This window comes from Muntiacus reevesi, chromosome X, assembly GCF_963930625.1.
Source record: "Muntiacus reevesi chromosome X, mMunRee1.1, whole genome shotgun sequence".
NCBI lineage: Eukaryota > Metazoa > Chordata > Mammalia > Artiodactyla > Cervidae > Muntiacus > Muntiacus reevesi.
The window spans coordinates 90,898,695-91,027,591 of record NC_089271.1 but is presented as its reverse complement, the minus strand read 5'-3'; the positions used below and the strand labels follow the sequence as shown (position 1 = coordinate 91,027,591).

At 40.7% G+C, this 128,897-nt stretch overlaps 5 protein-coding genes, 1 long non-coding RNA gene and 1 pseudogene across 8 annotated transcripts; 4 read left to right on the top strand and 3 right to left on the bottom strand.

Moving 5' to 3' along the window:
* Window positions 1–27,470: 27,470 nt before the first annotated feature.
* On the bottom strand, window positions 27,471–30,204 carry TIMM8A (translocase of inner mitochondrial membrane 8A). The gene is made up of 2 exons (XM_065915844.1): window positions 29,992–30,204; window positions 27,471–28,499 (listed from the first exon to the last, which is right to left on the bottom strand). The coding sequence occupies exons 1-2, from the start codon at window positions 30,118–30,120 to the stop codon at window positions 28,338–28,340; spliced, it is 291 nt and encodes a 96-aa protein (XP_065771916.1). The 5' UTR covers window positions 30,121–30,204; the 3' UTR covers window positions 27,471–28,337.
* Window positions 30,205–31,546: 1,342 nt separating this feature from the next.
* Window positions 31,547–63,254, bottom strand: BTK (Bruton tyrosine kinase). Of its 2 annotated transcripts, none has more exons than XM_065914997.1 (19): window positions 63,124–63,254; window positions 54,685–54,851; window positions 54,033–54,131; window positions 52,129–52,197; window positions 50,606–50,687; window positions 42,531–42,659; window positions 42,168–42,235; window positions 41,173–41,360; window positions 40,395–40,457; window positions 39,768–39,822; window positions 39,402–39,481; window positions 39,095–39,222; window positions 38,209–38,283; window positions 37,160–37,331; window positions 36,450–36,666; window positions 35,362–35,426; window positions 34,660–34,778; window positions 33,970–34,127; window positions 31,547–31,968 (listed from the first exon to the last, which is right to left on the bottom strand). In XM_065914997.1, exons 2-19 carry the CDS (start codon window positions 54,823–54,825, stop codon window positions 31,897–31,899), a joined length of 1,980 nt encoding a protein of 659 aa, XP_065771069.1. In that variant the 5' UTR covers window positions 54,826–54,851; window positions 63,124–63,254; the 3' UTR covers window positions 31,547–31,896. The 2 variants fall into 2 exon arrangements, with proteins under 2 accessions (XP_065771069.1, XP_065771070.1); XM_065914998.1 differs by lacking the exon at window positions 63,124–63,254 and adding an exon at window positions 62,529–62,637.
* A 4,052-nt stretch (window positions 63,255–67,306) lies between these two features.
* RPL36A (ribosomal protein L36a) lies at window positions 67,307–70,548 on the top strand. The gene is made up of 5 exons (XM_065915022.1): window positions 67,307–67,417; window positions 67,834–67,939; window positions 68,150–68,217; window positions 69,788–69,910; window positions 70,407–70,548. Exons 1-5 carry the CDS (start codon window positions 67,307–67,309, stop codon window positions 70,425–70,427), a joined length of 429 nt encoding a protein of 142 aa, XP_065771094.1. The 3' UTR covers window positions 70,428–70,548.
* Window positions 70,549–72,952: 2,404 nt separating this feature from the next.
* GLA (galactosidase alpha) lies at window positions 72,953–86,863 on the bottom strand. Its single transcript, XM_065915020.1, has 7 exons — window positions 86,524–86,863; window positions 80,782–80,956; window positions 79,565–79,742; window positions 78,896–78,987; window positions 77,039–77,200; window positions 76,626–76,823; window positions 72,953–76,261 (listed from the first exon to the last, which is right to left on the bottom strand). Exons 1-7 carry the CDS (start codon window positions 86,730–86,732, stop codon window positions 75,956–75,958), a joined length of 1,320 nt encoding a protein of 439 aa, XP_065771092.1. The 5' UTR covers window positions 86,733–86,863; the 3' UTR covers window positions 72,953–75,955.
* A 196-nt stretch (window positions 86,864–87,059) lies between these two features.
* HNRNPH2 (heterogeneous nuclear ribonucleoprotein H2) lies at window positions 87,060–92,894 on the top strand. Of its 2 annotated transcripts, none has more exons than XM_065915767.1 (2): window positions 87,060–87,176; window positions 90,627–92,894. In XM_065915767.1, exon 2 carries the CDS (start codon window positions 90,680–90,682, stop codon window positions 92,027–92,029), a length of 1,350 nt encoding a protein of 449 aa, XP_065771839.1. In that variant the 5' UTR covers window positions 87,060–87,176; window positions 90,627–90,679; the 3' UTR covers window positions 92,030–92,894. The 2 variants fall into 2 exon arrangements, with proteins under 2 accessions (XP_065771839.1, XP_065771840.1); XM_065915768.1 differs by having other exon boundaries at window positions 87,064–87,164.
* Window positions 92,895–95,237: 2,343 nt separating this feature from the next.
* On the top strand, window positions 95,238–104,031 carry LOC136153425 (uncharacterized). The gene is made up of 3 exons (XR_010660394.1): window positions 95,238–95,320; window positions 97,398–97,477; window positions 103,987–104,031. It is a non-coding gene; the product is annotated as an uncharacterized lncRNA (long non-coding RNA).
* A 15,509-nt stretch (window positions 104,032–119,540) lies between these two features.
* The window catches only part of LOC136153829 (sodium/potassium-transporting ATPase subunit beta-3-like), a 9,879-nt pseudogene continuing 522 nt past the window's right edge, over window positions 119,541–128,897 (top strand).

The window sequence follows — 128,897 nt, the reverse complement described above, 5'->3', positions numbered from 1 at the left end:
GACCCTATGGGCCATAGTCTGCCAGGCTCCTCTGTCCATGAGATTCTCCAGGCCAGAATACTGGAGTGAGTTTCTATGCCCTCCTCCAGGGGATCTTCCCCACCCAGGGATCGAACCTGTGTGTCTTATGTCTCCTGCATTGGCAGGTGGGTTCTTTAACCACTAGCACCACTTGGGAAGCTACACACACACACATACACACACACACACATACACACACACACACTATGACATATGGGCCACACACACACATGCGTGCACACACACACTATGACATACGGGCTTCCCTCGTGGCTCAAGCGGTAAAGTATCCACCTGGCAATGCAGCAGCCACAGGAGATGTGGGTTCAATTCCTGGGTCAGGAAGATCCCCTGGAGGAGGAAATGGCAAGCCACTCCAGAATTCTTGCCTAGAAAATCCCATGGACAGAGGAGCCATGGACAGAGGAGCCTGGCATGGGGTCACAAACAGTCAGACACGACTGAGCACACACTTATGCCTGCACGCACGTGCACACACACATGGGCTTCCCTGGTGGTTCAGCTGGTAAAGAATCTGTCTGCAACGCAGGAGACCTGGGTTCGATCTCTGGGTTGGGAAGATCCCCTGGAGAAGGGAATGGCTACTCACTCTAGTATTCTGGCCTGGAGAATTCCATGGACTGTATTGTCCATGGGGTCACAAAGAGTCGGACGCAACTGAGCAACTTTCACTTCACTTCATACACACACATAAAATACACCTTCTGTAAAGTGAATAATCTCCAAGTTAATCTTCATTTTTTTTCATCTTATTTTAACTTCTATTTGAGATACATCTGTAATGGCTTGCATTTTGGGTTTCACGGTTCACACTACTTCTGAGGAATATTTTCTCAAAAATGGAAATAAAGCCATGTACATATATGAAATCTGACAAAGTTTTCTTATGTTCTAAGGACACTATGCTATACACCAAGTTATAAAATCTTATACTTTTAAGTTAGACAAAAAGGTCTGGATAATGTTCCTAATACTCTGTAAACCATTAATTGAGTTCTGAGTTTTTGATTCAAATCTCACTTAAAAGCAATGGAAACTTTTTTTAAAAAGCACACACAAGTGAATATAACAAAAAAGAAGCAGACTCACAGATACACAGAACAAATTAGTGGTTACCAGTGGAGAAATTTAGAGGGGAAATTTAGAGGTAGCAGATTAAGAGGTACAAACTGTTAGGTATAAAATAAACTACAAGAATATACTGTACAACATGGGGAATGTATACAATATTTTATAATAATAAACAGAACATAGCCTTTAAAACTGTCAATCACTATATTGTACACTTGTAACATATAGTACTGCATATCAACTATACTTCAATAAAAGAAGAAATTGGAAAGGGGGGGCAAAGAATATTTAACATTATCAGTTAACATAGAGAAAAAGGAAAAAAAAAACAAAAACCATATACAAGTGAGTCTGAGACCCTTTTATAGTAAATCATTCACCAGTCAGTCCTTTAGGTTGACTTCAGAAACTACCAGAAGAGCACAGGAGCACAAGAGAAATCAGAACTGAAATGAGACATCCAGGATGAGACAGCAAGGGAAGGGGGAGGGAGACAGAAAGAAATAGGGGAAAAGGGACTGATGATTTGTGATAGTCATTTCTTTCTTTTTCCTGCTTCATACAGTTATACAAACAGATGCACACATAAATACAAAAACTAAATGTAAATGTAAGAGGAAAAGTTAATTAAACAAAAAATCTTGGAACTGAATACACTGCCTAATATAAAAGCAACAAACATTTATGATAGGGAGCAGAAGTACAGATTAACAGAAGTAGCAGAAGTACAGAAGAACTAGCTGCTAAGCAAGATTTTATCAGATCAGTAGTAACATTTAGATTTCCAAGCAGAACTAAGACTAGGGCATTTTGTTCGTTTCAGTGCCTTTCTGGCAACTCCTCTCCTATGAAAGAAAGAATGTAAGAACTTGGAATCATTTCAAAGAAGGCAAACACCCTTAATTGAAATGAGTTTTAATGATTTATTTTTAAAGATCTGCTACCTGCAAATTTGGCTTAGACAGTAAAGAATCTGCCTGCAATGCAGAAGACCCAGGTTCGATCCCTGGGTCGGGAAGATCTCCTGGAGAAGGGGATGGCTTCCTCACTCCAGTAGTCTTGCCTGAAGAATTCCACGGACAGAGGAATCTGGCGGGCTACAGCCCATCTGGTCGCAAAGAGTGGGACATGACTGAGTGACTAACACACTTTCACTTTATACAATGAACTGGTTGTATCATCTTCAAGAAAAGGCATCCACTTTTTTGCAGCAAGCACTCTTTGATACCGAATTAAATTAACAGGACTGCTCTCCACCATTCTTTCTCTCACGCACGCGTGTGCGCGTGCACACGCACACACACACACACACACACACACACACACACACACACCCCTCCATCTCATTTCACCAGAATTACAATAGGAATTAGAATTATAGCTAGATGGAGAGTGCCTGATTGCACGCTCCCAGCAGCACAACTCAGCACAAGCCTAAGCTGGTACTTTCTCAAGTTCATTGCCGCTGGCTGCAGTCTGGAGGCAATGACCATTCCATCCTTATCCAAGGGAGGGCACTAAGCTCCCAAGGGCAGAGCGCAGCTCCGAGTCTTTGATCCCATTTCCCTAGAAAATCTCTCTCGGGTCCAAGGGGCCCTAAGCCTTAGCGTCACCCCAGGCTAGCTTGGAAGGGTAGCACAGCGCGACGTCCTTTGGTGCCCATCATGGCCCTTCGACCGCCGGACTCACCCGCTCCTCCGCTGATTGGCGCTGGGACCGCCTCTCCGCCCAGTCGGTTTCCAGAGGGCTAGCTGGCTCCCAGGCTGCGTTCCGCGTTGGCGGGATGCAGGCGATCGGCTGACTTTGTAGCCACAGGTAGGAGCCTCGCACGCCACCCCTCCCCACCTCACCACGCCTCCTCCACCGCCAGCCCAGCTGACTGGAGGGTGGCCTCGAGGGGCCGGCCAGCTCGCCGCGTGCCTGGGAGGGGTGGCACGAAGGGTTCTGATCGGCGCGGGGACACAGCCGCTCCGGGGCCTCACGAAACAAGGCTGCAGAACAAACACCCTTGACCCAGGAACGACCCTTGGAAAGGCCGCGGGAGTTTTGCCAGTACACAGTGATATCTGTACAAGGGCTGGCACATCGGTTGCACTGCAAAATCCATTGGGTTGGACGGATTTGTTCCTCAGAGAGGTGACCTCGCCTGGTGACAAATACACCGACGCGCAAACCCATTAAATAACTAGAATCCGAGTCCCAACTACTCTAACGGAATTAGCTTATCCCTTCTCAACGAGGTCACTATTTTACGTCTTTTGCACAAGAGATAGAAGGTAGTCCGTTTATTTTTCTTAAACGGTCATTGCAGTTCAAATAACTTCTTATAGTTCGTTTCTCTCAAAGATACTTAGAGGAGAAAACATCTTACCTTTCTCTTGGGGTAAGTTTTCCATAGAGGCTTGGGCAGCAGCCTGGGTGCCAATGGCGGCAACGGCGTCATCACCGTGAGCATCAGCAGCAGGAGTTTGGATGCCTTGGTCACTAGAAGTTTGGGTTCCATGATCGCCAGAAGTTTCAGCTCCGTGGTCAGTAGGAATTTGGGAATCTTGGAGGCTCATTACTCCTGATGTTGGATTAAATTCTGAGAAACTGGGGGACGTGCCTCAAGGAGCTCTCTGGTCTATATCGTTGAGATTGTAAAATGGCTTCCTGTTGCGTCATGAGACCTAAAAGACGCCAGGGTTTCCTAAAATGATGTCTGAGATATCCCCCTTAAAGACACAGGGATAATATTAGAAATATTATGGGGTGCCCGTTAGAAGATGATGTCTCTGTTGCCTTCACTTATCTAAACTTCATGGTAAGAAATAAATATATTTAGAAAACTATTTGTTGTATCCTAATTTCTTCTGGATATGCAATTTTTTTCCTTCAGTGAAGCTAAATAGCCAAAACTTCAGATCTAAACAGAACCGTTTTTGTCCCTTCGAGAATTCAGCCACTGAAATTTAGCATTATTTGGTGGGGGTACATTGAGGATTGCAATACAAAATGGACTGATGAAACTAGTTTTTTATTTACTGTAGAAAATTATTGATGGCATTTATTATATCAAAAAGAATTATTTAATAATAATTCAAAGGAAAATTATTTTCCATAACTGAGGTAGTTAAGTAATTGTGAGTTTAGAATCCTATGGACAGTGTGAATTATGTAATTAACTTTCCTTTCTATGGCTGCTAGGAAGCTCAGACTCAATTTCCATCCACCTCTTAACAACTGTGAACCTTACTGGCATATGTTGATAGGTCCCTTGTCTTAAATAAATAATCACATTTTTTCCTAATCCCTAATTATTTTTATCTGGTGTGGTGTCACTCCTTTTAATGACTGAGTAGTATTCCATTGTACCACATTTTCTTTATCCATTCCTCTGTGGGTGGACATTTAGGTTGCTTCCAAGTCTTGGCTATTGTAAACAGTGTTGCAATGAACACTGCAGTGCATGTATCCTTTTGGACCATGTTTTTCTCCAGATATATGCCCAGGAGTGGGATTGCAAGGTCATATGGTAGCTCTATTTTTAGTTTTCTGTGGTACCTCCATACTGTTCTCCATAGTGGCTGTACCAATTTACATTCCCACCAACAGTATAGGAGGATTCCCTTCTCTCCACACCCTCTCCAGCATTTATTGTTTGTGGATTTCTTGACAATAGCCATTCTGACTAGTGTGAGGTGATATCTCATTGCAGCTTTGATTTGCATTTTTCTAATAACTAGCCATGTTGAACAGGTGCCTGTTGGCCATCTGTATGTTGTCTTTGGAGAAATGTCTATTCAGGTCTTCTGCCCATTTTTTTAGTGGGTCATTTGTTTTGATGCTGTTGAGCATCATAAGCTGTTTGTAAGTTTTGGAGACTAATCCTTTATTGGTCACATCATTTGCAAATATTTTCTCCCAATCTGTGGGTTTTCTTTTCATTTTCTTTATTGTTTCCTTTGCTGTGCAAAAGCTTTTGAATTTAAGTAGATCTCCTTTGTTTATTTTTTTTGTTTTTTTTTTGTTTTGTTTGTTTATTTTATTTTATTTTTATTAGTTGGAGGCTAATTACTTCACAGCATTTCAGTGGGTTTTGTCATACATTGATATGAATCAGCCATTGAGTTACACGTATTCCCCATCCCGATCCCCCCTCCCACCTCCCTCTCCACCCGACTCCTCTGGGTCCTCCCAGTGCACCAGGCCCGAGCACTTGTCTCATGCATCCAGCCTGGGCTGGTGATCTGTTTCACCATAGATAATATACATGCTGTTCTTTTGAAACATCCCACCCTCACCTTCTCCCACAGAGTTCAAAAGTCTGTTCTGTACTTCTGTGTCTCTTTTTCTGTTTTGCATATAGGGTTATCGTTACCATCTTTCTAAATTCCATATATATGTGTTAGTATGCTGTAATGTTCTTTATCTTTCTGGCTTACTTCACTCTGTATAATGGAGGCAAGGATATACAATGGAAAAAAGACAGCCTCTTTAACAAGTGGTGCTGGGAAAACTGGTCAACCACTTGTAAAAGAATGAAACTAGAACACTTTCTAACACCATACACAAAAATAAACTCAAAATGGATTAAAGATCTAAATGTAAGACCAGAAACTATAAAACTCCTAGAGGAGAACATAGGCAAAACACTCTACGACATAAACCACAGCAAGATCCTCTATGACCCACCTCCTAGAATATTGGAAGTAAAAGCAAAACTAAACAAATGGGACCTAATGAAAATTAAAAGCTTTTGCACTACAAAGGAAACTATAAGCAAGGTGAAAAGACAGCCCTCAGATTGGGAGAAAATAATAGCAAATGAAGAAACAGACAAAGGATTAATCTCAAAAATATACAAGCAACTCCTGCAGCTCAGTTCCAGAAAAATAAATGACGCAATCAAAAAATGGGCCAAAGAACTAAACAGACATTTCTCCAAAGAAGACATACAGATGGCTAACAAACACATGAAAAGATGTTCAACATCACTCATTATCAGAGAAATGCAAATCAAAACCACAATGAGGTACCATTACACGCCAGTCAGAATGGCTGCTATCCAAAAGTCTACAAGCAATAAATGCTGGAGGAGGTGTGGAGAAAAGGGAATCCTTTGTTTATTTTTGCTTTTATTTCCATTATTCTGGAAGATGAATTGAGAAAGGTGTTGCTGTGATTTATGTAAGACAGTATTCTGCCTATGTTTTCTTCTAGAAGTCTTACAGTGTCCAGTCTCACATTTAGGTCTTTACTTCATTTTGAGCTTATTTTTGTGTACGGAGTTAAAGAATGATCTAATTTCATTTTTTTTTTTTTTTTTTACATTTGGCTGTCCAGTTTACCCAGCATTCGTTGAAGAGATTGTCTTTCCAACATTGTGTAGTCTTGCCTCATTTGTCATAGATTAATTGACCATAGGTGCATGAGCTTATTTCTGGGTTTTCTATCCTGTACTATTGATTTATGTTTCTATTTTTGCACCAGTACCATACTGTTTTGATGACTGTAGCTTTGCAGTATAGTCTGAAGTCAGGGAGGCTGATTCCTCCAGCTCTGTGTTTCTTTTCCAAGATTGCTTTGGCTATTTGGAGTCTTTTATGTCTCAAGACAAGTTTTGAGATTTTTTTTGTTCTAGTTCTGTGAAAAATGCCATTTGAGATGGATTGCATTGAATCTGTAGATTGCCTTGGGTAGTATAGTCATTTTGACAATATCGATTCTTCCAATCCACAAACATGGTGTATCTTTCCATATGTTTTTGCCTTTTTCAATTTCTTTCATCAGCATCTTACAGTTTTGGAGTATAGGTCTTTTGTCTCCTTAGGTAGGTTTATTCCTAGGTATTTTATTCTTTTTGATGTGATGGTAAATGGAATTGCTTCTTGACTTTCTTTCTGATCTTTCATTGTTATGTATAGAAATGCAACAGATTTCTATGTAGTGATTTTGTAACATGAAACTTTACCAAATTCACTGATGAGTTCTAGTAGTTTTCTGATAGCCTTTTTAGGATTTTCTGCGTATAGTATCATATCATCAGCAAACAGTGATAGTTTAACTACTTCTTTTTCAATTTGGATTCCCTTTACTTCTTTTTCTTCTCTAATTGCTGTAGCTAAGGACTTCCAAAACTATGTTGAATAAAAGTGGTGAGAGTGGACATCCTTGTCTTGTTCCTGATCTCAGGGGGAATGCTTTCAGCTTTTCACCATTGAGTGTAATGCTAGTTGTAGGTTTGTCATATATGGCCTTTATTATGTTGAGGTATGTACACTCTGTGGAGTTGGTTGGTTTTTATCTTTTGCTGTTGGTGAATTGTAGGCATTCTTTATATATTCTATAAATTAATCACTTATCATATATATGCTTTGAAATTATTCTCCTCCATTCTGTGGATTGCTATTTTATAATCACAATAGAATCCTTCGACACACAATTTAAAAAATTTTTTATGGCATCTAATTTATTTTTTCTTTTGTTCCCTGTACCTTTGGTGTTATATCCAAGAAATTGTTGCTGAAACCAACATCATGAAGATTTCCCCTATGTTTTCTTCTGCAAGTTTTATAGTTTTGTGTCTTATATTTAGGTCTTTGATTCATTTTGAACTAACTTTTTTATGTGGTGTAATGTAAGGGTCCAACTTCATCCTTTTGTATATGGACATCTTATTCAGTTTTCACAAAACCATTTGTTGAAGAGATTGTCCTTTCCCCTGTTGAATGGTCTTGGCACTCATGTGGAAAATCAACTGAGCATATCAATTAATATACAACAAAGGAGGCAAGAATATACACTGGAGAAAAGATAGTCTCTTCAATAAGTGCTACTGGGGAAACTGGACAGCTGCATGTAAATTAATGAAATTAGAACATTCTTTAATACCATACACAAAAATAACTCAAAATGGATTAAAACCTAAATGTAGCACTGGATACTATAAATCTCCTAGAGGAAACCATAGGCAGAACACTCTTTGACATAAGTCACAGCTTTTTTTGGATCCATCTCCTAGAAAATGAAAACAAAAATAAACAAATGAGACCTAATTAAACACATACACTTTTGCACAGCAAAGGAAACCATAAACAAAATGAAAAGACAACCTACAACATAGGAGAAAATATTTGCAAATAATGTGACTGACAAAGGATTAGTTTCCAAAATATGAAAATAACTTCCAAGTTCAATATAAAAAATGAGCAGAAGACCTAAATAGACATTTCTCCAAAAACCATCTCCCAGATGGTCAACAGGCACATGAAAACATGCTCAAAATCACGAATTATTAGAGAACTGAAAATCACAAATACAATGAGCATGGTACTCATACTGGCCAGAATGGTCATCATCAAAAAGTCTACAAATAATAAATGTTGTTATCATCTGCTAGTTCCATTTGTACTCCCCAAGGACAGAGTTATAATCAGCAGAATGCTTAAAAAACATTCTGAATGTGATTCGTTTTCCTTTAGGGAAACCTCAGTTTTCTGAATTTTTCAAATGAAAATTAAATCTATTAAATATTGTCCTGGTTTTTCATTAGCAATAAATGTCAGATTTTCTGTTATTGTCAAAAAACAAATAAACAAAAGGAAGCGAAAAACAAACAAACAAAAAAAAATGCTGGAGAGGGTGTGGAGAAATGAGAACTCTCCTGCACTGTTGGTGGGAATAAAAAGTGGTTGGCCACTATGGAGAACAGCATGAACATTCTTTTAAAAGCTGAAAGTAGAGTTATCATATGGGGCTTCCCAGGTGGCTCAGAGGTAAAGAATCTGCCCACAATGCAGGAGATGCGGGTTTGATCCCTGGGTTGGGAAGATCCCCTGAAGGAGGGCATGGCAACCCACTCCAGTATTCTTTCCTGGAGAATCCCATGGACAGAGGAGCCTGGCGGGCTACAGTCAATAGGGTCAGAAAGAACTGGACATGACTGAAGCAACTGAGCACACATGCATGCACAGAGAGTTACCACATGATCCAGCAATCCCAGTCCTGGGAGTATATTTGGAAAAGATGAAAATTCTAAATTTGAAAAGATACATGCACCCCAATGTTCATAGAAGCACTATTATTACAGTAATAAAGACATAAATAACAAGCAACATAAATGTCAATATATATATATATGTAATGGAATATTACTTGGTCATGAAAACGAATGAAATAGTGCCATTTGCAGCAACATGGATGGACCTGGGGTTATCCTACTAGTGAAGTCAGAGAAAGACAAATATCATGGTATCACTTAGATGTGAACTCTAAAAAATGATAGAAATGTATTTACAAAACAAAAATAGATTACAGACATAGAAAAAAAACTTATGGTTACCAAAAGAGAAAGGGAGGGGAAGAATAAATTAGGCACCTGGGATTAACAAATATACCCTACCATACATAAAATAAACAATTAGAACCTACTATATAGAACAGGGAACTATATTCAATGTCTTATAATAATCTATAATGGAAAAGTATCTGGAAAAGAATATATATGCTTATATTGTACACTGTTCTGAGTAGCATGGTGAAATTTCAGAATATATATGCTTATACATGTAGCATAATACCCTCCAGGTCCATCCATGTTGTCACAAATGGCAGGATTTCAACCTTTTTGTGACTGAGTAGTATTCCATTGTATATATATTCAACATCTTCCTTATCCATTCATACATTGATGGACACTTAGGTTGGCTACTGTAAATAATGTTGCAGTGAACATGGGGGTGCATGTACCTTTTCAAATTAGTGTTTCTGTCCCATTCAAAAAATACACAGAAGTGGAATAGCTGGGTCACTTGGTAGTTCTGTTGGGTTTTTGGTTTTTTTTTTTTTTTTCTGTCTCTTTGTTGAGGTTCTTACAGTGTTTGTCCATTCTTTCCCTGAGTTTGGTGAGCATCTTCATGTCCATTACTTTGAACTCTTTATGAGGTAGACTGCTTATCTCCATTTCGTTTAGTGCTTCTTCTGAGGTTTTGTCATGTTCTTTTCTTTTTTTTTTTCCATTTTTTTTTATTAGTTGGAGTCTAAGTGCTCAGAGCTGGTGCATTATCATGTTCTTTTTATTGGAACAATCTCTGTTTCCTCTTTTGCCCAACTCTGCATTTGTTTCTATGTATTGGTAAATTGGTTATCTCTCACAATCTTGAGGGAATGGCCTTACATAGATGTCTGTGGGGCCCTGAAGTGCAGTCCCACCTGGTCACCAGAGCCAGGCACTCAAGGGATGTCCCCAATGTGGGTTGCTTGCACCCTCCTGTTGTGCCATGGCTATGGTTACACATGAGCCCTTCAAGAATGGGTTTCTGTTCTCTGTAGTTTTGCAGTTTTCCTGGATTATTACCCATTTGTTTTCAAAGCCAGGACTTGGAGGGTCTTTTCTCTCCTGTGCAGGATTAGAGTGCCTGGTATGGAGCTCAGATCCCTTACTCCTCAGGAAAAATAAAGTATTTCTTCTATTTTGCTATTTGTTTTCTATATGTCTTATAGCTTTTTTGTCCCTCGTTTCCCTTTGTGTTTGGTTGATTTTGTGTAATGACGCATTTAGGCTCTCTTCTCATTTCCTTTTGTGTACATTCTATAGATAGTTTCTTACTGGTTACCATGGGGAAGACATTTAACATCCTAAAGTTACAATAATCTAATTTAAATTGATATCAATTTAACTTAAATGGCATGCAAAAACTACTTCTATATAGCCCTGTCCCCCATCTTTGTTATTAATGTCACAAATTAAACCTTTATACATTATGTGTTCATAACATAGATTTATAATTATTTTAGGTATTTTTTAATTTTGTAGGGAAAAATAGGAGTTACAAATGAAAAATGCAATAATACTGGCCTATACATTTACCTCTGTAGCTATCTTTGTGCTGTTCATTATTTCTTCATATGGCTTTGAGTTATGCTCTAGTGTTTTTTCATTTCAGCCTGAAGGATGAGTTTTAGCATTTCTTGTAGGACAGGTTTACTAGTAATAAACTCTCTCAGTTTTTACTTATCTGGAAATATCTTAATTTCTACCTTTTTTTGAATGATAGTTTGACCACATATAGGATTCTTGCTTGACAGTGTTTTCTTTCAGCACTGTGAATATGTGACCTCATTGTCTTCTAGCCTTCATGGCTTCTGAAGATAAACAGGCTCTTAATCTTATTGAGGCTTTCATGCACATTATGAGTCACTTTCTTTCTGTGATATTTCAAAATTCTCTCTTTGGCTTTGTATTTTGAACATTTGACTATAATGTGTATCAGTGTGGATCTCTTGAATTTACCATGCTTGGAAGTTGTTAGCTTCTTGGTGTATATATAGATTCATGTCTTTCATCAAATTTTGGAGGTTATCAGTCATTTATTATTTCTTTAAATGTTTTTATTCCCTTTTCTCTTCCTTCCATCCAGGAATCCCGTTTTTCATATGTTAGTATGATTGACAGTGTCTCATCAGGTTCTTAGGCTCTATTAATTTTTCTTCATTCTTTTTCTACTTTTCAGAGTGGATAATATGGATTAATATATCTTCAATTTCATTGATTCTTCTTGCTCAAATCTTGCTAAAAACTCTCTACCCTAGTGAAATTTTTTATTTCAGTTATTGTACTTTTCAACTCCAGAATTTCTTTTTGATTCCTTTTTATATCTCTTTATTGATATTCTCTGCTTTATGTGATATTGTTCTACTATTTCCTTTAATTCTCTGTTCTTGGTTTCCTTAAGTTCTTTGGGCATATTTAACACAATTGATTTAAAGTCTTAAACTCTTTGTCTAGTCTTAGTCTCAGCTCCTTTAGGGACAGTTTCTATTAATTTCCTTTTTTTCCTGTGAATATGCCATTCTTTCTTCTTTCTTTGCCTGTCTTGTACTTTTTGTTGAAAATTGGATATTTTAAATGTTATAACATGGCAACTATTGAAATATGATCGTTCCCCTTCCTCAGGGTGTATGTTTGCTCCCTATTGTGGCTTGTGTTTGTTTAATAACATTTCTAAATTATTTTGTAAAATCTCTACATTAGTTCCCCCATATGCTCAGTTTCATTTTTCATGGCTTCAGTTACCCACCATAAACCATGATCTGAAAATATTAAATGGAAAATTCCAGAAATAAACAATTCATAGGTTTTAACTTGCACACTGTTCTGAGATCAGTTCAGTTCAGTTCAGTCACTCAGTCGTGTCCGACTCTTTGCGACCCCATGAAATGCAGCATACCAGGCCTCCCTGTCCATCACTAATACCCGGAGTACACCCAAACCCATGTCCATTGAGTGAGTGATGCCATCCAACCATCTCATCCTCTGTCATCCCCTTCTCCTCCTGCCCTCAATCTTTCCCAGCATCAGGGTCTTTTCAAATGAGTCAGATCTTCGCATCAGGTGGCCAAAGTATTGGAGTTTCAGCTTCAACATCAGTCCTTCCAATGAACACTCAGGACTGATCTCCTTTGGGATGGACTGGTTGGATCTTCTTGCAGTCCAAGGGACTCTCAAGAGTCTTCTCCAACACCACAGTTCAAAAGCATCAATTCTTCAGCACTCAGCTTTCTTTATAGTGCAACTCTCACATCCATACATGACCACTGGAAAACCATAGCCTTGACTAGACGGACCTTTGTTGGCAAAGTAATGTCTCTGCTTTTTAGTATGCTGTCTAGGTTGGTCGTAACTTTACTTCCAAGGAGCAAGCCTCTTTTAATTTCAAGGCTGCAGTCACCATCTGCAGTGATTTTGGAGCCCAGAAAAATAAAGTCAGCCACTATTTCCACTGTTTCCCCATCTATTTGCCATGAAGTGATGGGACCAGATGCCATGATCTTAGTTTTCTGAATGTTGAGCTTTAAGCCAACTTTTCTCTCACTTTCATGAAGAAGCTCTTTGGTTCTTCACTTTCTGCCATAAGGGTAGTGTTATCTGCATATCTGAGGTTATTGATATTTCCCCCGGCAATCTTGATTCCAGCTTGTGCTTCCTCCACCCCAGCATTTCTCATGATGTGTTCTGCATATAAGTTAAATAAATAGGGTGATAATATACAGCCTTGATGTACTCCATTTCCTATTTGGAACCAGTCTGTTGTTCCATGTCCAGTTCTAACTGTTGCTTCCTGACCTGCATACAGATTTCTCAAGAGGCAGGTCAGGCGATCTGGTATGCCCATCTCTTTAAGATTTTTCCACAGTTTATTGTGATCCACACAGTCAAAAGCTTTGGCATAGTCAATAAAGAGGAAATAGATGTTTTTTTCTGGAACTCTCTTGCTTTTTCGGTGATCCAGAGGATGTTGGCAATTTGATCTCTGGTTCCTTTGCCTTTTCTAAAACAAGCTTGAACATCTGGAAGTTCATGGTTCATGTATTGCTGAAGCCTGGCTTGGAGAATTTTAAGCATTACTTTAATAGCATGTGAGATGTGTGCAATTGTGTGGTGGTTTGAGTATTCTTTGGCATTGCCTTTCTTTGGGATTGGAATGAAAACTGACCTTTTCCAGTCCTGTGGCCACTGCTGTTTTCCAAATTTACTGGCACATTGAGTGCAGCACTTTCACAGCATCAATTTTCAGGATTTGAAATAGCTCAACTGGAATTCCATCACCTCCACTAGCTTTGCTCATAGTGATGCTACCTAAGGCCCACTTGACTTCTCATTCCAGGATGTCTGGCTCTAGGTGAGTGATCACACCATTGTAATTATCTGGGTCATGAAGATCTTTTTTGTACAATTTTTCTGTGTGTTCTTGCCACCTCTTCTTAATATCTTCTGCTTCTGTTAGGTCCATACCATTTCTGTCCTTTATTGAGCCCAGCTTTGCATAAAATATTCCCTTGGTATCTGTAATTTTCTTGAAAAGATCTCTAGTCTTTCCCATTCTATTGTTTCCCTCTATTTCTTTGCATTGATCACTGAGGAAGACTTTCTTATCTCTCCTTGCTACTTTTTGGAACTTCTTCATTCAAATGGGTATATCTTTCCTTTTCTCCTTTGCTTTTCGCTTCCCTTCTTTTCGAAGCTATTTGTAAGGCGTCCCCAGACAACCATTTTGCTTTTTTGCATTTCTTTTTCTTGGAGATGATCTTGATTGCTGTCTCCTGTACAATGTCATGAACCTCCATCCATAGTTCATCAGGCACTCTGTCTATCAGATATAGTTCCTTAAATCTATTTCTCACTTCCACTGTATAGTCATAAGGGATTTGATTTAGGTCATACCTGAATGGTCTAGTGGTTTTCTCCACTTTCTTCAATTTAAGTCTGAATTTGGCAATAAGGAGTTCATGATCTGAGCCACAGTCAGCTCCCAGTCTTGTTTTTGCTGACTGTATAGAGTTTCTCCATCTTTGGCTGCAAAGAATATAATCAATCTGATTTCGGAGTCGACCATCTGGTGATGTCCATGTGTAGAGTCTTCTCTTATATTGTTGGAAGAGGGTGTTTGCTATGAGCAGTGCCTTCTCTTGGCAGAACTCTACTAGCCTTTGCCCTGCTTCATTCTGTTCTCCAAGGCCAAATTTGCCTGTTACTCCAGATGTTTCTTGACTTTCTACTTTTGCATTCCATTCCCCTATAATGAAAGGGACATCTTTTTTGGGTGTTAGTTCTAGAAGGTCTTATAGGTCTTCATAGATCTGTTCAACTTCACCTTCTTCAGCATTACTGGTCAGGGCATAGACTCACAGTGATATTGAATGTTTTGCCTTGGAAATGAACAGAGATCATTCTGTTGTTTTTGAGATTGCATCCAAGTACTGCATTTCAGACTCTTTTGTTGACTCTGATGGCTACTCCATTTTTTCTAAGGGATTTCTGCCCACAGTAGTAGATATAATGGTCATCTGAGTTAAATTCACCCATTCCAGTCCATCTTAGTTTGCTGATTCCCAGAATGTTGGTGTTCACTCTTGTCATCTCCTGTTTGACCGCTTCCAATTTGCCTTGATTCATGGACCTAACATTTAGGTTCCTATGCAATATTGTTCTTTATAGCATCAAACCTTCCTTCTATCACCAGTCCCATCCACAACTGTGTATTGTTTTTGCTTTGGCTCCATCCCTTCATTCTTTCTAGAGTTATTTCTCCACTGATCTCCAGGAGCATATTGGGCACCTACTGACCTGGGGAGTTAATCTTTCAGTATCCTATCTTTTTGCCTTTTGATCCTGTTCATGCAGTTCTCAAGGCAAGAACACTGAAGTGATTTGCCATTCCCTTTTCCAGTGGACCACATTCTGTTCTGAGTAGCATGGTGAAATCTCATTTTCCCATCTCATCCCACTTGAGACACGAATCATCCCTTTGTCCAACATATCCTGCCTATAAGTCACTTAGTAGCCCTCTTGGTTATCAGATTACCTGTCAGGGCATTACAGTGCTTGTGTTCAAACAACCCTTATTTTACTTAATAATGGCCCCAATGCATGAGAGTTGTGATGCCAGCAATTCAGATATGCCAAAAAGAAGCTTTAAAGTGTTTCTTTTAAATAAAAAAGTGAAAGTTCTTGACTTAATAAGGAGAGAAAAAAATGTCTGCTGAGGTTGGTAAGATCAACAGAACAAATCTTCTATCTGTGAAATTATGAAGAAGGAAAAAGAAATTCATGATAGCTTTGCTGCTGCACCTCAAACTGTGAAAAGTTATGGCCACAGTGCATAAGAACTTGGTTAAAATGGAAAAGGCATTAAGTTTGTACAATATGATATTTTGAGAGAGAGAGACCACATTCACATAACTCTTATTATAGCATACTGTTATAATTGCTTGATTTTATTATTATTGTTAATCTTTCACTGTGCCTAATTTATAAATTAAACTTTATCGTAAGTATGTATGTATAAGAAAAAACATAGTATATATAGGATTTGGTCACTAGGGGTCTTGGAACATATCCTTCATAGATAAGGGGGGAAATACTGTAGTGTATAATGTGGACAGTCAGGTTTGTATTCCACTAACTGAGTGGTTAACTAGTATTCTGACAGAATTTGCTTAATTGCTTGGAATCAAGAAAAGAAATACAGAAAGGAAAAAAGAGGAAATAAAAGTACTCTCCCAATGTTTGTACATTGACTATGTGTTTGGGGACTGTTTAAATGCTTAGCCACTACATTTAGAACTCTGCCTTAAACGTCAGTTCTTGTTTGTGCAAATCCTGAAGATCAGGCAGAGGTGAAAGCTTAGATCTGCTTATGGCCTTTTTTGAACATGAGTCCAGCTGTTGGTATGCATGTAGCTTTCTCAGTTCGCTGGTACACATGACCACTGTTGGACATTTCCTTTCTGAACTTCTTTTTTCCAGGCTTTTCAAGCTATTTCCTATCCCTACTGTCATCCCTTTCCCTGGGCTACTCCAGACAATACTTTTGCTTTTAAATGCTTTTTGGCAAAAGCCACCAAGGAAGCCATGGGAATGCTCTAATTCAGGTGAAATAAAGTCAGGTCCTTATACCAGACAGTCACTAGTCAGGTTGAAACAAACAATCACAATGTTTGGGAAAGAAAGAAATTGAAGTCGCTCAGTCATGTCCCACTCTATGCACCCTCATGGACTGTAGCCCACCAGGATCCTCCATCCATGGACTTTTTCAGGCAAGAGTACTGGGGTGGGTTGCCATTTCCTTCTCCAGGGGATCTTCCTGACCCAAGGATCAAACCTGGGTCTCCCACGCTGCAGGCAGATGCTTTACCATCTGAGCCACCAGGGAAGCCCATAATGTTTGGGAACAAGGTCTGTATTGCTCATTCTGGCAATATCAACCTGTGCCAAGAGTGCAAGACGTCATTCTTCATTGCTGCCACTGACCAGGGGAGTGAAGAGTTGGTAGGCAGGTGATTGAAAGCACTCACTGCAATGTAGCCACTTTTTTCTTCACTAAACTTTCCACTGCTTGTTGTATTTTTTAATTAGACTCTAGAATTCTGGAAAACTTGACAGATTTTGATGTCTTTTTTGTTAGAACCCTGGAGTTCCCTATTCTGCCATTTTTGGTGATGTCACTCAACAACTACAGTTGCTATAAACTTTTGTTTCCAGAGTTCTTATAAAGATTTTGACAGTGTTTGACAGCTTGCTTTTTTGTCAAGGGAAGGACTTTTGGTGTTTCCTAATCTGCCATTTTTCACAGATGTAACTCAAACTCAAACATTTATTTTTCAATCAGGACAAATTGTCCATCTCAGTATTTTATCTCAACAGAGAATCACTGCTAGAAGGACATAGTGTCTGGCCACTCTGACTTCTACATGGGCCTAGTCTTGGTTCTCAGCTCCAGTATTTTCACTGGAGGAAACTTTATCTTACAGAAGATAGGCCTTATGAAAGTGACCAGCAGCAGTTCTGTTAGAGCAATCTCAACGTTTTTTAAATGATAGTTTTTCTTCTCTTTTTCTTTCTTTTCTTTCCATTAGCACATTTTCTTCCTTGCACTTTTCTGTATTTTCTGATTTATTTTTGCAATTAATATGCATGTTAATAATAATCGGAAAAAACAATTGAGCTTTTTAAAAATCAGGTAAATATCTTGTTTCACAAATTGAATAAAAGAAATTTAACTAATGTTAATAAGAAAAAAAATCAAGTTCCTTACTGAAGCTTATAAACAAGTTACATTTGTAAATTCTATTTTCACCTGAAGAAAAATATAAATAGTTGCAGTATAAGCTTATTATATTACACTGTTTTAGAATTAATAAACTAATAATACTTCTGCCTTTATTTAGGTCATGGTGGCTACACACTTGAAGAAATGTGGGTTGGACTAATATTCAGTAAGCATTCTTCAATGTACAACCTACTGGAATTATATTTAACTCAATGCTCAGATTAAAAAGTTTGTTTTTTATTTTTTTTTCATGGATCACAGTCAGGTTTAGAATAAGCCAACAAGCATTCAGGGTTTCTCTTTTTCCCACATATCTTCAGTAAAACCTCATTTCCTTCCATAATTACATGCACACTCACATACACAGACATAGTTATATAAGCATAGATATACATTTACTCACTTTTACATAATAAAAAATCATCTCAAGAGTATATTTCTGTCTCTGCCCTACATTCAGATCCATTTCTGTGTGGCTAAGCAAAAGCAAATTTAACTTCAGCTCCTGTTGCCTTGGCCTAGAGTTACAGTTGAATCTCACTTCTCAAGGCCTGCACTATAAGGAAGAAACTTTTTTAAAAGGAAGGAACGAAGGAAAGGGGAGGGAGGAAGTAGAAGAGAGATTGTCCCAGTCTTTGAATATTTACTCTATTCTGAGGATGAAGCAACTTTGCTAGGAAAATTATCCAAATAAGAGAGGCATCCTGGGAATAAATTTGTTGTTGTTTAGTTGCTCAGTCATTTCTGACTCTTTTGCAACCCCATGAACTGTAGCCTACCAGGTTTCTCTGACCATGGGATTCTCCAGGAAAGAGTATTGGAGTGGGCTGCTATGCCCTCCTCCAGGGGATTTTCCTGACCCAGGGATAAAACTCCTATCTCCTGCATTGGCAGGCGGATTCTTTACCACTGCACCACCTGGGAAGCCTATATAATATATACACCTAACATAATATATAACTATATAGCATACAAATTAGAAAAATGAACATCTCTGAAGAAACATGGGCAAAGCATTTAAGTAGGTGGTCAATATGTAAAAAAAATATTCAACTTTCTTCTTGTTAACTACCTATGGATATGTAAATAGTTTCAATCTTTCTGGAAAAGTTTGCCAACTTTGTTAAGAGCCTTAAAATGTTCAAACTTTTTGACTTAGTCTAAGTCCACTTCAGAATAACTACCCTAAACAGTTTACCTGAAGTGCACACAATATTTTATGGGCAAAGATGTTCTTCATTGGGTTATTTGTAATAGGAAATAAGTGGAAAAGATCTAAATGTGCAACATTTGGGGGATATTGTGGTGAGCTTTATGATCCCTACATACTATGAAGTCATTCAAACATTCAAACATATTGAAGAAGAGTGTAGCATGACAATCAAGATAATAGTTTTTGGAGACATCTGAATTCAAGTTTAAGCACCATCACTGGTTGTGTGACTTTAGGCAAATCACTTAACAGTCTTTCTAAGCCCTACTTTTCTCATCTGTAAAACAGGGGCAATAACAGTTCTAACCCACAGGAACTTTGTGAGTACTGAATGAGATTATTCATGTGTCTAGCACAGTGCCTGGCAGATAGCTTAGTTAAACAGTAACTCACAATAACTCTTAGGATGAAGGTTCTCATAGATGAGAAAATGGGAGCAGAGAGAGAATGGGTCACTTATCCAAAGTCACACAGCTAGGATGTAGTGACCTGGGATTCAAACACAGAAAGCTTGACTTCAAAAACCCATGTTCATAACCACAACAGTAAAATGTTAGTTGTTATTTATGCCTTTATTGCTACTGCCTGCTTAATGACATGGGAAAATGCTTATGGAAAGATGCTGAGTAAAACACTAGAATACAAAATTATATGTGTAGTATATTTTTCTTCAAAATTATTCTTTTTATACATAAACATGCATGGATAAAAGACTGGAAGAAAAATACCCCAATATAGTAAAATGATTGTCTTTTGAGTGAAATGTTCAGAACAATCCTGGCACATAGAAAATGTTGAGTATTATCATTAGGATCATTTGTTTTGATGTATATACGTATATAAAAAAATGGTCTAAATGTGAATTTAGTTTGTATTTTTCCTGCTCAGGACTCACACTTCCTGAATCAGAATTCACACCTTTAATTCATCAGTTCTAGAACACTCTTACCCATTACTTCTTTGAATATTACTTTTTTTTCCCATTTGTCCTCTTTGTCTCTTTATGTTGTTCATATTTTTAATTCTTTATATCTCTGTGTTATATTTTGCATATCTGTGTTCCAGCTTACCACTTTTTCTCTTTAGTTGTGCCCAATCTATGGTTTAATCTATTCACTGAGTTTTTAATATTAAAACTTTTTTTGAACTTCTAGAATTCTCTTTCAAAATTATTTGATTTTTAAAATATTTCTTGTTCTTTTCTCATTTTCCCCCTTTTCCTCCTCTTATTTTTTAAAAAAATTTAAGTATGTTTTAGCGACACTCTGAGGCATGTGGGATCTTAGTCCCCAGACCTGGGATCCAACCATTCTCCTCTGTGGTGCAGAGTCTTAACCACTGGACCACCAGGGAAGTCCCTTGCTCCTCTTATTTAGTCATCAGAATTTACCCAATCTACCTTGGAATTACATTTCTAACTTAATCTATCAGGTCCCTACTTTCAGTCTTACCCTTTTTTGGACTTTCTCATGGGTGTGATTGTAATCTTCCTACAAGGAGATTGAAATACCTCAGGAACACTTGAGAGGTTCACCATCACCTTCAAAATAAAACCTAAACTCCTTAGCATGGCATAACTAAATAGTCCACATCTACCTTGAGATTCTTATTTCCAGAGATTCTCCAATATCTACCTTGCATTTAAGTTCCACCAGCGTATTAGCACTCTCCCCAAATTCTACATATTCTTATTAGGCCTAAGAAAATATTTAATGAAATATTATTGGTTTTAATGATTATTATTGATGAGTTTGCTTCCATTAAAGTCAGGAAAGTAAAATTTAATTCGGCTTTTAGTGTAGATAAGCAATTTAAACAACGATGTGAGTTTTAATGTATCTACTTTTCAATTTTTCCAACTGCTTTAATTTTAAATTAATCATTCAAGAACACCCAAAACCATGTATATGGGGTCCACATTTTCCCGTTTTCCTCAACAGTCCAGTATGGCTTGGTATGGCATTGTCTTTATTTAAATTTTTTACATTTTTGTTCATCATGGATTTTTGCACTAATTTTTATTTTTAAGCTATTACATTAAAATATTTATCCTAATTACTGAGTTTTTTGGCATCCCTTTAAATTTTGCACACAAGGCGAATGTCTTACTCACCCCACCCTTATCCCATTCCTATCTGATGTCTTTAGATATATAAATAATCCATTTGTAACTAATGGGCATCTGAAATTATTGTAGCTGATATATGATTTTTGTTCCTAGAAGTTGTTCTATCACCTCTCTGCTTCTTAGTATACATTTCAGAGTTCTGAAGTGGGGAGAAATTTTATTTTTAAAACAATATATAGTCACATGATTCAAAATTCAAAAGACACAGAGAAAAGATACATAGTAAAAAGTCTCCCTCTCACTCCTACCCTCTAACCACCTAGTTCCTCTCCCTGAAAACAATGTTAACAATATCCTTCTTCCCTGTTGCCCGAGATAGTAAAGAATCTGCCTGCAATGCAGGAGACCTGGGTTCCATCCCTGGGTCAGGAAGATCCTCTGAAGAAGGGAATGACTACCCACTCCATTATTCCTGCCTGGGAAATCCCATAGACAGAGGAACCTGATGGGCTACAAAGGGGTTGCAAAGCGGTGGACATGACTGAGTGACTAACACTTTCACTTTCAAGAGGTAATTTATGCTTATTCAAACAAATGTGTACATCTATTTTAACCCCTTTTTTTGCACAAATTGCAGCATATTGTGACTTGAATCTTGCTGCTTTAATTTAACAATATGTATTGGAGCTCTTTCCATATCAATATATAAAGTGGTTCCTCATTTTGTAAATGTATCTGTAGGATGAATTCTTAGAAGTCAGACTTCTGGAATAGATTTAGTAGTGCTAATCGCTCAGTCATGCCTGATTCTTTGCGACCCCACAGACTGTAGCCTGCCAGGTTCTTATATCCATGGGGATTCTCCAGACAAGTATACTGGAGTGGGTTGTCATGCCCTCCTCCAGAGGATCTTCCCAACCCAGGGATCGAACCCAGGTCTCTCACATTGCAGGCAGATTCTTTACCATCTGCGCCACCAGAGAAGGAGCCCTTTATATAATAAAGGAGCCCTTTATATAATAAGTAAATTAGTCCTTTGTAGAAAAGTTTCAAATATTTGTTCCCCATTTGTTTTCCTTTTAACTTTGCTTATGGACGTTTCTGCTGTTCAGATATTTTTTTATGTAGACAAAATTAATAACCTTTTCTTTTTTGGCTTTTGAGTTTTGTGTGAACTGGGGAAGCCCACTAAAGAATAAAGACCGAGAGAGATCTTGTTAATCACCTTATCATTTTAACAGTAGGCACTCTGTGTCCACAGGTTCTGCTTCTGTGGATTTTAGCCAACTGCAGATTGAAAAATATTTGGGAAAAAATCCAAAAAGTTCCAAAAAGCAAAACTTTTAATTTCCTGCACTCTGGCAACTATTTACATAGCACTTACCTTGTATTGCACATTATACATTATCTATTGGAAAAGACCCATATGCTGGGAGGGATTGGGGGCAGGAGGAGAAGGGGACGACAGAGGATGAGATGGCTGGATGGCATCACCGACTTGATGGACATAAGTTTGAGTAAACTCTGGGAGTTTGTAATGGACAGGGAGGACTGGCGTGCTGCAATCCACGGGGTCTCAAAGAGTCGGACACGACTGAGCAACTGAACTGAAATGAACTGAGAGATGATTTAAAGTATATAGGAAGATGTGTGTAAATTATATGCAAATACAACATTTTCTATAAGGGACTTGAACACCTGGAGATTTTACTTTCTGCAGGGGTGGGGGGGTGTGTCCTGGAACCAATACCCCTGGAGGGATGCCTGTACCGCTGACTCCTCAACCTCTTCTTTTTCTTTTTCCTTGTTGTCTTTCTACTCATTCTTCCTTACCTTATCAGAATACAGAGTTAAAACTCAACTGGTATTTTTTTTCCTCTTAGTTTGCTTTTAACTTTTCCTTTGAAAAGTTTACTTGTCCCTTAAATTTAGGTGCAGCGAGAAATTCCTTGGGTTATCCAGACATTGAGAATGACCATTTGTATAACTTGCTTTCTGTAGCCTGTTCAACACAGTAAGTTCTGTTATCTTCCTCTCTTCCCAGTCACTTTTGCACCCCTTTGAATCCCAAAGCATCATCTCATTGGCACATTTTTCTATCCCCTATCTCTTTCCCTATCATGCTTTATTCCCTCTCTACTCCAGTTTTCTCCTCTCACAGCTCTCTCATATTTCTAAAATGTCCCCTCCTGTCCATCCCCACTTTCACTCTGAATTCAATCTTCCAGCCTCTTGCCTGAACTAGCAAAATAAATACATTTACTATTCTCCCAGTCTTAATCCAACTACCATAGAGCTGCAAAAATGATCTTTCTAAATGTATATAAGAGGGTAAGGGGAGGATTTTCATTTACTCTAAGCAATTCTATATTGTTTGAAACTTTTAATACCATGCATTTAGTACTTCTGTCATGAAACAAGCACAAGTACCATATTATTCCACTTTAAAATTTTCCAATAGCTATCCAATGGTTGCAAAATAAAACTCAACATTACAGTCTCCTTTAGCTCTATCACTTCATCAGTTAGCTTCATGAAGTGACACCTTGCTTTTCTCTTTTTCTCCCAGACAACAACTCTGCTAGGGTTATCAGATGCTCAGTTCTGGGACTTCTCTGGTGGTCCAGTGGCTAAAACTCTGCACTCCCAATGCAGGGAGCCCAGGTTCCATCCCTGGTTGGGGAGCTAATATCCTGCATGCCACTCGCCAGAGCCAAAAAATAATTAAAATTGTAAAAAGGTGCTCAGTCCTGAATAATAAATAATAGCTACCTTAAAGTATCTACAGTGTGTCAAGCGCTTTACATGGAATCTCATTTTTCAACCCTGTAAGGCAGGCATTACCATCTAATTTTTTTTTTAATGAAGAAACTGAGGATCCAAGTTTAAGTGACTTCCCCAATGGGACACAGGTACTGGCCGAGGTAAGATTTGAACCCAGTTCTGCCTAATTCTACAACTTAGGTTCTTTCCATTCTTCCATGCTATTTCTAGAGTGAAATGTTCCCAGCATCTGGCCCCATCATCTAGAGGAACATTACTTCCTATCTTTAACACTTTAGGAGGCAGCCTAGTATAGTATTTCAGACTATGAGTTCAAGGCAAACTACCTGGGTTCAAATCCTAGCCCTACAGCCAACTAACTGTGTAACCTTGAATAAGTTAATTTCTCCAAACTTCAGCTTTTCCATCTGCAAAATGAGTATAATAGATCTTCTCACGCAGAATTGTTTTTAGAAGATGATCCAATATAAAATACTTAGTACAATGTGTGGCAAATAGTATGCATAACTTCAATAAAGCATAGCTATTATTATCATTATACTGCAGGTGCATCTCAAAATTCTGTTGACCCTTTTGTTCATCTGGAATTCCTAGTCAGTACATCTGAATCCTGATTTTCCATATCCTAATTGTCCCTTCTATGCATTTCTGTGTAGCATAATTATATTGTATAGGCTTTCCTTTTTGAGTGATTTTTCCAAGACATAGCTCTAGATACACAAATTTTAATTCATACATTAAACAGCTAATTGCTCAAATGCTGCTCAATTGTTAGGGTGTTAAGAATGTAATGATTTAATTGTCAAGTTGCTTTAGCATTTCTTATATAAATGCTAACAATAGTAATTCTTTTATTGCAGGATTCATCTTTTTTTGCCCTGTGTGAAGTGATCAGTTCTACTTGCTTGTCTTCAGAGTGGAACCTCAGGATGGCCAGAGTAACCTCCTGGTGTGTATTCTCATCTGCTCTCTGTTGGCTCACTTTCTGTGTCAGGTATCAAGTTTGGACATTGCCTTGAAGTGAAAGTCACTCAGTCATGTCTGACTCTTTGTGACCCTTTGTTTTAGGGAAGCCAATCACAAAACCAGCCCTGGGCTGGATACTATTTGTCTTGTGCTTTGTATAAGCATTCAGATAAACTGTCTGAACAGGGCCTTGGGTATTTTCAGTACCTATGCAGTCATTCCAATGTAGTATTGCCTTTTCCCTACTGCTGTCATGACTTCTTTTCAAGAAATGGCAGCCTATGGCCGTCAACAACTTTAGCGTACCTCCTGTGGCTTCCTTTTCACAGCTCTTGGCCGTTTTTCCTCTATACCTTTTAAGATATTCCTTTTGGTTCATACCTATTGTCTTCTGTGAATGAAGTGAAAGTCACTCAGTTGTGTCCAACTCTTTTGCGACACCATGGACTGTATCCTCTGTCCATGGGATTTCCCAGGCAAGAATACTGTGCCATTCCCTTCTCCAGGAGGATTTTCCTGACCCAGGGGTCGAACCCAGGTCTCCTGCATTACAAGCAGGTTCTTTACCATCTGAGCCACCAGGGAAGCCCCTATTGTCTATGATCAATAAATCTAAACAATACCCTTACTCCTCCATGGAATGAAAATGAAAGTTACCAGACTTTTCCCATCAATCTCTTTTGAGTCCAGCAAAATGCCAACAACAAAAAAATGAGGCTGAGAGAATAAGGAATCTTAAAAGAAGCCCTACTGGGAGGACTGGATTAAAATCTCCCTAGGCCAAAATTTTGTACTAAGGGAAAATTGGTTAAAAAAGGGCCATTGACTGCTTTCCATGTAAAGGCTATTTCACATGGGGTTTACTGAATTGTTTTTTTAATTCACACTCCTCATGATTTGTTGGCATAAATACCAAGTTCTTGCTTGATTTCCATGTATCAGTTATCCCTGATGCTCATTCATGGGCAAGGGCCTTAGGGATAGTATGGTTCCAGTTTTCACAGTATGCTTGGGTAGACCCTGGAGACAGTGCCTTAGTCACCAGGCGGAGGTGCTGCACAGGGAGGGGGAGGAGACAAGAAGGCCTCCAGACACCCCCACCACCATAGCAACTTTGTATTTCTATTTTATATCTTAGATTCCTTTTCATTTCAGGAAAAGCCTGCTAATCCAGTTCTCTTGTTTTACAGTTGAGGTTTGAATTTTCTACCCTCAATATTTGAAATGAGGACTTTGAATGTCATTAGGGCTGACAGTACCCTTTCTATCAAGGTTCTGAAATAAATTTCTGAGACTGACAAACAAGAGCTCAAATTGTTGCTCTGGGACTTAACCTCTAAGAGGATGTGGGCAAATGGTCTACTTTTTCTTTCCCCTTGTGTCTAGCAGCAGCAAACATATACTTGGTGTTCAAGTGTACTGCCTGAATCTGACAGACCCACTTCTTACTATGTATGTTAGCTGAGCAAGCAATACTACTTTGTAAGAACAGACAAATCGGTTTGTGTCCAAAGGTAATGAAGAATAAGAAATGATGATACAGTAAAATAAGAAATTATACAGTAAAAAAAATACGTGTGTATGGTAGTTGTTCAATCGTGTTCAACTCTTTGTGACCCATGGACTGAAGCCCACCAGGATCCTCTGTCCATGGAATTTTTCAGGCAAGAATACTGGAATGGTTTGCCATTCCTTCCTTCAGTGGGACACGAACATGAACTTGGGCAAATTCCAGGAGATAGTGAGGGATAGGGAAGCCTAGTATGCTGCAGTCCATGGGGTTACATAGAATCACAACTTAGTGACTGAACAAAAAGAAAATGATCAGTGCACATCCCCAGGCCCCATCTTCAATCAGTCTCCGATGTATTTCTTACTATCCTCCTTACTCACTTCACCTTCAGCCACACTCACTTTCTGATTCTTCCACTACACTGGTGTTCCCTCCTTAGGGCCTTTGGACTTGGCATCACCCTTCCCTGAAATGCTCTTCTCTCAGATACCTACATGACTTGGTTGCTTAGTTCTTTCAGGTCTCTGCTGAAAGGTCACCTCCCCCAGGAGGCCTTCTCCTACCATCTTCAGCTAAAATAATAATGCCCCACAAACATGCCCTGATACCCTCACTCTGCTTCTTCTGCATGGCACTCCTTATATTGACATATGGATGTGTTTGTGGCCTGTCTCCCCTCACTAAAACAGAAGCTGCATGAAGGCAGGGACCATTTCTGAGCACTGCTGACATCCTGGTCCCCAAAACGGTGTGTGGCAGAGTAAGTGCTTAAATGTTTATTTTATTGTATTTTCTAGAGTTTTCAAACTTTCTTTGTAGTGCCTATATGGTGGGAAGTTAAGCAGGGACTAGAGGCTTCTAGAAATGTGTATTTCCCAGTCTTCATGGATTGGCACTAGAGGCTCCCAACAAGAGTTCCAATTTAGGTCTACACTCCATTCCACTAGGATGTGAAGTAAGAGAAATGGGATCCAGTCTCGAGAATCTCTTCCACTACACTCAGGGAACTGACTGCCAGTACTGAACTCCTTCCCCTCCATCTCATTTCAAAGTCCTCTTTTCTCTCAGAAAGGTCAGGGGTTGCTATAATACCGTGCCATAACTTGCACAGAACAGGTACCCAGGCTGACTACATTTCAGCCTTGGAACCAGCCCACTTGGAACCAAATCTCTCCAGGGTGCAGGTGATAATCAGAATAGAAAGCCTTCCCAGTCACAGACTTGAATCTTGTAGCTTTTATTTCAGTGATTAAAAGATGCAGTAAATGAAAACTACACTGATTTACATTAGGCATGCACCTCGACCTGATACTGCTGTTAGTTTCTGACTGGCCCAAATCTTAATTTTTTTCATTGAGGCACATCGTTGAATTTTTTTGAACTCTGATACACAGGGTAAGTTAACTTCTTCTCTGTGGCAGTTTAGTATGAAAATTACATTCACTGGCTAGATTCCTTTAACTAAAGGCCTCTAGACTCTCAGGCAACCTGTACTAGCTCGAGATCATATGTCATATAGATATTTAAGTGAATCATGGTATAAGGGAGACAGAGAATCTAGAAAGTTGAAATATAATTTTTCCAGCACTGATAATTAAACACTAGATAAGGAGGCCTACAGTTGAGTACCAAATTACTCTTCCCCTACTGCTGCCATTTCTGAGAGACACAAAGATGTATACTGATCTCCCCCAAAATCTGAAATGAATCCACACAAATAACAGATTATTACCTATCTGGTCCCAGTATCAAATTATACAGCAATTCCACTATTAAAATTATAGGAAGCAGTTAATGGGACTACAAGAAAAGCATCATCCCACAAACAGTAATATGCATCTAGTAGAGTTTTTCATTCATCTGTCAATTGTTTTCACAAGATTAGCATTAAAAAAACACAACCCCAAATACATCTGACCCTCAAATCCCCCACATCAAAAATTGGTCTTTGTTCATTCTCAGATGACAGGATGTCCCAAGAGTGACAAAGGTGGGGGCCAATTCCCCCATAGCCTTTTCTTCAACTATCCCATCAACCGCTCTTCATCTCTTGAACTACCTTCCTTTTCCAAAGAGGTAATGCTGAGGTCAGTCAGAAAGGCTTTCTGAGAAGACTGGCTTGGACTTCTGCGTCTGTTCCAGTCGATTCAAGATGAATTGGCTTGTGTCAATGAAGCGCTCAACGCAGTTCACAAAACAGGCCTCAGCCCGACTGTCCAACTTTGGCCCAGGCTTGTCCATGCACTTTTCCTGCTCAGGACAAGACACAGAATCACAAAAGGAATTTGAAAAAAAAAAAAAAAAAAAAAAGAAGAAGGTGGACCTTCTTGTTGCTTAGAGGAAAAACTTCACCTAAAAACAGTATCTGATATGTTAATCACAATTCACACTCAACAGTTTACTTTGTGGCAATTTTCCACAGCCTTAAATTCTCACAGCAACCCTATGGAACAGATTCTGTTTATTATTAATCTTCATTTTACAAAGAGGGAAGCTGTGGCACAGAGATACTAAGTCACAGGGTCAGAAAATGATGGTGCTGAGATATTACAGAGCAAGACAAATGACAAAATACAAGGAAAGTTAACCCTTCACTGAATTTGGTTACAACTCTACAATGCTGCTTGCATTAAGTGCCTTTAAATTAACTGCAGAATAAATGGGTGAAAGGATAGATCATTGCAACAAGACACCATAAAAGCTACCAAAGGAAAAAAAAAGTATGACTGGAGATTCCATAATATCTACTTAGGCCAGAGGCTCTTGAATCCTCTCTCAAGACGAATGGAAAATTGTATGAATTTTCCTAAAGTGCCCACTGCTTTCAGATTCTTAAAGGAGTCTTTAACCACACCACCACCTGGTCCAAATGTATCGAATCAGATATTTAAAAGAATCAAACCGCTCTAGTTCAAGGCAGATGAGAACTAAGCAATCATTTGTTAAAGGTCAGAGTCCAGCTATACCATAAGTTTATAATTCAAATGAATTTCGTTCATTATTCTGTTGTGTACACAAGCCTCAGACTTTCCACTTTCAAGGAAATTTATCCTTGGCTTCTGAATTCTGTGAATTTTGTATGTAAAGGCAGAGTAGTTATGGTGTCCTTGGCAGCCAGAGAACACTCTGATTCCAAGCTGCAAACAAATGCCTTCTACCCTTTTGCCAAAGTCCCCTAACAGGGCATACTCAGTTCCTCAACCTTCAGACCTGAAACGGCTTGGTATTACACAACAATCCAACAAGAAGGCAAAAAAATGTGTATGTTGGTAGAGATTACTCCACTTTTTTGGTTCGTGGGTTAGAGCCACTCCTCAGCAGGGACGGTTAGAGCAACTAAGTAATCAAGGCAAACTCTGAGGCGTGCAGGGACGGGAGATTCACTGATTCTCTGGGACTCAGGATGCCAAACATTAAATACCAATAGTGGGGGCGCTCATCGGTCCTGGTGACCAGCACTAGGTAGCTTCAACCTTGAATGCCTAAAGTTCTGGTTGAGACAACAGCACAAGTCTACAATACCCAATCCTCTGCACTAACAAAGCCGAGGTCCGGAGCGACACCCCTCCTGAGAAGCGGAGTCACCCTTTTCCCCTCCCGGCTTGGCCTGAGGAACCTAAGGAAACCAAGGGGTGCTGCCGGGTCCTGTCCCTTCCCCGAATCCTAGACGTCGGGGCGAGTTGCGCGAGGCAAGGACAGGCAAGTAGGTTCTGTGGTCAGGTCCCAGCCCCAGGCACCTTACCCAACAAAGTTCCGTCATCTGGTGCACCAGCTGCTGGAAGCGCTGCTTCTGAGTCTCCACCTCAATGAAATGCTGCAGCTGCGGGTCTACCGAGCCCAAACCCGCCGCGGAGGAAGAGGAGGAATCCATCCCAGCGCGGTCACGCGTGCGGAGACGAACTCCACAGCAACTCACCGACCTTCACGTGTCTCCGCGGCGGAACCGGAACCACATCCCGCTGCCTCTGGGACCGCCCCGCGAGCGCACTGCGCGGGCGCGCGGCCCTGTGTGGGGGCCCGCCCCCGTCCCCACCCCGCCCCGGGGGCCCGCCCCCGTCCCCACCCCGCCCCGGGGGCCCGCCCCCGTCCCCCCTCGGGCCCGCCCCCGTCCCCCCGCCCCCCACCATCTCGGGTTCTGGGCTCTCCTTCCAGCCGTCCACGCGCCTCCCTCCGCCCGTGCGCGACCCCGCGGCGGCGCCGTGTCTGCGACCGGAGGTCTCAGGACTGTCCGCCCAGCTCCGTGGCGCTGTCGGGACGTTATTTCAAAAAGAAAAGAAAGAAGGTTAAAAAAAGGAAGTTACTTCGGACCATGTGACCCGTTCCCGACCGGCCCAACAGCCCTGCCCCAGTCGGGTTCCAAATTGACCCACGCTTTCCCCGCCGCCGCGCTGGTGCTCGGCAGGGACGGCTGGGCCTGTAGCTTTGCTGTCCTGGGCCCCTGGCTCTAGTTCTTTAATGGAATTTACCCCGCCTGACGTAGCAAAAAGTGGCGCTGGCAGATTTTGTCTCCACCTGTCAGATTCATTCCGATGATATCTAATGCCTACCCCATGCCAGGGTTTGTGATTTTTTTGTGATCACTGTCTGTGATTCAAATGCTTCCCTGGGGACTCAGCGGTAAACCATCACCTTGCATTACAACGGACCATCTACAAGGCAGGAGACGCGGGTTTGATCCCTGGGTCAGGAAGATCCCCTGGAGTAGGAAATGGCAACCCACTCCAGTATTCTTGCCTGGAAAATTTCATGGACTGAAAAGCCTGGCAGGCGACAGTCCATGGGGTCGCAAGGGTTGAACACGACTTAGCAACTAAATCACCACCACCACCACCACCTGTTTCAGAAGCAGAATCTACCAAGAGTCAGAGGGCCTAAAGGGGCTTCCCTGGTGGCTCAGATGGTAAAGAATCTGCCTGAAATGCAGGAGACCTGGGTTCCATTCCTGGGTGGTTAAGATCCCCTGGAGAAGGGAATGGCAACCCACTCCAGTATTCTTGCCTGGAGAATTCCAGGGGCAGAGGAGCCTGGGGCTACAGTCCCTCCTATCAGATACAGCTCCTCAGATACAGCTGAGCGACTAACACAGAGGGGTTAAATGTGGAGAATCCCGTGAAGTTCTGAAAGTAGAAATGTGACAAACCAATCCCACACAGCAGTTTCCTGGAACACCGAGATAGGGCGCTTCAGGGAGGCTGCATGATTAATCCAAATAGCAAGAAACTTTCATGCTTTCCAGTAATTTTATTTTATCAAAACACCCTCCCCTTCCATTTTTATGACACCATTTTATTCCTGCCAAGTTCTACCTCCCTCCCCCCAAGCTCTATTGCCTACCCAAAGAGCTGTTCAACCCCCATTGTGAGACTATTTACATCCCTCCCTCCCTCCAAATGATTCCATCCCACATTCAGTCTGTTTTAATACTTTTGGGAAATTTCTCTGGGGGAAATATCAGGCACAAAAATTCCTTGGCCTTTGCTCAGAAGGTATTAATAGTATCCCAGGGAAGAGATAGAAAGGCATTCCTAGATCTGGAGAGGGGCCTTTGTGTATTCAGCAAGGGCACAAAGGGCCTGGGATTTCCTCAGAGAAAGTGAAATTGAGATTGTGGAGGAGAGGAGTATAACCAAGAAGCTTATTGGTGAGCTCAGGACTCTTCATCCATGACATCTAGAATGTTGCTCAGAAGACTTTTGAAAGTGGGACGTTCATCTGCTTTCTAAAACCAAAGAAAAAAAATAGAGTGTTATAGTGGGCTAGAGTCCAGAATTCAAGGGAAACACAATGAGTAAACAGCAAATGTTTATGAAGTTTATACTATATGCCCAGTAGCATACCCTGTGGATTACCCAAAAAGAGAGAGAGAGAGAAATAGGAGTATTCCATAAAGTCCTTGTGCACTTTGAATCTTTAGTAACTCGGGTTATTAATGTGGTGAGGAAATTTTAAAATTATTCTCACAAACACTGATTGAAACTAAAGCCAAATTCATCACACCAATGCATTCTTATTTTGGACCCTCAAGTGGCTACCAAACAAATTTAAGTGGTTGACTGAACTGAAATCCTATAAGCTGTGATAATTTTGGTTTGGTTTCAACCACTTGTTTCTACCATCCTAAAGCCAAAGTTAACAAAGGAATGAACATGTCAAGAGGAGGAGCTGCTTCACTGGGCAGGCATCCTAAGCACCTGGAACCTCTTATTACCACCATCTAGCCTCCAGACTAAGGCCTTTTGTGATAGCCATGGTCCATAAGCCCCTGGGGTATTTAGTGATTCAAGATATATTCATTTAAGAAAAGTCTCAATCCATCAGAACCCAAAAGTTATCAACTTCTTGTTCCTTTGAATCTGTGATTCTCAAACCTGAGTATCAGAATTTACTGGGAAGTTTAAAGACATACCCAAGTTCCACTCTAGACATACCTAATCAGAATCTCTGGAGGTAAGGCCCAGTCATCTGTAGTTTCAAGAGTTCCCCAGAGATTCTGATGTGATTCTAGTTTCATGACTACTACGTTAACAGGCTGTGGAGAAAGTACCTATCTGAAATACTTAACTAGCAGAGTGAGGATGTGCTAGTTGGGAGAGAGCAGCAGTCAATTGCCCTCAATCCTGCCCAGCAGAGGAGAGAGGGGGGAAATGACTCTTGGGGTTCTCCCTTTCTCCACACTTTCTTTGTGACCTCAGTCATTTGTCAAAGGGAAAAGAGCCATGCTCTGGTCCAGATGCCTACTTTTCACCCCACAAGGGTGGCTCCTGATTCACATTTGTGCTTGCTGGACACTGTCAGTCTTTCCATGGGGCAGGACTGAGAGCTGAGCACTCATTTCCTACTAGAGATTTAGTTTACCAAATTAAGGTTGCCAAGGATCTATAGAAAATGGAGTAGGCACCCCTGAAGAACCCAAGGTGAGAGCAGCAAAGCATTTTAATAATAATGGGACAGGCTCTTTATTTTCAAAATACCACATCTACCCACGTATCCCATAATGCACTGTATTAAAAAAAAAAAAACCATGAGAACTACCTATTTTAGTTCCCTTTCAGGTGTTAGCATTTTAAAAAAATCTCATTTAGGACCACAGCCAGAGAAAGTGTGCAGTTAGTAAAGTAGAAGAAAGGGCCAATGATTCCCAAAGGAATGAACACAAATTTTAATTAGTTTTCTTTTTTAATGTCCATACACTTGTCTGAATGCCTCTGGCTGCCTACTTATGCTAGGTGACATGGCCCCATGACACCCCTCTCCCTAAAACCAAAATGGTATTGGGGTCTTCTAATGCTCCTCCTCTTGGGACTTCCCTGGTGGCTCAGACAGTAAAGTGTCTGCCTACAATGTGGGAGACCCGGGTTCGATCCCTGGGTTGGGAAGACCCTCTGGAGAAGGAAATGGCAACCCACTCCAGTACTCTTGCCTGGAAAATCCCATGGACGGAGGAGCCTGGTAGTCTACAATCCATGGGGTCGCAAAGAGTCGGACACGACTGAGCAACTAAAGAAAAAATACTAGTGCTCCTCTAGTGAGAATTGGAGTGGGCCTGGAAAAACTGGCCATGAAAGGATTGGGATGTAGGCTGGGGTTTGAGAATGTGTACAGCTATCTGTCTGTGCTCAGTTACTATATGGTGAGGGAGAGTAGGGTGTGGGTGCTTGGTCAGCTACATGGGAAAGTACGTTCAAGGAAATAGTTTAAGAGGTCCCACTAAAACACTTACCTCATGCCAGCAGCTGTACATGATGGTATATACCCTCTCCGAAGCGAGATGAGGCCTGTAGAGACGTAGGCCTTGGGCAATGTGTTCAGCTGTTTCACTGTTAGTAAATCTCTCATATGGCATCTTCCCCAGAGAGTAAATTTCCCACATCAGCACCCCTAGAAAATGAAAAAAACAATGTGTTGTTTCTGGGTAGGAGGGATCCTAGTGTTCCTAGATCAGCCTCAAACATTACATTCAGCTCATTCCACCCCCCACCCCATCCCTGTTTTTTTTTTTATTATTATTATTATTTTGTTCAAACTTCTGCTATAGTACTAAGTACGCTGGAGGTAATCAGGATTGCCATGGACCATTAGTTCATCTAGGAGAGAGACAGCATCTTATTTGTCTTTGTGGTTATAGGGTCTGGCAGAGTCCCTGGTACATACTTAGTATTCAAGAAGCTGTGGAATACTGAATGAATTGTTTGTTTCCCTCAATAGATTCTAAGTTCTGAGAAGGCAGGAATCGTGTCTACTTTACTGTTTTTAATCCCCAGAAACCCCTGTGGTGCCCAATTCCCTAAGCATTAGATGAATGAAAGCAAGAACAAATATCAGTCTCTCTGTGCAGGTTGCAGAGTGTGAATTTCCCCACAGCATTCCTTTTCCTTTGAGCTGTATAATCCATGTAATCGTATCCACTCACCAAAAGCCCAAATGTCAGATTTGCTGCTGAACTTGCTGTACATAAGAACTTCTGGTGGAGACCACCGGACAGGAAATTTGGAGCCTACAGAGCTTGTATATTCATCATCCAGAACATACCTGCAAAGGATTCAGGACTCGTTGCTGTTACAATTTGGAGAGTTTGATATTTGCTTAAATTTTCTTGGCAGAGCCATAAGAATTGCAAATATTACAGGCCAACCAGTGTCTTTTACAAATGCCATTACTAACATATTCCTGTTTTCATATCCAACTTAGCTTTCCTGATTGACAATATAGTTTACAGCAAGGATGAAGTGGAATAAGGTCTAATAGGTACTCCCTTTCCTCTTTTCTCTTTTCCCATCCTTCCCTTCCTTCAATTCTGCAGTCAACAGTGGCAATTAGGCTCATTAGGAAAGGAGACAGAGTAAAGTCAACAGGATTAACAGAACAAGACAGAGTATAGAGGAAATTAGCTTTTAAAAAAAGAGCAAAGGAGAAAGAAGAGAGGGCTATAACAATAAAACAGAAGGATGAAAAGTGACTTAAACCATTCAGAGAAAGAAAAGGTATAGAAAGATGGTGGAAAAAACTAGAATTATAGGGGGAAAGGGAGAAGATTAAAAGTTATAATGTCATCTCACATTTATACTGTGCCAGTTTTACTTTTAGAGGGAAAGGTGAAAAAGACTGCACTCACCTGGACAGGCCAAAGTCAGATACTTTAACAACTCCTTGATCATTAACCAAACAGTTTCGAGCTGCCTGTAGTGCAACAGATACCAGTGAGACTCTGCACAGGTTAAAGGCACAAAGCTTGTGCCCACAAAGGGAGGGATGCCTCATCTCCTTTACCTAGAGACACCCTCCCACCTAACAGGAGTCAGCTGATGCCACTGAGGAATTTTGATGTACTTCCATCACATATACAGCAACCCCCATAATAAGTAAAGTCTTAATTTTGTAAAGCTCTGAGGACTTGCAGCACGATTTCACTCATATTGATAGTTCCATGACAACCCTTCCTGCATTGAAATGTCAAGAGAATTAAGAGAGAACAGAAGGCAAGTGTGCTTTGTTTTCTGCTTTTCTACCAGCAGGACTAGGGCTATTTCTGCCTTGGCCTGGCTGAAATAAACATGCCCCGGGAGGCCAGGCAGGGGAAGTGATAGAGTGAAGTGGGTAGGTGGAGATGTCAGGAAAGTGTTTGGTCTAAGGGAGGCCAGCCACTTTCCTGTGATCAGCTAGACCATCTTGTAATATCAGGCCCATATTTTATAGGCCAACAGTTAACATGGCCTATGAGAATATGGGTCTGGTGACACAAGATGATGTCAATTTTCATGAGAAGCTGTAAATTCAGTTCTTTAATGTGAAATGTTTTTAAGTGTTTGCTAACTAATATATTAATATAACATTTAAAAATGCACCAACAGACACCCAGTTTGTGATTCTGATATAATCAGAATGATGGTTCTGTGCTAAAAAGCAGTCCCATCAGGAAGCAGGGCTGCCCTTCTGCCCCTGGAGGACTCCACCATTTCCTTGTCATAGTAGGAGGGGCTGGGAGTGAGGGCTCCAGCTCCCACTGTGGCAGAACTTGTGTTGAGGCTGGAGTTCCTTGACCGGCTGATCACTGGGGCAGAGGTTCACCAAACTTTTAGTATTTTCTAGATAAAACTGAAGTCACGGCTCCAGCCACCTTCCTCAGCCATGGATGGTATGTCTTCCTGTGCTACTTCCACCCTCTCAGCCCTTGGACCCAGACCAATCCTTCTGAGATCCTACCAGGTCTCGGTGGAGGAACTGCTTAGACTCTAGGTATTCCATGGCTTCACAGACATCCTTGCACATCTCCAGCAGCTGCTGAGTCTGGAAGCGGTGGCGCATCTCCCTCAGGTAGTTCAGGAGGCAGCCATTGGCCATGTACTCAGTGATGATGAAGATGGGGCGCTGTTTCGTGCAGACGCCATACAACTGCACCAGCTTCTCATGGGAAAGATTCCTGTAGGAGAGGCAATGAACCAGTCCTCCCTTTCTGACTCTGAATATCATTCAGAAAGGAACTGAGGAGGAAAGGAGTTGGCCTTGGAGTAGAGTGTCAAATGAGAGATCATAATAACCTTTTTCCTACCCTAAACTCTAAAAGTGCCTAATATGTGAGGGTGAACCAGGATTTGGAGCCATCGATAGAACAGGAAACAAGTCCAGGGCTGAGTGAACACTAAGGGTACATTAGAATGTCTTCCTTTTGAAAGTCTCATTCTCTACATTTACCCTCAAATGCTATCAAGATGATACCCACCCATGAGCAATACTATCCTCCATCAGTCTCAAAGATAAATGAGTACCTTAGCAGTTAGGACTCACACCAATCAAAGGTTGACCTCAGGCCCAGGTCCCAAATCTCCCTTATTATAAGTCACCTTAAACCACAGTGGGAATCATCCTTTTAATTCCTAGACTGGATGGACAGTTGAGTTTGGACTGTAACTCACATCATGACTTTGGCTTCTTCAATGAACTCATCCTCAGACATGGAGCCTTCTTTGATCATCTTGATGGCCACGTCATACTGGCCCCTCCACTTCCCGTACTTCACTACTCCAAATTGTCCAGTCCCCAGCTCCTTCAAGAAGGTCAAGTCCTTTGGATCGATTTCCCATGATCCTATAATAACAACGCCTTGATGTGATTCTTTGAGTCATGTATGTATAATTTCTACAATAGATTAGAATCCTTACTGGGGGTAGAAATAGACAAGCAGTAAAAGGGAAATTCTCAGGGGTACTAATTCATCTTTGCTCAGGTAAATCTCAGGGACAGGGGATTATTGATTGGAGGAGTCTGGGAATTTTTGGTACAAGTCAGGCATAGAGCAAGAAGATCAATTAGACAACCTCTTAAAAAAAATCCCTTTATGATTTTTTCCCCACAATTGAAAAAAAAACCAAACCTTTATGAATCTATGTTTTTGCAGTCCCAGTAGGAGCCACCAGAGGGAGAAAACTCATTAGATAACTTTGCTTTGTCTCTGTCCTAACACATTATTGACTGGGGGATTTTGGCAGAAACTAACGTCTCTGGCATTTACAGGTCTCTGGTCAATAATGTGTTAACATTCCTTGTGGCAGCTGGGATGGAACAGTGCACTGCAAGAATGACTGAGAGGCAAGGTCTGGTTGGGTCGGTCAGATGTAGCAGTGCTTGCAACTGGCTGGTCCACCCTGCTGCTGCTGCTGCTGCTGCTGCTAAGTCGCTTCAGTCCTGTCCTACTCTGTGCGACCCCATAGACGGCAGCCCACCAGGCTCCCCCATCCCTGGGATTCTCCAGACAAGAACACTGGCGTGGGTTGCCATTTCTTTCTCCAATGCATGAAAATGAAAAGTGAAAGTGAAGTCGCTCAGTCGTGTCTGACTCTTAGCGACCCCATGGACTGCAGCCCACCAGGCTCCTCCGTCCATGGGGTTTTCCAGGCAAGAGTACTGGAGGGGGGTACCATTGCCTTCTCCATGTCCACCCTGCCCTAGAGAAATAAGCACTTACCATATCCCAGGCCTGCAGTGGAAGGTGCATTCTTGTTTTGTTGAGACACTGGATATTTGAGCCTAGATATGAGTCCTAAAACATACAGAGAGGGTCATGCTGCTGGTGCAGAGCAGGGAGTGAGATGCCTTGCACACTTAATGCCTCACACTTCCAATATTCATCTTTCTAGTACATTTGAATCCCAAAAGATCCCCATGAACCTGAATTTTTCTGGAAGTTTCTCCTGTTACAAACGTTTTTCAGGGACAAGAAAAAGAAAATGCTAACTGAAGTATGCTCCCCAGCTAAATATATCCCCACCTCCCAGCCCAGGCTTAACTCACATCCTCCCTCTCCTTCTGATACTGAAAAGTGTAATTGGAATCCCATAAAATGACAGCCTTGATACTGCCTTGCCTGGATATGGTGGACAGCTGCAAGCCTTCTTGATGAAGCTTTTCCCATGTATTCATGTTCTCTCCAATCTCCCAGTTTTTAGAATGTCTACACTGCTTAGAAACTCTGTTCAGATGTTTTTGAACCTGTATGTTCTTTAAGGGCAAGGACCTAAAGTAATAGTTTTTGTGTGTTCTCTAGTAACAAGAAAATTACTGAGTAGACACTAAGAATTCAATGAATATTGCTGATTGGTTAATTACCAGTCTCTTCTATGTCCTTCCTTAGCACTGAGCATCAATCACCAAATAAGAAGTCTTACCTACTGGGTGTAAGGTCTGCCTTTGACCACCTCTTCATTTGACTTCAATCCAGCATCACAGGGGTACATTTTCACAGCTAATCCTCACTACCGCATGAGGCGTAATGTTTCACCTAGCCACCTTGTCCTCAATTCCTTCTCTTGGTACTTGTCATACGCTTCTTCTCTGGTTCCCCTTGTACTTACCAGCAGAGTTATGCTGATGGTAGTTAATGAGCTCAGGGATAGTGCTGAAAAGGTGCTTCTCAGCCAGGTAATACTGGCTCTGAGGTGTGGAACACACGACATAATGGCGTATCACCCCTTGAGGTTCCCTGAAGAAGTGGACGCTAAGTCAGCAACTCGGGAACAAGGGCCCAAAAGACCCAAGAAGTGAAGTGAGGTGAGATTTGAGTTTAAGGGACAGAGGAAGTGGTAGAAGCACTTCATTAAGGAACTGTTGGATGGGTGCCCCTGTTGTTTGTCCCCAGGGCCTTAAAACAGTAACACTCACCCTGTAGATTTGGCAAACACAGACACGGTATATTTTCCAGCTTTGCTGGAGTCTCTAACAATGAAGCCTCCTTCTTTACCCTGAAAAGATGGGAAAAGAAGCTGACCATCAGGAGGAAATGGCACTGCCACCAGCATCCCAACTGCCCAAACCCAAGACAAACCAGAAGCCCTGATTTCACTGCCAAGTTCCACATTTGAGCTGTAGCCTCATTGCTTTTGACACTGAAAAGTATAAATGGGACCCCATAAAATGAGAATCTTGACACTGCCTTGCCTGGAGGTGGCGGACAGCAGCCAGCTCTCAATTCAGGATCCTTGCTTGTGGTGCAAAGAGACTGCCATTTACTTGTGGTCACACACTTACCTCTTGCTTCAACAGTTGCTCAGCTTGACTCCGAGTCATGTGTTTGGAATACCACCTGGAAAGGGAGAGTGCTTGGCTGGTTTCTAGGCCATGGCCTGCGTAGCTCATAAGAGTGCTGTCTGTGGCTCATCCATGCCATTGAGTCAGTCAGTTCACTCAACTGCCATTTACTGAGTGCCTATCATGTTCATAGCACACTATATCCCTTTCCCAAAGCCTGCTTGGTGCTCAAGAATTGTGGAATGGAGAGTAAGTGGCAGAAGGTTGCAGGGAACAGATGAGGGTCAGGGCTTTCAAAGACAACCCACTTCCATGATTCGGGAGAATGGACAACCACAACAGTTTGCCATTTTTCACCCTTTCAAATGTTTCCTATCAGGCTGTGTTTTTCTTTGAGTGTAGTTCTTCAGATTTGGAGAGGAGGGGTATGGTGACCTCTCCAGATTCATCAACAGGGTGTTTGGGATAAGGGTAAGATGTAGGCACTATCACTTGAACTGGTGGCATCATTTGACCCAGTTGATGTTGATTTTAATAAGTATCTTGAAATAAAAATTTTGTTGAAAGTATGAAAAAGGTTTATACTGTATTGTGAAGATTCTGTGCTGGGAACATAAGCATACTCACTCATACATTTCTATGGAGTCCTCTGCTTCAGTTACATAGTTACTAGGGATGTAGCCTTCCTGCCTGTAAAGGAGACAACAGGGTTGATCATCCAACACTCCCCAATCTGGGTGAGAGACAGATTTGGTTACCTTGTATTCTGGGGCTCAGAACCAGTCTCAAATGGTGGTATATAAAATGTCCTGCCCTCAAAGAGGATCATGTTACCAACGCACAGCTAGGGCAGTGAAGTGTGTAGCTTCTGCACTTGCAGCATTGATTGTGCTCCACAACAAGTGAGCTCAGGGAGGGGGCCACGTGTAGAGCTGAGCTCTGGGAAGTACTTGCAGGGAGAGCATATTCCCTTTGATGTGGGAAGAACAATTTCTGATCAGGATACTGAGTAGGGGAATTATGCTGCAGGATTTTGCATGTGTGTAGAGTAGGTGGGAGGGATTCCCTGGCAGCTCAGCTGGTAAAGAATCCACCTGCAGTGCACGAGGTTCGATTCTTGGGTCAGGTAGATCCCCTGGAGAAGGGCTAGGCTACCCACTCCAGTGTTCTTGGGCTTCTCTGGTGGCTCAGATGGTAAAGAATCTGCCCACAATGTGGGAGACCTGGGTTCAGAAGATCCCCTGGAGGAGGGCACCCCACTTCAGTATTCTTGGCTGGAGAATCCCCATGGACAGAGGAGCCTGGTGGGCTACAGTCCATGGGGTCTCAAAGAGTTGGACATGAGTGAGCAACTAAGCACAAAGTAGATGGACACAAGGCTCAGGGAGAGCGGACATGAACTCACCCATTTTTATCCCGGGCACGCCACCAGGGTAAGTTGCTCTCCTCCAGGATAAAATACTCGTTGCCCTTATGCAGCTGTAGATCATTTGCATTCATTGGCATGTAGTCATAAAGGGCTACAACTTTTTTCAGCTCACTTGTCGAGACAGGTGCTGCTGTTGGCTCAGGGGGCAGTGGCTTTTTTAAGATCTGTGTTGTTAGGGAAAGAAAGTTGGGGAGATTGGCTAGATATCAGGCACTCTCCTATTGTTCCCCAACCATTCTAACCCAAATCAGGGAAAAGAAAAGGTTTATTCAACATTCACTCAACAACCATTTTTAAGCACCCATGCAGGGTCTCTCAGCATGGAATGCACATCAGAACCATCTTGAGGGCAGTTAACAATCCCAACACCCAGGTAGTTTCAAAGACCAATTATGTCAAAATCTCTGAGGGTTGGACCCAGGCATCAGTGTTCATAAAGCTTCCTGGGCAAAAACCATGTACAGCCACCATCTGGAAAACTTCTTAGCACTAAACTAGTACATGGACCCACTAAGTGACTCTGAATCTTCTTTTCTTTGTTTGTAAAGTGAACATAATAAAATTCCTGCCTTGCTTACCTACAATATATGAGAAAAGCCTTTCTAGATCTCCAAAAGTAACCCCCAAAATCAAGTTTTAAAATAATATATTAGTGGTAAAATCAAGATATTGGGTATACGGGCATTCACTGTTAAAATTTTTCAATTTTATGTTTGAAAATATTTTTCATGAAAAAAAATCAGGCTTTGTTTTGTTCTAAACAAGTGATTGGATTAAATGGTTGCCAGGAGCATCCTAATAAGCCTCTGTCTCTCCACCAAAGAGGAAGTCCTACTTAGAAGGGCAAATCCCCTATCTCAACAAGAATACCAGTTTACACTGCCATATTCCAGGGAGAATTCTAAGACTGGTCTGTTTTCTGGGTGTAACTGTAAGTTTCCATTGAAGCAGCACCCAATTTCCCTGTATACCTGGTCCTCCTCAGGTGTGGGAGGAAGAGGCTTTTTTGTCTTGCGATGAGAACTCCCAGGTTTTAAGCCTGCAAAGCAAGAAACCAGTGATACAGAGAGCATATTTGGGAAGGGCCCAGGGACAGGTTTGTATTTGGTTCCTTTACATAGTAAAGGCTACTGTAGTCTTGATGGCTACAGCCCAGTGCCAGTTTGCCCAGCTAGAAAGAACAGAGCATCAGCTGGATTTTGGTTCCCACCCATCCCCTCTCCCAGGCTCCTTTGTACACTGGCCAAAATGTACAAACCTGGGTTTGATAGAACCCTGAGGAAGTGATGGATAGAGTCAAAGGAGGGAGAGATTATATTGATCAGATCTCTTACTTCCATTTCTGTTCTCCAAAATTTGGCAGCCCATAGCATTTTTGGCTGTCTGAGAGCAGCAGAGATACTGCCCATCAATCCAGAAGCAAGGGTGATATTTCTGTACCAGATCACTGTTGTAGCGGATTACTGTAAGAGGAGAAAAGAGAGAGAGAGAGGTGACATTTGACGTGTGGGAGAATCTACCATAGGCATGTTTTCCTCTTTGAGCATAGTGGTGAGCTTCAGACAGCTGCCCCTTTCTCAGCCACCCTGAAGGGAAGCAAACACAGGACCAGTTGGCTCACATGCTTCACCGTGGAGAATTCCTGTGTCATTCTCTTCAGTGGTTCTGTTACGATGACTATCTCTCAACCAGTGACAAAAGCGATAAGAATATCTGATGTCTCCAGAGCCCGAGAACAAAAATATGTTATCTATGGTTTTCCGGTAGCCATTACAATCTTCCTATAAAGCAGGTGTTGACTCTGGTGGTCTTTCCCAGAAAAGGGAAACCATGTGACAAGCCAGCTCTCACTCCAGCTCTCAATATACCAATGCCCCAGTTCCTGGAGTGCTCTTTTAGAGCTATTTGTCTTTGTGAAAACTCCTGCCTCGCACTTTCTGTGTTCATAAAACAGTCAACAGAACAGAGCTCAGGATCAAATGAAGGTGATTTTGCCTCTAGAATAAACATAGTTCAGTCTTCCCAGGGCCACTGAGGTTGAGTGGCCACAAGGGTTGAGCTCCTTGTGGGAGACAAACACAGCAGTTCTATTTCCCTCACAGGGTTGTGAGGCCCAAAAGATCTCTCAGAATAGACAATAGGGTGGGTTACACATAGGAGGAATTAGTTTTACAGTTTTTAATACTGTGGCATTGTAAGAATTTTAACCAGAAGTTGATTAGATAAGTCATCCTGGGATCCTGTTGCCAGATGATAGAGAAGCAAAGACAAAGGAAATAATTGACAATAGCTAGCCTTGGGGCAAAGATCTAGGCTGGCCTAAGAATATGCATATTTGAGGACATACTCATTTCAGCATTTGATGCTAAAAAGAAGCCCTGTGTAACTTTTTTTAAAAGATAAAAATAAAAACAAAATAAAACCTTCCTTTGTAGAGATCAGCTTAAGTCCTTAAGAGCTTGCTAGTCACCCTCTACTCACTTAAGACTTTGGAGGAGGCCTAGAAGCTACTGGTGGCCAGGTGCAAGCTAAAAGGGGCTACATTGTCTGTAGAGGATTTTAAAACAATAATAAAGTCAACCAAAAGTCTGTAGGCCTTCTATTATCCTTATTGCCAAATTCAGACTTAAATTGAAGAAAGTAGGGAAAACCACTAGACCATTCAGGTATGACTTAAATCAAATCCCTAACGATTATACAGTGGAAGTGAGAAATAGATTTAAGGGCCTAGATCTGAGAGAGTGCCTGATGAACTACGGACAGAGGTTTGTGACATTGTACAGGAGGCAGGGAGCAAGAGCATCCCCAAGAAAAAGAAATGCAAAAAAAGCAAAATGGCTGTCTGAGGAGGCCTTACAAATAGCTGTGAAAAGAAGAGAAGTGAAAAGCAAAGGAGAAAAGGAAAGATATACCCATGTGAAAGAAGAGTTTCAAAGAATAGCAAGGAAAGATAAGAAAGCCTTTTTCAGAGATCAGTGCAAGGAAATAGAGGATAACAATAGAATGGGAAAGACTAGAGTTCTCGTCAAGAAAATTAGAGATACCAAGGGAACATTTCATGCAAAGATGGGCTCAATAAAGGACAGAAATGGTATGGACCTAACAGAAGCAGAAGATATTAAGAAGAGGTGACAAGAATACACAGAAGAACTGTACAAAAAAGATCTTCATGACCCAGATAATCACAGTGGTGTGATCACTCACCTAGAGCCAGACATCCTGGAATGTGAAGTCACTTGGGCCTTAAGAAGCATCACTACGAACAAAGCTAGTGGAGGTGATGGAATTCCAGTTGGGCTATTTCAAATCCTAAAAGATGATGCTGTGAAAGTGCTGCACTCAATATGCCAGCAAATTTGGAACACCCAGCAGTGGTCACAGGACTGGAAAAGGTCAGTTTTCATTCCAATCCCAAGGAAAGGCAATGCCAAAGAACGCTCAAACTACCACACAATTGCATTCATCTCACACACTGGTAAAATAATGCTCAAAATTCTCCAAGCCAGGCTTCAGCAATACATGAACCGTGAACTTCCAGATGTTCAAGCTGGTTTTAGAAAAGGCAAAGGAACCAGAGATCAAATTGCCAACATCCGCTGGATAATCGAAAAAGCAAGAGAGTCCCAGAAAAACATCTATTTCTGCTTTATTGACTATGCCAAAACCTTTGACTGTATGGATCACAATAAACTGTGGAAAATTCTGAAGGAGATGGGAATACCAGACCACCTGACCTGCCTCTTGAGAAATCTGTATTCAGATCAGGAAGCAACAGTTAGAACTGGACATGGAACAACAGACTGGTTCCAAATAGGAAATGGAGTACGTCAAGGCTGTATAGTGTCACCCTACTTATTTAACTTATATGCAGAACACATCATGAGAAATGCTGGGGTGGAGGAAGCACAAGCTGGAATCAAGATTGCCAGGAGAAATATCAACAACCTCAGATATGCAGATGACACCACCCTTATGGCAGAAAGTGAAGAAGAACTAAAGAGCCTCTTGATGAAAGTGAAAGAGGACAGTGAAAAAGTTGGCTTAAAGCTCAACATTCAGAAAACAAAGATCATGACATCTGGTTCCATCACTTCATGGCAAACAGTGGAAATAGTGGCAGATTTTATTTTTGGGGGCTCCAAAATCACTGCAGATGGTGACTGCAGCCATGAAATAAAAAGACACTTGTTCCTTGGAAGAAAAGCTATGACCAACCTAGACAGCATATTAAAAAGCAGAGACATTACTTTGTCAACAATAGTATCTGTAACATCTAAAAATATTATAAAACCCCCAGAAAAGTTGTTTCACAGAACTTAGGCTTTAAAGTTAGTAGATTAGTAATAAATAAAATATATTGCTAATAAAAAAATTATATTATCAGTAACTTCATTTACTTAAACTTCGATACTAGATTATAAATGAATGGTCTTTGGAACATGCCTTATTTTCAAAATCATATTTTGCCTGATCTCTGGCCAGTAAAACTCTTTTCTAATTATTTAAGACGTTTTGTTTTGTTTTGTTTTGAGAATAAGCCCATTCTTATTACATACATCTTTATAATAAATTTCAAGTTTTCTCTTTCTAAAAAATAAAAATAAATAAATAAATAAAGGTCTGTCTAGTCAAGGCTATGGTTTTTCCAGTAGTCATGGACAAATGTGAGAGTTGCAATGTAAAGAAAGCTGAGTGCCGAAGAATTGATGCTTTTGAACTGTGGTGTTGGAAAAGACTCTTGAGAGTCCCTTGGACTGCAAGGAGATCCAACCAGTCTAACCTAAAGGAAATCAGTCCTGTATATTCATTGGAAGGACTGATGTTGAAGGTGAAACTCCAATACTTTGGCCACTTGATGCAAAGAGCTGACTCATTTGAAAAGACCCTGATGCTGGGAAAGATTGAGGGCAGGAGGAGAAGGGGATGACAGAGGATGAGATGGTTGGATGGCATCACCGACTCAATGGGCATGAGTTTGAGTTAACTTTGGGAGTTGGTGATGGACAGGGAGGCCGGGCGTGCTGCAGTCCATGGGGTCACAAAGAGTTGGACAAGACTGAGCGACTGAACTGACTAGCAATTTTGAACAATGTTCCAGATACTCTTCCTAGCTAGAACTGATTGCTCCTACCCTCTGCGCCCCCACCCCTCTCCTGTGCCACCACTGTCACTGAGGGATTTGAAGAACCTTGGGTGCGCGCTTCAGCACCAGTAGACATTTCAAAAATTCTTAATCAACAACTAGCTGCTCTGATAAATTCAGCTATCCTAATATGCTAATGAGAGGCTATAGGACTTCCTACTCCCCTACCTCCAGCACAGTCATTAAGAACCCACTCTACATTTCCAAATAATTAAGAGGTCCCTTGAAGTTGACACTCTTCTTTTGTTGGTTAATGCAGAGCTGGTATTTCCAACTACTTAGAATTGCAAAGCAGTGTCTGTTACAAACTGAATGTTTGTGTCCCCCCAAATTCATATAATGATGCCTCCCATGTGATATTAGGAAATGTGGCCTTAGGGACGTACTCAGGTCATGAGAGTGGAACCTCAAGATGAGATTACTGTCCTTATAAGAAGAGACCGGAGAGAGATTCTTTCTCTCTGCCATATGAGAATCAGTGAGAAAAGTGACCAGTCAGCAAGCCAGGTAGAAAGTTCTCACCAGCAACCAAACTGGCCAACACCTTGGTCTTGGACTCCCCAGCTTCCAAAACTGTGAGAAAAATGTTTGTTGTTTAAATCACTTGATCTATGATATTTTGTTGTGGTATCCCAAGCTGATTATAACAGCATCCAGGTGGGAGAACTAGGAGAAAACTGCTTACTTCACCAGTACATGGGACCAGGAAGCACTAATGGTTGATGCACATTTCAAGTATATCATGGACTGTTCTCTCATATCTATTTTTATCAGGATAATGGCTAAACTTCTGTTTGAGGCATGACTGATTGATTACCCTTCATATACATCATTGGAGTTTCACAAATGCCACTCATTTGTTTTGGTGAGGTCAGGTCTTTTGCTTATTTTTGAAGCTACAGTTAGGATAGGCTCTATTGAGCTTGACCAAATGAAGACAAGTATCTATGGTGCTGTAACACGTACCCACTGCCATGTTCAAGGAAATGGAAGGAGAGAGCTCAGGGCTCAGTCCTCAGGGATACAAGGTTTGCATGAAAAGTACCACTGAAAAGAGATGGCAGTTCAATATGAGATACCTGACATCCTACTTTTTAAATTGATCTATGAATGTGAATGTGTTAGTCACTCAGTCATGTCCGACTCTTTTCAACTCCATGTAGTCTGACAGGCTCCTCTGTACATGGGATTTTCCAGGCAAGATACTGGAGTGGATTGCCATTTCCTTCTCCAGGGGATCTTCCCAACCCAGAGGTAGAACCCAAGTCTCCTGCACTGCAGGCAGCTTTTTTTTTTTTTTTTTTTTTACCATCCGAGCCACCAGGGAAGCCCTTGAGGTATAGCTTACATATAAATATATAAATTGAGGTATAGCTGATATATAATAAAACATGCAATCTGAGATATCCAGCTAGCCACATTTGTGTAAAACCATTTAACCACCACTCAGATCCAGCACCTCAGAAGGCTCCCTCGTGCCTCTTCACAGCCAATACTGCTACAGAGGTAGCCTGCATACCATGAGGCCCCCTTCTCATATTAGTGATTTGCAACTGGTGCATTTTACCCCAGAGTGGGATAACGTATCACTAGAGTGGGATTTTACAGCTTCCAGAGTATCTCATTATTGGCATTGCCAGCATCTGGGGCTGTTCTGAGATCTCTAGGATTTGCATCTAAATCTCTGAACAACTGTGGTGTTTGTTGCAAGGCAGCTACTTTGGGGCTTGTCAGCCCAAGTAGATTCTGGAGTAAATGAAAAAAAAAAAAAAATGCTTTCGGTAAAACACAAGGGAAGAGGAGGCAAACTTGAACCAATGAACTAACTGAAGTAGTAGTGGTTTCTATTTGTTTCGGTTTTGTTTTTACTGTTGGAATTTTACTTACCTATGAAACTTTAATAGCAGGGCATCATCAACATAGTAAGGTTAATATCAGAGTCAATAAAACAAATTTACATGCTGAATAGTCTTATCCTCAGTCATTGCTCATAAATTGAATATAGTGGGCACTCTATGTATTTTTGAGCTAACCTAAAACTGGTTTTGAAATTGGTGCTTGAAGTGTTAAAGGAATTACTAACTCATACACACCACATTTTTTCCCTTTTATTTCTCGCTCATCTAGTATGTCCCACCTTCTATTTTCAAACTAAATCCTAGCTGTCCATCAGTGTGGATCCCAAGTTGGTGGTTGTTGTTCTGCAGAAAAATCATTTAACACACCTATTTGTTGGTTGCCTTCTGTGTGCAAGGCAATGTATAAGGTACTGTGTAGAGAACCAAAGAAGTACAAATATATATGCCCTCTGGAACTCCAGCTCAGCCTCTGCATGTATTTCTCTGCCTTGGAGGTGGCATCTTGGTTTAGAGCACAGACTTTGGAGCTTGAGCTCAAAGCCTGATCATGCCACTTATTAACTGAGTGCCTTTGGGCCAGTTACTTAACCTCCTGTACCTCTGTTTTTTTGGTCTCTAAAATGGGGATGGTGAAATTAACTGCCTAATGTGGCTGATAGGAAGAAGAAATGAGCTAATGTACATAAAGGAGTTAAGATCTTGGATCATAATAAGCGTTACTGAAGTGTTTGCTCATTTTGTACCCTCAAGGCTAAGGTGACCTCTTCAAAACATGCCAGGAACTGAACTACGTGGTGCAAGATATCGCCTATTTAATGTTCACATGGCCTTACTCTTAAAATATCTTGCAGCCAACTACAGATGCAATTTCTGGGCTTGAGAACCAGGCAGCACAAAACTCTGCAATGAGTTTAGGCTTCAGAGTCAAACAGACTTAGGGATGTAGTAAGAACCCAGGCTCCACCGCTCACTAGCTATGTGCCCTTGAGCAACTTACTTAACCTCTTAGAGCTTCAGTTCTCTCATCTGTAATTAGGAGTATAATACATACTAAATAAACTTATTGGCAGGATTAAATGTGCTACTATGTTTGAAGCAGTTGGCATAGAGCCTGGTACAGAGTTAATGCTCCTTAGGTGTTAGTTGTTTTTAGCCTAAGGTTGCTGTGAGAATTAAATGAGATAATGATTACAAGATATATAGCTTAGTGTCTGACACACAAAAAGAACTAAGCAAATGACCCTTCTGTTTCTTTCTCCTCTTTTGACTCGAAAGATCTGATGATTTTTGTATTGGCCAATCAGACTTGCATTCAAGGGACTGAACAAAACTGGTGTAGTCAACCACCGAATATCAGAATCTACATGTTTATTAAGACAAAGGGCTGTCATGCAATAACCCAACCATGCTGTTATCAGTCTGCCATCCTTCCTGTTTCTCTAGGCAGCCTTTCCTGATGTCAACTCAACCAGTTAATCTCTCAGTCACTTGACATGTGGCTATATATACACACAAATATGTGTGCATGCATCCTGTGCTGTAAGCATTTACAGTCGAGTTTATCTGAGCACACTATATGGTCTATGTGAAGAACTGAACTATGTTTAATTGAGGTCCTCACAAAGCAAGGAACAGAAAATAGCTCTTTAGAAAATATTTACCAACAATGAAAAGATGTACAGTGCTTTACAGTTGCTGTGTGCTTTCACATACATTACCTCCCAGAGGTAGGTACCATGGACATCATTATTATTCCTCTTTCAGAAAAAGAACTTGAACCTCAAAGAAGCTTGTTGGCCTGCTTACCAGAGGTCACCCAGCTTATCAATGGTAGAAGAAGACTTGGAACCAGGGTCTTTACTCTGACCCTAAGCACTCTCATAATCATATATTAATTTTTGGAGAACCAGATATTTCATATCTATGATTCAAAATATTGAAATAACCATTGAGTGCCACACCACACCACCATTGTAAACTGGTGTAAAGAATGGGACCTTTTTGTAAGTAGGGAAATGGAGGAGCTTATAATTACAAAATTGCATTAAAGAGACAGTGGTAGAACTAAGTTGAAACTCTTAGTCTAGCACCTGATCTTTCATCAAATATGATGGAATATTATTGTCAATTGTATCACTAATATTGAAGAAAATGAAACATTTCTTGCTCTCCTCTCTTCTCCTTTCTCATTCTCTCCCTCCTTCCCTTTCCCCCCTTTCTTTTTTTGCCTCCCTTCTTACATCCATTCTTTTTTCTTCTCTCCTTCTCCCTCTCTCCTTCCCTCCCTGTCCCCATTTTCTTTCCTTCTTTCTTTCTCTATCTTTTTCTCCCTCTCTCAATTTTCCTCTTTCCTTCCTCCCTCCCTTCCTTCCTTTGGAAACTAGTTTATTTTCCAAGTAATTCTCACCATTTTTGAGCTGGTGTATCCAACGCTTCCTCAGTTCTTCGGTTGGGGAGAAGACATAGAGAGGCCCTTCATCATATACAACCTGGGGCAATGGACACACAGACTTCAGCAGTTAGGAGTCGGAAAAAAAATAAAGCCCTTGAGGGAACTAATCTTAAATTACAACTTTGTATAATGACAGTGGAATACAAAAAGGCAGGATCTTCAGTGAGCAGTGGGGCTGGTGTCATGAGAAGAATTCCTGAACAATTCATATCCAAGGATGTAGGACTAAGAAACTCTTAGCTTTGTGAATTCTCCTAGGTCCTCCTGAATTGTGTTTCAATTTGTGTGTAAAATTAGTTCATTATCTTTGTGTTTCTCCAATGAAGGATATTTTATGATCTTATTAAGCTTTGTATAGAAGATAATTGAAGTAATGATTTATGTAACAAGTCTTGATTAGTACATATGAATTATAAACTTCATCAATATGAGCAAAATTTTAACTCGTCTAATTTTCCCCCCAATGCCTAGTGGCATCCCCTAGCCAATATTAGCCAAAATAAACTGTTTGGAACTACAGACCTATTTCAAAAAGAGTGAAGTATATATTAAGCATCATCATCAAATCAGTCAGTAGTTTTTGAACACTACCATGTACAAGACGCTGTGCTAGGTGTTATGGAGATGTATAAAACATGTAAAACATGGTTTCAACCCTCACAGATTTAGTAGACATCACAGTAGATTCTAAAGTCAAATGTAAATTAATTTTGAATTATCTGCTATTTACCATTATCCACCAGGCCAGTTACAACATCAACTTAGTGAAAAACAATGGTAGTAAAAACTGTCTAAAACAACCCTCCCTTTACAGGTTTCGTAAACTTTGTTATAGTCAGGGACATGAACAAGATCCTTTTACATTTTTTCTTTTTGCTTGTTAGTCTTGCTGTGCTCATAAATCCATGACAGAAAGCCCCCTCCCCTGAGACTTTCCACTTCCTTTTCTGGCTTTCACTGTTGCAGAGACTGCTTTATTCACGGTATGTAGCCTACAGAGTTCTAAGGACATAAGCAAACCAAATCAGAGATTAATTGAATCTGAAGCTCTTGCTTTGATGGCTTACATTGCATCTATCAAACAGATGTCTATGTGGCTCTTCAGTTATCCCAGACTTGAATAGAATTTAAGTTTATATGTAAATCTAATAAGGTTTCCCCACACTGAACTTCCTAATACTACTCCTTCCCTCCCCTTTTCTGTCTTTTCAACCCACATGACCACCATTAGACAGATAGGCAGAACCAGAAGGAAGTGAAATGCTCACTCAACAAACAGCATCTTTCTCAATGCAGTTATCATATACAAGACACACCATAATAGAATTAGTGCCATTATGGATTCTCTTTGAGGTGTAAAGAGTAAAAAAAAAACTATGTTTGACTGGAAAATAGAAAAGCAAACACCCTCAGCCCATGTTATCCCTGATGATTACATTACAGGTCCTCTTGTGAGCTGATAAGAGAAAATACCTCACCTGGAAGGGGTAAGGGAACCTTTCAATAATTGAGATCTGCTCAATTTCACTGCACTCTTCTCCCCTTCTCTGCAATGACAGAAAAAATCGTATTTATTGGTTGATGCATTACTCTTTTCTGGATTTCCTAAGGTACTAGGAGTCTTTTGCAGTGGTTCCACAAGACTATCCTGCACGGACAATGCTAATCCTTAGTGATGGTTTCCTATATTCCAGTGGGGACACATAGCCATAGGATCCAGCACACCCTCATTCAAAAAAATCTCAAATTATTGAGGAAATGGAGGTTACTCAATAAATGATGCTGGTACAAACATTTAACCACTAATATTGGCAGAGGTAGGAGAGTAGTTAAGGTAGCTATTTCACACAATATACCAAAGTAAATTCCAGATGGATTCAAGAGCTTATGAAGAAATGAAACTATGAATAACAGAAAAAAGTGAATATTTATATAATTTTGTGAGAGGCAAGGCCTTTCTAATATAATGCTAAAAGTTAGAACAATTGAGAGGAAGATGAGCTAATTTGATGACATAGACTTTAAAACTCAGTATGGTTTAAAAAAAAGTAAACAAAATTCAAAGATAAATGAAAAACTGGAAAATATTTTCAACATATATTATCATGTTAATATATTTAGATCTCTTAAAAAGTACTAGGAATAAGGTAAATATTTCAATAGAAAAAAGGGCCAAAAAATTAACAGGCAATTCACAAATGGAAAAAGTATAAATGAGCTGTAGACGTATAATTGAGTAGCAAAAAAATGACAAAATAAGTCAGCAATTAAATATCATTTTTGGCCTTCAAATTAGCAAATATTTAAATTATCTGGTGTTGAAAAGAATGTAGAGGAATAGATACTCTCATATACAGCTTGTGGGGGTATATAATATTCAGATTCTACTTCTACAAAATGTAACAGAATAAAACTATAAAAATAACAAATTGTACAGATTTCCTAAAGAAAAGAACAAAATATTACTCCTAGGAATTTGTTATAAAGGAAAGAATAACAAAGATACATAAAGATGTATGCAAGAATGTTCCCCTCAATATGATTTCTGATATAAAATAATTGGAAACAATTTAAATGTCTAGTAATAGGAGACTGGTTGAACAAATTAGAATATATCCACGATAGGGAACACTATATAGTCATTAAAATCATATTATTAAAGATTACTTATTGTCCTGGGGAAAAGTTTTCATATATTGTTAAATTGAAAATGTAAGTAGCAAAGCAAGATGTTTAGTATGATTCTGTGTTTTAAATATATAACATGTATAATAGTGTGAGTGTATGTGTTGTTAATGGAGAAAAACATCAGTAAGTCCATACATGAGCATGTTAATAGTTGTTTTAGCTAAATGAGATTATGCATAATTTTATCTTCTTTATGTGCTTTCTTTGTATTTTGTAGAGTTTCTGTAATAAACATGCATTTACTCTTGTCATCAGAAAAATTATATTTAAAAAAATCAGGAAATCAGTAGATGTTATGTCTTCAGGGAAATGAGAGAAGAAGCAGTGAGAATCTCAAGACTCAGAGCCCTAGGGTTCTGGCTTGCAGACTAACTCAAGCCTGTAAATCTGATCCCGGTGACTGAGGGAGTAAAACCAATCATCTCTGATCAGCTTGAACACTTGATCTGATATCATCTTAAAACTGGTGTTACAAGTTTTCCAGTTAAGTGAGTTGTTCTGCATCTGGGGAAAAAGACGTTGAGACTCAGCATAACAGATATGTGGTGGAGTGAAGAGCATATTGGTATAAGGGACCTTTATGTGTCCCACACTGCACAATATCACCAGTTTATTTACAGAGAATTGACGTGTTCCAAGTTTCTGAACTCCACCCCACCCCCTGCTCCTGGTTCTAACAATGATCTCTTCTCACCGGAATCTGTCTTTCAGGGGGAGGATTTTTCTCAGGAACCACTGTTTCAACGCAGGTGATCTTCTCAACATCTATTGAACCCTTCTTACTGCCTCTTCTCTGAGAAAGAGAATGAGGAAGAAATGGAGAAAGGTTAAGAGCGATTAAGCAACCAGATGATTAGATTTTGCTATTTCATCATTCAACATAGTGAGGTGACACCCACACTCTATATCAGGACCTATCATTTTGAATAAATGAGCAAACAAACCAAACCCAAACAACTTCCAGATCTATTAACCTGATCTTTTTTGACTACCAGATGGAGGGCAAATGCTATAGAAGAGTGGTTGACTATGTGTGCCTTTAATATAAAAAAATAAGGAAACAATTTCCAACTCTTGGATTTCATTCTCAACAATCATTTAATGAGTGCTCACCAACTTAGAAAATCCATGGTGAGATTTCCCTGATAGCTTCTTAGCACCTTTGAATTTTTGTTCCAGTATGACTTCCCAGTTCTGGGTTAGGAAATACTTTGCTGAGTTTGAAGTGTACTTAGGTCCCTTCCATCCTGCTCCACCCCCAACTCCAACCAAAAAGTCTACCTTCTCACCAAGGCAGATTTAAGGTCAAGTCCTTAAAACTCAGGTTTCACAGCAGAGAAACTTACCCCGCGTTCAAAGTCATACTCATAGTAGGAAAGTTTTTGCATGGTTAAGAGAAAGAGGCGCTTCTTGAAATTTAAAGGTGATGTTTTCTTTTTCTGCTGGGATCGCTTCAGGAAGATGCTCTCCAATATCACTGCAGCCATTGCTTCTTTCTGGAGCTCACTGGGTGCTATTGATAATGAAAGTTCTTGAGGACCCAGCACATTGATCCTCCTCATCCCTCCTGGTTCCCCCTCAGCCTAGCCACCTACTTTCAAATAAAACAGAAGTGTTCAAAGCTAACAAAGAACCATCTTCTTACCTTGATGTCCTCCTTCCATAACCCTCATTTCTGCCAGTTTTCAGGTATAATGGATGCACACTGAATTGGGATGATTGGTTCTACATCATGAGTTCGTATAAACTGGGTTCTTGCATAAGTCAATGGAGTGTTCTGGATATCAAGGACATGTACCATGTGCTTGGTAATGTCTAGAAGCAACTCTACTCTAACCACCCTTTTACTAAATGTGCAGAATCTGTGAACAATAAAAAGTCTCAGTGCAGCTGTTGGCCCTAATATCCCCAGAAGGTATAATGCAGGTGCCAGAACTCCACTGAGGCAGATATTGGACTTTCAGTTCCCGGTTTCCTAGACAGTGAGTGTAATTTTTCATACCTTGTCCCACTGGGGTCTGTAAACAAGGGGTCTAATAAGGATATGGAGGCTGCACCTGCAGTTGTGGACATATACTAACTGCCACACAACCGATTTTGCCCATCCTTTGTAGTTCTGGCTGAGCTTTGTTCTAAAATTGAAAAACAATTTTTGAGAGGCAGTTGTTTTGCTGGTTTTTGCTTTTCCCTTCCTTTTTGCTTAGATGCATTCTTTTGGATAGGATCATCAACTCTTAGAGATGCCGTCTTTGATCATTTCTGAAAAGTAACTTGTTTAGTCTCTACAAACTTAATGGTAATTCAGAAAGACTCAGTTTGGGTAACTGAAATATACAAAGACAAAGAAAGTTACACAAAGTCACCCTTGTTTTTTTTTTAATTCACACAAAACACACAGTTATTCACTTAAATGCACCATCTTGTAATATTAACCCACAGCTTTCATTAGAAAGATAAAGTGAAGACATAAATACTGACACAAAAACAGAGCACTAAAAAATTCTGAAAAAAAATCACCAAATGATCAGCCCCTTCCCCATCCAGTTTTGTTGGAGGTAAGTTCTTTTCCTGAAGGGGATAGGTTTTGTTTTGTTTTAACTAAATTCCTTATGCTTTATGTGGCAGAATAAAGTCAGTAGTTTTTTTCTACTTGACAAACATAAGTTACTTCTCACACCAGGAAAGCAAGGAATGGTTTGTATCGAAGTCTGAGGCTATCCACACCATTATTTTGCTCTTTCTTGTGGTGTAAACAGTTCTATTATTGTACTGAGGAGACAAAAATAGGTTACAGGAACACCAGGGATGTTCAGAATGATCACTTTGCTACTTGTTCATCGTCTGGATGCCACTGTTCTCTGGTGATAGATTTGTTCAACTTTTTATAAATGATCTTTTGAGAAAATTGGGCCAAGAAGTACACTTTTCCCTATACCTTGCCACACAGCTCTCTTCCCTGACTCCCGGGTTTAAATCTTCTCTCACAGGAGCGACAAACTGATAAGAGTTATAGCATTCAGATTCAGCTCAATCCCCAAAAAGATTTTTTGTAACATTAAGATTTTTCATTTACTCAGAAGTAGTGATAACCAGCTAATAATGGTCGGCTCTCAGGTACTGCCAACTCATCGAGATCCTGTACTAATATCATGTTTGTTCCCATGGTGAATTCCAATTAAGTACCTATTCACAACCAAAGATTCAACTTAGAAAAAAGAAAGTAATACCCTAAAGAAATCATGACCAGTAAAAAAAAAAAAATGACCAGTAAATTGGTTCAGAAGAATCTGAACAAACCACGTCCAGTTGCGCCTCTTTTAGCTGAGTAAAGTACACCCATCATTTTACCTTTAGGTTTGTTGCAAGCTCTTGGTGAATACACTCCCCGCTCGGACCCAGCATCTGTTTCAGCCTTGGCCTCTCCTCTTATTTCCCATAAGACAGGCCCTTCTGGAAGCTGCCTCTGTTCTTTTTGTTTTTCAGAACAAATCCAGTTTGTACAAGAGGAAGCCTTCCTCTCTTTCAAGTGTCTGTGTTGGGGTAGGGTTTAGAGCTGGTCTAAGTATGAGGAAGTAAGTAAGCCTCTCACTAGCCATCGCCCCTCTGAGCATGGGGTGAAATGGCCTCTACCTGTAGATCACCAAACTGGAGGACTGCTGGGACTTCCACGGCCCGATTGCTCCCTCTTCGATTGCTTCCCCCTATTCCTTGTGATCCATTCAAAAGACACACATGGTCTGACAATGTGGTAGCTCTTCCTTAGTCATCATTGGTCCATTAATGGTGAAAGGAGAGGCATCTGCTTTTATATCTTCCTGAAGGTTGCTGTGTAATGGACACTTTGCTTTAGAGGATAGTTGCAGCTTCTTTGGGTACTTATTATGGAAGGTCCTAATTTTTTTCTAACAATTTCAGCAGCCCACAGAGTCAACTCACCACAAAAGATGCACTGTGAGGGCTGACCCTGCACCTCTCTCAAGTAGTGGGGGTGGGGTGGAAACGGAAGTGACATGAATCTTACACACACACACACACACACGCACACACACACACACACACACACACTTCATATAGGGAAAGAAAGAGGAGAAAAAAGAATAGGCACACACAGCTCTTCACTTAAAAAATAAAGTTACAGTGTTATGATGCTCTCTTTATTAATCTACAGATGCAGGATTTTCACATGGCCACATTGTGCAGCCTTTAGATTCCCTATGGAGCAGTAGAATTCCAAAAGAGAATGCTTAGTAGAAAGAGTTCAGCCATTTTACAAACTGCCCTATGCCAAGGAATTAATATAAATAGCACTTGCAGAATTGGGAAAGCAAACCACCTTTGATTCCTATCTTTGCTCATCATTAGGGACAACATCAGAGCAAAAATTAGAAAACGACTCAGCCTGGCTATGATTAGGAAAGATCTTGGGAGATGCTAGTTAGAAACAGTTAGTCATAGTTCAAATAACTACTAAAACAGAAATATCCAATAAGCTGCATTTTGTGTTTATTTCTCCTTTAAAGCATTACTTAATTGCCCAGCAAGACTCTAGCCATTCCCCTTTCTCCCCAGGGGAATGGGAGGAAACTCCTGCTTCTCTTAGTGCAGTCCATCATCACACATTTTACACACATTTTTTCATTTACCCCTTATGACAAACAGGAAAGCAGGACTCATGGAGGTTATGTGACTTGCCTAGATCTATCCATTTGTGACTCCACACCCTTGTCGTTTCTAGTTGTACCTCATTGCCTCCCAGAGGGAATTTTGTTTTTTGCCTTCAGTGAAGTGTGATGTCATTCATCTCAACACTCTGTCACTGCCCATGGCTATCATCAAAGAGCAGTGGGGACAGAACCCTCTCCATCTTCTAAGAACTTTCGACAAAGGAGGAAATGGTGGTAAGTGTGGGGATAAGTAAGAAAGAATTCAGGATCCAGGGGCACTTTCCTCTGCAATATTCCTCTACACATGAAAGGATGGCCTGTCCCATTTAACTGATAACAGTACTTTTTCCCACATGAGGGCTCTTCTCAGTTCCACCAGGGTTTTCTTACATTTTCCTTTAAATCCTCTCTAAGGAGATCTTGTTTAACTGGTGGATTTTTAGATTCACCAGCTGTTTTATCCTTCAGGATTTTTCATTGTTAAAGGGATAAAAGCATAGCCTTTAGGTGGAACACCAACTCTTTGTTCTAGGGTTGTTATTGCTTACTGTGCATATAAATCTTTGTTTGAATGTACTTTCTTTTATATTATGAAATATAGGCAGGAAGAAAAGAAAATAACATTACACTCATGGGTTCACCGTTAGCTCTATAGAATCCTAACATTGGGCCACTTTGTTTCTGTTTTTCTTTTTTTTAAGAACTATAATACTATCCATACAGTCAAAACTCCCTTGTGTGTTCTTCCACAATTTTAGTCCCCTCCCTCCCTACAGGCTATTAATATCTGGAATTTAGCATTTAGCATTCCTAGGCATGTTTTTATATTATAACTATGTAATAGGTAATAGTAGGTAATATTACTATTACTATGTAATAGGTAAAAGTAGGTATTACTATGTAATAGGTAATACTAAGTAAGTATCCAAAAGAGATATTTAGCGTCAGTCTACACATTTCACATTTGAATTTATGTGTTACATACTCTTTAGCAACTTGCTTTTTTGCTCAATGTAACATTTTATGATTTTTTTTACTTTGATAGCTCTAGTTCACATATTTTAATTCATTTTGATATGTATCAAGTATTCTATATGATGAATACATCACATTTACCTGTTCTCCTATTGATGGATACTTAGGTTATTTGTTTTCAATTATAAAGAGTGCTACCATGAACATTCTTGTACCCGTGGTCATAGTTTTCCACTCTCAGAATGAATTCTCAGTTACTTAGTCAAAGTGGCAAACCCAGTCCAGCTTGTGTGTTGGACTATGCACTTTGTGTAATCCTTTGTTCCTTTTTTAGTTCAATCTTCCTGAGTGTTTTCTATGAAATCTGGTAGAAATATCAGTGGTCTCTAAGTAGAGTAGAGTATAACTGATAGGCCTACTAAAAATCTCTTCTCAGGTCCAAGAAGCATCTCTCAGGTTTTGATTGAGATTTTGATTGAGAATTTCCCCATCTCAGAACCAGAAGAGAAGTTGTCATTAAAATATTATACCCATAGCAACAAAGAGCCATAATTACTCTTGTTAAGTCCTCAAAAAGGTATGTTCAGGTCCCAGTGAAAGCTAATTATTTGATGATGTTTCAGGGTCAGTGCTACAGGTGACCAAATTTGTGATGAAGACTTCCAGCAAAATCAGTTTTCTGGCTGCTGGCTAATCTGGGAAATTCTCAGTTACTGCAATCATTTCTCGGAGGAGGCAGTGGCACCCCACTCCAGTGCTCTTGCCTGGAAGATCCCATGGACGGAGGAGCCTGGTGGGCTGCAGTCCATGGGGTCGCTAGGAGTTGGACATGACTGAGAGACTTCACTTTCACTTTTCACTTTCATGCATTGGAAAAGGAAATGGCAACCTACTCCAGTGTTCTTGCCTGGAGAATCCCAGGGACGGCGGAGCCTGGTGAGCTGCCGTCTATGGGGTCGCACAGAGTCGGACATAATTGAAGCGACTTAGCAGCAGCAGCAGCAGCAGCAATCATTTCTAAGAGGTCTCAGCACTCTGGTTCTTCTTCAGCATTTCATGTTGTTAACATTTTACAATTTTCTTCTATGGATTTGTACACTTCTGGGTCTCTGTCAACTCTTCTGCCCTGCACTAGACACAATAGATTCTGGCCAAGTGATGAAAGGAGAGCCAGATAACCAATCTGCAAGTTTACCCTGAGCAACAGGTTGGTGGTAATACTTTTCAGCATTGCTTCTTTGCCCTGAGGGTGACTTCTAGGATGTCCGTCTTTCACTCTGGATTTGTGTGTCCCTTTGGCCTTCTTTCTCAATTTAGCTTTTGTTTCCCCTGGTTTAAACATTATTTTTTCCCTCAATGTCACAGTAAAACATGTTCATTATAGAAAACATTTTAAGTACAGGGATATTAAAAAGTAAACAACAGTTATAAACTCATTATCCAGACACATTAATCTTTAGGCATGTTTCCTTCCATTCTTTTTCTCTGTGTTTTTCTGACTATATTTGAGATCATATTGCACCTAATATTTATAGTTTGCTTATTTTTCTTATTCTTATACTTAGATACTTATTACCTAAGTATCCATCCATCCATCCATTCACCCAACATACGTTGTCCACAAAATATCTAAAGTTCTTGTTTAACATTATTCCGGATATCTTCCCATGTTGTTAGGATCTCTATATAAACATCATATACTGAGTCAAAAAGTTTGTGCCTTTTGCATTTTGAAATATATTGACAAACTAGTTTCCAGAAACACTGTAACCGATTTCCACTCCAAATAGCAGTTTTGGAGAACCTATTTTTCCATACTTTTGTCTCTTTTCTGCTCCACTTCTAATCAGTTTCTTTTTATTCTGTTTCTATTACAGATAAATATGTAGGAAGGAGTTAATAGACTATAGTTCATTTTCATTTGGGGGATGCAAGGCAGGGAGAATAGCTTCTCCTGGAAGTTCAGCTAACTGATGTTAACCCTAAGGGAGGTGGAAAGCCTGGGATTAAGGCTTTTGCTTTTCAAATGCTCTCCCAACACCCTCAGCCAGTGCACATGAACCTCCAGAGAAACCGAAAGTCACACGTGGCCCATTTGTTTCAGGGTCCTCAGAGCATTTCTCTCTCCCCCTCCCCCTGATGGCTTCATTTGCATAACCCAGCAGTTTTGGAGAGAATTAGGTCAAGGTCTGTCTCTAACTTCTTACTGAGCACTGCCTCCCTGAAAATTCTACGTCACTCTTATTCCCAGGTCCTAGCCATCAGATATCGGCATGGCATCCACGGGCAAAAAGCAGCAGGCGTCTGATGATTCTTTGGAGAACATTCAGACTGGTTTTCAAAAGCCATGTCTTCCCCTTTACTTAAGTCACTTCCTGGTACGGGTCTACTCCACTGAAAGGAAACTCTCTATAGGAAATTCGCTCGAATGGAAATAGTAAATCATACTGATGATAATTTTAAATTGCACCCAGACCCTAGAAGTGGATGGAAAGTTGCACTCGTTCTCACCATGAGGAGTTTACGAAAGATTCTAAACAAACACATCGCTAGCCATAAGCCACAGGAATTTGGACTTGAAAGCAAGTAGACAGTTTAAGTAGTCTGAAGGGGTCAGAATAGACCAGACAGGGCTAACACTAAGGGATTCCATTTCAGTAGAATGCTTTAGGTTATTTAGGGTATTTGCATCTTGTGGCTTATTTGGTAGATGACATTTTTTATCAAATAATTGAGGCTCTGAGAGGCCGTAGCACCCTTGGTCAGGGGCTTGGCATGCAAAATGAGGGAAGGAGCAGAAGCAGCACATAATTAACAGCACAGAAAATAACCCCTGAGCTGTACAGAGCCCTGCCTCTGGGCTTTGCTGCTGCCCTATCTTCGGAAACAAACAACATGAGACAGAGACTTGGAGCTTGCAGAGCAGGGTGACTGGGAAACTGGACCGGGATTCCATTTGGAGATCCCACACTCACCCAAGGATGTCTTGGTCAGGGCCAGCAATCTCTTTTACTCTAGACACCACATATTTGTTCTAGAAGGGCCCTCTGGGGACCCTGACAGGTCTCAGGCAGAATACAAATAGTAGGAAACACTGAGATAGGCACACTGACTATTGCTGCACCCCATTTTAACTACTTTACATAGGATAACACACTGCTCACGACAATTCTATGGGGAAGGCACTAGGCAAGTAGGGGGAAAGGGCAAAGGGAAAACAGCAGGGGAAGAAAGGGGTAAGAAGAATTCACTGAGATTCCCCACGAATTTACTATGCATTGACTCTGTTCTGGGGTGGTAATGAACAAAATAAAGGAGGGAATAAAGAAGAGGGGATATGGGTAGAGAAAGGAGAAGGTGGAAGAGGAGGAGAAGGGGGAGGCAGATGAGGAGGAGAGGAAAGGAGAGAAGCAAACGATGGAGCCTAGAAAAAAAGAGAGCCGTGCACATGGCAGGCAATTTTAACAGGAGAAAGCTTCCCTGCGACCTCAGGGGTTGGCCACACTGTCTGGGCCATGAGGCTGAGGCTGACTTCTGGCCCAGTCTCTTACCCACTGTTACCACGAGGTTGGCACACACAGTCCTTCCAACAAGGCAGCTCTGATCCCAGCAATACTGGCCCAATGCAGCCAGAGACTTTCCACTCTGGTTGAGCCTTTCCGTAGCTTACAGAGCTCAAAAGCATGTGCACTTTGACCAGTTTTTTAAGACAATCTGCCTCTTAAAAATTTCTTCTTCAAAAGGTCTCATTGACACAAGGATCCATTTGGGGTCTTCTGACAATATTACCCAAACAGTTAATTTTTATCCTGGCTTATTTAGCCACAGGCATGAAAGCTTACTTTTCTGCCAAATTGTGCAGTTGCCTCTTTCCAGCGTCTGCTACCTGTTCAGATGGTCAACTCATGTCACCTTTTTTTTCTTCTTGTCTCCACCCAACTATAACCTCCCCAGAAAAGACCCTTCCAGCCTCTTCTGATCATCAGAAGGGACTACCAGGGCCTTGGGCTGATGACACTCCCACCCTCCATCAGCCTCCTCCGGCCTCAGACTACATGGCACCAGCCACGCTTTCTCTCTGACCTTCAAGGTCCCAGGAAAGGCAGTTGCTGCTGCTGTCCAGCCCTTGCCATGCCCCGGACCCACCTCAGTTCTGACTTTAATGCAGGCAGCTCCCCGGATGCATTGAGATGCCGGGACTTGGAAGTTGGGACTCGATGTCAGAAGACACTGGCCCTGGAGACATATTCTTACAGTCCAGAGAGGAAGGACAGTCTGAGCAAACCCCACCCTTTCACAGCCACTCAGTTCCCTTTTTTTGTTTCCTGACTTAAACCAATGTCTTTTTTTTTCTTCTTCTTCTCAGCAGCATGGTATCTGGTTCCCTGCTGCTGTCCTTATTCCACCCCCCTCCCCCCCAGCAGTCCCCGCCCTTCATTTGCTTGGGACCTCTGAGAGTACTAGTTGAGTCTGCTCTGAAAGAACTCTTCTCTACATAACTGGGGCCACTGAGACTCTAGACCGGGTTGGGTTGAGCAGACATGTCCTCAGGCCAACCTCCCCAACGTAAAGGGACGACATCGCTAAAGGACCATTGGGATGGTCAACACAGGGAGCGGAGACTTCCAGAAAAGAGGAGAAACACAGATCTGTGGAGACAAAACAAAGGGACTGGCGAGGGAGGGTGTCTTTAGCTTCTCATGTCCTCTAAGGCAGAGACTCGAGGCCGCACAGTTAAACTTGACAGTGAAGGATGGAGACTGTTGATGAAGGGACCCCAAAGTACAGATCCTGACAGAGGTAGAGACAAGACTTCCCCCTGCTGAGTCATTTTCTAAGAAAGCATTTTTTTTTTTCTACAGATAAAAATGTCTGAGTGTAAGCCCACACACTGACATGTGTCCTTCCCATTTTCTGTGGATGTTGATTTTCTCCATTTTAGATTTGACCTCGGGGATTAACTCTTCATTTACAACTTTCTCTTTGGTCTCGAAAAGATGTGCTGCTTGAAGCCTGAATGTTTCCTCAGCCACCTTCTAGCTCACATTCTAGCAGCGATCGTCTTCAGGAGGGCTCTCCTAGGACATGCAGATAGTACTGGCCATAGACCATGATGGCCACAGAGCCCCGGGTGACTGATCTGCTTGCCCATCTTGACACATCAGCCACTGCCATATTTACTTGTCCTAGGCACCATATGTAGGGCTTCCCTGGTAGCTCAGCTGGTAAAGAATCCGCCTGCAATGCAGGAAACCTGGGTTCGATCCCTGGGTTGGGAAGATCCCCTGGAGGAGGGCATGGCAACCCACTCCAGTATCCTTGCCTGGAGAATCCCCATGGACAAAGGAGCCTGGTGGGCTATGGTCCATGTGGGTGCAAAGAGTTAGACACGACTGAGTGACTAAGCACAGCACAGGTGCTATATGTAGAAACAGATCATAAATCCCACTAGAAGTCTGTCAGAATTTTTAAGGGAACAAGACATTTTTCAAAAGTATTTGTAGGCTAGTTGACTAGTTAATCCTCACATCCACACAAGATAAAGGGGCAGCCAGTGTTGCATGATCTATTTTATTGACAATTTCTATCCTTTCACCAGTCACCTCTGAATAGCTGCTCCAGGGGTCTGCCTGAGAGTTGGTCACAGACACTCACTTTCCCTCACTCTGCCCATGCACACTCCCCTCACACACTTGTCCAGGTGACAGAAGGAGTGCACCCAAATAGTGCCAATGTCTAGATGTAAGTAAGTGAACAAGTCACATACACTGTGAGGCCAGGCTATGTCTAGGAGTCCTGTGTTCAATTCTGAGTTCCTCATCTTAAGGGAAATCAATGAGCAGGATCATGTTCAAACCAGAGACCAGGATTGGTGAAGGACTCTAAACCAAAGCTATGCCACATGAGGTGTGACAGAAAGAACTAAGGTCCATTAGACTAAGAGAGGCCATGTCCATTGTCTTCATATTTCCATGTTGCTAACGTCAGAAATCTCTAGAAACACCTGGAAGGCCAGTAACACTGCATAAGAGCCCGAGGAGAAGGAAATGCTCTGAGCCTATAGGCTGGCTGTTGGGCAAAGAAACTTTTGGGAAATGTGGTAGGCAGTGGTAATATTTTTATCTCATTCCCAGACACTGCTCAACAAAATAGAGCTGATCAGAGAGTCAGCTCTAGACTCATGGGTGTTCCTGGAGGGTAATGCAAGCATGAACTCCAGGTTCCTTAGCCTCTAATCTAGCGACACCTCCTCCTGGGTCCCTGCCAATTCTGTCTCTTAATCATTCTCTACTCTGTAGATGCTCCTGCTGCCCCTTGTGATGCCATGGTGAGGTACCAGGCTGTGGTCTTGAAACTACCTGGGATCAAATTCCAGCTCCATATAATAACCACTGGTGTGACTTTGGGTAATGTCATACCATTAAATCAACTTTAATGTCTCATGCCTGTTTTCTCACTTGTTAAATACTAATAAAGGTATATATCACCTGGGTTGTTAGGATTAAAACAGGTAGCATGTGAAGTAGTTAGGAAAATGCCTGGCATATAATAAGTGTTCAATAGTTGTTTGTTATTATAATTATGACCAACCTAGACAGAATATTAAAAAGCAGAGACATTACTTTGTCAACAAAGGTCCGTCTAATCAAGGCTATGGTTTTTCCAGTGGTCATGTATGGATGTGAGTTGGACTATAAAGAAAGCTGAGCACAAAAGATGCTTTTGAACTGTGGTGTTGGAGAAGACTCTTGAGAGTCCCTTGGACTGCCAGGAGATCCAACCAGTCCATCCCAAAGGAGATCAGTCCTGGATGTTCATTGGAAGAACTGATGTTGAAGCTGAAACTCCAATACTTTGGCCACCTGATGCAAAGAGCTGACTCACTGGAAAAGACCCTGATGCTGGGAAAGATTGAGGGCAGGAGGAGAAGGGGATGACAGAGGATGAGATGGTTGGATGGCATCACCAACATAATGAACATGGGTTTGGGTGGACTCTGGGAGTTGGTGATGGACAGGGAGGCCGGGCGTGCTGCAGTTCATGGGGTCACAAAGAGTTGGACACGACTGAGTGACTGAATTGATTATAATTACCAGGCCAAAACAATCATATTATGGTAAAGGAACCCAAGCTCTGGAGTCAGATCACCTGTGTTTATACCCTGGTTCTATTAAATACTATTGTATGTGTTTAGTCCCTTCAGTCGTGTCCAACTCTTTGAGATCCCATGGACTCCATTTCCTCCTCCAGACTAAATACTATCAGCATTGGGCAAATTGTTTAACACCCTATGATTTCAGTTTCCTCTACTGTAAAATGGAAATAATAGTATCAGTTACCTCCTAGAATTACTGTGAGAATCTTATGGGACAATTCACTTAAAATGCCCAGAACCCTTCAGTCTTTCTCTGCTGGACTCTCTTGAAACCTGGCACATGCCTTCCACCGGATGTGCAGAGAAGTGAGCTGCTGGACACGTTCTATCTTTTGGCCTGTTATTGCCGTTGTTGGAGCTGAACAATTTCATCCTCACTTTGCAGAACCTAGGGCAGCCAACTTGCTCCCTAAACAAACGGGGGCTGTTTAATGCCGAGCACTGTTCCTTTCTTACAAAGTATTTAGTCTGTAATTATACATTTATGAGGGCTTCCCAGGTGGCTCAATGGTAAAGAACCCACCTGCCATTGCAGGAGACCGAAGAGACTGCCTGTTCGATCCCTGGGTCGGGAAGATGCCCTGGAGTGGTGCATGACAACCCACTCCAGTATTCTTGCTTGGAGAATCCCATGGACAGAGGAACCTGGCAGGCTACAGTCCATAGGGTCGCAAAGAGTCAGACGCCTGAAGCGACTAAGCCTGTCTACCCTCCGCTAGAATGGTGCCCAACACAGAATAGGCATTCAATAAACATTTGTTGAATGCACCAAATAGCGATGTGATAGATGAACTAGAGCACTGGCTCCCTGTAAGCCTTCAGTGAACCGACAGCTCACTAAAAGATGTTGCTCCCAGTGACCTTGAAGTGGAACAGGAATCGGACATGAAGGTGGTGGGCTCGTCCAGTTCACTCTGGTCCTGGCTTCCCTCGGGGATAGGCACATGGAAGCCAGACGGTCTGGAAGCACTGCTTCCTTCACTTACCGCTGCTATGCAGCAGTATCCGCCAAAAGTGAGGAAGTGAGGAAAAGCTGCAAAGCTGGAGTGGGGCGAGAGGAAGTTGAAGAGAGTAGATCAGCCTCAGCCGGAGCCCTTCTTTAAGCTTGTGCCTGCAGCTTGAGTTGAGTCCTCTCAGACGCCAGAGGGAGGTGTGCACAGAGCCTGAGACTCTATGGTTGTTCCCACTGACTCCCATGAGGAAGCGCGACGAGAAACCTCCTATATACTTCCGTTTCCGGCCAGACCTCATTCTTTTTGTGCGGGTATCGCTCTCGCAAACATGGTAGGAGCTTGGGGTGGGGTCTGGTAACATCCAGTCTAATCTTTTCCTCTCTGTTGATGGTGTCGTCTCGGGATGTGACCAGGCTCCTGCGTGGACTCGTTGTACCAAAGGAACCCAATGTTGCCAGGATCGAGCCCAAAGGGACTGGGCTTTAGGGCCAGGAATTGAAGTGATGCGATCTAAGGGGTAGAGTTAGGCAGCGGTAGAAGGAATATGTTCTTGTTTTAGTTTGGGACTAGGTGGAGGCCGCTGTACTTGAAGTACATGGGGCTAGACCACTTTATAGTCAGCGTTGTGTGTTGGCGAGGAGTTTGAGAGTCGAGTCCTCGTGGGATGGCTTAGCTTCAGCTGGGTCGGGTTGGGCTTTGTGCCGATGGTCTGATAACACTGTATGTTCTGAACGGTTTATTTACTAGGTGAACGTTCCAAAAACCCGCCGGACTTTCTGTAAGAAGTGCGGGAAGCACCAGCCCCACAAAGTGACACAGTACAAGAAGGGCAAGGATTCTTTATATGCCCAGGGTAAGATGGTTTGTACGTGATTTGGTTTTAATGCAGCATTTGCGTAGTTATAGAATACGCGAGCCCAGTCTCCCCTCCCTTTCGCACTTGGGCATTGATTGTTATTACTGCTGGAAAGTCCAAGGTAAAATCGATGAGAAGACCTTTTCACGTGTCTGTTCTGATTGGTCATGTTTGATAAACCCTAACGAATACCTTGCGTTCTCCCAGGAAAGCGGCGTTATGACAGGAAGCAGAGTGGCTATGGTGGGCAGACTAAGCCAATTTTCCGGAAAAAGGTTCGTAATAATTACTGTTTGATAAGCTTCTCACTGACCGTGGCAGAGACTTCACATTTATTTTTAGCCCACACACGTCTACAATATAGATGTGTGTTTTTATAGTTTCAGTGAAGTTACCTCAATTACCTGTGGAGACATCTAGTAGTCAGTGAAGGTAGCTGGGAGTGCAGTCCAGGTCTGATTGCAGTGTACAGTAGTACACTGCCTCACTGTTTTATAGTTTTTGTCCTCCTCTTTGTGAAGAGGCAAACATGAAGGAATGAGACCTGCTTTCCTAAGGAATTCTCATGCTTGCAGTAAGAATCCTTCTCTTATTTTGTGTCTCAGATCTGTTCAGAAGCCTGAAGTCAGCTACTTACCTGACGAAGTCTTAAAAGTTCTTTAAAATAGCCATTTAGGTCTGCCACTGACTTCCTGAATAACCTGTGTTTCTCAGTCTGAATTTCTGAGTTTCTATTCCACCCCAGGTAACTTGTCTATCCCTTAAAGTACACAATGCTTGGATCATAGCCTTCCCACAAACAGCATTTCTTTATCACTTAGCTCCTCATTCAGCCTGGTTCCAGAAAGTATTCAGGAATGATTTCAGTGTTCATTTAGGTACATTGGACCTAATGGATCCAATGGTTTGATCTCAAGGTAGTAATTTCCATTTCCACATTTGGGTAGCTTGTTTAGGAGATGGGGACGTTGTACCTATGTTTTTGCCCTTTTGAGAACTGCAAACTAGCAGCAATAGAATTCAGACTACAGGAGCAGGCTTTAAAAGGTGAATGTTTGTGAGAAGTGTACTTTGTGAGTTAAGTAATATCACATAAAATCTCGATGTAATTGTAGTCTCTGAAGAGTAGATTTAAGTAATATTTATTAACCTTGTTTAATGGGTTGCAGACGCTGTTTGAAGTATAGTTGCATGGACTCAGTTGACCCATTTTTGCCTGTGCAGAATACTTAACTGCTAAAAGGACAAGGTGGTGTGATGAGGGCCTATTTGATAAGAAATCCTCTATGATATTTGATATGAATGGAGAACTTGATTTCAAGTAGATAATGCCACCATTTTCTTTTATATCTGTCGTGGTCTGGGTGCAGATTGGAAACGAATTTCAAGACATGAGACAGAGTGAGTGGGAAATAAAATTTATTAGAATAGGAGATGCTATTAGAACAGTGGGCTAGCTCAAGGGAGAACTGATGTTGAACAGGGGTCCTTAGTCCACTTTTATACTCAGGGTACAAGGAGTGGGATCATCTGCTGATTGGATGAGGCATGATACTGGGTAGGCAAATACCTTCTCCCTATGGGGTAGGAAAGGAGACGTAAGGGTCTGGTTTTTCTGTTCCTGCATTCCAAGACCCTCCTTGGTTTTATCTGCTCTTTTGTCCTTGGGTCACCACAACATCCACTTATTTTTACAATTCTGTTTTCTCCCTATAGCTTAAGACAAATTATCACAACTTTAAAATTTTGCAGAGCTTTGCTGTATGTAGTACTTGACCTGGCAGTCATATTTTTGAAGAAGGATTTTCTGCAGTGATTTATGAAGGCTTTGATTTATTTTTCCAGGCTAAAACTACAAAGAAGATTGTACTGAGGCTTGAATGTGTTGAGCCCAACTGTAGATCGAAGAGAATGCTGGCTATTAAGAGATGCAAGCATTTTGAGTTGGGAGGCGATAAGAAGAGAAAGGTATAACTATGGGGTGAAAGGTGCAATTTTTTCTATATGGATTTGTAATGTTGAGAGAAAAGAAAGTGAAGTTGCTCAGCATGTCCATGGACTGTAGCCTAGCAGGCTTCTCCATCCATGGGATTTTCCAGGCAAGAATACTGGAGTGGGTTGCCATTTCCTTCTCCAGGAGATCTTCCTGACCCAGGGATTGAACCTGGGTCTCCCACATTGTAGGCAGATGCTTTACCATCTGAGCTACCAGGGAAATGTTGAGAGGTGTTGTAATGTTGAGAGGTGAAGATTTCTGCCTACTTGTTTTTTGTGGCCCCTCATTAAGATCAGGGGCAGTCAGTCCTCTCAATATAACTATGATCCATAGATTTTGGGAGTTTTGACATGAGTAAGAAGGGGGAAATGGAAAGACTGGTTTTTAATAAGGGATGTGTCTATTCTTGATGGAGTAAAGATTGTTCACAAACTATAAAAACTCACTTTTTTTCCTGTTCTGTTACAGGGCCAAGTGATCCAATTTTGAGCTTCATATTTTGTTTTATTATGAAGACAATAAAAGTTTGAGATCATTTACTTCATTTAGTTCCAGTTGGTTTTTTTGGAAGGGAAATAAAAATGTCATCAATAAAATCCTCTTTGGGAAATTTATGCTTGATGGTTTTGGATTCTTGACTCATTAGGAGTTATCTGATTGTTATCACATCAGATGCTGTGATGGGTTTGCTACTTTCAGCACTTGGGACAATTATGTCCATATTGAAAATGGGGTTCACAAGGAGTGACATAATTTGTCTCACATTTACTACTAAATTCACCAGAATTTAAGTCAACTAAAGTTGAGAAATTTCAACCCAGTTCTCTAGGCACAGTATTGTTCAGTCACATCTGACTCATTTATGACCCCATGGACTCTGGCCTGCCAAGCTCCTCTCTCTGTCCATGGGATTCTCTAGACAAGAAAACTGGAGTGGGTTGCTGTTTCCTTCCCCAGGGAATCTTTCCAACCCAGGGATTGAATCCCAGTCTCCTGCTTGGCAGGTGGATTCTTTACCACTGCACCACCGGGGAAGCCCTTATATGTGTCATTAGACTTACTCTCATCCCCCCTAAACTTCCTCAAAATTTAAAGTAGATAACTAAAAGTTGAGTTAAACTCCCCAGTGGAATCTATGGGGAATAACCTATTCACGTTGTAAAGTGCCTAACAGTTGGAATCCTCTGTGTGCTTTTGTATTCTTCATTCTTGTGCAGCAATACTGGAGGTGAAGCAAATAAGTTAAGCATTTTGGTAACTGGAGATGGCGGTGTTTCCTTACAAGTTAGTTTCTGTGGATAAATTAAGTCTGGATTTGTGAATTCTATTCCAATTTTAGTATAGCCAGCTAATAGTCCTCCAGTTTTATTGAAAAAACGTCGGTTATCACCTGACAGGCTAAGGAATTCTTACAACGTGCATATTGTAGTTTTGAGTGGGCCTTTTGAACTGTCCTGCATTCATGATGGGTGAGCTGAACAGCTTTTTTTCCTTATGTGGGATAAGGGTGATAGTAAAAGGGGAAGTGGAAAAGGGGTAGGCCTGAAGCATTAGCTGCAGGTTGGTCCTCAGGTAAACCAATTAGAGGAAAAGGAAGGTTGGAAATCCTCCAATGACTCATTCCTCCATACCCCAATTTGAAGTTCATTGCCTTGCCGTAGGACCTCAAGATAAGGCAATTCATCTTGAAGGGGAGGGTGTCTTCTGTCCAGACATTTGGTATTTTAGGTCATAATGTACCAACTGTTGGTTAAAGAAGGCCATTTGCATTTGTTGGATTACAAAAACAACTGTTTCTAGACTTAGAAAGTTAAGTGTGTGTGTAGGGGTGTTTCCTGACAAGATTCTTCCATAAAAATTCAGTAATGTGGTCTGTTGGATTGCCTCCCAGGTGGCATAGTGAGTGGTAAAGAAACCACATTTGCAGGAGACGTACTAGATACTGGTTCGATCCCTGGGATGGGAAGATCCCCTGGAGGAGGGCATAGCAACCCATGCCAGTATTCTTGCCAAGGACAGGAGCCTGGTGGGGTACAGTCCACAGGGTTGCAAATAGTACACAACTGAAGCAAATGAGCACACATGCATGGGTTGCCTCTAAATCATCTATTTATGAAGGGTAATCCTTCTAGGGTAGGGTTTTTTTTTCCCCTTCAATTAAGTAGTTTTCTTTCTATATTCCCTTTCAGTTCATTTCAGTCACTCAGCTGTGTCTGACTGTGACCCCATGGACTGCAGCATGCCAGGTTTCCCTGTCCTTCACTATTCCCAGAGTTTGCTCAAACTCATGTCCATTGAGTCGGTGATGCCATCCAACCATCTCATTCTCCGTCACCCCTTCTCCTCCTGCCTTCAGTCTTTCCCAGCATTAGGGTATTTTCCAATGAGTTGGCTTGCTCTTTGCATCAGGTGGCCAAAGTACTGGCCTTTAGGCTAAGAATTAGTGCCATTCAAGTAGGTAGTGGTGTAAGGGTTAAAAAGTGAAAGTTGCTCAGTTGTGTCCAACTCTTTGGGACTCCAAGGACTATACAGTCCATGGAGTTCTCCAGGCCAGAATACTGGAGTGGATAGCTGCTCCCTTCTCCAGGGGATCTTCCCAGCCCAGGGATCAAACCCAGGTCTCCTGCACTGCAGGTCTATTCTTTACCAGCTGAGCCACCCAGGAAGTCCAAGAATACTGGGGTGGGTAGCCTATCCCTTCTCCAGGGGATCTTCTGACCCAGGAATTGAACTGGGGTCTCCCCGCATTGTGGGTGGATTCTTTACCAGTTGAGCCATCAGCCTTGTTTTAAAATCCAGGCTGTAGTTTACAGTGACGAAGTACCTGCATCAGGGTTGTTGTGAGGTCAGCACACCTTGTGCATCTAGAATAGTGCCTAGTCTGTAGTTCCCATACAGGCAACAGATAAAAAGGTAGTCACCAGTTTTTTGGTTTTCCAGTGCATATAAAACTTAACATTTATACTGTAATTTATTAAATACTAGCAATAGCATTATATCTAAAACAATGGATGCATTAAAAATACTTTATTGCTATCATCTAGGTCTTCAGTGAGTCAATATTTTTTGCCGTAGTAAATCACAATCACCATGACAAATACAATAATAACGAAAAAGGTTGAAATATTGCGGGAATTACCAAAATGTGACACAGACATGAAGTGAGTAAATGCTGTTGGAGAAACAGGGTCAATAGACTTGTGACAGACGCAGGTTGCCACAAACCTTCAATTTGTGAAAAAAACAAAAAACCTCAAACCCCTACAGTATTTGTTAAATGCAACAAAATGAGGTATGTCTGTAAATTATTATTTTACTTATTAATATTACTAAGCTGTTCTTTCATTCATATCTGGTTCAAAGGCTTTTCCCCAAAATATTTTCAGATAGCTCAAGTGTGGAAATCTTACTCAAGGAAATAAAAACAGCTGAAGATGGACAAAAGCAGGGTAGTCACTTGTAAAGTAAGCTTTTTAATGCAGTCTAGCTTGCAATCTCAAAAATGACAGAATGATCTCTGTTCATTTCCAAGGCAAATCATTCAATATCACAGTAATCCAAGTCTATGCCCCAACCAATAATGCTGAAGAGGCTGAAGTTGAATGGTTCTTTGAAGACCTACAAGACCTTCTAGAATTAACATCCCCAAAAGATGTCCTTTTCATCATACGGGACTGGAATGCAAAAGTAGGAAGTCAAGAGATACTTGGAGTAACAGGAAAATTTGGCCTTAGAGTACAGAATGAAGCAGGGCAAAGGCTAACAGAGTTTTGCCAAGAGTCATAACAAACACCCTCTTCCAACAACACAAGAGAAGACTCTACACATGAACATCACCAGATGGTCAATACAGAAATCAGATTGATTATATTCTTTGCAGCCGAAGATGGAGCAGCTCTATACAGTCAGGAAAAACAAGACAGGGAGCTGACTGGCTCAGATCATGAACACCTTATTGATAAATTTAGACTTAAGTTGAAGAAAGTAGGGAAAACCACTAGACCATTCAGGTATGACCTAAATCAAATTTTTTACAATTATACAGTGGAAGTGACAAACAGATTCAAGAGATTATACCTGATAAAGAGTGCCAGAACTATGGGTGGAGGTCTGTGACATTGTATAGGAGGCAGTGATCAAGACAATTGCCAAGAAAAAGAAATGCAAAAAGGCAAAATGGTTGTCTGGGGAGGCCTTACAAATATCTGAGAAAAGAAAAGAAGCTAAAGGTAAAGGAGAAAAGGAAAGATATACCCATTTGAACATAGAGTTCCAAAGAATAGCAAGGAGAGATAAGAAAGCCTTCCTCAGTGATCAATGCAAAGAAATAGAGGAAAACAATAGAATGGGAAAGACTAGAGCTCTCATCAAGAAAATTATAGATACCAAGGGAATATTTCATGCAAAGATGGGCTTAATAAAGAACAGAAATCATATGGACCTAACAGAAGCAGAAGATATTAAGAAGAGGTGACAAGAATACACAGAAGAACTGTACAAAAAAGATCTTTACGACCCAGATAATAACGATGGTGGGATCACTCATCTAGAGCCAGACATCCTGGAATGAGAAGTCAAGTGGGCCTTAGGAAGCATCACTATGAACAAAGGTAGTGGAGGTGATGGAATTCCAATTGAGCTATTTCAAATCCTAAAAGATGATGCTGTGAAAGTGCTGCACTCAATATGCCAGCAAATTTGGAACACTCAGCAGTGACCACAGGATGGAAAAGGTCAGTTTTCATTCCAATCCCAAAGAAAGGCAATGCCAAAGAATGTTCAGACTATAGCACAGTTGCACTCATCTCACACACCAGCAAAATAATGCTCAAAATCCTCCAAGCCAGGCTTCAACAGTATGTGAACCGTGAACTTCCAGATGTTCAAGCTAGATTTAGAAAATGCAGAGCGACCGGAGATCAAATTGCCAACATCCACTGGATCATCGAAAAAGCAAGAGAGTTCCAGAAAAGCATCTATTTCTGTTTTATTGATTATACCAAAGCCTTTGACTATGTGGATCACAACAAACTGTGGAAAATTCTGAAAGAGATGGGAATACCATACCACCTGATCTGCCTCCTGAGAAATCTGTATGCAGGTCAGGAAGCAACAGTTAGAACTGGACTTGGAACAACACACTAGTTCCAAATCAGGAAAGGAGTATGTCCAGGCTGTATGTTGTCACCTTGCTTATTTAACTTATATGCAGAGTACATCATGTGAAATGCCGGGGTGGATGAAGCATAAACTGGAATCAAGATTGCTGGGAGAAATATCAATAACCTCAGATATGCAGATGACACCACCCTTATGGCAGAAAGCAAAGAAAGCCTAAAAGAGCCTTTGGATGAAAGTGAAAGAGGAGAGTGAAAAAGTTGGCTTAAAGCTCAGCATTCAGAAAACTAAGATGGCATTTGGTCCCATCACCTCATGGCAAATAGATGGGGAAACAATGAAAACAGTGACAGACTTTATTTTGGGGGGCTCCAAAATCACTGCAGATGGTGACTGCAGCCATGAAATAAAAAGATGCTTGCTCCTTGGAAGAAAAGCTATGACCAACCTAGACAGCATATTAAAAAGCAGAGACATTACTTTGCCAACAAAGCCTAGTCAAAGCTATGGTTTTTCTAGTAGTCATGTACGGATGTGAGAGTTGGACTATAAAGAAAGCTGAGTGCCAAAGAATTGATGCTTTTGAACTGTGGTGTTGGAGAAGACTCCCAGAGTCCCTTGGACTGCAAGGAGATTCAACCAGTACATCCTAAAGGAAATCAGTCCTGAATATTCACTGGAAGGACTAATGCTGAATCTCCAATACTTTGGCCACCTGATGCAAAGAACTGACTCACTGGAAAAGACCCTGATGCTGGGAAAGACTGAAGGCGAGAGGAGAATGGGATGACAGAGGATGAGATGATTGAATGGCGTTATCCACTCAATGGACATGAGTTTGAGTAAGCTCATGGAGTTGGTGATGGACAGGGAAGCCTGGCATGCTGCAGTCCATGGGGTCACAAAGAGTCAGACACAGCTGAGTAACTGAACTGAACTGAGCTTGTTCTTTCTAGCCTAAGCAAAACAGTGCCTGTGGGATTTATTTGAGTTTTTAAACTTGAAGTCCATTCATAAAACCCAAGCTTCCTCTTCTCAGGCAGGAGCTCTGTGACCAGGCAGTCAGGATTACAGGCCAGTCCTCGACCCAAGGAAGTAACAGAGATGGTGTAAGAACGAGGTCCACCAATCTCCTGCAGGTTTACTATAGCCACAGCCCATGCTAAGTTCAAGAGAGGGCGTTCCCACACCTCAAAGTTGTTCTCCTGAAAAGCAAGCCAGGAAAAGAGGTGTGATAGTTTGGTAACTAGCAATAAGCTGCCATATTATTTATGGCATTAAGTCTTAGAATTATCGAGCACTTTTAGAGAAAAGTAGCACAAAGGAGCCTCATTATTGATTATGATATCAAGATTAAAAAATGCCTTCTTAAAAGATCAGTGCATATCCTCCATAAAGTAACAGATTTCAGTCCAAGAGAAACTTGGTACTTGAGTATTAAACCATCTTAAAATACACACCCCAAATAAACATTTGGATGAATTGTAAATGAGAAGGCAGGAGAAGACGTTCCTGGCCAATTTCTATTTTCTCCCATAGAACATTACTTTTCTAATAATAGAACATTACCTTTCTAAGTCGGTACCCCTGCTTGCCTAAGCGGTCCTGGTTGATGGCAATTACATCCTTATCCTGAAGAAGGGCTTTGGCTTCAGGGCTGATGTGTCGGAGATCATTGGACATGAGTAATGGAGCCGCCATGATAGCCCAGAGGGCCATCTGAGTTATTTGCTGATCCCGGCTGAGGCCAAAGTTGCCAATCACCAACTGGGACAAAGAATGAAGTAAGAATTCAAGGGAGATAAAACATTCTTAAAGTTACCTAGACACAGAGACAAGTCACGTTCCAGGGCATCCTGCTCTGATTACTCTCACATAAAGCCTCCTCCCAGGAACTTCTCCCTTCTGATTTGTCCTGGGTGTCAAGTAGGAAGGAAACAGGTCCACTTCAGGAGCTTGAACCAGAGAGCTCAGGTTCTTACCATATCTGGGTCATTCCAACCTCCTGGTCCTGCAACAGGAACAATTATCTTCTGGTTAGAAGATGTCCAGTCCAAGGTATTCCTTATACTTTGCCAAGAATCATAAATGTCAGCAAAATTTCTCCAGTGATTGCAGTACTCTCGGATTTCTGTGTAATTGGGCTGTGAAAACAGAGAGAACTCTTCTGTTTACTTTCTACTAACATTCTTGTGATAGGAAAACAATCATGTTTTATTGTCTCATGCATCTAACCTGGGCTGGTGATGTTTCACCCTTGATAGTATACTTGTTTCAATGCTATTCTCTCAGTGCTCAGGGCTGGTGCACTGGGAAGACCCAGAGGGATGGGATGGAGAGGGAGACGGGAGGGGGGATCGGGATGGGGAACACATGTAAATCCATGGCTGATTCATGTCAATGTATGAAAAAACCACTACAATATTGTAAAGTAATTAGCCGCCAACTAATAAAAATAAATGGAAAAAAAAAACAGAAAATAAATGGGAAAAAAATAAAAAGGCACTTGTAGCCTCCTTAGTTTACAGATTAAAGGTCTCTATGAGGAGAGCTAAATCCTTATCATTAATATAATGGAATTTCATTGTAAGATGTTTGCTTCAGAAGTAGGCTATATAACTTAAAATGGTTCTAGCACTGTTTTTGCTGGAAATTTAGCAAACAGTAACTAGGTGCAGCAGTCCCCCTTTATGTGTGGGAGATGCATTCTAAGACTCCAAGTAGATGCCTGAAACTGCAGACAGTATATTATATGTAGTACTTTTTTTTCCTATACAGGTACCAATGGGTGGGTAGTGTACACAGCATGCATATGCTGGACAAAAAAGGATGATTCATGTCCCAGGCAGGATAGAGTGAGATGGAATAAGATTTTATCATGATACTCAGAACATGTGCAATTTAAAACTTAGAGCTGTTTATTTCTGGAATTTTCCATTTAATATTTTGGTAACTGAAGCCATGGAAAGCAAAACTGTGGGATGGGGGGACTACTGTCTTGGGATTATGGAGGATTTTAATTTTTTCTATACTTCACGGTCAAACTTTTCCAAAATGTACATGTATTACTTTTATAATCAGAAGCAAATACAGTGATTTCCTAGTATGATACTATAAATCAACTATACTTCAATTAAAAAATAACTAAAATGATTTAAATAAGTAAAAGTTTCAAATCACACAGGACTCAGTCAGCAGATGATAAGGCAATTTGAATCCCAGGCATATAATTTGTTATGTTTAATTAGAAATAAAAGTTTGTAGGTAGGCAGGTGGGCTATCTGAGGTTTAAGATGTTTAGAAAGAGGTTAGAGAATTTGGCAGAGATCAGAAGATAGCAGGGATTCATTCTATAAGTAATTATTCAACACTTACCAAAAAAAAAAAAAAAAAAAAACCACTTACCATAAGGTAGGGATACACTGATAAAGTCAGAAAAGGTCCCGGCCCTCCTGGAGCTTACATTTTAATGGAGGAGACATACAATAGGTAAATAGGTAAATAGTGCTAAGCTCATAGAAGGAAACTGAATAGGTTAACATGATAATGAAGTGGGCTGATTCAGGATATATTTTGTAGGCAGTACTAAAAGGATTGCTGCAGATAGGTTGTGAACTGTGAGACAAAAAGAATCAAAGCTGACTGGCTTCCCAGTTTATGGTGGCTCAGTCTCCAATTACAGCAGTGGGGATGGTGAGAAGTGGATAAATCCTGGGAGAAATGGCAGGATGAGACTGTTAAGTAAGGCTGGACTTTGACAGGGACCTTCGTCTCCTTTGCTCTTGAGTTCTGAAAATCTATCAGCAAGGCTCTGTTGGATTCTGGGCTCACTAGCTCACCTTAAAAATGGGCCACATATAAAGGGGCCACTCACAGGAGTACACAATGCTTCTGCCGGTCCTGTTCAGGGCCAAAGACATTTGCTTATAACCTGTATGAGAAAACAATGTGTAAAATAAAGAAAAGAATTTCCAGCTGGGGCTGTAATATTTTCAAAAGAAGCTGCCTGGAAGGGCCACATTTCTACTTTAAACCAGCAGCACAGAGAGGTGACTCTGTGGTTACACTGTGTGTAGTGCCTCCCAGACTGCTGGGATTGTTCTGAGGCGAGAGTGTGGGATGGTGTCTATATTGAGGAAGGGCAGGAAGGAAGACGCTCTTCTCTGTGTGACTGTTTGACATCTGGGATTCTTTTCCCAGATGGATTCTTTGTCCATCACTGGATGGACAGAGAGTTAACAATTATCTGCAGTCAACTCAGAGCTCTCTTACATGAAAAGTTCATGACATTAGCTGTGGTTAGATACACGTGGCTTTTACATGCATGAATGAATAAATGCGTGGACAAACTGAAAGAAGAGGCAGGAGCTCTGGAACACAGAGAATCATCATTTCCAGTATCGTGACTGGATATTTCCAAAGCGAGGATTAGTTCTTTGGATGCTTAGCTACCTTGTCCTCAAAGTTCTGCCTTTTGCTCTTGGCTAAATCTTGTGGATGAAACATACCCTCTGCCAAATGTTGTATACTGTCACAGTAACAACCATCAAATTTTAGCAGATCTACTCCCCAGTCAGCGAAGGTCTGGGCATCAATGTCATAGTATCCAAAACTCCCAGGAAAGCCTGCGCAGGTTTTGTTTCCAACATCTGCATAAATCCCTAGCTTCAGTCCTTTGCTATGAACCTGAAATGAGAGAGAAGAGTCACCTTGCTAGAAGGGCAATCATGAAATAGAGAGAACCACTTCAGGCTAGAGGCAGAGACCAGTACACTTCACCAGGTAGATACTGGGGGGGGGGCTTTCCCCTGCCCCCCAGCCCATAAAATTATCCAGATTAGTTTGCCAGGAGATAAAGAGCAAAGTCTCCAGTTCTGCTGAGTTCAAACTCTACATGTAACAATAGCATAGAACTGATGTGAAAGCTGTCAGCTGCTCTGATCTTCATTTGACAGGATCTTAAAAGTTACATTTTCAGGGCAATGATAGATTTATCTGGACAAAGACTCTTTCCTTGACTGAACCTTAGGCACCTCTGAACCCCCTTTCAAGTAGGCATCTACCTTAGCTTTCCCTGTCTAGTAAGAATCCTGCAAAGTCACCCTCCCTCCTCCACCTTTTAATATCTGATCAAATTTCTTTTGCCCCACCCTTGATGTCTAAGTGCTGGGCTTGCTTCCCCGCCTCCTGATATCTCCTCTTAGTAATTGTTCATCCACTGACCCCCCACAATCTGGCTATTTAAAACCCCACTCATCTTTGGTGTATTTTGGATTTAACTTGGCTCTTGACCCTATTACAACAGTACTCAATTGCACTCAGTATCTGTCTTCACTGCCTTTAGCTAGTGTCTGGCTCCATTACTCCAGAACATAACAATCTCCAGAACATATTCCTTCTATCTTCTAAAGTTGTAGTCTATAGTACAATTGTGATAACTGCTCAAAATTTATATGGCAATATATGCATGCATGTCAAGAACCAAGTTCCTTTTTTCTCCTAGAGAATTCAGTGATTTCAGCAAAAAGAGAACTTCTCCAAGATGGGCCTCAAGAACTATTGCAAAACACAGATCTGCTGATGGGATGAAAATTCTACCCAATAAGCCTTACAATTCATTGTTTGGATAGTAACAGCTATTTTACTTTCCAAGTGTTTTGAGCAAGATTATGTATAGATATGCTCATAGTCACCTGAATGAAAAAGAGAATTACCATACACTCACATAATTAGCTAGGCGGCGGATCCCACCAGGAAAGCGTTTAGGGTCTGCCTGAAGTCTGCCTTTTGAATCTCTTTCAGGAGCCATCCAACAGTCATCAATGCAGATGTACTCATAACCTACATCCTTCCAGCCATCTGAGGCCATGATCTCAGCTATCTGCAGGAAGAGCTTCTCGCTGAAAGACAAATTCCAAGAATCATTACAATTCATTAGACAAATGCTTGGGTACTCTGATTTATTAGGCATCTCAAGGTTTTGCAATTTATTTTTCAACCCAGTAATAATTTGGTAGTAATTACAACTAATGAAGGTAAAATGGACTGGCCTTTTTCTTCTCACTCCTTCCCCTTCTACCCCTAATAACCCCAAACAATTAAAAGAGGAATGAGAAATACATAAAACTGAAAAGGCTATTAGAACTAAGAAGACAGTTCAGTAAAGTAAAACTACAAAGTAAACATAATCAGTAGCTTCTTTAGATATTAACAATAACCTATTCAGAGAAAAAGACACCATTCACAAGAGCAAACAAATAAGCAACAGACAAAACCTAAAATACCCAGAGGTAATTTTAAAATTAAGTGCAGGGCTCATTTGAATAAACAATGATGTTTACAAATAGCTAAGAAGAGAAGCAAAAGGCAAAGGAGAAAAGGAAAGATATACCTATTTGAAAGCAAAGTTCCAAAGAATAGCAAGGAGAGATAAGAAAGCCTTGCTCAGTGATTAGTGCGAAGAAATAGAGGAAAACAACAAAATGGGAAAGACTAGAGCTCTCATCAAGAAAATCAGAGATACCAAGGGAAAATTTCATGCAAAGCTGGGCTCAATAAAAGACAGAAATGGTATGGACCTAACCGAAGTAGAAGATATTAAGAAGAGGTGGCAAAAATACACAGAAGGCAAAAATACAAAAAAAGGTCTTTATGACCCAGATAATCATGATGGTGTGATCACTCACCTAGAGCCAGACATCCTGGAATGTGAAGTCAAGTGGGCCTTAGGAAGCATCACTATGAACAAAGGTAGTGGAGGTGATGGAATTCCAGTTGAGCTATTTCAAATCCTAAAAGATGATGCTGTGAAAGTGCTGCACTCAATATGCCAGCAAATTTGGAACACTCAGCAGTGGCCACAGGATGGAAAAGGTCAGTTTTCATTCCAATCCCAAAGAAAGGCAATGCCAAAGAATATTCAGACTATAGCACAGTTGCACTCATCTCACACACCAGCAAAATAATGCTCAAACTTCTCCAAACCAGGGTTCAACAGTATGTGAACTGTGAACTTCCAGATGTTCAGGCTGGATTTAGAAAAGGCAGAGGAACCAGAGATCAAATTGCCAACATCCACTGGATCATCGAAAAAGCAAGAGAGTTCCAGGAAAACATCTACTTCTGTTTTATTGACTATGCCAAAGCCTTTAACTGTGTGGATCACAACAAACTGTGGAAAATTCTGAAAGAGATGAGAATACCAGACCACCTGATCTGCCTCCTGAGAAATCTGTATACAGGTCAGGAAGCAACAGTTAGAACTGGACATGGAACAACAGACTGGTTCCAAATAGGAAAAGGAGTACATCAAGGCTGTATGTTGTCACCCTACTTATTTAACTTAAATGCAGAAGTACATCATGTGAAATGCTGGGCTGGATGAAGCACAAGCAAAGAAAAACTAAAGAGCCTCTTGATGAAAGTGAAAGAGGAGAGTGAAAAAGTTGGCTTAAAACTCAACGTTCAGAAAACTAAGATCATGGCATCTTATCCCATTACTTCATGGCAAATAGATGGGGAAACAATGGAAACCTTGACAGACTTTATTTCTGGGGGCTCCAAAATCACTGCAGCCATGAAATTAAAAGATGCTTACTCCTTGGAAGAAAAGCTATAACCAACCTAGACAGCATATTAAAAAGCAGAGACGTTACTTTGCCAATGATGTCTAGCCAAAGCTATGGTTTTTCCAGTAGTCATGTATGGATGTGAGAGTTGGACTATAAAGAAAGCTGAGTGCCAAAGAATTGATGACTCCCAGAGTCCCTTGGACTGCAAGGAGATTCAACCAGTACATCCTAAAGGAAATCAGTCATGAATATTCATTGGAAGGACTAATGCTGAAGCTGAAGCTCCAATATTTTGGCCACCAGATGCGAAGAACAGACTCATTTGAAAAGACACTGATGAAAAAAAAAAAAGAAGACCCTGATGCTGGGAAAGATCGAAGGCGGGAGGAGAAGGGGACGACAGAGGATGAGATGTTTGGATGGCATCACCAACTCAATGGGCATGAGGTTTGAGTAAACTTCGGGAGCTGATGATGGACAGGGGGGCCTGGCATGCTGCAGTCCATGGGGTCACAAAGAGTCGGACATGACTGAGCGACTGAACTGACTGACTGACTGATGATGTTCTAATTTATGAGAATAAATTGAGAGACATTATTTTGTTCTTGAATAAGAAAACTCAATATTAAAAAAAAAAGCAAACTCTCCCTGTACACTTCTAGACACTTAATAAAACCTTTAACTAACCCCCAAATGACTTTTTTAAGGAAGTTTGCAGCATGACTCAAAAACTTCACCTCAAAAGTTATATACATGAATAGTCTGCAAAAGATAAATGAAGCTAGTACTGTATTATTAGCATTAGAATACACAGATAAATAGAATCAAAGAGGAAGTTCAGAAAAGAGATTCTTCAAGCCATTTGATATCATGAAATTTAGTACATATTAAATAATATTGCTTATAGGAGAACAAAGTTCAGCTGGATTAAAGATTTAAATACTTAAAAACCCATAAAAATACTAGTAAAAATATACATTTTATATTCTATTTTATATTCAGATAGGAAAGAACTTTCTTTGCATGATGCCAGAGCCAGAAATCATAAAGGAAAAATCTGGTGTTTGATACATAAATATCAAAACCAACATATAGCAAGAACCACTGTTTTGGGAATTCCTTAGTGGTCCAGTCATTAGGATTCTGAGCTTTCACCGCCAAGGGCCTAGGTTGGATCTCTGGTTGGGAAACTAAGATACTAAGATCCCACAAGCTGTGCGAAATGGTCCAAAAAAAGAAAAGAACCACTGAGTTTACAACTTATGGTAGACCGAAAACAAACAAAAACCAAAAAGTAAACAAAACAACCCCAAACACTCCAATTGAAAAATTCGGAACAAACAAGCAGTGCAGAAAAGAAATCATGCAAACAAACAGCCAATTTAACTTATAAAAAGATGTTCAACTTTATCAGTAATCAATAAATGAAAATAAAAACACCTACCAGTTTGGCAAATTTCAGAAGAATAACAAAAATGCAGTGTTGGCCAGACTGTGGGGGAAAACAGGAACTCATACACTATTGTTGAAAGTGAAAGCGTGAGCTGCTCAGTCCTGTCTGCCTCTCTGTAGCCCACCAGGTTGCTCTGTCCATGGCATTCTCCAGGCAAGAATACTGGAGTGGGTAGTCATTCCCTTCTCCAGGGGATCTTCCTGACCCAGGGATTGAAACCCAGGTCTTCTCATTGCAGACAGATTGTTTACCTTCTGAGTCACCACAGAAGCCCACATGGTTGTTGGGAAGGTGCATTTGTAAAACTTTTGGGGGAGGACAGTTTGATATGAAACAAAATGAGCATACCCTTGGACCCAGGATTTAGACTTCTAAGGAAAAAAATCAGATGATATACAAGGGTGGTTATTAGCAAGCTTTGTTCACAATAATGAAAAATTGAAGAGTGTGAATAGTTATGAACAGGAGATTGTTTAAATAAAGTATGGCATATACATAAAATCTGCACTTATGAAACTCTCATTCTGTGCCAGGCACTCATTCTTCAATTTACAAAGGGATCATCAGTTTGCCCAAGATCACCTGGCAAAGTAATAATAAGCTAGAATTTGAACCCAGGCAGGCAGACTTCAGAGTCTTGTTAACTGCTCGTGACATAAACGTGATCTCATTTTTTATTGAAAATCACTTTAAAAAGAAATTCGTGTTTTTATTTACATAGAAAAAAATGGAAAGGTTGCATATTAACACTTTAACCATGATTATTTATGGATGGTGAAATGAGGGGAATCTTTATTTTCTTTATACTCTTCTTTACTATCCACATTTTTTGCCATAATCATGAATTAATTTCATAATCAGATACAAAAATAAGACAACCACCGCTTAGGAAAAAAAGGAAAAGACAGAAAGAAATATGGGATGGCCATAATTTACTCCAAAGTCATGATGGATTTAGTCTGAAACTTAGAAAGCCAATTAACTCTGTCATGTTTGACCAATATTTGTAAAGACATTCAAAGGAATAACTTATGGTCACTGGGATATACCATGACCGCTGCTTATAGAGGGGCCTCTGCACTAAGGCTGTCTTTATTATGTTTTTAAACAATATCTGTCAGTGATTCTTAAACTTTTCTAGATAGAGGTCTATTTGAGAATCTGAACAAAGCTCAAGATCCTCTCTCCAGAAAAGCACATATACTCACATTTGCAGATTTGCATTAATTCCCCCATAGATTCCAGGCTAAGAACATTCCTTGCCTGTTCCCTCACTCAGTCGTGTCCGACTCTTTGTGACCCTATGGACTGAAGCCCGACAAGCTCCTCTGTCCATGCGATTCTACAGGCAAAAATACTGGAGTGGGTTGCCCTTTCCTCCTCCAGGGGATCTTCCTGACCCAGGGATTGAACCCGTGTCTCTTTCATCTCTTGCACTGGCAGGCAGGGTCTTTATCACTAGCGCCACCTAGTAAGTCGTGGTAAAGAATCCGCCTGCCAATTAGGAGATGAAACAGACGCAGGTTCCATCCCTGGGTTAGGATGATCCCCTGGAGGAGGAAACGGCACCCCACTCCAGTATTCTTGCCTGGAAAATTCCATGGGCAGAGGAGCCTGGCAGGCTGCAGTCCATGGGGTCGCAAAGGGTCGAACACGTGGGCTGAGCATGAGCATGGGGTAAGAACATTCCTTCCATATGCCTAATTGACGGGGTCTGGTATTGCACTGTGCTTTGTCCTTCAAATGGGTTATCTAGTTGAAAGTCAACCTGTGTGAGATAAGAACTGTTTTGCAGATCACCAGAGTTGGTTCCCTGAGGTAAGAGTTGCTTTCCCAATCTGCAGACAAAGGATGTGTGAGTCTGATAGGATCAATACTTGTCTTATCAACTAACGATCCGCCGCATAACCTTCCAACCAGGCGCCATACCCAAGGGCTATGGGGTGGGGAGATCTAGGAGACACTATGGTCTCTCTAAATTCCCTCAAATTAGAGCCAAGGAACCCGTGACCCCAAAAGAAGAAATGACACGCGTCTTAGTCCCGTCTCTCCTATCCGCCACAGCTGTTCTCAGTGCTAGTACCCGGCAGACACGGAGCAGTAGCTCTCAATAAGGGTCTGAACAAACTGGATGGTAAATGGAGAAAGACCTTAGGTGAGTGAACAGGCAGAAAGAGGTGGAGAAGCAGAGGTCGCTGGCCAGACTCCCACCCCAAGGGGTCACATGGAGAAAATCTAGAGCTAGTCCCCATCCAGGGGTTACAGAGAAAATTCAGGGCTAGTCCCCATCCAGGGCAGTTTGCTGGGGATAAAAAAGCAGCAGCGATAAGGGAGCTCTCTCTTCAGCTGAAAATTTTCTCGCTGAGACCCTCCATCCTTCCAAACACATCCAGACAAATATATGGAAAGGCGAAGGGAAGAAGGTACCCCAAATCTCTGATACCTGATACAGGAATCTGGCTCTTCTTGGCAGTTCACGTTGCACATGAAGCGCTCCCAGTGCAGCCAGCCCATGGTAGGGGTCATCGCCAAACCGTTGTCCAGGCCGCACGCCCCAGGGAGCCCGCAGGGAACCAGGACCTGGAAGCAAAAGACCAGCACGCAGCCCAGCCACAGGACTCTGCTCAACGGTTTCATCATCGCTGTCATCATACAGCACAGATTTCCAAGAGTCACCTGGCGTTTTAAAAATTTAACCTTCGGGGGTAAAAAGGCAGAGACCGTCCGCGGAACCCGCTTTGGTGCCCATCACCAATCACCGGTGAGTTATTAAGCCGTGACGTGACTGTTTCTCCAGCAACTGGGATGGTATCCCCAGAGGCCGACCAATGACCAGTCACAGACGACGCGCCGCCACCAACCACTCTCCCTCTTTCTGAATATCGACCCGCCCTATTTTTATACCAGAAGGAAGTGCGGCACTTTAATGATCCGGGGTTAGAGCCTAGCGGTGCTCACGTGACCGAGATCTCACATGACGTAGACCCTCACGTGACCAATCGCTTACGTGAGCAGAAGTAGTTCTGGTCGTCGTCTACCGTCTCGCTATAAGCCGTTTGAGGGAAGAAAGAGGAAAATTATCCGGTATCGTTAGAGGTTGGTGTGTGGGTGGAAACCGGGGACCCGGGGGTGGTGATGATGCAGACCAAAGCGGGGTCCGCGGGCCGCCTCCGCCTTTTTCGTCCCCTGCTTTCCCCTCCCCCGCTCCCCCTTCCCCCATCTCAGTGCCGGGAAGCCGCCTTTGCTGCGCCTGGTGGGGAAATGGTGGACGCTCGTGACTGTCTGTGTTTTTGTATATCTGTCTGTCTGGGCGGGTCTCAACGGACCCTTAAGAGAAACCGTAAGCTGAAAAACATTGGAAAACCACGTCCCCGGATTAGGAAAAACAGATTCAGTCCAGTGGTCTGAATGCTAGTCCACCCATTCAGGCACCCAGTCTCCAGTGCCTGATTGTCTGTAGGGAGAGGCACCAAGCGGATTTGATCTGTAGAGTCACATCTAGGCAAATACTGCGTGCCTGATCGCGGCGCCCAATGAATGTTTTTACTGAATTAAATATTTAAATAACGTTTATTTTTCCGGCTTTGAACAAGCTACATGTTCAATTTTTGGGTTTTGGAAAAATAACGGTATGCTATAAATTGAAAAAAAAAATACACGTAATTCATCACTCGCAGATAACTACTCAGCATTTTGGTCTGTAAAACGTCTGTATATAACCCGCACATAAACGCACACATTCTTAACTCACAAATGGAATCCGGGTTCCTACTTCAGGCAACAGTGTCCTCGTGGCCTTCCCAGGAGACACAGTGATGAAGCAGAACCTCCGTGTCCCCACACGGGATGTTAAGGCCTAGAGGGCTGTAGGGACATTAAATGGAATGGGTTGTCCAAGAGTTAAGGCAAGCAAAAGACCAGTGTGTAAATCTGTCACTCAGACCTGAAAATGGTCTATAGGAAGACTTAGCACTGCACATGCATTGTTCAGGCACATCCTAGGGAGTTAGTGAATGTTGACTTGAATCTTTGGTGTAGTTTTAAGGACGTTAGTACACTTTGCACTTTCTTTCCAAGAGGTCCACTGTTCCCAAACCATGTCAGATAAACCATGCACATACAAAAATAGAAATTTTAATCAAATTTGCTATACCAAATATCACAAAAGTAAACATTTTAATTTGTTCTTTTTTTTTTTTTGCTGAAAGAAAAGTTTCTCTCTATAGAAAATTAGGAATGCACAAAAGAACTGAAAAAAGTTGAAAAAACCATAAATTTACCACTCAGAGTAGCCTCTATTAACATGTGACAAATTCCCCATGCATGTACTTTCCTAACTTTAAAAAAAATTCCAATTACAGTGATTTTTAAAAATTAAACTATTTAGAAGTATATAGGGTAAAAAGTGAAACTCCTCTACATCCTTGCTACCTTACAGTGCTCCTTTTCTCAAAAAAACAGCTTACATGCTTCCAGAACTTCTCTGCATTTACATGCACATAGATGTGCCTGCTTATATTTTAAAATAAGTAGGTTCATGCTATACATTATTCCTTCATTTAATTTAGTTTGGAAATCTTCCAGGGTCAGGGCAGATTTTAAGAAAAAACAGCTGCTGGCTTTCTGTCTTAAGGATAAAGTATAATTCACTCAGCCATTCCCCTATTAATGGGTAATTAGGTTTCTAATTTTCTGCCGTCACTAGCAATGCAACAGTGAACATTTGTGAGCATTTCTGTTGACCAGGTTCCTGGAAGGAATTCTAGCATGGTCGAAGGATATATGAACGTCTTTCTCACAGTTGTGGTTATAAAACAGTTATGATCTTGGGTCACTTAAGATTATAGCATAAGTAATTTCTTATGTTATTAGATTTCCAATTTTTAAAGTGGGTAATATTTCATCTTTCTTAGTAAAATATCTTTCAAAGAATATTTAGCTCCATAAACCTTTGTCTGAATTTCAGATCTTCTTAGGACATATAACCAGAAGTGGATTTACTGTTATCAAAAGGCATGACATGTTTCCAAATTGCTTTCCAGAGATACTGCATCAACTTTCACTGCTCTGGGAGTGTATTAGTTTGGGAACCCTGAATATCAGTATCAACTTATCCTTCCTGTTTTACTTTCACTGTGGTGATGGATGAAAAATGGCAATTAATTGTAGTTTTAACTTGTATTTCTGATGATTGATGAGGTTTGAACATTTCCCAGACTCTTCTGTATCTTCGCATCTCTATTGCCCATACATTTAATCTGTTACCTAGTCTCCCAGAGTCCACTGCTTTGAATGCATAGATCATATCTTGCCTCTCTCCCCTTTTAAAAAGTATCTTGCCTCCCCCCCCCTTTAAAAGTGCTGTTGCCTTAGAGAAATACCTTAACATATCTCTAACAGAGCTCTAGCTGCTCTTGGTAGTGTCACCCCAACCCCCTGTGTTTGAGCGTCACACTGTTGCCATGGTAATCCTTCTGAAAGGTTCTGATTACTTGACTCTCCTCCCCTCACTTTGCTTCTTCTCCTTCCCCGCCTCACTTCTCTCCCCTTACCTCCCTCCCCCTCTCTCTCCTCCCCTCAGTGCCCCAAGTAAAACCCTTAAAAGGCCTCTAGCCTTTGTCTGATAAGACCTCCTGGATGGATCTTTTCCTTCCCAGCCTTATCTCCTGCCTTGCCTCTTCCTATTTTATTCTCCATCATTTTAGAATTTGTGGATCCCTGAGCCGGTTAGTCCTTTTTCACTTAACTATTCTATGCTGATAGAATTGACCAGTCAATCCCTGCTTTTTAACACCCTTTCACCCTGTCCATAATTATGTCATAGTAGAGAAATGTTTATTTGCCCATATTGTCTTCAGTACAGTGCCTCTGTAGAACCATGAATCCTTTCTGGGCTTATTGATCCTTATATGCCAGAACCTAGTACTGGATCTGGCAACTGAACAATGTAAAATGAAGATGTGAATTCTCTATAATGTCTTTTTTCCATTTATCTCTTTGGCCTTAATATTTACTTGATTTTTAAAATTTGTATGAGTTTTTCAATATAATAAAGATAGTAATGTATTTGTTGTAGTTATCTTCTCGTTTGTTGTTTTTTATGTTAAATCTTACTTTTGATGTAATGAAGTTTTCCATTTTTATATAATCAGATGTAGCTGTCTTTTATGTGGTGATGTCTCACTGATTTAGTTGCCATTCATTTTGTGTATCTTTTCATCTTTTGTATATCTTTCCTGACTTTGTGTTTATATATGATGAATGTGGAAAACCTAGAACATACAGAAGTGGCCAAAGAAACAAAGTTCCCATAATATTACCACCCAGAAATAGCCACCATTAATGGTATCCAGCACATAAAATAGGTATCAAATAAATAGTTGTTGAATGAATGAATGAGTTAGACATTTGGTGAAGTCTTTCTGTTATACAAATGTCTTAAGAAAAAGCTATCAGTGTAATTGAGTTTTCTATTAATAGTTTGCTTTTTCTCTCTAACCATATTATGAACATTTTTCCATGACAGTAGTCTTAATTTTTTTTCAGCTATACCGAAATTACATTGAACTGAACCTGCCAGCAAGAATTCAACAGCCACAATGATGCTGAGCACAGAAGGCAGGGAGGGGTTCGTGGTGAAGGTCAGGGGCCTGCCCTGGTCCTGCTCAGCTGATGAAGTGATGCGCTTCTTCTCCGATTGTAAAATCCAAAACGGCACATCAGGTATTCGTTTCATCTACACCAGAGAAGGCAGACCAAGTGGTGAAGCATTTGTCGAACTTGAGTCTGAAGATGAAGTGAAATTGGCTCTGAAGAAGGACAGAGAAACCATGGGACACAGATATGTTGAAGTATTCAAGTCCAACAGTGTTGAAATGGATTGGGTGTTGAAGCACACAGGTCCGAATAGTCCTGATACTGCCAATGATGGCTTCGTCCGGCTTAGAGGACTCCCATTTGGCTGTAGCAAGGAAGAGATTGTTCAGTTCTTTTCAGGGTTGGAAATTGTGCCAAATGGGATGACACTGCCGGTGGACTTTCAGGGGCGGAGCACAGGGGAGGCCTTTGTGCAATTTGCTTCGCAGGAGATAGCTGAAAAGGCCTTAAAGAAACACAAGGAAAGAATAGGGCACCGGTACATTGAAATCTTCAAGAGTAGCAGAGCTGAAGTCCGAACCCATTATGACCCCCCTCGAAAGCTCATGGCTATGCAGCGGCCAGGTCCCTATGATAGGCCAGGGGCTGGCAGGGGGTATAATAGCATTGGCAGAGGGGCTGGTTTTGAAAGGATGAGGAGGGGTGCCTATGGTGGAGGGTATGGAGGCTATGACGACTATGGTGGCTATAATGATGGATATGGCTTTGGATCTGATAGATTTGGAAGAGACCTCAATTACTGTTTTTCAGGAATGTCTGATCATAGATATGGAGATGGTGGGTCCAGTTTTCAGAGCACCACAGGGCACTGTGTACACATGAGGGGATTACCTTACAGAGCCACTGAGAATGATATTTACAATTTCTTCTCACCTCTTAATCCCATGAGAGTACACATTGAAATCGGACCTGATGGCAGAGTTACTGGTGAGGCAGATGTTGAATTTGCTACTCATGAAGATGCTGTGGCAGCTATGGCAAAAGACAAAGCTAACATGCAACACAGATACGTGGAGCTCTTCTTGAATTCTACCGCAGGCACAAGTGGGGGAGCCTATGATCACAGCTACGTAGAACTCTTTTTGAATTCTACAGCCGGGGCAAGTGGTGGAGCTTATGGTAGCCAAATGATGGGAGGCATGGGCATATCCAACCAGTCTAGTTATGGAGGTCCTGCCAGTCAGCAGCTGAGTGGTGGTTACGGAGGTGGATATGGTGGTCAGAGTAGTATGAGTGGATATGACCAAGTTCTGCAGGAAAACTCCAGTGACTATCAATCAAACCTCGCTTAGGCAGAGGAGGAGTACCAAACAACAACAGAAATAACAGCTGTGCATCTATGGGCGTTAACTAGAACAGGAATGGTGTCAGGCATATCCAGTATGATTGGTACATGGGAATTATCATTGATTCTGATCACTCTTGGTCAGCTAGCTTCCTTTTCTTTTTCCTTTCATTCCTTTGTTTCTCCTTCCCTCTCTCCTACCCTCCCTCCCTCTTTCTTTCTTTGTTTCTTTTTCTCTCTTTTTTTTAAGAAACAAAAATTAAGTTTAACAGTTTTGCATTACAGGCTTGTAATTCATGCTTACTGTAAAGTGGAAATCAGGATTGTTTTAAAACTTCAAGCTCAATAATTTTGAACACTGAAACATTCACCTAGGATGTAATAACAAAGTTCAGTATTGACCATAACTGTTAAAACAACTTTCAGCTTTCTTCAAGTTAGTTATGTTGTAGGAGTGTACTTAAGCAGTAAGCGTATTTAGGTTAAAGCAATTTCACTTATGTTAAATGTTGCTCTTATACCATGATACATTGAAAACTTTGGATGCATGTTGAGAAACATGCTTTTCTGTAAAACTCAAATATAGGAGCTGTGTCTACGATTTCAAGTGAAAACATTTGGCATGTTTGTTAATTCTAGCTTTTTGGTTTAATATCCTGTAAGGCACGTGAGTGTACACTTTCACTTTTTTTTTTTTAAAAAGCTCTGGGACAATTTTGAGATGTAATACCAATACTTAGGAGTTTGGTCATGTCGTTTGTATGAAATTCTGAGGCTTTGATTTAAATCTTTCCTTGTATTGTGATTTCCATTAGATGTATTGTACTAAGTGAAAGTTGTTAAATAAATCTTCCTTTTAAAAACTGGAAAAATCTTGTACAGCTTCATTTTTATTATGTTCTATCTTACAAGCCATTTCTTTTATACAGTCCTCTGCTGGTGAAATTTAAATTGGTTTTAATTTTTAATTATTATAAATATACCTTCAGATCTTTATACATACATCATTGCACACATCATTATTTATTTCTAAGATATATTCCTAGAAGTGGAATTGCTTAGTCAAAGGCCCACACATTTTTGAGACGTCTGATTTATATTGCCAGAAAGATTATGGTACTTTGTGTTTCCACTAGGAGTGTATTTTTAAAAATTTAGCATCCTCATATGAATGAATCCTCATAGGATCCCCATAGTATCCTCAGTGAAGCACATTTTTCTCCTTGATCTTGGCCAGTTTGTTAGTTGAAAGTTGTATCCCATTATTATTTTACTTTGTCTTCCTTAGACTAATATTGAGATGGAGCATCTTTGTGTTTGTTTCTATGTTTATCCTCATCACATCCACAGGACTATTGAGCTACTCTGGAGACATTGTACTTTTTCAAGGCAGCATGCTCCAAAATCCAAAGAAGTAAAGGCCAGTAAATAATCCTCTTCCTTTCATTTAACTGTCAGTTTAGAAGATCTGAGACACCTTTATATGTTTAAAAGAAGAAATAGACCTATGTTACAGAAACAATTTGGTGTCCTCCATGAATTCATTAATAGTCTCTAAACACTCTTTAGGGTATTTTTTTTTAATTGGAGAATAATTGCTTTACAAGTTGTGTTGATTTCTGCTGTACAATGAAATGAATCAGCTCTTTAAGGTTTTTAAGGGGGCATTTAAAGCTTGTTTTAAATCATTGGTTCTCAAACTTTAGTATGCGCCAGAATCATCTTATGGGGCTTGTTAAAACTTGGGTTACTGGGGCCCACTCTTAAGAGTTTCTGAAATTCATTAGTTCGGGGGTGGTGCTCGAGAATCTGCTGATGTGGCTGGTCTCAAGACCGTGTTTTGTGCTTCATCATAGTTCTCTAATGGCTACAGGCCTCTAAACCCTAAAGTGCAACTCTTAAGAAGCTCCTTGCTCCCTGATTCTTGATTGCCTCCCCCACTATCCTGTATCAAGTAGTTTAAACTTTCTATGAAAGTATAAATTGCATATGGCTGTTTATAATACTTTGCATTTCCGTGAGGACTTTGAAAACCTGTGACATCTGAGGTTACCTTACATTTCCATCCATATCATAGTGGCTATTAACAATTACACTTCTCAATGGCCTGGATGCCCTCAGGCCAATACCAGTTGCACCTGAACTTTGATAGATGATTTTGTAGATTTCCTGCCTAGCCTGGAAATCCTTGGTCTGTTTAGAGCTTGAGGCCCAGAGAAATGCTCTAAAGTCGGAAGCAACTACCAAATTGGTATTACCTGATTCCATTTTATTCAAGGACACTTTTTATTGAAAATCATACTGAGGATACAGTGGGCAGTGATTTGAAATTCTTCAATGACTTCTAATTTCTGTCACAGTTGCCAAGAAAGCAAGGTACCATTTCAACTCATGTCATACCGAGCCAGTTATTTACTTTGCCCTCCTAAGGCTTTCAGGAGGTTTTTTTCAGAGGGTTCACAAGTAGGAGTTTTTGCTTTCCAGGCTGCTCAGTTTTCCAGAACATTCTCTTAGTATAAGCGAAGATTCTCCAGTTAGCCACTAGATGTCACCAAACCCCAGGATAGGTTTGGCTGATCCCGGCCCACCCCGCCCCAACCACCCTGTGAACTGATACACAAATGCACCGTAAGTTTCATCTACAAATCAAGGTCTTTTCCTTCAGGGAAAATTCTGTCAGCAAAAATGAGGATTTCTGCAAGCTGAACCTCGAGGACTGTTGCAAAACAGCTGCTGATGGAGTGAAATTCCATTTGCTGTGCCTGATACCAGGGTGGGATTGTCACAAGGGCCATTTCACAACCTACTCCCACATTGACCAAAATTCGGTCTTGTGAATGCAAAAAAAAAAAAAAAAAAACCCCACACATGTGCATGGGGTCACAAGCTTAGCGTGGTGCAAGACATCGTTTGGGAGAAGAGGGTGTTAGTTTGCGCCTGGAGCTTCTGTGGAAATGCTTTTTCCAAGAGTCCTTTTTCTCCATCCCTCCCTCCTTTGCACAGGGCTCGTCTGTCAAGCTCGCAAGTCATTACGTCAAGGCCACCCCCACTTTAGAGATGAGAAAACTGAGTCTCTAGGAGAGTAAGAATCAACCTTGTCTTTCGGGAAGAAGCAGGATGCTGGAGGGAGAGGAAATGACGTCTGGCCGGGGGATGATGTAAGGGTAGTCTTGCCCTGGGATGTGAGTCAGGAGGGTGGCGCTGACAAGCGCGGAGTCCAGCGGCTCCGCTATAGCTCCCCAGACTGCAGTACGCTTTCCAGATGGTTTAGCCCGCCGAGTGACGGTGAGAGGGTCAGGTAGGAGCCCCTCTGGAAGACAAAGAAAGAATTTGGAAAGAATTCATTGTTCCCTCTCGCCGTCCGCTTTCCAGAGACCCTCGACACTCTCCACCCAACCCCCTAGTGTATTTCCTTTCCCAAGAGGGATAGGGAAGAGGTCTGGCCATGGCCGTTCAGAGATAAGCGCGGGCCTTGTATGAGGGGGCGTGGTTAGCGCGATGACTGACAGCTGGTGGCTTCCAGGAGGAAAGGACTTCGGGAGTCTCCCTGCCCATCTCTGAGAGGGGCGAAAACTACTTTGGTAACCATCTAGGGCATGCTAAATCCGGCCCCCCGTAGATGAAAAAAATTAAATCATAGTCAATTTAAGAAAGAAATGGACATTTTAAACCAACCTCAGGATTATAACCTGGGAGACCAGCTCTTAAAGAACTTTGAGCTTCTCCAAAGAGGTGAAGGGGAAGATTTCAGAGAAATGAAAAGCGAGAGCTGTGAGTTTCAGGTTTATTTGGAGATATTGAGGATATAGCTCTGGAGACGGCTTTTCAGAAAGTTCTGAGGAACTGCTTCCAAGAGGTAAGGGGGGAGGTCAATATATACATATTGACACTGCACAACACAGCACAACAAAGGTTAGTGACTTCAGTGGCTAATGACTCCATCCTTGTAGAAGCAGGTGGTGAATGACCTTCTTTAGTTGGCGTGAAAGTATTAGTCGCTCGGTACTGTCCGACTCTTTGAGACCCTATGGACTATGGCCCACCAGCTTCCTCTGTCCATGGAATTCTCCAGGCAAGAATACTGGAGTGGTAGCCATTTCTTTCTCCAGGGGATCTTTACAAACTGAGCCACAAGGGAAGCCCCTCTTTAGTTGGCTCCATTATTGTGGAGAAGGCAATGGCACCCCATTCCAGTACTCTTGCCTGGAAAATCCCATGGACGGAGGAGCCTGGTAGGCTGTGATCCATGGGGTCACTAAGAGTCAGACACGACTGAGAGACTTCACTTTCACTTTTCACTTGCATGCATTGGACAAGGAAACGGCAACCCACGCCAGTGTTCTTGCCTGGAGAATCCCAGGGACAGGGGAGCCTGGTGGGCTGCCATCTATGAGGATGCACAGAGTCGGACACGACTGAAGTGACTTAGCAGCAGCTCCATTATTGTCATCATATGCCCAAAGTTTGGGAGGCATTTTATGACCATTTAGGATTCCACACTATTAGGAATATTAATTCCCAGGTCAGGCGAGTATTTCATTAATAAGCCACACAATGTACTAGTCTGTTGTGGTCCAGGAAATGGTTCCCTCTTGTTGCTTAGTCTCATATCTAGAGTTACACTATTACAATCATTGATCTTATAGAACTATATTTGGTCAATGTTTCAAGTTATCTAGCCATCATTATTTTTATTGGAAGTTCAGTCATACTTTGGTAATGCAAAAAACAATAATCTTGTAAAATAGGCAGACTGCAAGTAATATAACTAGTAACATTGTGTTTTTCTGCTTGTTTATTTTTTGGTCATACCATGTGGCTTGTGGAATCTTAGTTCCCTGACCAGGGATCGAAACTGCAAACTCAGCAGTGAAATCATGGAGTCATAACCCCTAGACCACCAGGGAATTCCTAGCTAGTAACACTAATAGGGTTATAAAGTACATACTTATGTAAGAACTTTGATTAAGTGTGGCCCAGTATATCTCCAGGTCATTTGACCTGGTCTGTTCCATACCAATCTCTATCTTCAAGGTAATGATTATTTTGGCATTGCCCATAAGGCACCCAGCTCAATTATGTAGTGTCATAAGGCTGATTATCCTTAATATGATTCATTTGTTCCTAACATTGGGGGCTGTAAACTTAGATGATCGTAGCCTGATGTTAATTATATTAATCTATTCCATAACTGAAGAAGGTTATATTCTTTGATTGAAATTTAGCTAGTTGCTCTGACTGAGCTTGAGTAACTTTAAAAGAAAAGTAATTTATGGTCGTGGTCAGAGCAAGTATGATTGATTGGCCAAGTGAGGGAATCCCATCTACTAATTATCAATACTGGCCAAAACAGAACTATAACTTCTTTCTTCTAGAATAAATTTCCTAAGGGCCATCCAATTAGAGCCTTGGAGAGGAGAAATCCATCAAGGTAACCCAGAAGTACTGGATGTAGGTAAGTGTGGGATCGAGGATCTATGAAAAACAGGCAAAGAGAGGGAAGAATGAATTCTTATCAAATTCTTTCTTTGTCTTCCCCCTACCTGACCCTCTCCTCACCACTCCGTGGGCTAGCTGTGGGGAAAGGGGACTGAAGTCTGGGGAGCGATAGAGGAGCAGCTAGAAAAAACATTGAGTTATGCAAGATTCCAAGAAATTGAACTTGGGCACACTCCGGGAGATAGTGAGGGACAGGGAGGCCTGGTGTGCTAGAGTCCATGGGGGCCAAAGCGTTGAATACAACTTAGCGACAAAACAGCAACATCCAAGAAATTAAGAAAGCACTGTAAATATATAGGTCAGGTCTAGTACTTTGGGATAGTTTTCTGCTTCTGATGTCATCTTCTTCTCATCATGATGTGGGTGTAGTTCCTCCTATGTTGGAGCACTGGTTTAAGGTGATTTTGAGATCAGCAGTCTTCTGTACAGACCAGTTCAATGCAGGAGCACTTTCTAAGTGAGAAATATGAATCCAGAGTCAATTTCATTCAGTTTTGCTGTGTATGAGCTAGTTAAGAGAACTTGATAAGGGTCCTTCCTTCTAGGTTGGAGGCAGTCCTTTAAATGGTATCTTTTCCAGTATGCATAATATCCTAGTTGCAGGTCATGAGGCATCTTCTTTATTCCAAGATAGATTACTATGATAAGCTCAGAAAGAAACTTATTATAGGATGTCCTTTTAGTAATTTAATTAAACTTTATAATAGTATAACACTGCAACAAGGAGTCATCTAGGAAGTGAGTCTTAGTCAGTGAATGCCAAACCTTAGGGGCCTCCCCAATGGCTCAGTAGTAAACAATCCGTCTGCCAGTGCAAAAGACTTGGATTTGATCCCTGGGTTGGGAAGATTCCCCCGGAGAAGGAAATGGCAACCCACTCCAGTATTCTTGCCTGGGAAATCCCATGGACAGAGGAGCCTGGTGGGCTACAGTCTATGCGGTCACAAAAGAGACATGACTTAGTGACTAAAACAACAACAACAACCGAACCTCAGCACTAAAACTTAATATCCACAAAAGTGTATTATTTTTAAAATTAAAAAAAAATTGAAGTGTAGTCATTTACAATGTTGTACCTATCTCTGTTGTACAGCAAAATGACTCAGTTATACACATATATACATTCTTTTCTTAATATTCTTTTCCATTATGATTTATCACAGAATATTCAGTATAGTTCCCTATGCTATACATTAAGACTTTGTTGCTTATCCATTCAAAATGTAATAATCCGCATCTACCCACCCCAAACTCCCAAACTTGCAGTCCATCCTTCTCCCTCACCCCTTTCTTGGCAATCATCAGTCTGTTCTCCATGTCTATTTCTGTTTTGTGGATAAGTTCATTTGTGTCATATTTTAGATTACATATATGTGATATATAGTATTTGTCTTTCTTTTTCTGACTTACTTCTCTTAGTATGATAATTTCTAGTTGCATCCATGTTGCTGCAAATGGCAGTATTTCATTCTTTTTTATGGCTGAGTAGTATTCCTTTATATATATATATATATATATATATATATATTTATTTATCCACTCATCTGTCTATAGACATATAGATTTTTTCCATGTTTTGGCTATTGTTAACAGTGCTGCTGTGAACACAAGGGTGCATGTATCTTTTTGAATTATAGTTTTGGCCGAGTATATTCCTAGGAGTGAGATTGCTGGGTAATATAGTAATTTTATTTTTAGTTTTATGAGGAACCGCCATACTGTTTTTTCCATAGTGGGTGTACCAACTTACATTCCCACTAACAGTGTAGGAGGGTTCCCTTTTCTCCACATCCTCTCCAGCATTTGTTATTTGTAGACTCTTTTTGATGTGGACAATTTTTAAAGTCTATTGAACTTGTTACAATATTGTTTCTGTTTTGTGTTTTTTTTTTTTTTTTTTTTTTTTTTGGCAGGCATGTGGGATCTTAGGTCCCTGACCAGGGATCAAACCTGTACTCCCTGCTTTGGAAGGTGAAGTCTTAAGCACTGGACCATGAGGGAAGTCCCTGTTATTTGTAAAGTTTTTATAGATGGCCATTCTGACTGGTGTGAGGTAGTACCTCATTGTAGTTTTGATTTGCATTTCTCTGATAATTTGCGATGTTGAGCATCTTTTCATGTGCCTATTGGCCATTTGTATGTCTTCTTTGGAGAAATGTCTATTAAGATCTTCTGCCCAGTTTTCAATTGGGTTGTTTGGTTTTTGTTGTTGAGCTGTACGAGTTGTAAGTCCTTGTCTGTTGCATCATTTGCAAATATTTTCTCCCATTCCATTGGGTTGTCTTTCCATTTTTAATGGTTCTTTTTTACTGTTCAAAAGCTTGTAAGTTTGATTAGGTACCATTTGTTTATTTTATTTTATTTTCTTCTATTGCCTTGGGAGACTAACTTAAGAAAACATTGGTATGATTTATGTCAAAGAATGTTTACAAAGCTGTATTATTGAAACATATTTTTTCTGTCTAAAATTACCCTTATTTCTACTAACTATAGCTAAATTAAGGGTATTTTGTGTGTAAAATAAGTCTGATTTTGATAAATTTGTCTTGATTATTTACACATGTGACTGAGCATACAGAGTTTTTTTAAAAAACTGGCTTTGCTGGAACTTTTCATAATCCTAGGTTCAAATTTCAAAAGGCCTCTTAAGACCAGGAAAGCCATGGTAAGGACTTGTGATCAGATATCACCTGCAGTATCTATAGACATGGATGACTTCTTCTCTTTTTGAGGTCCCCAAGATAACTTGAGATTCTTTCATCTGTCAGGAGGTGGCCTTTCTTAGACCTGATAAGCCTGTTAAGGCTGTTTGAAACCTAAGAATTTCCAATTTATGGAGGGATCATTCAGAGAGAAAAGATAAATTTTTCAATTCTGCTTTTGTGTGTATGTGTGCTCAGTCAAGTCTGACTTTTTGCAATCCTGTAGATTGTAGTCTGCCAGGCTCCTCTGTCCATGGAATTTCCCAGGCAAGAATACTGGAGTGGGTGCCATTTCCTTCTCCGTGGGATCTTCCCTACCCAGGGATCAAAAGAGTCTCTTGTGTCTTCTGTATTGGCAGGCAGATTCTTTATCATTAGTACTACCTGGGAATCAATTCTGCTTACAAAGGTATTAATATAGGGCTTCCCTGATGGCTCAGATGGTAAAGAATTCACCTGCAATGCAGGCGACGACCTGTGTTCAATCCCTGGGTTGGGAAGATCCTCTGGAGAAGGGAATGGCAACCCACTCCAGTATTCTTGTCTGGGAAATCCCATGGACAGAGGACCCTGGTGGGCTACAGTCCATGGGGTTGCAAAGAGTCGGACATGATTGAGTGACTAGTGCTTTCACTTTTTTTCATAATTAGCTTAAGGAGAAAGGTTTCCTTATGTCTGGAGAACACAGATTAGAAGCCAATAATATTTCAGACCAAAAAATCCCATACAGATATAACCATATTTATCAGTTCACTCAGTCATATGCAGCTAATTCTTGATCTTTTGTTAACAGTTTTATGAAACCATCAGGATTTCCATTCAGTCAGTTCAGTCGCTCAGTCATATTCAATTCTTTGCAACCCCATGGACTGCAGCATGCCAGGCCTCCCTGTCCACCACCAACTCCCAGAGTTTACTCAAACTCATGTCCATTGAGTCAGTGATGCCATCCAACCATCTCACCCTCTGTCAGCCCCTTTTCCTCCTGCCTTCATTCTTTCCCAGCATCAGGGTCTTTTCTAGTGAGTCAGTTCTTCGCATCAGGTGGCCAAAGTATTGGAGCTTCAGCTTCAGCATCAGTCCTTCCAATGAATATTCAGGACTGATTTCCTTTAGGATGGACTGGTTGGATCTCCTTGCAGTCCAAGGTACTCTCAAGAGTCTTCTCCAACACCACAGTTCAAAAGCATCAATTCTTTGGTGCTCAACTTTCTTTATAGTCCAACTCTCACATCCATACATGACCACTGGAAAAACCATAGCTTTGACTAGATGAACCTTTGTTGGCAAAGTAATGTCTCTGCTTTTTAATATGCTGTTTAGGTTGATCATAGCCTTCCTTCCAAGGAGCAAGCGTTTTTTAATTTCATGGCTGCAGTCACCATCTGCAGTGATTTTGGAGCCCCCCCAAAATAAAGTCTTTCACTGTTTCCATGGTTTCCCCATCTATTTGTCATGAAGTGATGGGACCAGATGCCATGATCTTAGTTTTCTGAACGTTGGGTTTTAAGCCAACTTTTTCACTCTTCTCTTTCACTTTCATTAAGAGGCTCTTTAGTTCTTCTTTGCTTTCATTAAATTCTAATGGGTTTCCATTAGAATTATTTAATTTCTTACCCAATTCAGTGGTATGATCTGAAATTTGTTGGAAACATACTTGTCAAAAAATCCTTTCCATGAGTCTTCTTAAAGATGAAGCATTTTTGCAAAGGCATTAGAGTAAGACAATAACTGTCAACAGACTTAAAAAGGCACAGTTAAGGACCTGATTATTACTTTCAACAAAGGAAGCAAGAATATGCAATGGAGAAAAGATAGTCTCTTCGTTAAGTAGTGTTGGCAAAGCTGGACAGCTGCATGTAAATCAAAGAAGTTAGAACACTCTCTCACACCATACACAAAAATAAACTCAAAATGGCTCAATCCTTGTAGAGCCAGATAGTTACTGATATTTTTTACTTTACAAAGGGATTTGAAATCAAAGACACGTCTTGGTATAAGGTTACTGCTATTTTTGAGGAACAGATACTTTAGTTAATGGTTTTTGTGCTTTTCTAAGGGCTTCCCTGCTGGTTCAGCAGTATTTGCTTGTAATATATGAGACGCATGTTCGAGCTTGGGTTGAGAAGATCCCCTGGAGAAGGGAATGGCAACCCACCCCAATATTCTTCCCTGGAGAATCCCATGGACTGAGGAGCCTGGCAGGCTACAGTCCATGGGGTCACAGAGTTGAACACTACTGAAGTGACTGAGCATGCATGCACGCATGCACACATGCATGTGTGCTTTTCTAAATATAGGAAGATGCAAGAAATCGGGTTCATAAAATTTCTCTTGGAAATATATAACTCTCTAAGGGCCAGTTTTTCCAGTTTTCCCAGCAAACAAAGTGTCTCTTCCTTAACTTTGTCCTGAATTCATTTCAGGGTGTACCGTAGGTCAGTGACTGCAGTGGCTAATAACTTGATTCTTGTAGAACTGAATAGTGGGCAACATTGTTTTATGATTCCCTTCCCCTTTGGTCTTCATTTTGACCAAAGTTTGGGAGGCATTTAATTTTGTCCCACAGAACTAGGAATGCTCATTCCTAGGTCAGACCAGGATTTCATTGATAGGTCATTCAATGTGCTATTCCTAGATTAGGCCCTGTTAACATAGTCAAAAGTCTCTGAACCACCTGTCTTACTAGACAGTCATGGTCCAGGAAAAGATTCCCTCTTGTTGTTTCTTCCCATATCTAGAGTTACACTATTACAACCATTAATCTTACAGAACTATATTTAGTCAACTTTTTTCAAGTAGCCTAGTCATCATTATTTTTATTGGAGTCTCAGTCATACATTTGGTAATGTAAGAAACAATAATCTTGTAAAATAGCATGCAAGTAATATAGCTAGTAAGATTAATAAGTTAATAAGTAAGTATTTAACTTAAGAACTTGCCCTAGATATGGCCCAGTATCTCTCCAGGTCCTATGACCTGTCTGTTCTGTGCTATCTTTAAGGGAAATGATATATTAGCATGTATACTGTACATAACATTCAGCAAAGATGACTACACATACAAGATGAGTGGTGGGTCATCATGACCCTTTATAGGATTGAGAAAGGAATGCTATTTTCTAAGGAGTTACATGGCTGGCATCAGAAGTAGAAAAATTTATCTTTATGACCAGGCAGGTATTTCTGCCACTGGCAAGGTCTGGTTAATGTGTAAAGCAGATATATACTGGAGGGCAGGGAGGAGGCCAAGTGAAAAAGAAAAGATTTTAACTTAAAATATGAATTTTTATTTAATCACCTGGGAACCTCACTTGCCCTCCCAAGCCCCACTGGCTCCCTTTGGTCCAGCTGGGCACTAGAAGTAGGAGGCCCAAGGCCAAACCAGGCTACAGGCCAGGGAAGGAATGGCCCTGGAGCCTCCTTGGGGCCCCCACCATGGGTCATCTTGGGCTGATCCTCTGGGGAGTTGTGCTTCTCACGCCCAGCATTCCCCCACCCCAGGGCAGCCCAGAGAACAGGTGGTGATATACCTTTCTCTATGCAGAGCCCCTTGCCTAGGACACGATGGTGGTGGTGGTGGTGGTGGTGGTGGTTCAGTCACGTCTGACTCTTTGTGGCCCCATGGACTGTAGTCTCCCCAGGCTCCTTGGTCCATGGGATTTCCCAGGCAAAAATACTGGAATGAGTTGCCATTTCCTCCTCCAGGGGATCTTCCTGATCCGCGGATTGAACGTGGGTCTCCTTAATCTCCTGCATTGCAGGTGGATTCTTTACCAACTGAGACACCAGGGAAGCCAGCCTGGGACACAGTAGGTGCTCAAAATATGCTTATTTTCAATTGAGTGTTGATTCAACTTTTATGGCTTGTGATTAACCCTCTTTCTTCTGTTCTAGAAGCTCCCACTGTTGACTGACCAGCTGTCACAGCACCACATTGGAACTTTAAAAAGTTCTGAAAACATCTTGGATCTTCTGCTTTAGTATTTCTCAACTCATATTATTTTCCTCTTTTTTTGCATTTTTTTTCTCTGCAAGAAAGCCTAAAATATTCTACATCTTTCCTGAAATATTCTTTCATTCCTCAGTTCATATTGATTTGTTGTCTCCTAAATCTTTTTGAGCAAATAATGAAATACAGTTCATACTTGGTAGTTCTCAAATTATTTCACATGTGGTAGTTTTGATTTTTGCTTGCAAGTTAGGCTGTATTTTTTATCCTTTGGCAAACATGAGGGTCTTCAAAGTACCTATGGGGTGGGGATGAGAAAGTGACTGCAAATGGGCGTGAAAGGTCTTTTAGAGACATTTCATTGAATGTCCTAAGCTTAGATTGTGGTGATGGTTTGTATGACTCTGTAAATTTACTAAAAACCATTGAATTATAGACAAAACATGTGAACTTTATGAATATAAATTATCCCTGAAATAAATATTTATGGAGTAATAAGTATAGTGGAGATATGATATGTTTTGTGGGGAGACTAACAGGAAAGGTAGGTCATAATGATAAAAATACAACTGCCTGAAGAATTGACAAAGACTCTCTCCTTGAGCAAACTTTAACCAGGCTCTTCTAAGTCTTCTTTACAATTAGGCCTGGTTCTGGGACCCTATCCTGTGGTCATGTCCTCAGCATGTCCTCATAGTTTGAGCAAGAATCCTGCAAAGTCATCCCCCATCCTTGATATTTGATCATCTTGGCCTGCTTCTAGCAAGAATTTCGTTGTCAGTTTAGCAAGAATCCCTCTCCCTTTCATGTCTCCTCTCAGTAGTTTTTCTATCCTCTTATTCTCTCACTCTGTTCTTGCTATAAACCCCCACTTGTCCTTATTGTATTCGGAGTCGAGCCCAGTTCTGTACTGAAGTCTCTTTCCCCCTATTGCAAGGTAAGGAATGAAATCTATCTTTACTGCTTTTATCTGGTATCTGGATCTATTCCTCTTTGACAGAAGGCATTCTCAAAGGCAGTGCTTTTAGTAGTAATATCAGTCTAACCTGCTGGACAGGGGGAAATTTTTTTTAAAACCACCTAAAAATGCCTACTCATTCATTCACAAAATACTTTGTGACTTATTGCCAAGCATGTTGGATGCTGAGGAAACAGATGTGAGCAAAAATCATCTACAAGGTCTCTGTCTTCATGGAGCTCGTAGCTTAGTAGGGGAGCCAAATAGCATGCAAATATCTATACAACTGTGCACGTGCAGTAAGGATAATTACCGGGAAGAGGGGGTCCTTGATACTATGAGGGCCTGTGAAATGGGGAGATTTGACCAGTCAAGGTTGTCAGGAATGTTGTTCTGAGAATGTGTTTATTGAGCTGAGAGGTCACAGAAGAATAGAGACTAATTAGATTGGAGCTGGAGGTTAAGGAGAAAGCTTAAGGCTATGTGTTCAGAGAGAGCAAGGCAGTAAAAGAGACTGAGAGAATGCCAATACAGCTGGAGGCAAGAGGCAGTGAGAGAGCAGTGTGGCCAATTCCCATCTGTCTATCCATCCACTGTTCATTCATTCAAAAAATATCTACTAAGCATTGATCACGTGCTAAACCTCATGTGAGGTGTGACTGTTGAACCGAAAGTGGGACCATTTATTTTCCACGAAGCATGGACCCTACAGGGGCCTGAGTTAGGAGTGAACAGGTTTGGGGTTAAGGTAAGAAGTAGGGATAGTCTCAGACGGAAAAAAAGTCATATTTCTTGAGCATGGGTTGTGTCACTTCCATGGGTTCCTGGGAATCACATTAAACCCCAAGAGGATTCCTGAAGTTGGTGTGATCTCATCACTTAGACATTCTCAGAGACATGCCACTGCCTATCAACAGAAGGACATACTGTTTACCTAGCTGTCACCTCTCTCCATCTCCCAAGGTCTTGGAATAATACTGTTGTCAGAAAGCTGTGAGTAAAATAAAAATGTTATATAAGTGTACAGCTTTATTTGAGATGAAATTTAGGACTTAAAAGTCTAGAAAATAAGGCATGATGCATATTAACCACAACAAATAAGATCAGGAAATAAGTGGAAGGAGACAAAAGATAACATTTGTATGCCATTATCACTTGAAATATTATTCTTTTTGGCATTCTTATGCCAAAGTATTCCTACCCCTGCTCCAACCAAAAGCACATTATCCAGGCTGGATTTTCTGACATTATTGGTAGAGTCCTGAGCTGGCATTCGATTCTTCCCACTCCATGGATCCAAACTACATTTCCAGTCCTCTCTTCCATGTCCTCTTTGCTCTTGGCAAATGACACCATTGTCTGTTTCCCTCAAGAGACTCCTGCCTTATCCACACCCTTTTAAGATGCTAGAGTTCAATTTTCACAGGTTTTGACTCTCCCACACATATGGTGCCATTTCATTTTCAGATCAACCCCATGAGGGGACACTGTTACTCTCATTTCAAAGGAGTAGAAACCAAGTATCAAGGAGGGGGAAGGACCAGTCTTAGTTTGATAAAGAAACAGATTGCTGGAGAAAATGAAGTTGTTTTTAGATTAAATGACAAAATGAATATGATCTTTAGTTTATACTCATGTTACATAATTGGTGTTTATTATGAAGTCTGTGATAGTGAAAGGAATTTGTCCCTTCCCATTTAGTTCTATTTCCAGATTCCTTACCCCTGCTTGTATCTATTTTGTGGAGGAAGAGTGTCAAAGGGCAAGAATAGGAAATGTGGCAACCCTGGGGAGAAGAGTCTATAGTTGGGTTGCAGCTACCAAGTAGGGATGGTTAAGGCAAGTCACCTTTCCCCATGCAGAGTCCCTTGACTGGCACACAGTAGGTGCTCAATATATGTTTATTCCCAGGTGACAAGTTGGCTTTATTGTTTATTGATTGTGATGACACACTTTCCTTCTGTTCTATAAGGATTCTTTGTTGACTAGATCAAGGACAAATAGTTCACAAACTGTTACAACATGATCTTCAAATTTATAGACGTGTATGTGAACTGGATAGGAAAATTTGCCACATAAAATGTCCACTCTCTCATTTTGTTCCCAATTCAGTATTTCTCAATTGATATTAGTTTAATTTTTTATTTTTGGTTAGAAAAAATAATTTTATTCTATGCAGAATATACTGAAAATATTTTACCTCCTCTTTGAAACCACTTTTTCCTTCTCCAGCCATGCTGATTTTTTATCTCTTGGTTCTTTGGGGGCAGGTTTTGAGTCCCCCTTTGTTGGGTCTTATAGTTTCAGGTGTACTCAGCTTTTTCATTCAGTTTTACCCCTAAGCAAATTCTATGGCTTCCACAAAAACTGATTGAGTAATACATGAAGAGCAGATATGTGATGTCTCTTATGGGGAAAACTGTTAAACAAAATCAGGGGACAAAAAGTGGCAACTTCATACATCATTTCCACTAATATATATGTTTGCCTTTTGAAGGGAGCAAATTATCATGAAGTCTTATTAGTTATCTATGGCTGCATAACTACTTGCTCCCAAATGTACCAGCTTAAAACAACAAAAATATATTATCTCACATATTTCTGAGGGTCAGGAATCTGGGAGTGGCTACGTTGACTCCAGGTCTCTCATGAGGTTGCAGTTAAGATGTCAACCAGGACTGCAGCTATTTGAAGGTTTGACTGAATTTGAAGGCTCTACTTCCAAGATGGTTCATGGGGCTTACAAGATGTCTCAGTCCCTCACCATGTAGCTCTCTTCACAGAGTTGGTTGTGTGTCCTTATAATATGGCTACTGACTTTTTCCAGATTGAATGACCTGAAAGAGATCAAGCAGGAAACTGTGAGACCTTTTGTGACCTAGACACACACCCTTACTTATGCCATATTCTTTCAGTTAGAAGTGAGTTCATGCATGTTTGCTAAGTTGCTTCAGTCATGTCCAACTCTTTGCGACCCTATGGACTGTAGCCCGCCAGATTCTTCTGTCCATGAGATTCTCCAAGCAAGAATACTGGAGTGGGTTGCCAAACCCTCCTCCAGGGGATCTTCCCAACCTAGAGACTGAACCTGTGTCTCTTATGCCTCTTGCATTGTCAGGCAGACTCTTTACCACTGGGAGGCACAGAAGTGAGTCCAGCCCACACTTGAGAGGAGAAGCTGGTGCTGTCATCATCATGTTGTTTCCTTGCAGCAGAAGCAAAAACAACAAAACTCTGAAATATTTGTTCCTGGTATTTATAGAACAGGGTGGGAGGTGGGAACAGGGGTATCAGAGAATAATCAGATGATGAAACAAATGTAAAGAGAAGAAACTTTAATGGTGGTGGCCCTGGATTGGAAAAGGCTATGTGGGACCTGGGTTGTCCACTCAGGATTCAGTATTTACTCTGTTCTGTCTGTCTATGCTTGAGTCTGGGTTTGATAGGTAAGGGCATCAGGCCAAAATATGCTTCCCATATAGCATGGATGAATATAACACGCATTTCTGATGATAACCAAGGAAATAAAAAAAACTGAGAGGAAATCCCACCAATGCATTTGAAAAGAATGTAACGGTCTTTCTTTCAACCCTAGTTGAATCAGACCAATTCATTGTGCCACACAGAATTGGTATTGAGTTTATCATATGATGTACAAAATAGAACTTATTTTCCTTTTTGCTCTTAAATTTCTAAAGGCTCTCCACAGCATCATTGGGATGTTTGTTTATTTTGAATTAATTTCTTTTCAGAAGGGAGGTTGTGGGGAGGGAGGAAACTCACATTTAATGAGCAACTACCATATGCCAGACACTTTATATATGTTTTCTCACTTAATTCTCACTTAGCTATGAAAATAAAGTACTATTATTATCACCATTTTACAGTTGAAAAAATAAATATTAAAAGAAGTTAAGTAGTTCTTTCATGGTCACTCTACCACTGAGAAATCTGTATTCAGGTCAGGAAGCAACAGTTAGAACTGGACATGGAACAACAGAATGGTTCCAAATAGGAAAAGGAGTACTTCAAGGCTGTATATGGTCACCCTGCTTATTTAGCTTATATGCAGAGTACATCATGAGAAATGCTGGGCTGGAAGAAGCAAAGGCTGGAATCAAGATTGCTGGGAGAAATATCAATAACCTCAGATTTGCAGATGACACCACCCTTATGGCAGAAAGTGAAGAAGAACTAAAGAGCCTCTTGATGAAAGTGAAAGAGGAGGGTGAAAAAGTTGGCTTAAAGCTCAACATTCAGAAAACTAATATCATGGCATATGGTCCTATCACTTCATGGCAAATAGATGGGGAAACAGTGGAAACAGTGTCAGACTTTATTTTGGGGGGCTCCAAAATCACTGCAGATGGTGATTGCAGCCATGAAATTAAAAGATGCTTGCTCCTTGGAAGGAAACTTATGACCAACCTAGATAGCATACTAAAAAGAAGAGACATTACTTTGCCAACAAGGGTCCGTCTAGTCAAAGCTATGGTTTTTCCAGTATGTATGGATGTGAGAGTTGGGGCTATAAAGAAAGCTGAGTGCTGAAGAAACAACGCTTTTGAACTGTGGTGTTGGAGAAGACTCTTGAGAGCCCATGGGACTGCAAGGAGATTCAACCAGTCCATCCTAAAGGAGATCAGTCCTGGGTGTTCATTGGAAGGACTGATGCTGAAGCTGAAACTCCGATATTTTGGCCACCTCATGCAAAGAGTCGACTCATTGGAACAGACCCTGACGCTGGGAGGGGTTGGGGGCAGGAGGAGAAGGGGATGACAGAGGATGAGATGGCTGGATGGTGTCACCAACTCGATGGACATGAGTTTGAGCAATCTCCGGGAGTTGGTGATGGACAGGGAGGCCTGGCATGCTGCGATTCACGGAGTCGCAAAGAATCAGACACGACTGAGGGACTGAACTGAACTGAAGATGGCAGTCAAGAACCATCATCTCTGCTAATGTTTCTCCCAGGGTTGGTAACTGCTTAAAAACATACCTTCTAGTCATTCATTCAGATAAGCAAAGACTAATAATACTAATTAGTAACTTCTGTGAGCCAAATACTGGATAAGATTCTAGATGTAAAGTATCTTTCAGTTCAGTTCAGTTCAGTCGCTCAGGGAATCAGGAGCTTGACGAGCACACTCTCCCCAGGTGCTCAGGTGAAGGCACAAAACGCAGGCCCAATCGAGTCTGCCCCTTTGTGGAGTACCCAAAAACCTGAACCTGAGTGACTTGGGCTTGGGAAGTGCACGCAACTCAGGGCCTGCTACCTATACAGCAGCCTGGAGCCTGAGCAGTGTAGACGGGGAAAGCACACACGCCGTGAGCGGGGGCAAACCCAGTGTGGCCGGAACACTGCAAGTACTCCCCACACACGCCAGTGATATTTGTTTGCACTGCTCCTCCCTCCCCACAGCACGACTGAACAAGCGAACCTAAACAAGAGACCACCTCCACTCACTTATGTCAGGGCAGAAATTAGACACTGTAGAGACCTGCCAACAGAAGCCAAATAAACAAAGGGAACAGCTTTAGAAGTGACTGGTGCAACAGATTAAAATCCCTGCAGTTAACACCAACTACACTGGAAGGGGCCTATAGATACTGAGAAATATAAGCTGGAACAAGGAGCTATCTGAAACTGAACTGAACCCACACTGCCCACAACAGCTCCAGAGAAATTCCTAGATGTATTTTTACTATTATTATTTTTTTTAATAATTTTCTCTTTCTTTTTTTAAAGTCCTCTATTTCTCCTTAAATTTCATTTTTATAACCCACTATAACCTTGCAAAACAAAAGGGGGGGACCCTATTTTTAAAGTGAACTTCGTATATATTTCTTAATTTTTTTGTTTTTGTTTTTTTAGTATTGCATTTTTAAGAGTGCAAACTCTACTCTAGATTTTTAATCTTTGTTTTTCAGTATTTGATATCAATTTTGGACATTTAAGAATCCAACCTTCAGTACCCATTTTTACTCAGGAATGTGATTACTGGTTTGATTACTATCTCCCCCTTTTGACTCTCCTTTTTCTCCCCCAGATCACCTCTATTTCCTCCCTCCCCCCTCTCTTTTCAATCCAATTCTGTGAATCTCTGTGGGTGTTCTGGGCTGTGGAGAACACTTAGAGAGCAGAGTACTGCCTAGATCTGTCTCTCTCCTCTTGAATCCCCCGTTTTCTCCTCCTGCTCACTTCTATCTCCTTCCTCCCTCTCTTCTTCTTCATGTAACTCTGTGAACCTCTCTGGGCATCCCTCACTGTGGAGAATCTTTTCACCATTAACCTAGAAGTTTTATTATCAGTGATGTATGGATGGAGAAGTCTTGAGGCTACTGGAAGAATAAGACTGAAACCCAGAGGCAAGAGGCTTAAGCCCAAAACCTGAGAACACCACAGAACTCCTGACTACAGGGAACGTTAATTAATAAGAGATCATCCAAAAGCCTCCATGCCTACACTGAAACCAACCAGCACCCAAGAGCCAATAAGTTCCAGAGCAAGACATACCACACAAATTCTCCAGCAATGCAAGAACATAGCCCTAAGCATCAATACACAGGCTGCCCAAAGTCACACCAAACCCAGAGACGCATCTCAAAGTTCACTACTGGACACTCCATTGCACTCCATAGAGAAGAAATCCAGCTCCACCCACCAGAACACCGACACAAGCTTCTCTAACCAGGAAACCTTGACAAGCCAATCGTCCAAACCCACCCACTGGGAGAAACCTCCACAATAAAAAGGAATCACAGACTACCAGAATACAGAAAGGCCACCCCAAACACAGCAATCTAAATAAGATGAAAAGGCAGAGAAATACCCAGCAGATAAAGGAACATGAAAAATGCCCACCAAGCCAAGCAAAAGAAGAGGAGATAGGGAATCTACCTGAAAAAGAATTTAGAGTAATGATAATAAAAATGATCCAAAATCTTGAAAACAAAATGGAGTTACAGATAAATAGCCTGGAGACAAAGATTGAGAAGATGCAAGAAATGTTTAACAAGGACCTAGAAGAAATAAAAAAGAGTCAATTAAAAATGAATAATACAATAAATGAGATCAAAAACACTCTGGAGGGAACCAACAGTAGAATAATGGAGGCAGAAGATAGGATAAGTGAGGTAGAAGATAAAATGGTGGAAATAAATGAGGCAGAGAGGAAAAAAAAAAAAGAAGAGAAATGAGGACAACCTCAGGGACCTCTGGGACAATGTGAAACACCCCAACATTCGAATCATAGGAGTCCCAGAAGAAGAAGACCAAAAAAAAAAAAAAAAAAGCCATGAGAAAATACTCGAGGAGATAATAGCTGAAAACTTCCCTAAAATGGGGAAGGAAATAGCCACACAAGTCCAAGAAACCCAGAGAGTCCCAAACAGGATAAACCCAAGGCAAAACACCCCAAGACACACATTAATCAAATTAACAAAGATCAAACACAAAGAACAAATATTAAAAGCAGCAAGGGAGAAACAACATATAACATACAAGGGGATTCCCATAAGGATAACAGCTCATCTTTCAATAGAAACTCCTCAGGCCAGAAGGGAATGGCAGGACATATTTAAAGTGATGAAAGAGAATAACGTACAACCCAGATTACTGTACCCAGCAAGGATGTCATTCAGATATGAAGGAGAATTCAAAAGCTTCACAGACAAGCAAAAACTGAGGGAATTCAGCACCACCAAACCAGCTCTTCAACAAATGCTAAAGGATCTTCTCTAGACAGGAAACACAGAAAGGTTGTATGAGTGCAAACCCAAAACAACAAAGCAAATGGCAACGGGACCATACTTATCAATAATTACCTTAAATGTAAATGGGTGGAATGCCCCAATCAAAAGACAAAGACTGGCAGAATGGATACAAAAGCAAGACCCCTATGTATGCTGTCTATAAGAGACCCACCTCAAAACAAGGGACACATACAGACTGAAAGTGAAGGGCTGGAAAAAAATATTTCACACAAAAGGAGACCAAAAGAAAGCAGGAGTTGCAATACTCATATCAGATAAAATAGACTTTAAAATAAAGGCTGTGAAAAGAGACGAAGAAGGACACTACATAATGATCAAAGGTTCAATCCAAGAAGAAGATATAACAATTATAAATAGATATGCACCCAACATAGGAGCACTGCAATATGTAAGGCAATTGCTAACAAGTATGAAAGGGGAAATTAACAATAACATAATAATAGTGGGAGATTTTAATACCCCACTCACACCTATGGATAGATCAACAAAACAGAAAATTAACAAGGAAACACAAACTTTAAATGACACAATGGAGCAGCTACACCTAATTGATATCTATAGGACATTTCACCCCCAAATAATCAATTTCACCTTTTTCTCAAGTGCACACAGAACCTTCTCCAGAATAGATCACATCCTGGGCCAAAAATCTAGCCTTGCTAAATTCAAAAAAATTGAAATCATTCCAGTCTTTTCTGACCACAATGCAGTAAGATTAGATCTCAACTACAGGAGAAAACTATTAAAAATTCCAACATATGGAGGTTAAATAACACGCTTCTGAATAACCAACAAATCATAGAAGAAATCAAAATATGCATAGAAATGGATGAAAATGAAAACAAAACAACCCAAAACCTATGGGACACTATAAAAGCAGTGCTAAGGGAAAGGTTCATAGCAATACAGGTTTACCTCAAGAAACAAGAAAAAAGTCAAATAAATAACCTAACTCTACACCTAAAGCAACTAGAGAAGGAAGAAATGAAGAACCCCAGAGTTAGTAGAAGGAAAGAAATCTTAAAAATTAAGACATAAATAAATGCAAAAGAAACAAGAGACCATAGCAAAAATCAACAAAGCTAAAAGCTGGTTTTTTGAAAAGGCAAATAAAATTGACAAACCGTTAGCCAGACTCATCAAGAACCAAAGGGAGAAGAACCAAGTCAACAAAATTAGAAATGAAAATGGAGAGATCACAACAGACAACACTGAAATACAAAGGATCATAAGAGACTACTACCAGCAGCTATATGCCAATAAAATGGACAACTTGGAAGAAATGGATAAATTCTTAGAAAAGGAAAACTTTCAAAAACTGAACCAGGAAGAAATAGAAGATCTTAACAGACCCATCACAAGCATGGAAATCGAAACTGTAATCAGAAATCTTCCAGTAAACAAAAACCCAGGATCAGGTGGCTTCACAGCTGAATTCTACCAAAAATTTAGAGATGAGCTAACACCTGTCTTACTCAAACTCTTCCAGAAAATTGCAGAAGAAGGTAAACTCCCAAACTCATGCTATGAGGCCACCATCACCCTAATACCAACACCAGACAAAGATGTCACAAAAATAGAAAACTACAGGCCAATATCACTGATGATCATAGATGCAAAAATCCTTAACAAAGTTCTAGCAAACAGAATCCAACTACATATTAAAAAGATCATATATCATGACCAAGTGGGCTTTATCTCAGGAATGCAAGGATTCTTTAATATCCACAAATCAATCAATGTAATACACCACATTAAAAAACTGAAAGATAAAAACCATATGATGCTCTCAATAGATGCAGAAAAAGCCTTTGACAAAATTCAACATCCATTTATGATAAAAACTCTCCAGAAAGCAGGAATAGAAGGAACAAACCTCAACATAATAAAAGCTATATATGACAAACCCACTTCAAACATTATCCTCAATGGTGAAAAATTGAAAGCATTTCCCCTAAAGTCAGGAACAAGACAAGGGGGCCCACTCTCACCACTACTATTCAACATAGTTTTGGAAGTGTTGGCCACAGCAAACAGAGCAGAAAAAGAAATAAAAGGAATCCAGATAGGAAAAGAAGAAGTGAAACTCTCACTGTTTGCAGATGACATGATCCTCGACATAGAAAACCCTAAAGACTCTACCAGAAAATTACTAGAGCTAATCAATGAATATAGTAAAATTGCAGGATATAAAATTAACACACAGAAATCCCTTGCATTCCTATACACTAACAATGAAAAAACAGAAAGAGAAATTAAGGAAACAATACCATTCACCATTGCAACAAAAAGAATAAAATACTTCAGAGTATATCTACATAAAGAAACAAAAGACCTATATATAGAAAACTATAAAATATTGATGAAAAAAATCAAAGAGGACACAAATGGATGGAGAAATATGCCGTGTTCATGGATTGGAAGAACCAACATTGTGAAAATGAATATACTACCCAAAGTAATCTATAGATTCAATGCAATCCCTATCAAGCTACCAAAGCTATTCTTCACAGAACTAGAACAAATAATTTCACAATTTGTGTGGAAATACAAAAAACCTCGAATAGCCAAAGCAATCTTGAGAAAGAAGAATGGAACTGGAGGAATCAACCTGCCTGACTTCAGACTCTACTACAAAGCCACAGTCATCAAGACAGTATGGTACTGGCACAAAGACAGAAATATAGATCAATGGAACAAAATAGAAAGCCCAGAGATAAATTCACATACCTACGGACACCTTATCTTCGACAAAGGAGGCAAGAATATACAATGGAAAAAACAAACTCTTTAACAAGTGGTGCTGGGAAAACTGGTCAACCACTTGTAAAAGAATGAAACTAGAACACTTTCTAACATGATACACAAAAATAACCTCAAGATGGATTAAAGATCTAAGTGTAAGACCAGAAACTATAAAACTCCTAGAGGAGAACATAGGCAAAACACTCTCCGACATAAATCTCATCAGGGTCCTCTATGACCCACCCCCTAGAATATTGGAAATAAAAGCAAAAATAAACAAATGGGACCTAATGAAAATTAAAAGCTTTTGCACAACAAAGGAAACTATAAGCAAGGTGAAAAGACAGCCTTCAGAATGGGAGAAAATAAGAGCAAATGAAGAAACAGACAAAGGATTAATCTCAAAAATATACAAGCAACTCCTGTAGCTCAATTCCAGAAAAATAAATGATCCAATCAAAAAATGGGCCAAAGATCTAAACAGACATTTCTCCAAAGAAGACATACAGATGGCTAACAAACACATGAAAAGATGCTCAAAATCACTCATTAACAGAGAAATGTGAATCAAAACCACAATGAGGTACCATTACACGCCAGTCAGGATGGCTGCTATACAAAATTCTACCAGCAATAAATGCTGGAGAGGGTGTGGAGAAAAGGGAACCCTCTTACACTGTTGGTGGGAATGCAAACTAGTACAGCAACTATGGAGAACAGTGTGGAGATTCCTTAAAAAACTGGAAATAGAACTGCCATATGACCCAGCAATCCCACTCCTGGGCATACACACCTAGGAAACCAGATCTGAAAGAGACACGTGTACCCCAATGTTCATCGCAGCACTGTTTATAATAGCCAGGACATGGAAGCAACCTAGATGCCCATCAGCAGACGAATGGATAAGAAAGCTGTGGTACATATACACAATGGAATATTACTCAGACATTAAAAAGAATACATTTGAATCAGTTCTATTTAAAAAAATTTTTTTTTTATTTTTCAGTGCGTTTTGTCATACATTGATATGAATCAGCCATAGAGTTACACGAGTTCTAATGAGATGGATGAAACTGGAGGCCATTATACAGAGTGAAGTAGGCCAGAAAGATAAACACCAATACAGTATACTAACACGTATATATGGAATTTAGAAAGATGGTAACGATAACCCTATATGCAAGACAGAAAAAGAAACACAGATGTATAGAACAGACTTTTGGACTCTATGGGAGAAGGCGATGGTGGGATGATCTGAGAGAACAGCATCAAAACAGGTATATTATCAAGTGTGAAACAGATCGCCAGTCCAGGTTGGATGCATGAGACAAGTGCTCAGGGCTGGTGCACTGGGAAAAGACCCAGAGGGATGGGGTGGGGAGGGAGGTGGGAGGCGGGAACAAGATGGGGAACACATGTAAATTTATGGCTGATTCGTGTCAATGTATGGCAAAAACAACTGCAATATTGTAATTAGCCTCCAACTAATAAAAATAAATGAAAAATAAAACTTACACAAAATATAATAATTTCATGGCTGCAATCACCACCTGCAGTGATTTTGGAGCCCCCCCAAATTAAAGTCTGACACTGTTTCCACTGTCTCCCCATCTATTTCCCATGAGGTGATGGGACCAGATGCCATGATCTTAGTTTTCTGAATGTTAAGCTTTAAGCCAACTTTTTCACTCTCCTCTTTCACATTCATCAAGAGGCTTTTTAGTTCCTCTTCACTTTCTGCCATAAGGGTGGTGTCATCCGCATATCTGAGGTTATTGATATTTCTCCCACCAATCTTGATTCCAGTTTGTGCTTCTTCCAGCTCAGCGTTTCTCATGATGTACTCTGTATAGAAGTTAAATAAGCAGCGTGTCAATATACAGCCTTGACGTACTCCTTTTCCTATTTGGAACCAGTCTGTTGTTCCATGTCCAGTTCTAACTGTTGCTTCCTGACCTGCATACAGTTTCCCAAGAGGCAGGTCAGGTGGTCTGGTATTCCCATCTCTTTCAGAATTTTCCAGTTTATTGTGATCCACACAGTCGAAGGCTTTGGCATAGTCAATAAAGCAGAAATAGATGTTTTTCTGGAACTCTCTTGGTTTTTCAATGATCCAACGGATTTTGGCAATTTGATCTCTGGTTCCTCTGCCTTTTCTAAAACCAGCTTGAACATCTGGAAGTTCATGGTTCATGTATTACTGAAGCCTGACTTGGAGAATTTTGAGCATTACTTTACTAGCGTGTGAGATGTGTCCAATTGTGCGGTAGTTTGAGCATTCTTTGGGGTTGCCTTTCTTAGGGATTGGAATGGAAACTGACCTTTTTCCAGTCCTGTGGCCACTGCTGAGTTTTCCAAATTTGCTGGCATATTGACTGCAACACTTTCACAGCATCTTCTTTCTGGATTTGAAATAGGTCAACTGGAATTCCATTACCTCCACTAGCTCTGTTCATAGCGATGCTTTCTAAGGCCCACTTGATTTCACATTCCAGGATGTCTGGCTCTAGGTGAGTGATCACACCATTGTGATTATCTGGGTCATGAAGATATTTTTTGTACAGTTCTGTGTATTCTTGCCACCTCTTCTTAATATCTCTGACATCAAGAAAATTTCAGTCTGGAGGGAGACACAGATATGTAACCTGCAGTGCATAGTGATGCATGTTAGGGTTATCACCAGAGCCCATATCAGAGCCATCAGACCAAATTTGGGATAGGTGGGGAGGAGGTACGGCAGTTAAAGGTACTGGTTAATGTTTAACAATCAGTTCTCTGGGGGAAAAAAAGTCCTGATTTTTTAGTGTATGCTGATTTTTATGGTGTAAATGCTTCCATTATTGCCATTTCAAGCTACCAAATGATGTCACTGAACATAATAGGTTGTTAAAAGTCAAGGCAAGTTAATTCTAGCACATTATTGGGTTAGAAGTCATCCCAAAGGGAATTATGTCTAAGAAGAGATTTAAAGGAAAGCTGATGCTAGTCTATCAAATGTGCAGGACAGACCAAGGGATTCCAGGTAGAATAAACAGCAAATACAAATGAATCAATGTCATAGGAAATATGTTGCTTTGGAATTAAGTGTTGATAGTCTGAATTAAGTGTAGCAGTGAATAGTGTTAAATTTCCTAGTAGGCAGACTAAGCACATATTTAGGAGACTAGTAATGTGGGGGAACCAAGAAAAAGAAAAAAAAATTAGTTCTGATGAAGTTATTAAGCTTGTAATCAATAAATTTGGAAAGAATGTTAAAAATTATTTTAACTTATTAAAATGGTAAGGAAGACTATTCAAAATTATTGCAAGACAGGAGAGATTATTGCAGTAAGAAAGAGAGACTGATCTCAACTCCAAATACAACAATGACAACTGGGAATTTATAGTCTATAAGCACAGTGAGGGGGGTCACTGGATAGAAAATTACTAAGAGGAGACATCAAGGGTATGGATATTCTTTGCAAACTATCATAACAGGATTCTTTGCTAAAGGTAGGCTGAGGTTGAGTCTTAGTCGACAAGAGGGCTCAGGGAAGCCTAATTAAAATTTGGTCAAGGAGGGAGTCTTTGTCAGAAGCTATTTTAATTTTAACATACATGTGAGTTTTGTACTATTGAATTATACTAGAAATGAAAGTAGCACAGTCTTTTTAAATTCTTATGGCTTCTGGTTCCAGGGATAGGGAAAAGATATTTGGAGAGAGTCAAAAGATATTAATGCTATAGAAATAGTTTTGTGGCTGATTAGGGATAAAGGAGAAGAATAAATCAAGAATTACTTCGGTTTTCTAGCTTCTGAAAGTGGTTGGATGGTAGTGTCCATGAGATAGGTAACATTTGAAGAGGCGTACACATTTGGAAAGAAGATAATGACTCTACCATAAGACATGTTTGAATTTGAAGTACTCAGAGGACATTACGTGGAGATGTCCAGTAGGCAGTCAGGTATATGAATTTAAAGCTCAGCAGAGAGGACTGGGCTGGAGTTACAGTTTTGGGACTCACCAATGAGGCACCATGAGAATGACTTTTTAGGAAAAGATATAGAGTGGGAAATGAGAAGAGGGTCAAGATAAGATACCTGAGGAACCCCAACATATGGAAGAATCCAGCAAAGGATCTTGATTAGGACAAGTGGGATAAGAGGAAAATTAGTAGTCAGTGATATCCCAGGATTCAAGAGAGGTAACTTTCAAAAAGGGTGTCATCAACTCTTAGGGCATCAAGTAAGAAGACAACAGAGATATGTCCAAATCCAATGGACATAGAGGCCTTCAGTGCCCTTAACAAAAGCAGGCTCAGTGGTGTGATAGAGACGGGAGCCATTCCAGAATGCACTGAACAGTGAATGGGAGATTAGGAAGAGGAATCAATGAGAATAGACAATTCTTTAGAAAAATTTTACTCTCAAGAACTGTTGAGAAATTGAGTGGAGAAGAATATGGATCAAGGGAGGATTTTCAAAGGTGAGTGATACTAGAGCATTCTTAGATGCTACTATGATCTATTGGGCTTCCCAGGTGGCCCAGTGGTAAAAATCTGCCTGCCAATGCAGGAGACACAGGAGATCTGGGTTCAATCCCTGGGTCAGGAAGATGCCCTGGAGAAGGAAATAGCAACTCACTCCAGTATTTTTTCCAGGATAATCCCATGGACAGAGGAGCCTGGAAGGCTACAGTTTGTGGGGTCGCTGGGCACGCACTATGATCTATTAGAGAGAGATTAGGGATGTAGCAAAGTCTCCAAGATACTGGACAGGAATGGATGCAGAGTACAATTGGCCTTAAACAGCAGACACTCATAATGTGTAAACTTACTCTTAGCATAGACCTTATCGATAGAATGCCTCACAATCTGTGGATAGGTGGACCATCAGGACATGAAAATATTGTAACACTTAAGCACTTCTGATGTTTTTTTAAACCAATATCCCCATTCTCTTCATTATTAATAATGAACCAGTTGTGTCACTTTCAGAACAGGGACTTATTTGTCTTTCATTTTAATAATTTTTTGAGTAAATTTTGCCATTCAGTGCTCTAAATGCTGGAAATAAAATAGTGAACAAGTTATACTTGAGTATTTCCCTAATAGAGCTTAGAGTCTAATGGGAGAAAATTATACTAAACTTTATTTAAATTAAAAAATAATTTTAAATAAATTTAAATTTAAAAATAATGCAATGTGATAAGGGCTATGATGGGAGAAGTACTCTGCTAACACATAGGAAGGGTAGTTTACCTTATCTGGGAGCAGAGGAGTTAGGATTAGAGGACTTCTAGAAAAAGATATTAGGTTGGCATTTGAAAGATAAATAAGAGTTATCCGGAAGAATAGGGGCAGGAAGTAGGGTGTGAGCAAGAGTTCCAGGCAGAGGTAACCATATGCATGAAGACTTTGACATAGATGGAGTGTGATGCAGTTGAAGAACAGAAAGTCACTGACTGGACTGCAGAGAGTGGGAGGTAAAATGGTGGGAGATGAGGCTGGAGAGGTAATAGGCACCAGATTATGCAGGGCTTTATATACTGTGTTTGCATGTGTGCTCAGTCGCGTCCAACTTTTTGCAACCGCATGGGCTATAGCTCATCAGGCTCCTCTGTCCATGGGATCGGCCCAGCAATAATACTGGAGTGGGTTGCCATGCCCTCCTCCAGGGGTCTTTCTGACCCAGGGATCGAACCCACATTTCCCGTGTCTCCTGCATTGCAGGCAGATTCCTTACCACTGAGCCATCTGGGAAGCCATACTATGTTTAAGATTCTGGTATTTATCTCAAGATCCAGGGGAAGACATAGAAGGGATTTGGGCAGGAAAATGAGTCTGACAGGATTTACATTTTGCAAACATTCTAGCTGCACTGCTGAGAATTGATTGGAGGGGGCAAGAGTGGAGGGATGACTAAAAGAATTGAGAGGCCATTGCAGTAGTGTGGATGAGAAATTATGGTGGCATTTGCTAGGATGATAGAAGTAGAGATGGAGAGAAGTAGAAGCATTTTAGAATTATTTGCAAATTAACAGCTCTTGGTAAAGAATTGGATGTGGAGAATGAGGGAGAAGAATGAGTCAATGAATCCCATGTTTCTGGCTTGAATGACTGGTTCAAGATGAGACAACAGCAGCTATTACTGAGAGGAGAAAGGCAGAGGAGGAGACTAGGGGTGATGGTAGAGACTACAGATGATCAAATTTGGTTTTTAGAAGAATTAACTTGTTGTCATCATTCTCTTACCAATGCATCTGGTAAATCTCCAAATACAATTGCAAAAATATCTGAAAAGTTCTGTTGTTGTTCAGTCACTCAATTTTATCCTACTCTTTGTGACCGCACTGCAGGACTGCAGTATGCCAGGCTTCCCTGTCTTTCATCTTCTCCTGGAAGTTGCTCAAACTTATGTCCATCGAGTCGGTGGTGCCATCCAACTATCTTGTCCTTTGTTGTCCCCTTCTTCTCCTGCTTTCAATCTTTCCCAGAATCAGGGTCTATTCCAAGGAGTCAGCATCAGGTGGCCAAAGTATTGGAGCTTCAGCTTCAGCATCAATCCTTCCAATGAATATTCAGAGTTTGTTTCCTTTAGGATTGAGTGGTTTGATCTCCTTGCAGTCCTAGGGACTCTCAAGAGTCTTCTCCAACACCACAGCTGTAGCCCACCAGGCTGCTCTGTCCATGGAATTCTCCAGGCAAGAATACTGGAGTGAGGAGCCATTCCCTTCTCCAGGGGATTTTCCCCACCCAGGGAGCAAACCCAGGTCTCCTGCATTGCAGACAGATTCTTTACCATCTGAGCTACTAAGGAAGCCCCCTAAGTTCTAGTATTACTTTTATCTTCTTAATATCTTTAGTGCCTATGGATGGCCAAAGGGTTTAGCTTATGTTTTGTTTTTTTTTTACTTACTGTGCTTGACCTCCATAATTCATTTAATTATACTTCTTCTTCTGACCTTGCTATTGCATTTCTACCAAACTAGACCAATGGTGCATTTGTGTTCAGGATGAGTTCAACTTTTAGTAAGGACATGAATTTATAGTAGGGACACTATAGATGTATGCTTCTTATTTTTTCTTATGGATTTTTTCAAACATATATACATAAAAGTAGATAGTAATGGATTACCATATTCTCACCAACCAACTTCAATAATTACCAATTTATAGTCAATCATATTTAATCCATCCAAACAGTATAGCCTTTAAAGAAAAAATTGGATATGAATAACATAAAACAATTAACAGTATTTCTCTAATATTATGATATTTCCATTTAGTGTTCCAATTCTCCTGAATGACTAATTTTTCTTTTATAGTTTGTTTGAAACATGATTCAAATAATCTCCATATGTTGTATTTTGTTGATGTCTCATAGGTCTCTCAATTCATTGGTTCCCTGTCTCTGTTTTTATTTTATTTTTATTTTTCAATTTATTTGTTGAAGAAAAAGGTTGTTTATCCTGTAAAGTTTCTCACATTTTGGATTTTGCTGATCATATCTCTGAAATGTTGATTAGCATATTCTTTTGTTCCTTATACTTCCTGTAAGCTGGTAGACCTAGAGCTTTGATCTGATTCAAGATTGATTTTTGGGGGGGACAGGACTATTTCATAAATTTTGTGTATGTTTTCATTGAGAGATACAGAATATCTGGCTGAGTCTCTTTTCTAAGATATTAGTGGCCATTGATAATCATTACCCAGATTCATAATTTCATTAGGGGTTTATAAGATGGTGATATTCCAGTTCTATAATTCTTCCTTCATTTACCAGTTGGGATATGTCTATAAAGGAAAAATTCCTCTTGAAAACGATTTCATCACTCTGAGGGGCAGCTTGGATTCTCTTAGCATCATCCTGTAAAGGTGACCAATGAATATATTTTTTGAAATTGTTATCAACTCATTGGTTTTTAACATTTTTTGATGTGTTTCGACTCATGAAGTGACTGCAGTTTTTATTCTTCAGTTCAGTTCAGTTCAGTTCAGTTGCTCAGTCGTGTATGATATTCTAATTGGCATTGTAGCCCTTTTCAAGTTAGTTCCCGAATGCTTTTGACATTATCCAAATTTTCTTTGACAGCTTTCTTTGCTTTCTGATATGATAATTAATGAAACAAGATAAATAAGTGGTTTTAATTATTTATGACAAGTTAACTGCCTGATTGTGGCTCTAAATTACCATTTAGATAGACTTCGTGTAACAGGATGTAAACACTACCCTTGCCTTCAGTCTATGGAATGCTAAGCTGACACACACAGGCAGTCAAAGCTTCCTTTAATTCAATATCTCACTAATTTATGGCTTTACAGAAAAACAAATAGCCAGTTCATGACTTCACCTCCCAAAAGAAGCATTTATACTTGTCTAAACATGTTTTTTAAATAAGTTGAAGTGGAATTTCTTCCTTCTTAAAAATATGTTTCTGGAACTACCAACCATTTGCATATTCTAAATAGCTGATTAAAAAACAAAACAAAACAAAACAAAAACAACCTTTCCTCCATATTGTTGAAGGAAGAAGGTGCTGGGACCACTGATAAGACTTGGTTTAACTATGCCAGACTGACTTGACTTCTTTACATCCTGCTGCATCAGAGGCCATGAACTCCTTTTTTTGGTTTTTTCTTTCCTGCAGTCTTTAGTGTCTTGGTTAACCACCCCAGTTCTAGTAGATTTCCATTTTTCTCCTCCTTTGCCTCCTGCTTGCACATTTTTCCTGAAGCTTTATTCTTTCTTGTTGCCTTCTGTTTTTGGCTTAGTTTCAACGTTAGAAGGGACCGGTTTGGCTATAATCTGTGAATCTCCTCTTGGCCTCTTTCCTTATTGCCTCTTCAGCTAAATTGACCCTCTTAGAAATCTAGATGGTGGCTTCAATGGGGAAGATGTATGGCTGGGTGCGTAGGGGTCTTTGCAAAGCTGGGATACTTTGCTGCTGCCAATCCCATAGCCTGAACTCCAGGAGCCCAAGATGGGAGCAATGGGAGAACCAGATGAAATTGGAGGCCCATCATTTAAATTTAATATCAGGAATCTATCTATCTATCATTGTCTATCTCTGTCATCTACGTACTGTCAACTACAAATTGGCACTTACCAAGAGCATTGCCAATGACTGAACAACAAGGCATTTGCCATCTGCCTCTATGGAGATTGAACCCCACGCTGCTATAGCTGGTGACCTTCAACAATCCCTGAGGGAGTTTAGGATGGAGTGAGGCACTCTGTGCTCCAGGGAATCTGGTGGGACAGGTCTTTAGATAGTTGGATGTTTTTAGGAACAGATTTTATGATCTCAATCTTTGCATCTCCTCATATCTAGAAAAGCACTAAATCTCTTCATGGTGACATCAGACCCTCATGGCTAACAAAAAACCTTTTGTAAAATGAATGCTTCATGGTACTGAACTCCCCTTTCACCAAAACCTTATATATTGATTTTCCCCCACTGCTGCTTTGGAGCAGTCTCTCGGAGCTATCTGAGATGCTGCCTCTCAGGCTGCAGTCCTCATTTTTCCCCAAATAAAATTTAATTCACAGCTCTCAAGTTGTACATCTTTTTTTAGATGACAGTACTTATCCCTCTCTTCCTTTTTAAATAAATGGTAGCATATTATAGTAATACTTAATTTTCTCCACCTTTTTTTTCACCTTAACAATATACCAAGGAGTCATTCCAAAGTAGTATATAGAGTATATATTCCTCATTCTTTTTACAGCTACATAATACTCTCAGTCCTTTACTGATGAATTTTTTTGGTAACTTTCTGCCATTATATATAGAACTGCAGTGAATAGTCTACTTCATATTCCTTGTTGTATTTTTGCCAGTGTATCATTGGGATACATTCCTTGAAGTGGGATTACTGGGTCAAAGGGAAAAATGTCGTATATAATTTTGCAAGATTTGACTGGGGTGGTACTATTTTACATTCCCATGATCAAAGCATCAGAGTTCCTTGACCCAAGTCCAAACCCAGGTCCCTTGCATCAGGAGTGTGGAGTCTTAGCCACTGGATCACCAGAGAATTCCCTCTTATGTTCTTTTTCTATGCTCAAGTTCTATCATAGGCAGTGGAAGACTTGTCAGGTTATATCTTGTGTCCTATCGACATGACCTCTGTATTCCTTTATTTTCTTCCCCAGTAATCTTTGACAGCTTCTTTGCTAAATGATGTGACAAGATATATCTAGACTTACCTTGTACATTAAATACCTCAGAATTGGCATCAGTCATTTCTCTAAGCTGCTGACAGAATAATAATTCCATTTGCTAAGCTTCATATCCACATACACATTCATAGCACTTATCATTACCTGATGTTACAGTGTATATTGTCTGCTTCATCCTGTCCACCTTTAGAATTTAGTGTGTAAGCTGCACAGAGGGCAAACATTTTGTTTTGTTCACTAATGTATCTTGAACACCTAGAACAAAGCCTGATACACAGAGGTCGTCAAAACCTGCTTCATGGGCTTCCCTGGTGGCCCAGTGGTTAAGATTTCTATGCTTCCTCTGAAAGGGGCATGGGTTCAATCCCTGGTCTGGGAATTAAGATGCCACATGTCAAGAGGCCAAAAATAAAAAAATAATAATATTAAAAAAGCTCCCGCTTCTTTTGATTTACCAGAGGTCATGATTGCAGCCCTCTGTATGAAGAGATGGGTGATCATCCAGAGACCGAGCTCAAGAGTCACTGTCATTCATTCATTCATTCATTCATTCATTCCCATGTACTGAGTGGGTCGTATGTTACAGACAATGTTCTAGGCAAGATGGCAATTGTTTGTATTAGGCCTGTAACTCAAGGGAAACCTCTAGTCACACTGATCAGGCAGAAATGATTTCTCTCCAGTGTTAAACTTGAGCTAAACTAATATGGCCAAGTAATCACCTGGAATAAAAGGAAATGACAGGAGTATTTTCTTCCCTTAGGACTGCTCCTACAATGAAGACACTTACACCGAAGTTTCATACAAATTATGCAAATTTATGTATACTTTACTTATTACTTACATTTCCAGATGCTGTCTCTGATATCTATATTCTATGTAGTTTATGTCAATGTAGCTTATTCTATGTTAGTTTTATGTGAGAGAGAAAGCAGGGCAGGCCAGGACTAATGTTTGTTGAAGTCCTATTGTGTGCCAGACATTTAAAAATAGATCTTCTCACTATTATAGTCTCCTGGAAGATAAAGTCAGGAGGAAAAGGAAGCACATGTTTTAAAGACTTTATTTTTTTAGGGCAGTTACAGCATTTTTTTAAAGGAAATAGTATAAGGATTTTCTATTATTTTCCCAGCTCCAGGAGGTAATTTGTCTTGCAACACAGAAGTGTCAACAGATACTATTTGCAAAGGATTTCCCTTTTATTCCTCAGACCACTGTGGTAAAGTGGGGGATTTTGTTATATCCACTGAGAAGACTGAGGTTAAGAGAAGTGATAACATATACAATTTTAGCAGTCATTTCTAGATTTAGAGCAGTGGTTCTCAAACTACCTTGTGTTATCTGTAAGTTGTGTAAACACTCATTACTGGGTTCCATCTGGTTGAGGACCAAGAATATTCTAACAAGTTCCTAGGTGATGCTGATGCTGCTGATCTGGGGATTACAGCTGGAAAACTACTGATGAGAATAATAATAAACAAACAAAAGTGACATTTACCTTTTATGAGTACCTGGAAAATCACCGTGAGCTGAGAGGACTGTGGAGATACATGGCCCTGGGTCACAACAAAGGAGACACAGTGTGCAGTGTGCCCAGGCCCATGATTTGGGCCACAGACTCAGAGAGTGGCTGACACTATTTCACTCCCCTAAAGTGTGAGGGGATCAGTCACTGGTCCACAGAACAGTTCGTGTAGCCTTGTGATTTCACCATTGTGGGGAGCCCTGTAGGTGAAGGATTAAGCCCCAGGCTCCCAAGATTTCCATTGATATTAAGAGCTCTTTGTCAAGCTACTTCTTATTAAACTCCTAATTCAGACCAGGCTATGGGAAATTAGGAGAGGTTAAGTTAATCAAGGAAACTGTCTTATAAATGCCTGCTCAGTAATGAAACCTGGAATTACTCTAAAACTTTCTCATTGTGTCCTGACGCTACAAGCTCTGAATACTCTACTGTCGCTGGGCAGCCAATGGTGGCCAGGATAATGCTTTTCTATTATTTATCATAGTGAGCTGTATGACTTTAAAAATTATTTATTTATTTAATTAAAAAATAATTGTATTTGTTTGTTTTGGTTGCAGTGGATCTTCATTGCTGCGTGCAGTCTTTCTCTAGCTGTTAGAAAGAAGGGGCTACTCTAGTTGCGGTGCATGGGCTTCTCACTGCGGTGGCTTCTCTTCTCACTGCAGAGCCTTCTCCCACAGTCTATAGGGTGCTCCAACTTCCATAGTTGTGCTTTCTGGGCTCCAGAGAACAGGCCCGGTAGTTGTGGTGCATGGACTTAGTTTCTCAGAGGCATGTGAGATCTTCCTGGAACTAGAGATGGAACCCACAACTCTTGCATTGGCAGGTGGATTCTTTACCACTGAGCCACCAGGGAAGCCCAGTTGTATTACTTTTAAGTGATTCTATTACTGAAAAATTTAAAGTGGTCTATGGCAAACAACATCCCAGCAAAGCTTGTCTGAAATGGTTAATACTTGCAAATTATTTAGAGCTAATTCTCATGATATATGAAAGCATTCTCAGGAACCAATATATAGAGAGATGAGCAAATGATGTTGCGGTAGGCAGTCTCTAAGATGGCTCCAGTGAACCTGAACCTCCCTTCCTGAGTGGCGCCAGGAGGCCATGGGACCCTTTCCTGGAGCCCGGAGCCTGTGACCCGAGCACCCTGGGCTTCCTTTGTACAAAGCCCGCCTTTGTACTGAGAGGTCTTGGTGGAGGCACTAAACACTTCAGGGAAGCCAGACCCTGCCCCATTCCCTGGAAGAGAAAATTTCCACTCCTGCAGCTGGCTTGTGACTCACACTGCCACCCCAACCAGCCAGAGGAGTCTTGAGTATGTGATTTGCCTGAATGTACAGTAGTGAGTTAATCATACAAGTACGTCATACACAAAAATGTTCTTGTATCTGAACAGTGAAAAGACCCTTTAAAAAGGTTTGATCTTGCTCTTTTTTTACCCATTCTTTTATGGGTTCCTGGCTGCACGTTTCTCATTCACAATGTGGGCTGTTTCAGAATCTGAACCATGAGTTTCCAAAATACTGTGACCAGATAGTCCAGGACCTACAT

Bases quoted from the DNA above. Each gene is read 5' to 3' on its own strand.
- GLA (XM_065915020.1), bottom strand. From the start codon at position 86,732: ATGATGACAGCGATGATGAAACCGTTGAGCAGAGTCCTGTGGCTGGGC. The intron at 78,988-79,564 runs GTATGTTTCATC...TTTCTCATACAG, and splicing joins TATACAACATTTGGCAGAGG to GTTATAAGCAAATGTCTTTG. The intron at 76,262-76,625 runs GTAATGTTCTAT...CTTGCTTTTCAG, and splicing joins AGGGGTACCGACTTAGAAAG to GAGAACAACTTTGAGGTGTG.
- TIMM8A (XM_065915844.1), bottom strand. From the start codon at position 30,120: ATGGATTCCTCCTCTTCCTCCGCGGCGGGTTTGGGCTCGGTAGACCCG. The intron at 28,500-29,991 runs GTAAGGTGCCTG...TGTCCTGAGCAG, and splicing joins AGATGACGGAACTTTGTTGG to GAAAAGTGCATGGACAAGCC.
- BTK (XM_065914997.1), bottom strand. From the start codon at position 54,825: ATGGCTGCAGTGATATTGGAGAGCATCTTCCTGAAGCGATCCCAGCAG. The intron at 35,427-36,449 runs GTAGGATCTCAG...GTTGCACTACAG, and splicing joins AGTTCCTCCACCGAGACCTG to GCAGCTCGAAACTGTTTGGT. The intron at 34,779-35,361 runs GTGAGTGCAGTC...AATCCTTTGCAG, and splicing joins TCTGACTTTGGCCTGTCCAG to GTATGTTCTGGATGATGAAT.
- HNRNPH2 (XM_065915767.1), top strand. From the start codon at position 90,680: ATGATGCTGAGCACAGAAGGCAGGGAGGGGTTCGTGGTGAAGGTCAGG.
- RPL36A (XM_065915022.1), top strand. From the start codon at position 67,307: ATGGTTGTTCCCACTGACTCCCATGAGGAAGCGCGACGAGAAACCTCC. The intron at 67,418-67,833 runs GTAGGAGCTTGG...TTTATTTACTAG, and splicing joins GTATCGCTCTCGCAAACATG to GTGAACGTTCCAAAAACCCG. The intron at 68,218-69,787 runs GTTCGTAATAAT...TTATTTTTCCAG, and splicing joins AGCCAATTTTCCGGAAAAAG to GCTAAAACTACAAAGAAGAT.